General features: G+C 47.2%; 2 protein-coding genes across 5 annotated transcripts in view; both read right to left on the bottom strand.

Annotated features, from left to right (window-relative positions):
• Positions 1 to 4,108, bottom strand: part of AP1M2 (adaptor related protein complex 1 subunit mu 2) — an 18,599-nt gene extending 14,491 nt beyond the window's left edge. The window contains exons 1-2 of the mRNA XM_088479137.1: positions 3,924 to 4,108; positions 20 to 176 (exon numbers count right to left, since the gene is read on the bottom strand). Coding sequence (XP_088335263.1) covers positions 20 to 176; positions 3,924 to 3,965 — 199 coding nt within the window. The 5' untranslated portion in view covers positions 3,966 to 4,108. The remainder of the gene's footprint in view (positions 1 to 19; positions 177 to 3,923) is intronic.
• A 21,045-nt stretch (positions 4,109 to 25,153) lies between these two features.
• On the bottom strand, positions 25,154 to 114,852 carry SLC44A2 (solute carrier family 44 member 2 (CTL2 blood group)). Of its 4 annotated transcripts, none has more exons than XM_088479056.1 (22): positions 114,570 to 114,851; positions 74,940 to 74,988; positions 66,190 to 66,263; positions 65,813 to 65,897; positions 65,136 to 65,220; positions 63,489 to 63,605; positions 57,033 to 57,093; positions 56,559 to 56,685; positions 56,367 to 56,450; positions 56,168 to 56,280; positions 55,928 to 56,059; positions 55,515 to 55,614; positions 51,627 to 51,719; positions 50,611 to 50,695; positions 42,824 to 43,086; positions 42,266 to 42,360; positions 40,621 to 40,724; positions 39,141 to 39,214; positions 38,722 to 38,792; positions 37,961 to 38,049; positions 27,061 to 27,145; positions 25,154 to 25,829 (listed from the first exon to the last, which is right to left on the bottom strand). In XM_088479056.1, exons 1-22 carry the CDS (start codon positions 114,610 to 114,612, stop codon positions 25,723 to 25,725), a joined length of 2,136 nt encoding a protein of 711 aa, XP_088335182.1. In that variant the 5' UTR covers positions 114,613 to 114,851; the 3' UTR covers positions 25,154 to 25,722. The 4 variants fall into 4 exon arrangements, with proteins under 4 accessions (XP_088335182.1, XP_088335180.1, XP_088335183.1 ...); XM_088479054.1 differs by lacking the exon at positions 25,154 to 25,829 and adding an exon at positions 25,935 to 26,360 and having other exon boundaries at positions 114,570 to 114,852; XM_088479057.1 differs by lacking the exons at positions 25,154 to 25,829; positions 114,570 to 114,851 and adding exons at positions 25,935 to 26,360; positions 94,259 to 94,343.
• Between the last annotated feature and the right edge of the window lie 29,327 nt (positions 114,853 to 144,179).

Raw genomic sequence — 144,179 nt, 5'->3', positions numbered from 1 at the left:
TGTTGTATAGGTAGGATACAGTAGAGATTGCTGTGTTTGATCCATAAGAAATGGACCTTGCCATGAGTGAGAAGTGGCGTCAGGTTCCCCTCTTCTTCTCTCTGGACCAACAGTGGCATAAAGTGGTCGATCTCCATCATATTAATGTCTCCCTTGTAATTCCGGCAAATGAGGGGCTGCGGAATAGAGAAGAGCGTTTTAGTTCTACAATTGCAATACTGGCCTGGGGGTATGCAAAGCCAGCTAATGGAAAGGCCAAGCTGAACGGGTTTTACATCCCAAGTACATGATTTATGATCGATATATTTGAATAATGGTTTTAAGCTGTCAGAGAGCAATGGTCACATTTCCCGTATTTCAATGATATAAAAAAATCTCCCAAGTACATTAAGAATTGTGGCCCAATAATAATTTCTATGGAGGATTTAGGTGTTAATTCACGATGGTACACAGCTCCAGGGGCAATTCCTAAAACAAAGGGGGAGAGGTACTAAACTTTGGAGAGTGATAAAGTGGAGAGAGATAAAGTACCAACCAATCGGCTCCTTACTGACATTTTTTCAAACACAGCCTGTAAAATGACAGTTAAGAGCTGAATGGTTGGTACTTTATCTCTCTCCACAGCTTAGCAAATCTTGGAGAGAGACAAAGTACCAACCAATCAGCTCCTAACTGTCACTTTACAGGCTGTGTTTGAAAAATGACAGAAGCTAATTGGTTGGTTCTTTATCGCTCTCCACGGCTTAGTACACCTACCCTTGTGTTTGAAAAATGACAGTTAGAAGCGGTTTGGTTGGTACTTTGGGGGAGATTTATCAAAGCTTGGAGAGAGATAAAGTACCTACCAATCAGATCCTGTCATTTTTCAAAAACAGCCTGTAAAATGACGGGTAGGAGCCGATTGGATAGTACTTTAATTTCTCTCCAAGCTTTGATAAATTTCCCCCTAGCGCCGTAACTAGGGAGTACGAGCGATGCCGTCATACAGAGTGTAGGGCTTTGTGGGCGGCACCGACGATGCCCCACGGTCCCTGCATCTGGCTAGCAGGGTGTCGCAGCCTGTGTCACTGCTGCAGCGCCGCCAGAGCACCCGTTAGACGCTCCAGACATGCAGCCTGTACAGCTGCATGTCTGGAGCGTGCTGAGGATTCTCCGGTGGTGCTGCTGTCCCTACCAGCACCACCCCCACGGTATGACGTGCCAGGCTCCGTTTCCCCCATGCTCTTTCCTCTTTATCTCTCTCCAAGATTTGATAAATCTCTCCCAAAGTTCCTTACAGAAGACAAAGCCTCTCGTGCTCCAGTCTGACAGTGTCTGTATTGGGTTTTTTTTCTACTTAGTTTTTCTCCTTGGGGTGGTAAGGGGCATAGAATGAGCTGCTTCAGGCGCTGCAGTTCCCTTGGGGGGTAAGGGGCATAGAATGAGCTGCTCCAGGCACTGCAGTTCCCTTGGGGGGGGTAAGGGGCATAGAATGAGCTGCTCCAGGCACTGCAGTTCCCTTGGGGGGGGTAAGGGGCATAGAATGAGCTGTTCCAGGCGCTGCAGTTCCCTTGGGGGGGTAAGGGGCATAGAATGAACTGCTCCAGGCGCTGCAGTTCCCTTGGGGGGTAAGGGGCATAGAATGAGCTGCTCCAGGTGCTGCTGTTCCCTTGGGGGGGTAAGGGGCATTGAATGAGCTGCTTCAGGCGCTGCTGTTCCACTTATACCTCACACAGGACACACTCCGCAAATAGACTTTTAACTCTGCATAGACTCCCAAACGTCTGGGGACTAACCAGAGGATACAATGCTCAACTCATTTCATTTTTTAAGTGGATTTAAGTCAATGCAATGGCCAGAATTAAATCATGAACCTGTAATATAAGGAGTATTAAATAATTTTCGGACCTAACTCAACATAATTTTGGTAGAACTAGTCCCCTTCTATGTTTAATGGAAATTATACATTAATAATTAGAAAAAGAATAATAATAATAATTAGCTTTGTTTGAAATTTCCCCCATTTGTGGAAGATGCTTTCTGTCCCATGGGTTATACTCTGGCAGTGCCTCCGGTAAGAGGCTGTTATTCTTGGTAATTACTGGATGGCAGGGTGTACAGTAGATGTATCAGCGAGCAGCCTCCAATCACTAACAGATTAATGTGTATACACTGAGAAAGGACTTCTCCACATTCATCAAGTGGGAATAGACACATTGCCAACTGCAGTACACAGTTGGTCACATTCTCATATAACAAAGTGTAATGATACTTGCTTGGCTACCACACAAAATACAGACGTGGGAGTGCTACTGTTTTACTAAGGAAGCAAGGAATGAAAGAAGGAAAGAACTAAAACTGGGACACATTACACGATGTGTGTGCCCGGTGGTGTGACCAGCGCCTCCCTGCCGACATATCGGACGGCAGGTACACACTAGACGATCCGGTCCCGACATGTCGGCCCCTGCTGCATCCCACTGCATGTGGTCGTCAGCAGCATTGTCAGGCTGGCCTGCATGTAGGGACGACGAGACAATGCACCTGACGACCAAACGGAAGCGCACAAGAGCCGGCATAGTGGGTACCCACATCAGACAATTTAAACAATTTGTCGTTCCAATACGTCGGAATCGGACAAATTTTTCCAAAAACCATCTAATGTGTACACAACTTAAGACACAATGGCCCGATTTCAATTAGTTTCGCACCCGCGATACTTTTGTGCCTGCCACACTTTTCGTCTACTTCGCGTGTTTTGGCCGAGGAAACTTATTGGGTGCGCCCCGGCTATTCGCATTATTCAATTCCAAAAGACGTGAAAACGTGACCTGGCGAAACCCAAACAGATGAAGAGTGGTGTAAAAAAATGGGGAAATCAGCCTGACACCCCCCCAAAGATGCACTAACATTGGGGATCAATGTAGATGTCCCCGAATAGCCCTACTGAAGCTAATGGGGTACTTAAGTGCTGTCAATTGCTTCTAAATAGCGTCTTTGAACAAGTGGTGAAGAATAGCATTAAGCAGGTTTTTTTTTATGAAAATAAGTACAGCTGTCCAATTGGGGGTACTTGGTTGCAAGCATGGTTCTAAAGTAAAGTTTATAAACACCTAAAAAAACGCACCATCACCAAGCACCTGCAATCAAAAAAACACCTCACCCACACTTGCAGACCCCCCAAAAGTCTATTTCGCTACTTTTTATGTAGGTACCCCCACTTTGAACTTATTCGCCCCCTTATTCGCCCCCATTTTCAAAGTAATTTTTTTGGGTGTTCTTCATATTTTTGGGGGGATTTTTTGACGCAGTTTTCCTTTGGGGGGCTGTCCCAAGGGTGCAGAGTGGTTTCCGCACCTTTGCACCCCAAAACCGCAATTCTGCACTTTTTTCTGCCTGCTATTCATAGGCAAAACTTTTTCGCCTATTACATTGCATTGACTTTCCGCGTACGCGAAAAGTCTTTGCAATTGAATAGGGCGAAAAGTTTCCACTTGGCAAAATGACATCATCCGCCATACTTTTTCGCGGATTCCGACTTTTCCCCGCTAATTGAATACAGGCCAATGTTGCTTTGACTGAGTCCATAGAGAATTACTGCAAACATTTGGGTAACATTTTACATGTTAGATACTCCCAGCATGATTTATTATTATCTTGAGATATCTACAGTGTGACATATATTTTATTTCCTGCAAATATACCTAAGGAGCTCACTGCACAATGAGGACACTGTAACTGCTATATATGCATTTTATCACACAACAATCACATGCGGCTTATTCCATTCGTGCCTGAACTACATCTCCCAGCTGACGCTTACAGTGTATGATGGGAAGTGTAGTTCTCCAGCAGCCAGAGTGGCAGAACCGGCTTGCCCCACCCGCCCATGCAGCGCAACAGTATTATTCGTGCACACTGTGTGAGTATAAGTGCTCACTCACCTTCCCCTTCAGGTCCAGGAAGAAGACAGCAGAGGCGGACATGGTGCTGGTTGCAGAGTTACAAAGAGGGAGTCGGGGAAATTATAGGGAGGTGTAGTAGTTATTATGGTCACCCTGCCAGGTCATGTATGGCTGCTGCTGGGCTCTTCCTCTTCCTCCTTCCTGTCTGTCTGTACCTGTATGACGTCAGCAGTACAGGTACAGCCAGGTGTTGTCCTTTCTTAAAGAGACAGTCCCCTGGGGTGCAACATTCCCTGCTGAGACAGGAATCCTTCACGTTGACCCTTTAAATGTGGGAGTCAGCTGTAGAGTCACAGGCAAGTGACACTTCTCGTTCCTCAGCTCAACAGTGCCCCCTGTAGTGTAATCCAGGTACTAGAGAGAAGGTGTATAACATGACAGGTACTGTAGCTGATTACAAATTGAATGAAGATATATGTGTGTATGATATCTATCTATACACAGATGTCCCTTAGTGAAATATGAGGCAGCTGATACCCTCATGGATAGGGGCCAACTCTGTGGTTGCTGTTGTTGCACCCTCAATATTTATGCTGCCGCAAATTATGTATATAGGTGGCATCTTACAGGTACCTTCGGTGTTAATGTGGCAACATTTCTGTTTCTGGAGTGGAAATGATGCAATGGTTTTACTCTCCCCTTGTTATAACACAATTTCAACATTTGTTGTTGATAGGGGTGGATAGGAAAAGGGAACGTCACAGGACAGTTGGTGAGTATGGTGCAAAAGAACAAACAAACCACTTTTATAACAAAGACGCATTTATTCACTTGCTATGTGGATTGGGTTAAAGCTATTGTGCTCTGTTATCAGCAGTTTCCGGATCAGAAAAGCTTTCTTCAGTTATTGGAAGTTTTAAGGACACTCACACCTGGATGAAGGTACTGTATTACCTGGAAGAAGGTACTGTATTAAAAGGCGATGTGGGCGGAGCTTTGTGACGTGATTTACATCATGAAGTGGGTGGGGTAAGGGGTATGATGCTGCAGCTTACTGCGTAGATGGACGCATTTTATGTAAACAGTACAGGTGTATAATATATCTGAAAAACAAAGATGCAATTACATATGTATGCTTAGGCAGAGGCATATGTACCATGGTTACTTGCCAATGTTAGTAGTAAAAAGTAACAATAACAAAATTATACAAATTATAATCCTGTAATGAGGTGCCTGGATAATGTTATTACTATACCTGAAAGTTGCATTTACCATGTATATTGCAAATGAGATTTTTTTCCCCTGCCTCTATTCCAGTGCAAAGATCTATTTGAATTGATGGCCGCGACTTCATATAATATAGCAGCCACTCAATACTTTATATACTATCAGTGGGCAGATTCAATCAGCCAATCAGAATCAACTACCGATCGTCATTATCAACCTGCAGGAGATACAGTTCCTGCAGGCAAATCTGTATTATTATTATTATTATTATTGTAATTTATTTATATGGCGCCACAAGTGTTCCGCAGTGCCTTACAAAGTACATGAACAAATAAGTAACCAGTGACTTACAATACAAAGCAGGACATGGACATGTATAATAAACATTGCTATATAAGCGACCTTTACGCCCACATAAGCAGCTGAGTGTTGGTTGCTCTTGTGCTTCTCCCTACTGAAATTACAGTAGGGAGAAGCACAAGAGGGTAGAGGGCCCTGCTCGAAAGCGCTTACATTCTTTAAGGGAGGGGCAGACAAACAGGAGTGACACAGAAGGCGGGGAGGAAGGAAGATGTAGCAGCAAGTTAGGAGTCTGATGGGGAGAGGGAGAGAGTTCCAAAGGCCTGGAGCAGCACGGGCAAAATCTTGGAGGCGGAGGAAGTAATTGGCATAAAAGGCTTTGTGCATTAAGTGAACGAAGAGGGTGGACAGAAGAGTGAGGGGAGAGGAGATCAGAGATGTAAATGGGAGAGGAATGGGTGAGGGCTTTGTAAGTGAGTGAGAGAACCTTGAATTGGGTTCTGAAAGGGAATGGGAGCCAGTGGAGAGCTTGTAAGAGAGGGGAGGCAAATGTAGAGCGTTTGGAGAGGAAGATGAGCCGAGAAGCAGCATTGAGCACAGATTGGAGAGGAGAGAGATGGGATTTGGGGAGGCCAGATAGGAGGAGGTTACAGTAGTCCAATCTGAAGATGACCAGTGAATGTACGAGGGTTTTGGTAGCATCCTGGGTGAGAAAGGGTCTGATCTTGGAAATATTCTTGAGATGGAAACGACAGGACTGCGAGAGGTTCTGAATATGTGGTTTGAAGGAGAGGGAAGAGTCCAGGATGACTCCAAGACAATGCACTTTGGGACTAGATGTGCCATCTATTGATAAAGAAATAGTGGGACATGATGTTATTTGGGAGGGTGGGAAGACTTTCAGCTCAGTCTTAGACATATTAAGTTTGAGAAATCGCTGGGACATCCAGGAAGAGATAGCAGAGAGACAGAGATACGAGTCAGTAGAGAGGGGGAAAGATCAGGCGAGGAAAGGTAGATCCAGTATGTGTCCAGGTCTACCTTAGTCCTACTTACCTACCCTCCCGGAATGGCCGGGAGTCTCCTGGCTACCCGGAAAGGTGGACAAGTCTCCCGAGGGCTGGGGCCACCTGGCTGAGGCCGCCCACTTCCTCAGTGAAGTGGATGTGCCCCCGCCCCCCCAATGCTGTTAATCTCGGCATTGCATAGCAGGGATTGGGGCTACAATGACACCCCCGGACCCGCCCACCTCTGTCGAGCCTTGTCCATCCCCACCCCCCAGACACGCCCACCTGCAGTGCTGAAGGAGGAGGCAGCCAAAAAGTCGGCAACTATCACCTTGGTCCATATTTGCCTACTCTCCCAGAACGGTCATGAGGCTTCTGAAAATAAGGCAGCGCTCCCGGCCACCCGGAAGAGTGGGTAAGTCTCCTGAAGTCGGCAGCTACCAGAATTTACACACAAGTAGGTTAAGGAACAGATGTTGATATATGTGATGTTTTTAAGCTTTTCACCTCATTGCAACATACTGTGCTCTGTAATTCGTTAATGTGGGCACAGTAATGTACTATTCAAGTAACTTAAGCTGGCCACACACTTAAGCGATTTTACTACCAGTGAAAGCTCCCGATATCCAAAGACCAGCAGTGATGCTAATAGCTTCCATCTCTGAATCAGACCCCCAATGAGACCTGGCGAGATACTGGTTTGGGTCCCCTCCTCCCCTTCCATTTGTCAAAAAACACACATGGAAATGTGATATAGCAGTGTTTATGAAACTCAAGGGTAGATTTACTACAGCCTCTAAAAAGACTAGTGGTGGTGTTGCCCATAGCAACGAATTCTATCATTTTATAGAACGCAACAGATAGCTAGAATCTGGTTGCTATGGGCAACAACACCACTTGTATGTTTTAGCTTTAGTGAACCTACCCCTCGATCCTCAGGGAACCCTAACAGTGAATGCTTCAAGGAGTCCTCAGGAATAATTAGTACCACCTGTAGATCTATTGTGTTAGTCAATTAAAACACCCGTGCTCCAGCTAAATGATCTGAAAAATGTACTGTTAAGGCCCCCATAGAACTGCGATGGATTGCCACGATCATGGCCGGCTCGAGGCATGTTCGACCAGTGCGGTCAAACAGGGGCGCCACCCCATAGAGGGAGCACCCCTCCCAACATCCCGATTTCAGCGGGACAGTCCCACTTTTCGGGCACTGTCCCGTTGTTCCACCCTTGGGCCGAAGTGACACGCGGGAGGTAGGGCACCCCCACTGCCGTGCCGGACCCTGCGCGCAGCATCCATTCAGTGCAGAGAGAGGGCTGGGGGAAGCCCAGCTAGTGATGGAGTGCTGGGCTCGGCCCCAGCCTGACGTTACACGGGAGGCATGCCATGTGGGCACGCCCCAAATAACATAGCATAATCTGGAGGTGTGGCTTATGGTAATTAGACTACACCACCAGAACCGGCCGCATGACTAGGGGGCGAATAATAACCATCCTGCACAGGGCGCGGCTACCCTTGAGCCGGCCCTGGCCACGATGTTGCAATCCTGCAACCCGGCATCGCATGATCAGTGAAATTCAACATGTTGGATTTCACAGATTTGCCGATCATGATCAAAATATGATCGTGATTGTCAAATCTTTTAGATTTAACATGGTGGATTTCACCGATCCTGCAACGGATCGCGGAACATCGATGGCCGTCGGCTGATCTGCGTTTCCAATCCGATCGCAGGATCGCTCAATCCGCCGGCAGATGGGTAGACACTAATGCTGGGTGCACACTAGACAATTTTATGAACGATTTGGCTGATTCCGATGCATTGGAACGACAATTCGAATGACGTCGTTCACAGACATAACGCATCTGCACTGCAGCACAGCCTATGGTGATATATTTTGCAGATATATCGGCACGTCTGGCTGTGCGACCCGCTGACCGCCTGTACAGTTGCTGCAGGGACCTGCCGGTAACTGACGTCTCAGCTGGGCGGGCATATATAAATGCACGCCCAGTTGTGATGTCAGTGCAAATAGCGCAGACACATCGGCTGAAAGATTATGCACTTACCAATCGTTAGGGAGGTCAGCGGGTCAGCCATGTGTGCACCCACCTTAACCAATCAGCTCCTGTCACTTTACTGACTGTGTTCGAAAAAACGACTGTTAGGAGCTGATTGGCTGGTACTTTATCTATCTCCAAGGCTTAGTATATCTACACCAAATCTCTCTGCCCATTGTAAATCTGCCCCACCTGCAGTGCAACATGATTTTACCAAGGTGCAAACTGCTCCTTATTTTTCTTTGCTCCTAATTCCAAATCATGCCCTTAGTGTAGACAGCTGAATAACGCTCCATTATTTTACTGCACCTCAAGAGACAGATGATTGCACCAGTTTTTGTGCCTAAGGGGAAGGGTTGAATAACTATGTAATTAATTATTTCCATTTATTTATTGTCATTAAGAAAATGTTTTGCAGATTTTTACCTGACATTGACAGATTATTTTGTTTTGACCATTCGTAGCAATTCCCAAATATATCCATTTTAATTCCCTGGTATCAGAAAACAAAAAGTGAAAACTGGAGATGAAATAGCTGTAATTTGTCCAATAATAACAAAAATATGATAGTGGCCATTCCAGTGTTATAAGTAGAGAACAAGTTCCCTTAATTTAGCTATGAAATGCTGACTGGCTGAGATATAGAACAGCTTAACCTGGCTGATCATGTGACTGCATGACATCATAAACAGCTATTGTGATGTCACTTACCTTGGGCTGGCCCAGACCAGAGCAGACAGTAACCAGTTATCGGTGAGTGAGTGTGTAAGGTAAGCTTACTGCATTCTAACCAACATTTTATAGGTTATGATATAATAGGAGCAGCATATTAACAATCAGATATGATTGCGCTTGTATTTGCTAAATACATCCTCCGCATCAAAGTATTGTGAACTTTCCTAGTCACTAGTTTATGTGAGGAGTATAATTAAAGCTGTAATATACTTATTATCAAGGATAGTGCATAAACCAAGGCTGGGCAAAGTAATGTGCTATAATAGCACAATATAACAGCTTATTTTAAGGAACCAAATAAACTATGTATCCATTCAATTTCAATGAAACTGACTCCAACAAAGGCCCTCATTCAGAGCCGTTCGCTATTTGCGGTCGTTCGTTCAAAAACAAGGGGTGGCTATTCAAATGATCCGTTCGCAAATTGCAGTCTGTTCACACCTCTAAGTCTGAACGAGCGAGCAAAACATACGCTCGTTTATTTGTTAAAAACGCCCCCTGGCCGCTCGCACCATACGTCATGTCCGCTATTTATTAGATTAATCGAGTACATCGACCAGCGTATGAACTGCTCGCTATTCTTGTGGTTGGTGTTTGCTACCACAAATTTGCGAGCAGTTCTGGCTATAAAATAACCCAGTGACGTGGTCAATGACGCTGCTGTATTAATTATGCACACCCATAATACGCCCGTTTTGACCTTTAAGCACGCCTGCGTTCGGATCTCCACTCCCCATTTTCAAGCACCTTCCCCTGTTACCACCCACATACGCCTCATTCTGTCACTCAAAATAGCAGGCACTCGCTATATAGCGTACAAACGATTTTTGGCCGCACTGACTGGTTCGCGCATGCGTACTAAAAACCGTACGCATGCGCAGATGTGCAAACATCGCTCGGAACGAGCGTACTGCCGCTAACGAGCGGCTCTGAATGAGGGCCAAAGTTAGGTACAAGCAGAATTGTTTTGGGGCATTCGTCAATCTGGCTGCTGAGATTTGCTCATGGCATGTGAAGCTGCATACACACACAACGATTTTGTTACAAACGATCTTATGAACGATTTTGTGTCAGATTATCTGTCAGATTTTTTAAAGTGTAATGAACGATTTTTTTGAACGCCAAACGATTTTTGCATATTCCCTTAATGAAAATCGTTCAGTTGGTCAGTCAGAAAGAAATACAAACGTCAACACGCATGAATGATAATCATTCATCGTTTTAACTCAGAAAGTGAACGATTTTTTCAATGATTGAACGATATCGTTAACGATAATCATTCAAAAAATCGTTGTGTGTGTATACACCTTATGTGTTTAGTGGTGCTCCAAGCAGTGACTATAAGAAAAATGCCTATTGATGATACTTGTGTGTCTGACATTAGTAATACAATCTAGCAATCATTTTCTTTCTAAATAATGTGCTTCTCTTTGTACTAGGTCTCATACCTTTACTGTTTATATTTTAATTTTATCTCACTATGGGAGGGCTTCTTAAGTTATTATTATTATTATTAATAACAGGTATTTACATAGCACCAGCATATTCTGTATACTTGACAACCTTTTAGCTACCCCCTCCGGGAGAACTGCGAGGGGCGGGGCACAAAGAAGGTGGCCGGGACTGGGGGTGTGATGGCGCGATCCTAGCCCTGCCCCCCTTATACAAAATGCCGATTGTGACTATGAAGGGGGGTGGGGACGTGATTTAATGTGAATTGGGAACAAACAGGAATAAAAAAAAGACTGGGTCATAACAGTCAGTAAAGAGAAAAGACACCGTTGGGCGCTCCAGATGGTTAAATGTAATAAAATCTAAAAGCAGCTCACCTAAAGGATTGGCTAAAGGTACGCATTCACTACGAGATATTAATGGACGACATCATTATCGTTCAGTCGTCCATTAATCGTGCACTCCCGCTGGTCATTTCCGACATCAATCATCGGCTGAACATGCCGGTCAATCTGCCGATAACGACAGATTGACCATGTTCAGGGATGACGGAGGGTGCCTACACTGCTCGACTAATCGTTCAGTGGTAGGCACTGCAAGGGATGGGGAAAGACGTTACGATTACGAGGTCGTAATCGTACGGTCTTCCCTGGGTCGCGTAGTGGATACGCACCTTAATCCTGGGTGAGCTAAACAAACAAAACGAAAACAGGGAGCGCTAATAGATAGCTTGTGTCATACTGGTGTATATTAATAATCTTAAATCCAAAACAAAATGTAATGATCAGGATCCGCATGAAGGATTTAATAAGCTGTATAAATAGCCGATATTGGGTTAGTCTCATTGACAGTGAGAGTTCTTACCTTGGTGAATAGCTGTGACTCTATTCTTGTGATAGTCGCAGTGAAGCACCCGCTGTCTGCTCCACAGCTGATCCCGGCTGGGTGAGATAAATGATGCACGCTGTGTCAGGAGCTGTAGATACCAGCGGCTGCCAATGATACCCGCTCTAGCTGGCTATGAATCCGCTGGTATCTGGAGATGTGTGTGATAGCAGCTGCCAGTTTGGATGCTGGACAAGTGCTGGATTCACCGTGTTGTGCAAAAAGCCCGGATATAAGAAGGGTAATCCGGGGCAGGTGCAATTGTCCCAACATAAAAAATAAGGTCATGGTGAGAGTCCTAACGCATTTCTCGGCCTTGTATCAACTTAACGTTTCCTCAGAGGCAATAAATCTCACTCCAAAGGACCTTCCAGATATACCTTTGGTAATTGTAGTTAATTGATACAGGTGAAATCTCATCTGTTGTGGGTTGATTACATAACACTATGAACCTCCATTATATGGTACACAACAAAACACAAAGGGACATTGGTAATTCTATATTCACTATTACATGTGTATTCCTGCAGTTACAGTGGTATGCTGTGCAACATATTCCTTTATCAACTATGGAAATGCACTTTAGTTCTCTTCCGGCTATTGTCTCCCCATACAGTATAGTGCCAGGGAATGATGTGGGATTTTCCATCAGGGGAGAGGCAAAAGCCAGCGGAATACATTATAATCTAACTTGGTAGCAATGTGCTAATAGGACTGGTCCGAGGAGGGCGCCTAAAAATTCTATTGGGATGAGTCTGGGAGTCGCTCCCCATAGGCCGGACTGCATGCTCGCTGGTTGGAACAGTGTGCCTGATTCAGCACGGATCGCTGTTGCGATCAGGGCTGCGTAATCACACACAGTTGCGCTGTGAAAATATGCTGTTTGCAACCGCTCAGCCAGCATAGAGACGCCTGCTACCGCTATCTCACATCCGTAATACCTCGCAGTCATGCGTATACATCGGTAACATCGGCCCCTCAAGCACAATTATAGCAGCCACGATCTGTCTCAGCAATAGCAAGTTTCGTCACATGCAGTGAGTACACAAGCTGCACATGCCATCGCTGTGGCTAATGTATGCACGCCCATGTAAACGCATTTAAATTGACTGGCACACCTGCATTTCCCCGACCACTTCCTCATCACCCCCTAATGCTGACGTCCCGTCACTCACTCTGCAATGGATTCCTGTGTGCGTGCGTAGTTGCAGTGTTACCACTATACTGTCCTGTGCACGCTCACCGTGGTGTATGCACAGTACATCGGCCGATCGGCGTACACGGTTGCAATTGCGATACATGCTGAATCAGGCCATGACCACTAGCTAGGGTGAACCTGCCGAAACCAGAGAGACACTTAGGCATGAAGCTGGGTGTCCTAACTCCTAAGCAATAGTGGAGGGGACGTAAACCCAGAGGGTGCCGTCCTTCTCTCACATTGCTGAGAGTACTGCATGTGGACTTTGGTTTCTGGGAATAGACATGACCTGTTACCCCATTGGGTCAGGAACACCACACAGTACGAGCCCCCTGGAGGGGGGGATAAACCCAGCGTACATTTCCCGGTGTTTGTGTATTGCATCGGCTGTGCTAGTAGATTGTGTGGTTGATCCAGTAGGCTAAATAAAACCCATTGGTAGTCCCCCGGCAACTGTGCTAGGCCGTGCTTTCCACCCTCAGCGACGCGTAGTTCCCTAGCTCCACACTCAGGTCCGGCCAGGCAGGTAAGCACTCAGACTCAGTGAAGGCATGCATGAAGGTGTATATGGTTCTCCTGGATATTGTGACCACGTCAAACAGCTTTTTATTTGCCAACCTACCCGTTTCCTCTGTGTGCGTGTACAGTAAGCAATGAAAATACGTTTCACACACATAATGGAGCCCATTCAGAGTGGGCCATATTTGATCCCAGTAACTAATGCGGATATTCGCCCGTATGCCGAGTTGTACGCATCTATTTATTATTATCCTTTATTTATATGGCGCCACAAGGGTTCTGCAGCGCCTTACACAGTACATAAACAAATGAGCACACAAGAAAACAGTTATTAACAGTAGAAACAATGCAGGACAGATACATGATTAATACATTGCTGCATAACACTTAGATAAGCAGCATGGTGTCGGCAACCAAGGGTTGGGTTCTGTTGTATATTAAAGTATAATTAAGTGAAGGAGAAGCACATGAGGGAAGAGGGCCCTGCTCGTGAGAGCTTACATTGTATGTTCCCGCACTGCCCCCACCATATGCATTATCTCCTAATTATCAGTGCGCAGTGTCACCAGCCCAACCCTTGGTGCAAGAGAGCCATCCGAAAACAGACAGATCTCTGGGTACGCACAATGCTGCTTAGGCCGAACTCTCAGTGGCAAGTGCATATATGCCTGAGATGCTTACCAGTCAGAGTCGCCCCTAGATGCGCGCGCTCAGCTACGGAGCATGCGAAGTGCTAAAACAAGCAAGAGCCGCCTGCAGAAATGGCCTGTACACAACTCTGCATTGGCCCCAGGAATTTTGGTGACTGTCTCTATGGAGCTCTGTGTCACCAGTTGGATATAGCAATTGGGGGATTTAAAAGGAGTCTTCACGTAAATCGCATCATCAGTAGAGGCCAAAAGGTGTTGAGGAGCCAGACGTGAAGGATACTATCACCAAGACATAGGGGTAGATTTACTACAGCTTCTAAAACAGATAAGCGGTGGTGTTGCCCATATGGTGTTGTGGTGTTGCTCATTCAACTAGTCAAATTTAGGGGTCTATTTACTAAGCAGTGTTAGGAGACAGAGTGAAAAGTGATAAGGTACCAGCCAATCAGCTCCCAACTGTCATTTTTCAAACACAGCCTGTGAGATGACAGTTGGGAGCTGATTGGCTGGCACCTTATCACTTTTCACTCTGTCTCCTAACACTGCTTAGTAAATAGACCCCTTAGCCTATTATTTTCGAGAATACAACAGAGAAATGAAAGCTAGTACCTGATTGGTTGTTATGAGCAGCATCTCTACTTTTTATTTTTAGAAACTGTAGTAAATACACCCCATAGTGTCATGTAACCTATCAATTTGCTAATAGTTAATACCTCTTGCATGTAAGACACCTTCCTCTGATCACAGGGATATTCTGGTTATGAACAAGCGACATGTAGCACGTGTTGGGTGTTCCTTCTACACCCCCCAGACGGGGAATGCACACAGGCCCCGTCTTCTCTTAATACGCCCCTGGTCTCCACAGACCAGTCATCTCAGGATGTTCCGGTTTATTCCACTTTAGTAATATGATCCTGCTACAAGGAGGTCAACTGACACATTTTCAGCCACTCATAGAAACTTACTTCTCATGTGACTCCTGTGTCCAATCCCCATGCAGTGAGTCCTATGTAAACCTTTCTCAGGCACCAGCGCAACTAGCAGCAGCTAGTGGTGACTGGGGTCAGAATCTGTGCGCCTAGGGTGGCACCATCAGGACAATGGTTGTGTTGAGGACCCAGGGTAGCCTAGGGGTATATTTACTAAAGTGCGGGTTTTTAGAAGTGGGGATGTTGTCCATAGCAACCAATCTGAGGAGGTTCCTGGCTCCAGTATCTGTACAACCTGAGCAATTTCCGACACTGCTAAATGACTTGCAGCTCCACTTTGCAAATCTGAGCAATTCATATATTGCCAATTATCCTGTTAACCTATGGTTTAAGAGCACAGGTTCTCAAACTCGGTCCTCAGGACTCCCAGCAGTGCATGTTTTCCATGTCTCCTCACATAATCACGAGTGAATTAATTAACTCCATCTGTGGATCTTTTCAAATGTGTCAATGAGTACACCTGTGCACCTGCTGGGCAACCTGGAAAACGTGACTTGTTGGGGGTCCTGAGGACAGAGGGCCTGATTCATACCCGGTCGCAAGCGCTGAGCGCTCACAACCGGGTCGATGGTGCCCCACAGCGCATGACGTAGCCGGCTCCATCATGCGCATGCGCGAGTCCCGGCTAGCGACGGGCAATCCGTTGCTCTGGGTCTCGCACCAAAGGGGGCGAGCTGTCGATGTTGAGTGACAGCTCGCCCCCTTTGGTGGGCGGGCCGGGGGGGTGGCTGCCCAAACGGAGGCATTCCCATGAGAACGCCTGCCGTTTGGGGTGGCCCCACTGACATCATAAGCGATGTCAGTGGAGAGCTCTCTGGGGCTTGCGAAGAACGGTCTCATCGCAAGCCCGATGGTCTTGACCATCATCATTGCGACCATCATCATGGCCGCTCGCTATAGCTGTGGGTAGTCACCCACAGGTATGCGAGCGGCCAAGAGGCCACTCTAAAATAAGAGGACGGCCCTGATTCAGAGCGAGCGGCTCTGAATCAGGCCCAGAGTTTGAGAACCTCTGCCATATGGAATACTCTCAGTAAGGATCCGGTCTTGGCCCGTTAGCTGCCACCATGGACACAGAGATGCTGGGCTATTGAAATTACAGATACAGACTAGGAAAGGAGGGGAGTGTAATCTGTGAAACAGACCACATACTGCGATACTCCTAAAGTGGAATTAAATATACGTATGGACTTTGTCATATACTAAGTACTGGTACCGCTGTCTTCCAGCACTGCTGTGCCCACCCTACTTCCACCTCTCCAGGCTGCAGGTATAGACATATTATGGTGCACGCAGTATGGAATGGTGCAATAAATAGTGTATATTTACACCTCAGACACTCAGACAGTGATTTTGCGTGAAGTGATTTAAACAAGATTAAAAGAATGAATGAAGTAGGGCATTTACAGGGGTGTTCCGAATACTGTGAAGTGTGCCAGGTAGGGGGAATTGGGGCTCCTAGCACACAAAGAAACATTACTGGCCTGCAGAATTTGCAGTTTGTAATTGAGGCTCAAATACTAAGGATGGACAATCGCAGAAATATGGCATGGTGTACTTTGTAACTTCAGTGTGATTTAGTGATTAAGCAGAACTGTTCTGAGATGCAATCAGAGGCTAGACCATACAACCAGAAATATCTCAGACTATTGGTTATATGGTAAAGTCTCGTAGTAAATAGGGCACTGTGTAGAGTGCGTTTCATCGCTCCCTCCTCAGCCCGTACCCATCACAAATAGACTAACCACAAGGTTAGGGAGCCTGTAGACTTCCAGTCATGCTTGGGGAGACCACGTAACAGCTTTTCACATGAAATCAGTCAGACTTTATTTACAGGCAGTTGTGATGTCAGACAGGAAGGTGAGGTTTAACAACAGGCTGATGAGACAGCAGATAACTTTACTGGCACAGGACGCGCTACTGTCACACATAGAACGATGTAGCCGCTATATGGGTAGGAATGGGGAGGAAGGTTGTCCCTTGGTTTTATATAGATGGAATACAATGGGTACATGGTCTTTCTCCAGGGGCCCTGCACAGCAGTCAGTCTCAATGAGTGATTAGCCCCTGAAAAGAGAAGAGCTACAGCTATAAATGCATATTCCTTAGTAATATTGAGCATCTGTTAGAGCCGAGCAATCTGATCGCCATTTAATAGAGCAACACCCAGGGGTGGAGGAGATATTGACACATCACTGCCGACATCACTGGGGCCGGCCAAGAGTGCTCTGCCGCTCACCAGTCTGCCAGCCACAGAAGGCGTGATACTGGGACTACAAGCCTATGTGGCAGGGTGTGTGCCCTTTATTAGACTGGAAGCTCCTATTGGAATAGCTTTAGTCTCTATTTACATGTAGGTCACGATGTCACATACAGTAGCGGGTGGCGCGGTCAGGTCGGTTAAACTGTGTCGGCCTGGGATGCAGTCAGGAAGCCGACGGTCGAAATGAATACCGCCGGCTTCCCGACTGTCAAATCCCGGCAGGGTACTAAATTACAGGCGTCGAAATCCCGACGCCTGTCATTAGACCTACGCCGGGTGCCAGATGTGCCGAACGAAGGCAAGCCGGGCGCGACAACCATGGAAGGCTTTCAGGGCACTTAGGGTTAGACACCCCCCGGGAGGGTTAGACTAGGGAAAGAAGGGGGGGAGGGGGGGGTAGCATTATTTACCTAATGGGGGGCATCCACTACAAGATCTGAAAACGACTGCACGATTACGACATTGTAATCGTGCAGTCGTTTGTCAGTCGTGTGATGTGCCTGCACTGAACGAGCAGACGTTCAGTGCAGGGTCATCCATCATCTGGAAACATGCTGAGCCTGACGATATCGTCAGGTTGACCAGCATGTTTGCACGATGATAGATGTCTAAAAGACCAAATTTTCAAACGATTATCGAACGATTTATTCGTTATCATTCAATCGTTCAACTTTATCGTCTAGTGGATACCCCCCTTAAATCCGCTGTCAGGATTTTCACCCCTGCCGAGCTTCCGGCGTCGTGATTTGAACGGTGGTAATACATACGGATTCCGTTGTCCTTTCTTTCTGCTTTCAAACTGTTTGTGACATCCAGGACGCGACACAGCTGTGTAAACAGCGCATTGGCCGGTTGTAATGGAGCTTGATTCAAATCAATGAATAGAAGTGAATTGAACTCCAGCCTAACGCATGTAACCCCAATGGAGGCGCATATTCACTTTCATGCATTACTGAAGTAGGGCTCCATTTATTGGTTAGCTTGTTAATTGTGTAGTGAGGCACAAAGTTAAGAATTGCTGCCTCCTCTGGGCCTCCCGTAGGATGGACAGCGTAACACATCTTTGCTTTGCACATGAAAACACAGAATCATCTCTGCGCACATTATTCTCTGACACCTTAGCAGGAGGCGGATAAAACTGGAGAAGGGGCTTTGATAGAGTTGGCCATCAACGGTTGGTCTGATGGTGAATGGTTTCACCATCGATGGGAGGCTGCCAACGGTAAACATTGGTGACTAATCCTCGATTGAGTGCCAGCCCGGTGATGCTCATGTACAAACCAATGATGACTCAACCATCAATGGAGGAAAACATTCAGCCATTGATGGCAGAGCAGTTGATGGTCATACCTAGGCTCTGAGCATAAATGTCACATAAAAACCTAACATCCTACACAAGTTCTGTGCAGACCACTGAAGGCAAAGGTCAGAGTAGGTCCAAAGATGAAGTGTTATTATGGAGTGGAAGTAGCCGCGGTCCCCTTAGCTCCGTAAAGATGGGGACACACCTCAGCGATGTGGCGACCCAGCAATGCGACAATGTGATGCATTGTTATAGTGCATCACCGTACACACTGCATGATCTGCCGCCATATTGTATTTGTTACATGCTTATTGTAACTACACCGCATCGTCCTTGGCATCATCGCATCTGATGTGCAGCACATCAGATGGGAAGATGCGACCACACAAACTATGAATTGGGAGTACACACTATACGATCCATCGCGGATCGAAAGATGGACCAACATTGTATAGTGTATACCCAGTGTAAAGATTACCCCTGGACCATTTAAGAAGGATAATCTTTATCCCTCCCTAGTCTTCAATTTTTAAATTTCTGTGAAACATGTTTGTTGTACACTACTCCAAAAAAACAAGAGATATGGTAAGAACTTCCCTTTGTTATTTCTGTTTCTACAAAGTCCATAGGGTCCACAGGGTTGACTTTGGGGTATAGCTGGATCTGGATCCACGGGCACCATGCAATTAGAGCTTTTGCTTCTCCCAGGATGCACTGGGTCCATCCTCCTCTATACCCCTCCCCAGCCACAGGCACCTCAGTTGGTAAGTAGCCAAGGCCGGAGGATGGAAAAAAAAAAAAAAATACAGAGAAGGAAGACTGGAACACACAAAAACCATACTCACAGAAAAGGGAGACTGAAAACCGGTGACCAGCCACAAAGACCATATGAAGCCAGGTGTGTCAGAGATAAAAGGTAAGTTCTTAGCATATCGCTTGTTTTCTACTTCAGGCTCCATAGGGGAGCCACAGGGTTGACCTTGGGGATGTCCCAAAGCAGTACAACTAAGGGCGGGGACGCTCCTATGCTGAAAGGAGAATCAGGCGCCCAAAAGGATGGATCCTCAGAGCTGAAGGTGTCAAAACCATAGAACCTTAGAAAGGTCTGGATGGAAGACCACGTGGCCGCCTTACACAGCTGAACAGCCGAGGCGCCACGGCTAGCAGCACATGAGGGACCCACAGACCGAGTAAAATGAGCCTTAACAGAGGCCGGAACAGGCAAACCCTCCTGAGCATAAGCCTCACACATAACCAAACTAAGCCAACGGGCCACAGTTTGTTTGCCGGCAGGCCAACCCCTCTTGTGAAAACCAAAGAGGATGATCAAGGAATCTTGACTTCCGAATGGAACTAGTCCAGTCTACATAAACTTTAAGAGCACGGACCACATCTAAGGAAGCCTCACCAGCCAAGAGATTAGGTGACTGAAATGCCGGCACAACAATTGAACTTAGAAACCACTTTAGGTAGAAAACCCGGGCGAGTGCGAAGCACTGCCCTGTCCTGGTGAAAAATCAGAAAAGGAGGACGACAGGAGAGCGCCCCCAATTCTGATACCCTTCTGGCTGAAGCAAGCGCCAGTAGAAAAGCAGTCTTAAAGAGTCAACCATTTGAGTTCCACCGACTCAAGAGGTTCAAATGGAGGACCCTGTAAGGCACGAAGCACCACCGCCAAATCCCAAGGAGCCACTGGGGGAACAAAAGGGAGGCTGAATCCTGAGAACAACCTGGAAAAAGGTGCAGACATCTGGCAGAGTAGCTATCCTATGCTGGAACCGCACAGATAGTGCAGACACATGAACTTTCAAAGCAGCTAGGCGTAAGCCTAGGTCCAAACCAGACTGAAGGAACGCCAAAACTCTAGAAATACGAAACGCCTGAGGATCGTACTTTCTGGACCCACATCATTAAAAATAAGTATGCCACACTCTGTGGTAAATCCTGGCGGAAACAGGCTTGCGCGCCTGTAGCATTGTGCTGATGACTGAGCTGGAAAAACCCCGGGACCTTAAGACGGAAAGGATGTCTCAAGAGCCACGCCGTCAAAGACAGACGACCCAGATCCGGGTAAAGGCAGGGCCCCCGAAACAACAGGTCCCGACGTTGAGGCAAAGGAAACAGAACGTCGGTGGATAGGCTCCGAAGATTGGAGTACCAGGGACGTCCGGGCCAAACCGGAGCCACCAGCAGAAGCGTCCCGCCATCCTGTTTGAATTTCCGGAGGACCCGAGGCAGCAGTGATATCGGAGGGAATAGATACGCAGGTTGAAACGTCCATTTCACTGACAGCACGTCGACCAGGCTTGCAACGGCGTCTCTTGTCCTGGACCTGTACATAGGCAGCTTGTGATTAAGACGGGAGGCCATGAGACCCACCTCCGGCAGTCCCCACCTATCCACGAGTAGATTAAATACCTCTGGGTGAAGGGACCATTCCCTGGAATGCACTTCGTGACGGCTGAGGAAGTCCGCTTCCCAATTGAGAACTCCTGGAATGAAGACTGCAGAGATGGCCGGAAGGTGGCACTCCGTCCAAGACAGGATGCATGACACCTCCGACATTGCTGCTCAACTGCGAGTCCCCCCCTTGACTGTTGATGTACGCCACCGTGGTGGCGTAGTCGTACTGAACTTGCACTGCCCTTCCTTGAAGAGCGTGACCGGACAACTGGAAGGCACTGTACACAGCCCGAAGTTCCAGAATGTTGATGGGAAGAACCGCTTTTTCCGCCGTTCAACGGCCCTGAAGTGAAAGTAGACCTTTCACTTCCCCCCCAACCCCAGAGACTGGCATCTGTCGTGAGTAGAACCCAGTCCGGGATCCAAAAGGGGCGACCCTTGGCGAGATGAGATGTCTGAAGCCACCAAGCCAGCGACAGGCGCACCTCCGGAGACACCACCAGCATCTGAGTCCTAATCCGGTGTGGTAACCCGTTCCATGTGGATAAAAACAGCCCCTGCAGGGGCCGGGAATGAAACTGGGCATACTCCACCATGTTGAATGTCGACACCATGGACACCAGAACTTTCATTGCAGAGTGAACCGACACCTGGGAACTCTTCAGACAACTGCTCACTCGTAGTTGTAGGGAGGAAATATTTTCAGGAGTCAGAAAGATCCTTTGCTGATGAGAGTCCAGAAGGGCTCCCAAATGAAGCATCCTCTGTGACTGAATGATGGAGGACTTCTTCCAGTTTATCAGCCACAAGTGCACTTGCAGACAAGCGATCGTCAGGTGCAGATGTTGCAAAAGTACTTCCGGAGAGCCTGCCAGTAATAGGTCGTCCGGATACGGCAGAAGCCATATACCTTGGCCACGTAGATGGGCAGCCATGACAGCCATCATTTTGGTGAACACCCTTGGAGCTGTGGAAAGGACAAAGGGCAGAACCTAAAATTGGAAGTGAAGCTGACGTATAGCAAACCTCAGATGCCGCTGGTGTGAAGGTGCTATAGGAACATGGAGTAGGCGTCCTGGATGTCCAGGGAGACCATATAATCCCCCAGTTCCATAGTCAGAATGATGGAACGCACCCTTAGACTTTGCCAGGGTATCAACAATTTTGTCCAGGTCAGGACCGAACACAATCTCTCCATTAAAAAGGTAAGGCATCCAGGCCCTTCTTGGAATCCGCATCCGCTCTCCAAGAATGAAGCCACAAAGACCGGCGAGCAGAGACCGCTGCCGCCGAAACTCTGGAAGTCAAAAGACGATTCTCCAATATAGGAAGCGGCATCCCTCATCTGTCCAACTAAAGCTCTCTGAACCTCCGGAGCTTCCTCAGGAAAAGTATCTTCCAGTACATTGGCCCAGCTCTCAATGGCTTTAGCCACCCAAGAGATGGCCATGGATGGACGAGCCACCGCCCCAGAGAAAGTCTCCACTTTCCTGTCTGTGGGAACCTTTAGGGATGAAATGTACGGCATAGGCAAGGTAGCACTCTTGATTAAGCGAGTAACATGAGAATCCACTGCAGGCGGGGTTTCCCACTTTTTGTAATGACTTGCAGGAAACGGATAACTAGATGCTAAATGTTTCTGCGGCTGGAACCTCTTACTAGGCGACTGCCAGGCCTCCGCCATATGATCAGTCAGCTGGTCAGATAGAGGAAAAACAGCCAGTCACCTTTCCCTGCTTAAAATTTGAATACTTAGACTTAGGGGCCGGGGCGTCATCCTCCATATCAAGAATGGACTGCAACACCCGCACCAATGTAGGCACATTAATTGAAGATTTCATCTCCACTTCCCGGGCAGGGGAATCCAAATCAGAGTCCTCAGGCAATTCCCCCTCATCCGAGGACGCATCTGAGTCCGATAGCTGCGCAGAGTGGGATGACATAACAGGGCGTGTAGACGCCTTCTGAGGTTTGTCACTACGCAACAGTTTGAAAGGCTGAAGATGAGGCCGCCAAACTCTGGACTGAACTGGAGAACATATCCACCCATGGTGGTTGACCCGCCTGCGGGAGACCCTGGAAGGGAATGACGGACTGCTGCGTCACCGTCACCGACTGATTGTACATAGGTAACCCCGGAAATGGATTAACAGTCTGAGGCCCAGGGGGAGACCGCAATTATTGCGGTATACCCGGAGAAGGGGGGGGTGGCTGTTTGGGGTAACCCCCTATGGGGGAGAGCAGTCGGGACCGCCAGACGATCCAAGCCAGTACCTGAGAAAACACCGCCCAAGGAGGATCCTGTCCCGAAGTTGGGGGGTTAGAGGGACCAGATAACTGACGGCACCTCACACACAGCCCATCCTGTAATAAATCCTCCATATTCACCCCTGCAGTGCAGCGTCTGCAGGAGAGTAGAGTGGGAGCCGCAGAGCACTCAACTTCCTCATCAGACATGAGTATAATATATAAATTATATATATATATATACATATATATATGTACACACACACATATATATATATATATATATATATATACACACACACACACACACACACACAGCAACGCAACAGGGATGCTCAGTGTTTACTCTTGGTGCACCCACAAGCATGCAGCACACAAGCCCACAAATGGCACCGTGTAGCACACAACTGTATGTGACCGACCTCACAAATACATGAACTTATATGTGAGATCCAAGAAAAGCCCTTCTCACACACACCTGTCGGGGATGTAGGAGAAGGAAAGGTATAGTTATAGACTGACAGTAAGGAGAAATAAAGCACAGACAGTCAACACTAGCAAAACTCACATACAATGCAGAAAGTTAATACTCACTGCACCTTGTCACTACAATCAACCGCCCAGACTCAGGGCCTGATTCTGACCCGCTCGCAAGCGGGTCGATGGTGCCCAAGTGCGCATGCGCACGACGGAGGCGCCTCCGTCGTGCACATGCGCGAGACCCGAATAACGGCGGCCAAGCCGTCGTTAAGGGTCTCGCACCAAAGGGGGCGTGCTGTCGATGGTGATTGACAGCACGCCCCCTTTGGTGGGCGTGCCGGGGGCGTGGCTGCCCAGACGGAGGCGTTCCCATGGGAGCACCTACCGTCTGGGTCCGGCCCCACTGACATCACTAGTGATGTCAGTGGGAGTGCTTTTGACTCTTGACCATCATTTTGGCCGCTCGCTATAGCTGTGGGTGGTCACCCACAGCTATTCGAGCGGCCAGGAGGCCGCTCCAAAAAGGAGGAGGGACGGCCCTGATTCAGAGCGAGCGCTCTGTCAGAGCGTCCGGCTCTGAATCAGGGCCTCAGTGTCTGGGAGGGCTATAGTGCTGTGTATGCTGTCCTCTAGCAGGGGAGAGGTACACAGGGGGACGCGCTGCCTGGGAGATCTGCGATGCTGCCAGGGAAGATGGCCGCCGGAGACCTCACAGGAGGAGTGGCCGCAGGAGGAAGCAGCTCAGCGTTGCCAGACCTAAGCGGAAAGGCGCGCTGAGCTGAGGAGCCGCTAGACAGGGAAGGCGACCTCCCCTGGCTAGCAATTAACCCCAGGGACGCTGGCTCCCGCTGCTTCATAATTCCTTGGTGGTCTAGTGGTCCCGCGGGGTATTCCTCCGGAGAAGGGGGAGCCCGCCGCCACTGCTAGCGCCTCCGGTCTGTCCCCAGAGACCGGAGGCATGCGACTGTATAGACACGCGGGTCACCGCAATCAGTGACCCGCGTCTTACATTATCCCCGGCGCTCCGGCAGCAGTCGTGGGAGTGCCCAGAGCTCGTGCTAGTACAGACTCTGGGGTCCCGCCGCGATCCCCAAATCTGTACTGGCATCGCGGCGCCAGCGGGGTGTGGGAGCAGCAGCTTGGACGTCCAATGCTAAGCAGCCCCCCTGCGCTAAGGGCGACCCGACTCCGGCCGGGCACCAACTAAAACAGAGGTGCCTGTGACGGGGTATAGAGGAGGATGGACCCAGTGCATCCTGGGAGCAGCAAAAGCTTTAACTGCGTGGTGCCCGTGGATCCAGATCCAGCTATACCCCAAGGTCAACCCTGTGGACCCCCTATGGACCCTGAAGTAGAAAAACAGGTGCATCATTGTCTGCTTTGTATAGAACGCCCTGACTCCACCGAAATCGTAGCTAGTGCCAGCACTGCTACTCTACAAGTCAAGTATCAATTCAACTAAAGCCAAGTATAGATGCTGTATCTGCACCTCAGCATAAAACATACTTCAGCTAACAGCAGTTTCAATGACGACACAACACAGACAACTATACAAAAAAAGAACTTTCTTTATTGTTTTAAGTTGATTTTCACGTACGGTTTCAAAGCGCAAGTTTATACAAACTGGGGACACAATTAAATTTGGTATCTCCGTAAACATTGCAGCCTGTATTATGCTGATATATACACATAAAAACACTCACTTTCCATGCAATTATATATAAAAACCATTAACAAAAAAAAAAGACAATCCAGTTAAACTTATATATAAATAGATCTTTGCGCTGAGCATTGGCTGAGGGGAAATTAGTATAAAAAGATGGCTGTAGTCTCGCTACTTTGTGGTTGGAAAAAATTTAGCTTTTTAACGTATGTATGAATGTATACGTGGCTGCGTCTTATCAAACATGGAGACCACGCACCACAGAGTATGTATACATGTGACATACTGCACACACTATATATTGTACATACATATAAAACGTTATGCGTCTTGGAAGGTACACACATACACATATATTAATAAAATTGGGAATAGGCACAAGCCCAGTACACGAAGCGTCCACCTTTAATTCAGGGACTGTCCTGAGGGTGTCAGAAGTGGTGGTACGAAGAGAGGTCATTTCTCAGCCTGGTCTTTGTTCTTTTTGTTCAGTACTTTCTGTAGGTTGGTGGACATGTAAAAAGGTCTCTCTGGGGATCCGTCGTTCCGTTCTAAATCTTCCACTGTGCAGAAGGGAATGAGGGGACACGTGAGAGGGGCTCAAGGGTGGCGGGTAGAAGGGGGGGGAAGAGCTTCTTAGAGAAATACAAAGAGGGGCTTATTAAATATGAGAGCAGGTCATGCAATAGATAAAACAAGGCACTGGGTGTTGGCAGGTTACATACATGAGGTGTCCTGTATGTACAAGAAGAGAGAGCGAGAGAATAACCCTTAGTTGCCGGGAGGCTTTAGCAGACCCCTAGCTACAAATAACAAGCTCGGTTAAGGCCACAATCTGTCACACACGGATGGACCTATGGGCATCTTGCCCTGGTCTCCATACACACTGGTCTCATGCCGGGGTACGGAGGTACAGAAGAGGTGTTAGTGGTTTCAGGAGAGGAAGGAAAGGTTACTGCAACCGGTGTAGTTTCAGCTTTGGCTCTCGCCGGATTTTGAGAGGTCTTGGTCTTTTTTGAGCAGAATGTGGCTGAGTTCCGGGGACATGTAATATGGCCGCTCCAAGGAGCCATCATTCCTCTCCAAATCTTCGCCTTGTTTAGTATCAGGCAGTCAGCAAGATAGAGAGAGTAAGGGACAGAGTGGGTCACAGGGTGGGGGTAGAACAGAGAGACAGAGCGGGTCAGAGAGAAGGTCAGCGAGACAGCAGGTCAGAGGGCAAGGCAGAGAGAGCGGGTTGAAGGGTAGGACAGAGAGACAGAGCGATTCGGAGGTCAGGGGGAAGAGAGACAGATTACAGACAAAAGGAGAGGGATTAGACAGGAGTTTGGGGATTAGATAGAAGCGAGGAAAAAATGGAAAAATAAAACAAGATTAATATAGGACAGGCCACAAAGACATTAAAAGGGGTCACCACTTTGGGAAAACCCTCCCTCTAATTAGTGTCCACCTATGTAGCACTTTGATGGCAAACGAATCCACCCTGTACATTTTGGAGAGGAGAGAGGCGTCATCGTTGCTAAGTGACCAGACAGGAGTTTCACAACTCATCCATTAGGATGTGAAGGCAGCACCTGATTAGAATTATCCAATCAGGAGCCTCATCCTAGCAGGCAATCTTTATTCCTCCATCTGTGGCCCACAAAGTGCTCCATGGGAAAGCCCTAACTAAGGATATGGAGGCCTGTCCCAAAGTGAAAGCCCTCTTTATAACAGGCAGAAAGAGAAAAAGTTAGATTGCAAGCTTTTGGAACTAGGTCTCTCAATGCACCCAGGCAGACAGGTAATACGTACAGAAACACAGGAAAAGTGTGTCCACGCACATCCCGTACACGCTGAAGAAGCCGTGTGCGATCAGGTATGAGCCAATGATCACCGTCTGTAGGGAAACAAATGGAGAGTCACATTGCATTACTCCCCCTGAAGGCTACAAATCTGTTATGCGTGCCCTAGACACCTCCCGCATAAACTACTGCAATCTCCTACTCTCTGGTCTTCCGCTCTCCTTTTATATCTCTCCTCAATGCTGCTGCCCATCTGCCAGTTCTGATTTTACTTCTCTCCTTCACTGGCTCCACTTCCCACAGAATACAGTTTAAGCTCCTCCCCCTCCTACATCACCAATCTCCTCTCAATCCTCACTCCCTCTCGCCTGCCAGACGGTTACCTTGCCTATGTACCCATTACCTTCACCCACTCCGCCTTGCCTATGTACCCATTACCTTCACCTACTCCGCCTTGCCTATGTACCCATTACATTCACCCACTCCGCCTTGCCTATGTACCCATTACCTTCACCTACTCCGCCTTGCCTATGTACCCATTACCTTCACCCACTCCGCCTAGCCTATGTACCCATTACCTTCACCTACTCCGCCTTGCCTATGTACCCATTACCTTCACCCACTCTGCCTTGAGTATGTGCCTATGTACAGATGTACTTCACCCACTCCTCCTTGCCTCACATTCTCATTTTTTTTGATACCTCAGAATGTAAACAAAAAGAAATGCCCATATGAGATCCCAACAACTATATATAGGAATGCGGTTACAGGAGTACAGTAAAATGAGAGACCACAGGAAATATGCATCAATACAAGAAGTCAGTATTTACAGCATGCAGAGATTTGTGGTCAGTCAGAGGCGGCCGAGCCCCCAAGATCCATTAACACATTATCATCAGCAATGTCATCTGCAGAATAGGACCCCCAAGTCCATCTGCTCAGTACGTGATCACACTTTGGGTTGCCGTTTCTACTAGGGTGGTGTAAATATAATAAATATATATATTACACACCCTGGTAGAAATGGCATAAAATATATGTATATAAAATACACACACACAGCCATTATCACAAAGTTTGACTTTACCTCTTTATTGTCCATTTGAACCTTTTTACATTGTATGGTTTGTTTATACTACTGTAAATCTCTCTGTACGGCCAGGGCCGGCGCTAGGCTGTGCTCAGCCCAGCACCGTCCTGTGTTGCCGCCCCTTCCCTCCTCCGCTCCCTCCTCCTGAGCTTACATATGTGCAATAGCGCTGGAAGGGGTGTGGGCGTTTCCTGTGCCCTCCGGAAACAGTAGAGCTCCGGGTGACGGACCGGCTTGCCCGTGCCTGGAGCCGCTACGGTGTACGGCGCTAATAATAGTTAAATATATTACAACAACAACAGGCTCATACTGGGCAGCCGGGGATTCGGTGAAATCTCCAGTGGGCCATGCTGGTCCATAGCCATGCCCTCTATTGCAGGAGGGCGTGGCTTAGTGCAGGTCACCTGTAGCTGATTTTAGAGTGTGTGTGTGTGTGTGTGTGAGACAGCTGTTTGCCTAGCATTCACTGACTCGGCAGTTGCTGTGGGCAGCAGGGTCCATCTGCACCACTGATTACATTTTCTGGAATCAGTGGTACTGGTGACATCATGTTGGGGCCGGGAGTCTGAAGCCTGGAGCTCAGGCTACTGCTAGGGAGAGGTGACTGGAGACCAGGCTCAGGCTCCTGCAGTGCAGGGGGAAGGAGACGCACACAGACTCCACTTGGCATAGAGGACATAGAAGAGCCAGGTCTGTCACGACTTTCTCCATTAATACAGCCTTATCTAGAATAATTTACATTTTGTAAAGGTACTGAAACATTTTCATATTTATTGGTGAATGTTAATTATAATGCCTTGACTCTTAGGTATAGTGGCCATTTAATGTCAGCGACATTCAATAAAAAGCAAATTTGTTCCTTTTTCTGTGGGGACCATTGTGTGTCTCTTTCCTGTGGACCAATGTATGTATCTTTGTGCCCATGGGTCTAATGTGTCTTTTTTTACCGTGGGGGCCAATGTGTGTGTTTTTCCCCTTGTGGGGGTCCAATGTATTAGTGTATTTTTTACCGTGGGGCCAATGTGTGTATGTTTTTGCCCACGGGGTCAATGTGTGTCTTTTTCCCATGGGAGCTAATGTGAGTGTTTTTTTCCCCGTGGGGTCCAATGTGTGTTTTTTGTTACATTGGGGTCCAATGTGTGTTTTTTCCCCATGTGGGACTGATGGTGAGCTTTGACAATTTTAAAATCTTGTTCGGTGTACCAGGAGTTGAAAATCACTGGTGTATATAAATACAGTTCTCTGTTCATTTGACCACAGATTCGAACAACAAGTGTGACCCTAACACTCAGTGTCCCTGATGGAGAGCCGCGTCCTGGCATAGGATCGGCTCCCTTCACACACACAGTTAAGACACAGTAAAAGTGCCTACACACATAGCGATGTGCTCACGATCTGACCTGAGGCACGATTTCCCCTGAACTCTCCCCAGGCAGCTCGTGGTCACGATTTGGAGTAAAAAATGTCCAAACTGACTTAAGATCTATCGTGCATCCAGTGCATTGTGTCCCAGATTGGCAAATCTCCCCTACAGCACGGCAGATCTGATGATGCGATGTGCGACAAGTGGGGACGCGCATTGGCATAGTGAGTAGAAACTCACGATTTTCCGTCACGATTCGTCGAAATCGGGCAAATAGTGTTAAAAAAATAAAAATCGCCATGCGTGTAGGCACCTTCAGTGTCCTATGAACTTGTGCCACTTACCTGTTATTCCGCACCCTCCTCATACACATCTGTGGGAGACTCCGGTGAAAAAGCTATTGATACTTCAAGAGGAATCTGCTATGATATACCTGCCTCTACTTGGATTACAATAATACACCCTGTTAGACACGATTGTCATCAGCGGACCCACTGGGATTAATAGGGACTATGGCCCTCATTCAGAGCCGTACGCTCTGAGCAGAGCGCACGCTCTGAATGAGGGCCGTCCTCCATGAAAATGGAGCGTCCTCCTGGACGCTCGTATAGCTGTGGGTGACCACCCACAGCATATACGAGCGTGCAGTTTGATGGCCGCGATGGTCTTGACCATCGCGACAATCAAAACTGCGAGCCGGAGCCTGCGGTTGAGGCTTTCAACCGCAAGCTCCGGAGTGATTTTGGCTCTATCAGAGCCAAAATCACTCCCACTGACATCACTAGTGATGTCAGTGGGCCGGCTTCTGACGGGAGGCGTTCCCGTGGGAACGCCCCCGTCAGGGAGGCACGCCCCCGGCACGCCTACCAAAGGGGGCGTGCTGTCAATCAACATCGACAGCACGCCCCCTTTGATCAGACACAACGAGCAAAGGACTTTCCTTCGCTCGTCGCGTCTGGCGCATGCGCACGACGGAGCTCCCTCCGTCGTGCGCATGCTCAGTCCAGAACATCGACCCACTTGCGAGCGGACAGCCGCTTGCGAGTGGGTCTGAATCAGGCCCTATATGTGTTTTCTGACCATCGGATGGGTATTGTATAGCAATAACACCCCGATTGTTATTCATACACTACTTCATATTAGCTGTTAGAGGCTCGGATTATATTGCAATCTGATTTAGGTTTTATTGTAACCTTTTGGTATCTGATACACTGTGTGTGTTATTAGATTGATAGGTCATCATAATAAATTTATATGTTGGATATAGGAGCTGGAAGAATTTTTTTAGCCATCTATATAATATATACATATTTCTACTTCAGGGTCCATAGGGGGTCCACAGGGTTGACCTTGGGGTATAGGTTGGGAACCAAATCCGGGCACCACGCAGTTAAAGCTTTTAGCTCCCAGGATGCACTGGGTCCACTCTCCCTATAACCCCACCCCCAAGCCAGAGGCACCTCAGTTTAAGTTGGTGCCCGGCCGGAGTCGGGTCACCGTTAGCGCAGGGGGAGCTGATTAGCAGCCCCTAAGCTTATTTTATTTTTTTAGGGACAAAGTTTTTTCCATGGACTTTGGACTCTTCAGAGCGGCAGCGTCGGACTGTCCATAGGACGTCTAAGCTGCCGCTCCGTCACCCCGCTGGCGCTGAGACGCCAGTACAGATCTGGGGATCTCAGCGGGACCCCAGAGTCTGTACTAGCCGGACTCTGTGGGCGCCCAGGACTGCTGCCGGATCCACGGGGAGCAGGTAAGGTCGCGGATCACCGCTTGCGGTGATCCGCGCATTTCAAATGCAGTCCTGTGCCTCCGGTCTCAGGGGACAGACCGGAGGCGCCCGCAGTGGCGGCGGGCCCCCCATATCCCGTGTGTCCACTAGACCACCAGGGACTTAACGATCGGTGCAGGGAGCCGGCGTCCCGGGGGTTAATAGCCGGCCAGGGGAGGCAGCCTTCCCTGTTACAGCGGCTCCTCCCCTCAGCTCAGCGCGCCTTTCAGTATCCATAGTCTGGCGTCGCTGAGCTGCTTCCTCCGCGGGCCACGCTTCTTCTGAGGTCTCCAGCGGCCATTTTATCTCTGTGGTGCAGCAGAAATCTCTCAGGATGGCATTGAGTCCAGTCCCCCTGCGTACCTCACCATCAGGTCAGTGTACACAGCGCTGTAGCCTTCCCAGACACTGAATCTGGGCAGTTGAATGCAGTGTAATAGTGCAGTATATTATATGACATGTTTATGTATATATGTATATATCTGCATTGTATGTGACTTATGCTAGTGCTGACTGTACTTTATTCTCTCACCTGTCAGTGTATATCTATCCCTTTTCTTTATCTGCCCTAATACAGCTGTACTTAGGGTGGTTCTGAGACCTCACATTTATATACTTGTTAATATTTGTGTGGTTTGTCACATACTTTTGCGTGCTGCACGTTGCCATATATTAGATGGAACTGTGTGTTGCATACGCTGAAAATGGGTCCCTGCAGCTAATTTTTGGCATCAGTCAGGACCAGTATAGTGCTGCTTAATATTTCCGCCAAGATTGGTCAGATATGTCTGACCAGGAGATAGAGCGTTATACTGCACCCATTTTTACTATCCTGCAAGTCATGTGCTGCAGGTGTTAGTGCGGAGGATTTGACTCATAAAGGGTTCTGTACGTGGCGTCATCTGGTGCTGGCCTCTTTCACGACCCCCTTGGGCGGTTTGTTTTCTCGGGATCCTCTCAATTGCGGATCGCCGGGCGGGCCCCATTGTTGTACCTCACTTGGGGTTACTTCACCATACTGCCCTTTTCATCTCAGGGTATCTCGCAGCTTCTTGCACTCTTCCCCTGTGACACAGACTACCGCTCCCTGCAGGGGTTTTTCGCAGTATATCAATTCCCCCTGGTGCCACAATAGTCTGTCATTCCCCTTGCAGGGATTACCACAACAGCCACCCTGGGTGGATGTCGTTTTCTACGAAACGCTAATTGGCGTGGTTGACGCCCTGTGGTTACTTCCCAGTTGGCTCTGCCGTGAACTGGGTACTGTTCGGGGCTCTTTCCCTCTTACACGGGGGGGAAGCCTATTTCAGGTATTATTATTACTTGCTTTCAGGAGTTGTTACCCATCCTACCATGGCTATAGCATGGTTGGTTAATACTATTGCATATTGGGTTGATGCATTTGTAACGTTTTTTCCCCTCCAACACGTCGGGGGTTCAAATGTATTTGGTCGCTCACGTAATATATGCTGTTGTCATAGGTGGAAATGCCAATATTGGATACCAGTCTCCTAACTTTCAGAGTTCCGGCTGCGACTGTATCCTCCGTAATACCCTATGGCTGCGCTCTGGGAATGCAGAGGTGCAGATACCATCTTTAGGGTTGATATTGTTTGGTCCTGACCGTGACAAGATTGTAGTAACATTGGCAGTATTACTAACGACAAGTTTACCGCTTTCAGCTATGCCCACTACAAGGCCTCAGACTAAGTCTGTTAAGTCTTTTTTGTCCTCTGGGTCAGCCTAAAGGTCTGTTTCTTCGTAGACTGTCGGCATCTACAAGGGCCGACATATCCAGTACCGAGCAGGCCTGGACTGCCAGCCGATCCTGCTTCTGAACCTACGGATATCTCTTCAGCCTGACGGGACAGGCCTACAACTGGGAGATACCGATTTTCTCAGTTCGCCCGGTATTAGTGTCAAGTTGCCGCGGCTACGTGGGTAGGAGGGTACGCCCTCTTTACAAGGGCCTTACAGATCCAGAAAGCTATGCAGTTGTTGCGGTAAGCGGAGCTAATTAGGCCATCCCCACTATCTCAGTGAGGGACTGGTTGTTCTGTTTTCTTTCTGGTGCGGTGGCTGAATGGTCCTCTTTGGCCTATTCTCTGTCTCAATTCCCTGAACCAGTTCCTAAAGCTACCTGGGCTCAGGAGGAAATCCCTATGCTCCATCATACGATGTTTGGAACCTGGGGACTTTATGGTATCACTGGATATACAGGAAGCGTGCCTACGGGTACTTACAGAGACCTTTCCTCAGCATGGGCTGAGGTTTGCTGTATCACAGCAACACTTACAATTTTTCGGGCTCTGCCTGTTGGGACTGTCCTCAGCCCCACAGGGGTTTACCAGCGTTTTGGATTTTCTGACAGTTCTTCTGTTCAGTATATCCCAATGCTCCTGTACCTGGACGGCCTCCTGCTCTTAGCGGGATCACCGGGGTACTTTACGGCCAGGTCAGGATGACTGTGGCTTCTTCAGGGTGCAGACGTTTAATCAACGGGGAAAAAGTCCTCCCTGCATCCCTCTCTGGGTATTCTTCATCTAGGATCCCTGCTGGATTCTCAGAATCTGAGAATTCTTCTGGCGTAAGACGGAATCTCCTCTCTTCCATTAGGAGTACATGGTTGTCTGCGCAGTCGACAGATGTCTTTACACTCTGGGATGCATGGTGGAATGGGCTCAGTTCCATTCCAGGCCTTTCCATAATTGGCTCATCTCCAGATGGAATGAGTTTTTTCTGTCGGATAACTGTTCAAACGATGATGCTCTCTCCGGAGGCAAGTCGGTCCCTGTCCGGGTGGCTATGGCCATCTCGTCCAGGGTTTTCTTTGCTATGGACAGTGTCTGGATCGAATCCTTTTCAGTGCAGTTGGACGTCTGTCGATTCCACCCTGTCAATTAACTTACTCTGGCATAACTCTTGTTTCCCGGTGAACCTGAAAAGGTTCAGTCCGACAGGGTCAGGACAGTGGCTTCCTTTTTAGCAACACTGTTCGTTGGGTGGCAATGACAGGTATGTCACATATTCGGACATAGTCCGAGGGTCTCCTCCCGACCATCTCGGCAGCGTTCATTTCAGGAGCTCTCCATTGGGAAGCGGGAGTCCTCAGCCGTCATGACGTGCATCCCGGGGACTAGTCTCTTCCCCAAGAGAGGTTTCATCTCCTGGTGAGCAGGGGGGGCCCCCCTGAGGTGACCCTCATGGCCTTCTGACTTTATCACACTATGGTGTTACAGTTCAGCTCTGGGGATTCTGAAGCAACCTTCAGCGACTCTTTGTCGGTGAAGTGGTCCTTCCACTTTGTGTACCTGTGTTCTCCGGTCTCCCTTCTTCCTCGAGGTCTTTGGAAGTGTTTTCAATCGAGACGGAGATGCTTTCCTGCTGGTGGCTCCTGATTGCCCCAGATGTCAGGGGTACTTGGATCTTCGGAGTCTCTACATCGATACTCCATCCCTGATGCTTCACTGCCCGGACCTGTTGTCTCAGGGTCCTTGGTTTTGCCTTGGACCTGGGTCGTTTGTCTTTGACTGTGTCCTTACAGTGGTCTTACGGCTTCCCTGGCTTTGTCATCGTTGGAATGATTAGAGCACATGGATCAGCTTTTGCTGGGACCTACCACAAACTGTGGCAGCCATAAATCTTATGGTATTGTACCTGTCGATACAATCCTCCGGTGTCCAGGATTTCCAGATATTCTGGCATTCCTTCCGGCTGGCTTGGGTTTCACACTTGGCCTGGTCTTCCTGACAGTGCGGATCTCTACACTGTCAGTATGGTTAAGATATGGAATTGCTCCACTCTGGTATCCAGTTCATCCTTTGGAGTGTTTTCTTGATTATGCCTCCATTTGTCCTCCCTAGGGACTCCTGGGGAGTAAGTAGTGGTTCTTCGTTACCTCCGGGGACAGTCAATGGAACCGCTGGTTGTGATAGCCATTACATGGTCTATTGCTTAGGCTCTCTCTTTCTCTCAGGGTGTTTATATCAACCAGGAGAGTGTCTGAATTGGGAGCGTTCTCATGTGGCTCCCTCTTCTGGAGGGCATCATGTCAGGGTGGGAGTTGCTCTCGCCCTGTGTTGCTTCTTAGTGGTTTTCAGGTTCCATATTATTCTGGAACTTATGGTACGGCCATTCTGTCCCCAGTCCTCTCGGCTGGTGTGGCCTCATTGACTGTGGTCTGGCCTCTTTGGATTTTTGTGATCCGTTCAGGTTCCTTACGGAAATCGGACTCCTTATTGGTGGTCTGAGATTTCTGGTTTTCACAGGAAAGGATGGCCGGCCTATAACCAAATGTTGGCTGGATGGCCTCGTAGGTCTTCCTCAGGGGCCTACCCATGGGTAGGCCTTCCTGTTGTTGATGCTTGTTTTTTCTCGGGCCATGTGACCCTCGTGTGCGGCTCGCTGTGGCGCCTCGGCTGTTTTACCTTACTAGGTGGCCACGTGGTCTTCTGTCCACACCTTTTTAAGGTTCTAGGCATTGGTTTCCTTTGCCTCTCAGGATGCTTCCTTTTTGGCGACGGATTCTCCTCTCAGCACAGGAGCGTCCCCACCCTTGGTTGAACTGCTTTGGGACATCCCCAAGGTCAACCCTGTGGACCCCCTATGGACCCTGAAGTAGAAAACAAGAGATATGGTAAGAACTTACCTTTGTTATCTCTGTTTCTACGAAGTCCATAGGGTCCACAGGGCGCCCGCCCTGACGCACCTGGCTTCATATGGGCTGTGTGGCTGGTCACCGGTTTTCCGTCTCCCATTTCGGTGAGTATGGTTATTGAGTGTTCCAGTTTTCTCTCTCTTTTTCTCTCCTCCTCCGGCCTTTGGCTACTTACAAACTGAGGTGCCTCTGGCTTGGGGGTGGGGTTATAGGGAGAGTGGACCCAGTGCATCCTGGGAGCTAAAAGCTTTAACTGCGTGGTGCCCGGATTTGGTTCCCAACCTATACCCCAAGGTCAACCCTGTGGACCCTATGGACTTCGTAGAAACAGAGATAACAAAGGTAAGTTCTTACCATATCTCTTGTTTTCTAAGATTCTGGTTTGCTAATCCCTGACCTGATATTTGCACTAGTAGAGTTATAGGCACGGATTGCTTTTTTTATGGTCTCTGGAGGTTAGGATGTGGGGGAGAGGGTTAGGTTTAGGCTGCAGGGAGGGAGGTTTAGGGTACATACAGACACGTGTCAGTATCCTAACCCTGTTGGAATGTGGCATCCCGTAACTAACCCAAAGAATATGGCGCTCCTTTAATGGCTGGCCACTCCTCTCTGGTCAGATGGCCACACCCTCTCCAGCAACTGGCCACACCCCTCAGTGGCCTCTATGATTGCATTCCCCAGTCTCACACTGAAGAACAATAATGATAATTGTAATAGTTATTTTAATAATTAATAATAAAAAACTCTGGCCCCTACAAGCCAATGTCTAAATTGGCCCAATATCCGGATAAAAAAGACATTACAGATGCTAAAAGGGAACATTACCAGGAAAAGTTTCCTGAACCTCCAAAGACTAAGAGCCGTATTCAATATGAGCGGAGCCGCGATACTTTATTGCGGGCCAGACTTTCCGCCTACTTCGCCTGTTTGGCAGGCGGAAAAGTATCGCGCGTGTGCACGCTTTACCCCGTATTCAATATGAAAGTACGCGAAAACGGGACCCAGCGAAACTGAAACAGGCAGAAAGTGCTGTCAGATTTGGGGAAATCAGTCTGACACCCCCCAAAAGATGCTCTGACATGGGGGCTCCCTATGGTACCCCCCGATTTGGCTTGCTGAAGGTATTTGCGTTTTTTTAAACGGGCTCAATAGCGTTTTTCAATATGTGGTGCAGAATAGTATTTAGGAGTATTTTTTTCTGAATATAACTTTTCCCAGCAAATTTGGGGTACTTGGAAATGGGGGTCTGCATATTTAAAAGTTGCAAAAGTGTAGTTGTAAAAATCGCAAAAAATCCACCTTCCGCAAGCACCTGCAATCAAAAAAACACTTGGGGACCCCCCCAGAGTCAAGCTCGCTAGTTTTTAACTTTGTCCCCCAACATTTTTTTTTTCGCCCCCTTTTTCAAAGTCATTTTTTGGGGGGTCCTTAAGTGTTTTTTTAAGAATGTTTGACACAGATTACCTTTGGGGGACTGTCTGAAGGCTGCAAGGGGTACACGCAACATTGCACCCCAAACCCCAATTCTGCACTTTTTTCCGCCTGCTATTCATAGGCGAAACTTTTTCACCTGGTACATTGAAGGACTTTCCGCCTGGGTGGAAAGTAAATGCAAATTGAATATGGGGTAAAACCAAAACATGCAAAAATGACGTCACCCGCGAAAAAGTTTCGCCAAAAACACGTGAAAACGGCTTTTCGCTCCAAATTGAATACGGGCCTAAACCTTTCCATATACAAGACTCCCTATACCTAACCCCAGAGGTTCCTTCATATAAACAGGTCATCTTCATGCTCCTACCCTGACTAAAGGCAACATTTCACACTGTATAAAATACAATGGCCAATTGTCTGTATTCAGCTGAACGGCCGTATTCTTCAGAAGACTTCAATAGGCTTACAAAGAAGTCACATGACTCATCATGTACAAGGACCGCAATGGAATTCACAGCTTTGAATTACATTACTTGCAGCTCACACTTCCCTATTTCTCAGCTATTTCTGTGTGTCCCACCTGTTATGGGAAACTCACCAGGATGGGTACCCAGTAATAATTCAGGGTCGGGGCTGTGTCCTGCACAATCCGGATGCGGTGAGTAAAGAAGAAGAAAGCCAGGATTCCTGCGGGAGACAAATAGTTTCAGATTTAGTCATGAAATTCTGCAGTAGCCAGAGAATAAGGGGGTGTGAGATTACAGCCATCACCCCCTATCCCACTGTGTTATCCCATAGTGCCAACAATATACTTTACAAATCAGGACACTGGCACAGTCGGCAACATTACAGACTGGCAGCATTGGGGTCTTGGCTTCGATTTGGACACTGGTTAGACATAAGTGTGGAGTTTGTATGTCCCCCCCATTGTCTATGTGGGCTGACTCTGGGTAATATGGCTTCCAAAGATATACTGGTGGCATTACGTGTTGTGCCGGATAGTTGTGATTGTACCACGATACAGAATATGTGGACAGTATAGGTGGGAGGGAGCATGGCTTTCAAATCATATATTTGACTAGACAGCCGATGCGATGGTACCAAGGAATGAAAACACCAAGGATTTGATTAGTTAGGGGTATCGCTATAAACAGAAAGGAACCCTCAGAGTAAAGTACATGTTTCCCTTCCCAAGGGGACATCTTTCTGTTTACACGACTAGAAATCCTGCAGACCATGTCTTTCCTGTGCAAGGTCACAGCTTTAGGGAGATCATAGCGCGTGAGGGGCAGAAGGAAAGATGAATTTAAATATTTAGCGTGATACAGACATTAACATGCACAGTAATTCTACACTTACCTACGCAGCCCACCACCAGCAATTTCCCTAGGAAGAGCAAGAAGTCGGTGACTTTATCGAGAACGGCAACTCTGCAGAGAGAACAGATCGGTGTTACACATGGAGGACGTGGTGTGATAATGACAAATACCACCAGGGGGCAGTGTTGGGGAAGAATTCTGTAGCAATTATCTCTGTAACAGGAGCCACTTGAAGAACAACCATTAGAGCTAAATATTTCATTGAAACAGAATTTGACGGCAGATAAGAACCACTTGGCCCACCTAGTCACATGACATCAGCCTACATGTGCCTAAACCAAATGAGACTGAACGATTTGTATGCTAGATAGTAAATGACTTATTGCTATATCTGTGTTGTGGTTTATTGTATGCAATAGGGAGACCGTAAGTCATTACACAATAGTGATTTGTACTCACCGAATGATGTTTCTCATGAGCAGGAAAAAGGCATTACGAGCCGACGTGCAGAAGTTGGTGCCGTATATGGCAATCTGTAAGAGGGAGGAGCAGTTAGTCTCTGCAGATGGCAAGTCTGCTCCATCACAAGTATAACAGACTCCTTAAGTTCCCATGGCAAACCGCAGTACTCAAACTTACGGAAATAGCCTTCCGCCCTTGAAGGCACCGGTCACCTATATACATATTAGTCAGAATTGCAGCCCACCAGTTAGGGATGGTCAACGTGTGGTTACCATCGATGGTGATATAGTTACCATCGATGTTACCAAGTATGCAATAATGGGTGACAATCGATGGTTTCACAAACCGATGCTCATCCCTGTTGTTATTTGACTGACTGGCCCGTGGGCCAATCAGAGCCGAAGGGAGCTTTGCGTGTGTCGGAGGCGGAGCTATGCTCCATGCCCCGACGCATTGTTAAAAAAAAAGCAAAAACCATTCGGTTATACTGTGCCATCGATGGAGAGAAACCATCTCGTGGTCTAAGGGCCTGATTCAGACCCGGTCGCAAGTGCTGAGTGCTCGCAACCGGGTTGATGGTGGCCCAGAGCGCATGCGCACGACGGAGCCGGCTCCGTCGTGCGCATGCGCGAGACCCGGATAGCGACGGGCAGTCGCTCCTGGTCTCGCACCAAAGGGGGCGTGCTGTCAATGTTGAGTGACAGCACGCCCCCTTTGGTGGGCGGGCAGGGGGGGGTGGCTGCCCAGACGGAGGAGTTCCCATGAGAACGCCTACCGTCTGGAGATGGCCCCACTGACATCACAAGTGATGTCAGTGGAGAGATTCAGGCTCTGTTTGAGCCGAAAGCTCTCTGGGGCTTGCGGCCACGAGACCCTACCGCAAGCCCGATGGTCGCGATGGTCTTGACCATCTCGACCATCATCCTGGCCGCTCGAATTAGCTGTGGGTGGCATCTCACAACAATGCGAGCGGCCAGGAGGCCGCTCCATAAAAAAAAAAAATAAAAAAAAAAAGACGCCTTGATTCAGAGCGAGCGTTCTGTCAGAGCTTCCGGCTCTGAATCAGGGCCTAAGTGAGCAACAACAGCCAGACATAAAAGGTAAGATGAAAGGCCAGCCAAGAACAGAGCCCGGTCTTCAGTAACAAGATGCTCAGAGACATCAGTATGCCAGACACGTTAGTACCTATGTTTTACCAATCTCTAAAGACATATGCAGGTCAGTTCAATTATGCATGTCGTCAGCGATGTAGCGTTCATACATACTTTACATACAGCGGCCTCTAAATAGCACTTTGTAATACAGGCGCGGAGAACTAAGACGTGCGATTTGGGGCGATAAAGAGCGTCACTGTTGTCATTCCAAAGGCACATCGTGGGCACTGCCCACACATCTTGCCCAATTGAATCAACCCATAGTTTTAAGAATGACCCCACCTCCTCCATTTTACACAGTCCCCACACGGCTCTCCCCTTACCATGATGTAAGCATTGCGATTGAGGAACTTGATGAACTTCTCCAGACACCAGAAGCAGCACTTCAGGCAGCACAGGAGGAAGCGAGCACACTTATTATCCACCCCTGGTAGGAAGAAGACAGAATTATGGGTCAGGTGCCCACTTGAAAATGCCGTTTCACCAGCCGCCCCAATACAGCACCCAGTCTGGTTCGGAGACAGTTATAGAATCTGGTAGCGGTGCAGAAAGTGTGGCGTAGCCCGTAACAGTCAGGTGCCATCATGCTTTACAAAATGAGAATGAAGACGACTGGTTGGGTGCTATTGGTTACAGCACATCTTCTTTGGGTACCACTAGAACCTGTTTTCATATACACTAATTAGCCATAAACATTAAAATCATTTACAGGTAATTAATGTGAATAACATTTATTACTTCATTACAATGGCACCGCCAAGGGGGGTGGGATATATGAGGCAGCAAGGGAAACACTCAGTTCTGGAGGTTCATGTGTTGGAAGCAGGAAAAATGGGCATGCGTTAAGAGTGGCTTTGACAAGGGCCAAATTGTGATGGCTAGATGGCTGGGTCAGAGCATGCAGCAGGTCGTGTGGGGTGTTCCTGGTATGCAAAAAGTGGCCCAAGGAAGGACAACTGGTCAACAGACGACAGGGTCGTGGGCACCTAATGCTCATTGATTTGCATGGGGAGAGTAGGCTAGCCCGTCTGGTCCGATCTCACAGAAGAGCTACTGTAGCAACATATTACTGGAAAAGGTAATACTGGCTATAACAGAAAGGAGCAGAACACACAGTGCATCGTAGCTTGCTGCATGCTGATCCCTGTCCACCGCCAAAAGAGTCTACAATGGGCAGTGAGTGTCAGAACTGGACCATGGAGCAATGGAAGAAGGTGGCCTGGTCTAAAGAATCAGGTTCTTTTACATTTTGTGTACAGCCAGGTGCTTGTGCGTCATTTACCTGGGGAAGAGATGGCACCTGGATGCACTATGGGAAGAAGCCAAGCTGGTCTGATTCTCTGGGCAATGTTCTGCTAGGAAACATTGCCTCCTGCCATTCATATGGATGTTACTTTGACACGTACCATCTACTGTAAACATTGCTGCAGACCACATAGACCCCTTCATGGCAAAGGCATTACCTGATGCCAGTGGCCTCTCAGCAGGATAAGGTGTCCTTCCCACTACAACATATTTTCAGGAATGGTTTGAGGAACATGACAGAGTTCAAAGTGTTGACTTGGCCTCCATATTCCCCAGACCCCAATCTGATCGAGCCATGGAGGCCCCAACCTTCCAACTTACAGGGCTTAAAGGATCTGCGTGCCAGAAATCTCAAGACACCTTGAAGAGTCCATGCCTCCATGGGTCAGAGCTGTTTTGGTGGCACAAAGGGGCCCTAATGTTATGGCTTATCGGTGTATGTTCTCTATTATGTGTGGTATAGAAGAGGTATCCTAAAACATAACCAATGGAGCAACAGCGTTACCTTCTGCAGAATGTTAGCACAGTTATGGACAATGCCATTCATGGCAGAGAGGGCCAGATAATGGACAGAAATGTTCCTGGTCCTATAGACGAATGATGAGAACCCAGCAGCATGCTGACAGACGTTGGTCAGCAGCCACAACAAGGTCCTGGCCTTACCTTTCAGTTTGTGGTCCAAGTATTCCAACATGATCCTGATCAGCTGTACAATGGCTAGGATGAGAGACCCGAACGCCAGAGACCCCGTGTGATATCTAAATGGAGCAACAAAGGGTAATTAATGTTAAGTGAGGTTTAATTGCAGTCTGTGCAGCTGCTGATTGGAGCCTCTTATTCCCTCCTGTTACGTGTAATATAGTGAAGATGATTATTCTCTATGTTTTTAATGGAGGAGACAAACGTCAGGGCCAAGGTTTGGAAACATTACAAGCTGTGGCCCATCCGAGGTGGGAAATGAAGGGACAATGTAAATATGTTTTACCTGTATTGTGTTGCTGTCAGAGTCCAACACAATGACACAGAAGACTTATATATCGGTATCATATAGAAATGTATAAACAGGGACAGACTACCAAGAAACAGAACATGGAATGGATTTGCCCACCCAATACTGAGCAATGGGTGCAGCCAGCCATCCATCCAATCATCCACCGCCAACTCCTTGGACTGTTACCTCCCATGTTTGGATATTACATAGGTCTCTTGTCAATATCTCACCTGAGAGCACGGCCCAAGGAAGAGAAGATGGGAAAGGCCGGCATGTCATCTGGTTTCTTGAAGGCCCAATAATAGGAGGCAAAAGCCCCGGCCAGGGTCACCTGACCCAGCGCAATGACAAAGTTTGCTAACCAGAGAAACATGAATGCATTGTAGATCTGGAAGATAATCAGGTACTTATGGTAATAGGTCTCTCCGCCATAGAACGCAAACTGACAGGTGGCATCCGGGCACAAGCGGGTAATGTTGGTGGTGTTGAATGTCTGAGAGGAAACAAAGGACAGGTTATGCTTATTTTTTGAAAAAAGTTCTGTAAAAGAAATACAACAAATAGAATAATTAATACAATTACTTATTCAGATTACTATTACCCCCATTTAAAATACTCTAAAGCATGGATGATTACACAGATTCAGTGGTTACCAACTCAATCCTCAAGGCACCCTAACAGTCCAGGTTTTAAAGATATCCATGGTTGAGCACAGGTGACTTAATTAGTACCCCACCGATATTGATTTAACCATCTGGGCTCAGTCATGGATAGCCTAAAAACCTGGACTGCTAGGGTGCCTTGAGGACTGCTAGGGTGCACAATCCGTGCAATGGCGACCACTGCACGGATTGTGGTAGCTCAGGGAACTCTTAACAGTGCATGTTTTCCAGGTTTCCTCACAGAATCACAAGGGAAATAATTAGCACCACACAGAGTATGGAAAGCATTCACTGTGTGGGTACCCTGAGGATTGGAATTGGGAAACACTGCTCTGGCTATGCAGCCTGGCAAGCCTCATCAATGAATGGACCCATCTCTGACACAGTGAGGGGAGCCATTGTGTGGGTTAAACCAATGCAAAGAGGAGTTGAACAGGAACATTTTTGGAATCCAGTGAATATTGGTTCGGCCAAAAAAATGCCTTCACTCTACGTAGGTCACCAGTCCTCTGTATGGTCAGCAATAATACCCAGCAGGGAACAGAGCTGGTTCCTTTATACTGGTTTCCACATTTCAAGGAAACTCCTCCATGGCATTGTCCATATCTACTAAATGGCATGATCAGTACAATTCCCTGTACTAGTCCTGCATGCATAGTACCATTTCTGTTGTCCGGTGCACTGGGTGTAATTCTCGTTAGCTGTACAAATTAATATTTATTGGACTGTTTTAAGTATCTGCTCTGAAAATTAAATTATTAAAACACAGACTCCAGGCTGATCTGTCCTTTCAGCATGGACAGATGTACAGGTGATTGGAGATCAACATATAATTGGAGAGCAGCCTCAACAGCCATCCATGGACATGTGCAGAGCCAAAATACAATTACCAGCTAAGACAAAAGGATTTGTTTTCCAATGAATACTCAGCACTGTCTACGTGTCCCTGGCATAAAGACATGTTCTGCTGCCCATTGGAGTACGCCATACTGTGGTGGCCTTCAGTATACAGAATACCAATACAATGTTCTTTTCTATGGACATATAAGTCTGACTATTGGTATTGCAGCTAAGTAAAGCTTTTTTTTTTTTCTTCTTGGATCCTTATTAGCTGCACAGCCCGGCCACTAACTTCAGTAGTTTTCTATGATATTCTGCGATTTTAGCATATGCTATGTTCAATGACAAACGCAGTCATTACGGTCCATGTTTTAAGGATAGCCATGCTTGAGCACATGTGACTAAATAAGTACCCCAGACAATTTGCATTAAACCATTGGACTCAAGCATGGATATCCTTAAAACCTGGACTGTAATGGCTGTGTGAGAAGCAATGGCTCCAGATTCAATACAGTCTCAGACAATGGGAGTCGCAGCTCGAGTTTTGCAGATGAAACCGACTGAATAAATCACAAATTGCGATTGACTGACTGACAAAGGCCCTTGGAGAGCATCTATGGGAGAGGCTGATCATAGAGGTGGGAGCAGGAGTTACAGGGGCCTTGCAGCCAGGCTCAGCACATTTATAGCACCAACTACAAGGGTGTAGATCAGGAACTTGGTGGCTTCTTGCAGGAGGGAAGGATGTATTTTGGAAAAGGTTGTGCATGAGGAAGCGTCAGAACATGGAGTTTACCTGTATGGGAGGAATAAAGTTGAAAGCGATACCAAGACAGAGAACTTGGCAATGTGGTTCCTTTGGAGATATCAATAAGCAGATCATTTCAAAAAGTCTTTCAATTAATACAGTGGGGGCAGGTTCAAGAATCCTCAGGTAAGACTAGGGGCTGATTCAGACCCACTCGCGAGCGAAATGCGCGAGCCCCGGAGTGAGAGAGAACTTCACTCGCTCTAGGGCTCGCTACAAAACGGGGAGGCTGTCAATGTTGATCGACAGCTCGCCCCGTTTAGTAGGCGGGGAGGGGGTGGCGGCTGGACAAACGGAGGTGTTCCCGAAGGACTGCCTGCCGTTTGTGGGCGGCCCTACTGACATCATTCGTGATGTCAGGAGTGAAGTTCCTGCTCTATTAGAGAAGGAAGTTCACTCAGGCTTGCAGGGAACAGAAACCATACCACAAGGGTCTCGCTGCAAGCCCGATGGTCGCGATAATTGCGACCATCGCCAGGCCGCTCGCAAAAGCTGTGGGTGATCTGATCAGATGACGACGAAGGTAGGCCGCCAAAACTGCCATGATTTTGGTAAAGACCCGAGGGGCCGTTGAGAGGCCAAACGGTAGAAATTGGTAATGCTGCTGCAGGATAGCAAACCGGTGATATTGTTGATGAGAAGGCGCTATACGTACATGTAGGTAAGCGTCCTGAATGTCCAGAGACACCATAAAATCTCCAGGCTCCATAGCAAGGATATTAGAGCGGAGGGTTTCAATACGAAAACTGGGCACCCTGATAAACTTGTTCAGAGATTTGAGGTTGAGGATTGGCCGATGAGACCCGTTGGGCATTCTGAACCGGTAAAAGGGCAGAATAATAGCCCTTGTCTCGATGTGAGGAGGGGACTGGAATTATTACTGCTGAATTCAGTAAGGACTGAATGGTTTTTTTGGAGCAGCAGGGCCGTGCTTGGGCCCGATGGGGGTCTTGTGCAAAAAAAATAGCTGGGGGGGGGGGTTTCGCCATAGGAAGGATCGGGCATATCCGTGAGAGACCGCTTCTCTTACCCAGACGTCTGATGTGGTCCGACGCCAAAACTGGGCGAATTGAAGAAGTCGGCCTCCTCCAGGGAGAGGCCTTCCCTTGGCAGGTGTACATCTAGTAGCCCAGGCTTGTTTGGCCCTAGGCATAGAGGCCTTGGCTGATGCGTGCTGCCGTGGAAAGGACTGACCCTTCGGTTTTCCTTGAGGGAGAAAGGACCGAAAAGGATGACGTCCGAGGGTTTGTATTATATGTAGAGGGCAGGAACGCCTTCTTGGAAGCTGCCAAAGTAGTCCCAATTTTATCTAATTCTGGACCAAATAGGATATCTCCAGAATAAGGAAGAGACTCCAGCACCCATTTTGAGTCAGAGTCTGCTTTCCGGGAACGGAGCCAAACTATACGGCGCGCCACTACCGAAGTGGCAGATATCCTGGAGGCCAGAAGAGCCGTATCCATAGTTGCTTCTCCCAAGTAGAAGGCTGCATCTCTAATGTGAGATATGTAGGAAAGATGTTCTTTTGGAAGCATCAGGTGGAAAGGTCTCTTCTAAGGTCTCTGCCCAACTCTCAATGGCTTTTACCACCCATGTGTAGCCATGGCAGGACGAGTAATAGCTCCTGTAAGAGAGTATATGGATTTGTGACAAGCTTCTGTAGTACACCTATCTGTAGTCTCAGTCAAGGAGTTAGCAGTATGGATGGGTAAGGTGGCATTCTTAACCAGATGTGTTACATCCACTGCTGGGGGAACTTCCCATTTAGTGCAATCAGTAGTTGGAAGAGGGTAAAAAGAACTTAAACATTTTGGAATTTGAATCCTTTTACCGGGCATATTCCATGCTTCGCTCATGTGATCAGATAGCTGGTCAGAGTGAGGGAACTGTAATAAAACTAGCTTTGTCGTTTAAAAAGTGGTTGTTTAATCTTAGGAGCGAGTTCTTCTACTTCTATTTGTAAAATAGATTTTACAGCTCTCTCAACAGCAGGTATATTTAATTTAGATGGTCACTCCTTGTCTCCTGAGTCAGAGTGAAAGAGGTCTGCAACTTCCGCCTCCCCAGATGATATATCAGAATCAGAATACTGGGTGGACTGGGAAGATAACAGCATGTTTAGTAGGTAAAGGCTTTCCCTTTTGTAGCATTTGCTGAAAAACCGTAGGAGGTATTAGCCAAACTCTGGGCCTGATTCAGAGCCGGATGCTATTTGCGCTCGCTCGTCCAGAAAAAGGGGCTGGCTATTTAAATTGACCGTACGCTCTTTGCGGTCTGTTGACGCCTCTATGTCTGAACGAGCGAACAAAACATGCGCTCGCTATTTTGTAAAAAAACACCCCCTGGCCGCTCGCATCATACGTCATCTCCGCTATTTATTACATTAATCGAGTACATCGAACGGCGTATGAACTGCTCGCTATTCTTGTGGTTGCATTTTCCTACCGCAATCATGTGAGCAGTTCTGGCTAAAAGACACCCAAGTGACGTGGTCGATGACGCTGCTTTGTTAATTATGCACACCCTTAAAACGCCCATTTTGACCGTTTGGCACGCCTGCGTTCGGATCTCCACTCCCCGTTTTCAAGCACCTTCCCCTGTTACCACCCACATACGCCTCATCCTGTCACTCAAATTAGCAGGCACTCGCTATTTTGCGAGCACACGAAATCCGACCGCACTGACTGGTTCGCGCATGCGTATTACAACCCATACGCATGCGCAGATGTGCGAACATCGCTCGGAACGAACGAGCGGCCGCTTATGAGCGGCTCTGAATGAGGTCCTCTGTACGGAGGCAGACAGTACGTCTAACCATGGGGGAGGCAAAGGATTTGCAGAGAGTACCTGCTGTGGCCATCCCACAGGGGAAATACCACAGGGACTGCCAAGTGGTCTGCAATCTTTGCTAGCACCCGAGAAAAGGCAGCCCAGGGTGGGTCATGAGGAGGAGACACCGGGGCTGAGGCTGTGTAACAATTAGTACAAAGACCATCCTGAATGCGGTCCTCTGGGGCTAAGCCCGCTGAGCAGGACTTACAAGACACCAGAGTAGGAGCAGCAGCATCAGGCTGCTTGTTATCCTTTCCTCTGCCAGACATAGCCACAAGAATAATAAAATACACAGTATGATACAGTGCAGTGAACACCCTGCAGTTTGTGTAATATGGCACAGTGTAGTGTGCAACCGCGCTATATAGTATGTGATAGCCCTCACAAATATATAGGAGATGTGAGGCACAATGAACATACTTTAGTATGTCAGGGTATATTAGAATAAAGGGAAAGGTATAAAGCTGGACAGTATAGAAAGTAGAGATCAGTGCTAGCACAAGTCACATACAAAACGCAGAAAAACAATGTATGTATATCTACAATTGGCACTACGATCAACTACACAGACCGCAGTGGCTGGTAGGATATAGTGCTGTATAACCTGGCCCGTGGGAGAGGTATACAGCGTTTCCGGAGACCTGTGAAGCAGAAAATGGCTGCCGCGCGTCTCTGAGGGGGCGGAGGTTGAGGCAGGAGCAGCTCGGGGAACGGCTAGATCGCAGTGGAATGGCGCCCTGAGCTGGGGGAGGGGCTGCAGGGAGAGCGCCTTCTCTCCGTGCTGACATTAACCACCGGGTCCCCAGGCCTCTAAATATGCCTTGCACCAGTATATTAATGCCCTGGTAGTCTAGAGAAGTCATGGGCGCACCAGTGTCCACATCAGTGCCTCCGGTCCGTCTCCTGAGACCGGAGGCTAGACTGTGTAAAGATGCACAGCCTTACCTGTCCTCTGGATTCCGGGCTGCAGTCTGGGAAGCCTGCTAGCTAGTCCCCCTCAGAGCCCTGCCGGGATTACCTAGCCGGGGCTTGGTGTCACATCGCCGCGGAGGGGTGATGGAGCAGCAGCGCAGATGTCCAAGGGACAGTCTCTTTCTGCTGCTCTGTAGTTAAAACACTAGAAATAAAATTAAATCATAAAAATAAGCCTGGGCTGCTTGAAGCATGGCAGCACCTCCTATTATGTTTAAAATTAGGGGGTGCACTCCAAGTACACTTGAAGGCTGAGACTCCTATTTAGTATTTGCACCCCACCCATCTGCCCTTAGGTGTTTTTAATCACCAGCCCAGGTTCCTGCATTTCTGTCTACATACAGTATTAGAATGGGCACTATTACAGGTAAGTCCTGGATACATTTTACGTAATGTGTTAGTATTAGGGATGTTAGGGACCCATCTTATGGGGTTCACCTTGACGCGGTGGATGGGCAAACATTTTTGGCCATACATGTACTAAGAACCTCACTTATACTCCATGTTAATTGTAGAGTTTATTAGGATTATTTGGTCTATCATTGTTCTTACTACCTAGAGTGTGTGTCTGCATTCTATGTCCCCTGCATTGCACTACAAGTCTCAGCATGGCAGCACCTCCTATTATGTTTAAAATTAGGGTGTGCAGTCCAAGCCCCCCTCCCCCCCTTGCTGCTTGAAGCAGCCCCACTGTTAAAAATGGTGATCCAGCTCCTGCCAGACACCAACAAAACTGAGTTGCCTTCAGGCTGTGGGAGGGGTATGGAGGGAAGGACCGAAGTCTCCCTGTGGAGCCCTATGGACCCTGAAGAAGAAATAAATGTTATAGTAATTTAGAAAAAGATTGAATGTGGGGGGTACAGGATATTTCAAAGATTACACCTGGGCAGCAAGCTCAAGGAGTAGGGTTGGTTGTATAGTCAGAGAGAGGTCAGTTCATTAACTTCTATTGACTGGGACAAAAATTAAAACATAGTTTGCTTATAAATGAGGCATGGCTTGCCTTTTAAAGGCACCAGGGGACTGAGGGCTTGATTCAGAGCCGCTCGTAAGCGGCCGCTCGTTCGCTCAGAGCGATGTTCGCACATCTGCGCATGCGTATGGGTTGTAATGCGCATGCGCCAACCAGTCAGTGCGGTCGGAAATTGTGTGCTCGCAAAATAGCGAATACCTGCTAATTTGAGTGACAGAATGAGGCGTTTGTGGGTGGTAACAGGGGAAGGTGCTTGAAAACGGGGAGTGGAGATCCGAACGCAGGCGTGCCAAACGGTCAAAACGGGCGTTTTAAGGGTGTGCATAATTAACAAAGCAGCGTCATCGACCACGTCAGTTGGTTGTCTTTTAGCCTGAACTGCTCGCATGATTGCGGTAGGAAAATGCTACCACAAGAATAGCGAGCAGTTCATACGCCTTTCGATGTACTCGATTGATCTAATAAATAGCGGAGATGACGTATGATGCGAGCGGCCAGGACTCGTCTTTACAAAATAGCGAGCGCATGTTTCGTTCGCCCGCTCAGACATAGAGGCGTCAACAGACCGCAAAGGGCGAGCACTTAATTTAAATATCCAGCCCATTTTTTAGAACGCCCGTCCGCATATAGCGTCCGGCTCTGAATCAGGCCCTGTGACAGAAGGTCCTATACATGGCCCTCCGACCCTCCATGGATTGTTGGGACACATGTCCTGTCAGACTAAGTGCACAGGCTCCATTTGTGTCTTTATCCATAATTCTCTGGTCCCACACGAACCTCTACAGGCAGAACTTGTGTCTGTAATCAGATAATGGACTCTAATATCACACAGTAACAGTACCACAATGGTATTAATACACAATAAGTAAACACACACACACACACATACACACACAAAAGCACCTGGAGCTGTGACACTTGGGCACTTACCTCAGGGTTACAGGTTTTGCCAGAAAAATCACATTGTGTTTCATTAAAAACCTTGTAGACTGCCTCATTAGAGGTGGAGAGGAAGCTGTGAGGAGGAGTTAAAGGATAATTTCATATATACTTAGTACCTAAAGCTTTTAAGTGTGAAAGAAATGTATCTTCTGCCTTTCATCTCGTTATTGCTTGGTGGTATTCTAGGTTCGTGTCTTTTAAATATGCAGTTCTAGTAGGAGAGGGGCAGCTACAGTGACATCATAGCCCTAAGGGTAAAGAATTTGCCAATAAATGCCAACTCCCGCAATAAAGTAACCAACAGAGTTACTAGTCTCTTCCCAGTGACATCGCCAAGCTACCTGGTGATGTTGGGATGTTCTATACCCAGCACAGAATACAGCGCTGCAGACAAGGCTACACGTAAATGGGAATCAGACATAGCAGCGCATTACCTAGAGCAACTGAGCGAAACAATATTACGCCACAAGAGGCCAATCGTTGTTGGATCCCCCACAATAAGTACCTATGTTTGGGTATAATATGTAATTCGTGCTTCCAAGTTTGGTTTCGGTTCCAGCTGGGACAATGTGTGCGTTCATGCTGTGCATACATAACACAGGTTCTCTGGTCAACGTTTCCAAAGCGCTGGGGCGCTCACAACCTCTTCCCTTAAAAGGCCCTTTGACCTGTTACATGACTGGCACATGTTAACCTTGGTGAGCAGTAGGGACAAAGTGCCAACTAGTGGGACTGCGCAAACTAAATGAGGATAACTGGGAGTTCTGGTAATGGAAGAAAGTTTGGAATTGGAATAGTCCTTCAGTACTGCACCTCTACACATTTTACCATTAAGTTGTGATGAGTATACTCCGCTCAGAGTGTGCGCTGCAGGGTATTTTTAATGGATTTAGGTCTGTCTGACGGAGCGTGTCAGGATAGAAAGAAGCTGGGAGATCACCAAATCTCTTCCTATGGTGAAAATGAAAGAGAATGGGGCCGGGATGCAGGACAACAAAGGATACACTGCGGTGATGGCCCAGTAAGCGATACAGAGACACACCAGCACGAACGTAAAGAGAGGGAAAACCAAGGAACACATCACATGTCCGACCGCCCTGAGAGAGAAAAGACACATTAACTACCAGTTCCTGACTAATGGGGTGTAACAGTCTCATACACCCCAACCATTCCTCACCAGCTGGGCCTAACAGTCTCACACACCCTGACTGCCTGTACCTCACCAGCTGGGCATGACATTTTCTCACACACACACACACCCCCCTCCCCCCCGACTGCCTGTACCTCACCAGATGGGCATGACATTCTCACATACCCCCGACTGCCTGTAGCTCACCAGCTGGGCATGACATTCTCACACACCCCGACTGCCAGCTCCACACCAGCTGGGCATAACATTCTCACATACCCAGACTGCCTGTACCTCACCAGCTGGGCATGACATTCTCACATACCTCGACTGCCTGCACCTCACCAGCTGGGCATAACATTCTCACATACCTCCGACTGCCTGTACCTCATCAGCTGGGCATGACATTCTCACATACCCCCGACTGCCTGTACCTCACCAGCTGGGCATGACATTCTCACACACCACGACTGCCTGTACCTCACCAGCTGGGCACGACATTCTCACATACCCCCCGACTGCCTGTACCTCACCAGCTGGGCATGACATTCTCACACACCACGACTGCCTGTACCTCACCAGCTGGGCATGACATTCTCACATACCCCCGACTGTTTGTACCTTACCAGCTGGGCATAACATTCTCACATACCCCCCGACTGCCTGTACCTCACCAGCTGGGCATAACATTCTCACATACCTAAACTAGCTGCACCTCACCAGTTAGGCCGGACATTCTCACACACCCTAACTGCCTGCACCTCACCAGCTGGGCATGACATTCTCACATACCCCCGACTGCCTATACGTCACCAGCTGGGCATGACATTCTCACACTCCCCGACCTACTCGTACCGCACAAGCTGGGAATAAAACTTCCTCACATAACCTGACTGCCCAGTGATAGATACAACTACCCATTCCTCACCACTGCTTCACACAATGAGTCTGTCTGCTGGATGCAAAACACAAAAGGAACATCTGTATCTGCCACCTGCAAGATGCTCAAGACCCCCTTCTATTTCCCAATAAGCTTTTCTTAATCCACCCGACACACACACTACACCTGACACACACACACACACTGCAACCGTCACACACACTGCAACCGTCACACACACACTGCACCCGTCACACAAACACTACACACACACACTGCACCCGTCACACACACACACTGCACCCGTCACACTCACTCACACACTGCACCCGTCACACCCCTGACACACACTGCACCCGTCACACACACTGCACCCGTCACACACACACTGCACCCGTCACACACACACTGCACCCGTCACACACACACTGCACCCGTCACACACACACACACACACTGCACCCGTCACACAAACACTACACACACACACTGCACCCGTCACACACACACACTGCACCCGTCACACTCACTCACACACTGCACCCGTCACACCCCTGACACACACTGCACCCGTCACACACACACTGCACCCGTCACACACACACACTGCACCCGTCACACACACACACACTGCAGCCGTCACACACACACACACTGCAGCCGTCACACACACACACACTGCACCCGTCGCACGCACGCACACACTGCACCCGTCGCACGCACGCACACACTGCACCCGTCGCACGCACGCACACACTGCACCCGTCGCACGCACGCACACACTGCACCCGTCGCACGCACGCACACACTGCACCCGTCGCACGCACGCACACACTGCACCCGTCGCACGCACGCACACACTGCACCCGTCGCACGCACGCACACACTGCACCCGTCGCACGCACGCACGCACACACTGCACCCGTCGCACGCACGCACACACTGCACCCGTCGCACGCACGCACACACTGCACCCGTCGCACGCACACACACACTGCACCCGTCGCGCACACACACACTGCACCCGTCGCACGCACACACACACTGCACCCGTCGCACGCACACACACACTGCACCCGTCGCACGCACACACACACTGCACCCGTCACACTCACACACTGCACCCGTCACACTCACACACTGCACCCGTCACACTCACACACACTGCACCCGTCACACTCACACACACTGCACCCGTCACACTCACACTGCACCCGTCACACTCACACACACTGCACCCGTCACACTCACACACACTGCACCCGTCACACTCACACACACTGCACCCGTCACACTCACACAGACTGCACCCGTCACACACACAGACTGACCCGTCACACACACACGCACACACTGCACCCGTCACACACACAGACTGCACCCGTCACACACACACTGCACCCGTCACACACAAACACACACACTGCACCCGTCACACAAACACACACACTGCACCCGTCACACACACACTGCACCCGTCACACACACACTGCACCCGTCACACACACACTGCACCCGTCACACACACACTGCACCCGTCACACACACTGCACCCGTCACACACACTGCACCCGTCACACACGCACACACACACTGCACCCGTCACACACGCACACACACACTGCACCCGTCACACTCACACACACTGCACCCGTCACACTCACACACACTGCACCCGTCACACACAAACACACACACTGCACCCGTCACACACACACACACTGCACCCGTCACACACAAACACACACACTGCACCCGTCACACTCACACACACTGCACCCGTCACACTCACACACACTGCACCCGTCACACACACTGCACCCGTCACACACAAACACACACACTGCACCCGTCACACACACACACACTGCACCCGTCACACACAAACACACACACTGCACCCGTCACACTCACACACACTGCACCCGTCACACACACACACACTGCACCCGTCACACACACACACTGCACCCGTCACACACACACACTGCACCCGTCACACACACAGACTGCACCCGTCACACACACTGCACCCGTCACACACACTGCACCCGTCACACACGCACACACACACTGCACCCGTCACACACACACACACACTGCACCCGTCACACACACAGACTGCACCCGTCACACACACACACACACACACACACACACACTGCACCCGTCACACACACACTGCACCCGTCACACACACACCCCCGACACACACACACTGCACCCGTCACACACACACTGCACCCGTCACACACACTGCACCCGTCACACACACTGCACCCGTCACACACACTGCACCCGTCACACACACTGCACCCGTCACACACACTGCACCCGTCACACACACACACACACTACACCCGTCACACACACACTGCACCCGTCACACACACCCCCCCGACACACACACACCCCCCCGACACACACACACCCCCCCGACACACACACACCCCCCCGACACACACACACCCCCCCGACACACACACACACCCCCGACACACACACACACGACACACACCACACACTGCACCCGTCACACACCACACACACACTGCACCCGTCACACACACACACACACTGCACCCGTCACACACACACTACACCCCCGACACACACACACACCCCCGACACACACACACACCCCCGACACACACACACACCCCCGACACCCCCCCGACACACACACACCCCCCCGACACACACACACACGACACACACCACACACACCACACACTGCACCCGTCACACACACACACTGCACCCGTCACACACACACACTGCACCCGTCACACACACACACACTGCACCCGTCACACACACACTGCACCCGTCACACACACACTGCACCCGTCACACACACACACACAGTTATCTCTTCCTCACCTGCTGGATTCTTTGATGAGTGCAATGGCAATTAGGATCCTCTTCCGAAGGAATATCAGCAGCAAAATGACAATGACTTCCATAATGCACAGAATAATCACTGTCAAGAGAAATAGAACAGTGAGACACTGCAGCACTAGCCCAGAGCAAACGCCTATAACACCAGTATCCCCACCCCAGCTGACCTGCCTGCATACGGAGCCAGTATTCCAAACCTCCCACCCCAAGCTTTACAGATGCAGCACCAGTATCCCCCACCCCAATCTACCTGTATGCAAGCGGTACTACTATTGCCACTCACAAACTATCCCCCACCCACTGCAGCCTGTATACAGTCTCATATTTTCTCCCATTTCACCCCCACACACTGTATTAGAACAAAGAAAAAACAAAAGTGAGGAGATGGGACTTACTGAATGCCAGCCACGTCTGCCGTAAGTGTAAATAGACCCGGATATCAGTCTGAAACCCAATGTCAGTCAAGCTGACATCAGACCCGGCTGTCCCCTTCAGCTGAGCATATTCCATATAGCAGTGGAAGATTCCTGCAGTGGGCAGAAGTGAGTGGACAGCGTTCAACTTGCAGGATATGATAAGCAAGGCTAACGGGATCGGGAGATGCCAGCCGGTGGTATCTCATACAGGTTACTCACCATAACCCATAACGACAATCAACAAGACAATCATCACCCAGACCATAATTCCAGCCAGAAACCTCAGCAAGACCACAAATATCAGGCTGATCACCATGGCGATGACAAGACCTCTGTGAAGGATAGCAATCAACATAAGATTATGTACATAGGCGATAGGAGCCGGTCTCCTAAGGCGGAGGAAGCTGAATGGCCTTACAGGATTATCCAGTACCAGGAAACGGTGTAGTCCTCAAATATCTTCATAGCCACCTGCCGGGCCTCTAGCACCACATTGGCCTTTCTGTGTGGAGAAATTATCCATTCATTGAAGAGATGCTGTTGGGAGTATATTGGCAATAATCACAGGTAAACGGTCTCTGAGATAGGAGAGCGGTAACACCGTACTCACTTGGCTCCTTCAACCAGGTCAGACACATTGCGTTGTTTTTGGTTTCTTCCATCATCGAACGTTGTTGAATTACCAACCATGACCACCCCTTTGTTTACATTTATGGCCGGGAAACACCTTCTGGTGACTGAAAGCCAATTAATGAAAAAGACATTTGTCCGATACACTTCACAAGGGCAACACAGACAGGAGGAAGCTATGTGACACGGGGTCTGTCCCTCCCACCATAGGGTGACACAGACAGGAGGGAGCTATGTGACATGGGGTCTGTCCCTCCCACCACAGGGTGACACAGACAGGAGGAGCAATGTGACAGAGTATGTCCCTCTCAGCACAGAGTGACACAGACAGGAGGTAGCGATGTAACATATAGTCTGTCCCTCCCACCACAGGGTGACACAGACAGGAGGAGCAATGTGACAGAGTATGTCCCTCCCAGCACAGAGTGAATGACAGTTTATAGTGAATACGCACATGGTTTGCTTGGAGTAAGCATGGCTGGGCAGTCTCTATCTCTCAGCACCTCAGCAGGACTCTAGATGATATAAATGAGGATAGGAATGGTCAGGTCACTCATTGCTTTCTATGCCTCATAAATCCCATTACATATCTCACTGCCTCAATGATTCAGCCCAGACCTTGGGCCCGATTCAGAGCTGCATGCTATTGCCACCGCTGCTGCGATCCAGTACATGTGAAATATGCAATGTTGCAGCCACAGGGAGATTTATTGAGCCACCCACTGGCGTCTTGGCAAACCCAAGCAGCCGAGTACAAAGCCGCATCATCATTCAATGTTAGCCGTCCTCAATGACCCTATAGTCACACAGAATGGCAGAGGGAATTAAGACAATGAAGCCATATTTCTTGCATACGGGACCTGCATTTTTAGCAGACTTTTCCCATTCCCACATCCAAATGCTCCCTGACTGTCAGTCACACTGCGAATAAATACTAGCTGCGAACGGCTACGGTAATGTACCCCGACGCATGCGCAGTGCGACTCAGATGGGCGACAATCGCTCGACTGAGAGAACAAACTCTGAATCAGGCCCCTTACGTGAGATCTGACGCTCTTCACAAACCTCGTAAGGTAATTTTTTTATTTGTAAAAGGTAGGTGACCGATATAAAGGATATACAAACATCCTAAAACCATGAATCAGCAGCAAACAGTACATAGCCTTAGAACAGCAAAAATACAAGACATCATTTTCTGGGAGGGACGAGGCCAAGGTCTGTGCTGATGGACACAGATTCCTGGCCTCTTATGTGACCAGCACCTGGTCAGGTTGCAGGAAGCTTCAGGTCCCGCTGCCTGACCAAAGGGGCAACCATTGGTCGAGATTGTGATCCCAGCCTGTGAGGTCAGTCTGGGTGCTGGGATCACAAATGCAGCAAGGAGGTGTCTGACACTACATTCTGCATCTGCATCAGAGATGGATGGAGCTGCACAGCCGCTTATGTGCGGCTCTACTAATCCATCATCTATCTGACCCAGGCTTTTTATTCTATAGGAGAGCAGTAACACTCCATAGAAGTGGTATACCAGACTATTAATGAGAGCAGTAATAGAAGGCACGGCAAACTGCTTCCAGTTAGTGGCAATCAAGAGTTTAGCAGCATTAAATATATGGCCGCATAGTTTATTATATGGCTTAGAAGTTTCGGGATACGGTTTGCATCACAATACAGGCCACAGATCCTTTTGGAGCTACATTGATAAACAATCTGCCTATTACTGATCAAACTTCATTCCAATATATAGAGATCACTGGATAGTTCCACCAATTATAAAAGCACAAACTGTTTTGTCCACACAGACACCAACATAGGTCTGAAGTTGATGGGACTCAGTTAATACTTTGTGGCTTTTGCTAAATTAATTGATGCAAAACCTTCCGCATGGAATCAGTACAGTCCATTCTACATGCTACATACATGCTTATTTCTATACATCTTTAAGAGGCAAATCTACATAATCCTATTTTAGCTTCTCATCAGCAGTTTCCCTGAGATTTTTCTGTTGGGACATTTCCAGTTCACGTGTCTATTCCAGCAGTTTTTATGGCTGCTCGCAAGAAACCTAGAGTAGCCTCATCTGGATGACAGTCTTGCAGGAAAGTTGGAACAAATTGGCAGGTATGAATCTGTCCAAGCCATGACCTCTCCATAGGAATCGATACAGCTAAAGCCATCCGGTGCCTTCTTAAGAACTACAACTCTTGAGGGTACATAGGAACATCTCAAAAGCTACAGTACCTTTGTCAGATGGAAGACTTGCACAGATTACAGAATTTAACTTATCAGCTTCAGGGCTCTATTTAAGAACTAGCCAAAACCCCTCGCTAGCACTCGCTAAAGGGATTGCGGCATCAGTTCTGTATCTAGCTTATGGCTGTTTGCGACTTGAGCCATCTAAAAGATGGTGTTAGCCGTACTGTCACCATTACCGGAAAGCCCAGAAGGAGGAATGTGCAGACTTCAGTGAAGCCGGAATGCACATACACATGTACATTAGTTAATAACCTGTTGTGGACAGCAGTAGGCAACTGGGAGCTAGTCATAAGCTGAGGAGGAGGACACCGCTGGACCTCACCAGACAGGTAGTGTTCAATATCGGTCGCATATTTGAAAGTATCACTGATACTAAATTAAATATTTAATATCGATGTTAAATGGAGCCCGTAGCTTCAGAAAGGGGCGCTGATGAGAAAGTGCCTGTGTCCTAGGAAGGCCTTCATTCACCATAGACATTCTTCCTTAAAAGATCTTGAACTGGACCTACTGGAATCCATCAGCTCTAAATCAAAAATCAACTTCCACTGGCAAAGATCATAGAAATATTTCCTAGGATGGTAAAATCGAAGACTGAATGGTCCTGTAGTATTCTGGTCATAACCAAATGGTCACCGCAGTTTCCAGCTCCAAAGGTTGAGGTTCTCATCTACCTGCACAAGTTGGGTGGCTGCAGAATGAAATAGCTCTGCACACACACTGTAAATGATGGGGGTGCGGCATGCGATTCAGCATTTCCAGACACGCTATAAAAATCAGACCGTGGGCGTTTTCATAAACCGCCAACATGGCATAAGAAACACAAGCACAATGGCGGAAGTACCACTTATGTAATGGGCCATAAAGAATTTGAGATCTGCCTGTAGCAATGTCAGCAAGATAACAGATTCCAGGGTCTTTTTCTGGTCGCACGTCTACAACTTTATGCAAACGCTGTTACAAATTCCTTCCTTGGTGCACATCAGGGCGTCTGTGTGCAAGGACTGAGAGGCCCACTGTCAGAGTCTATACAGATTGGTGCGTGCTTAGATGTCACCATCGATATTGGCACAAGCCCTATGGCAGGTGCATATTATCCATCCGAGTATAGGAGCAATTCAGCGACACGCATAAGATGAACCTTCTCCGTGCATCTGAAATCACAACGGCAACGCTGTACCCATTCAACATCCAGAGCCGGATTTACAGGGCAACCTACTCGTATATTTTCTGGAGCACCCGGACGAAACCCACACAAGCTTGGGGAGAATATGCAGACTCTACACAGTATACGCTGTGGTGGGAATCAAATCGATGACATCAGTGCTGTGAGGCAGTAATGCTAACCACTACACCATCCGTGCTGCTCACATATAGCTAGATCACCAATGTGGGGGCACTGTAGCATAATGTGTACTGGGGTTTGTGTGGCTTATGGGGACACTACAGTGTGTATAATATTTGTGGTACAGGGAGTAATTTACACAGTATACTTATTAATAACAATCGCCAGCATAGCTCTGATTTTATCTAGTTGCCCTGGGGCCCTCACAAATATTGATCCGGCCCACTCTGTATCCATATGCGCAGTATTTGAGAGCGTGAAGATTGAGCAATCATTACTAGAAGTAAACGAGTCTGACAACAGTTGAGATGATTGGTAAAGCTAGAAAGCAGACTTCTTCCTCTATTTACCATAGGGTTTGGGAGACCCTCATTATCTGGTGCATAACTAAAGGATTTGATTGTGATTCTAGCCCCATGGCACAGACTCTGGCTTTCCTTCCGGATGGAGTGGATATGGGTCTTGCCCTCACCACCTTGATAGTTGAAGTATCGTATTAGGATTCATGGCTTTTGCGACAATTTGGGATCTAGTATTAGGTAGTTCCTGGTGGCAATCGCATCTTCCCCGCCAATGGCAGAGCTACATTCTCTGCGGTGTCAGGATACTTTTCTAAACCTATATAAGAACATGGTGGTGTTGCCAGCTTATCAGAAGTTATTTTTTTCAAAGGCTATTTTTCATATCAATTGGGAAATTATACTTCCTGTACTGTATCCGCAGCCAACAATAGGGAAATGGGATTAGATACCCAGGATCTCTGCATCTTTCCAACCATGAAATCTGGAAAACACATGACTGGTTCGGTTCTTCCTGTAGGAGTGTCGAGGTGAGGCTCAAGCCAAGCAGACTCTTGCAGGATGAAGGAGGTCACTGAGCAGGCTTACAAAGAGGAATAGACATAAGGGCCGTCATTCAGAGCCGCTCGCTAGCGGCCGTACGCTCGTTCCGAGCGATGTTCGCACATCTGCGCATGCGTACGGTTTTTAGTACGCATGCGCGAACCAGTCAGTGCGGCCGAAATTCGTTTGTACGCTATATAGCGAGTGCCTGCTATTTTGAGTGACAGAATGAGGCGTATGTGGGTGGTAACAGGGGAAGGTGCTTGTAAACGGGGGAGTGGAATTCGAACGCAGGCGTGCTTAAAAGTCAAAGCGGGCGTTTTAAGGGAGTGCATAATTAATACAGCAGCGTCATTGACCACGTCACTTGGTTTTTTTAAACTCAGAACTGCTCGCAAAATAGCGGTTGAAAAAACCAACCACAAGAATAGCGAGCAGTTCATGCGCTGGTCGATGTATTTGATTAATCTAATAAATAGCGGACATGACGTATGGTGCGAGCGGCCAGGGGGCGTTTTTAACAAATAAACGAGCGCATGTTTTGCACGCTCGTTCAGACTTAGAGGTGTGAACAGACTGCAATTTGCGAACGGATCATTTGAATAGCCACCCCTTGTTTTTGAACGAACGACCGCAAATAGCGAATGGCTCTGAATCAGGCCCAAGGTCCCATAAGGAATAAAGGCGCATTGTACAGGAGCAGTGGTGACCTCCTGCCCGTGCAGGCCTCAGCAGGCAGTTTATGCAAAGCAGCCAGTGGTCATCACTTCCTACCTTTACCAGACGTTGGGGGAGATGTACTAAGCCGTAGAGAGAGAGATTAAGAACCAGCCAATCCGCTCCTAACTGTCATGTTACAGGCTGGGTTTGAAAAATGATCGTTAGAAGCTGATGATCATTTTTCAAACCCAGCCTGTAACATGACAGTTAGAAGCTGATTGATTGGTATTTCACCTCTGTCCACTTTATAGCTGGCTACACACTGGGCGATATATATGCCATTCAATTGGACGGCCGATATATAGAGAGCGTGTCGGCAGGTGTGTACCCTGATATGCCTGTGATCGGTGCTATTCACAGACCTATCGCGATGGCAGTGCAGCACAGTTGATGGCCGATTATATCTGCATGTAGATCGGTGCATCTGGCTGTGTATATGGGCGGTCCGCCGACTGCCAGTACACGTGCTGCAGAGACCTGGCGGTGATTGACATCTCCACTGGGCAGCCAAATTCAAATGCCCGCCCAGTTGTGATGCCAGTGCATACATGTTGGCAGAACGAAGTGTGTACCCAGCTTATCTCTCCAAGGGCCAAATGTAATAGGGTGAGAGTTTAGCAGTAAAATTCTCACATTAATACATTGATCAAGTTGTATTTTCAATACAGGAAACACCTGGATCAGAGAGTTTTTTTGAGTCTGAGAAACAGGCAAGTTTCCATGTTCTGGGACTTTATTACATTGGCTGAGTTTAAGAATGTGAGAGAAAACTCTCACCCTATTACATTTGGCCCCGCGGTTTAGTACATCTACCCCGTTATCCCCTGATGCCAGATCTTCTGTGGATGCTCAGTTTGTAGGGAATCTAAATGTTACACAGTAAGTCTTTTTGTTGCAATAATTTGCACTTATACTGGTGATTATAAGTAACCCAATCCTTGCTTCATGTATTGCTTGGCTCAGTCCCATTCTTGGATGGTTGCCATGAAGTATTTCACAGAAGAGAGAGAGTGTAACAGGATTAATTTAACAGCACTACGGTGCAAAAGTGGTTAGCATTGCTGCCTCACAGGGCTAGGGTCATGGGTTCAATTCCCGAGCATGGTCCTATCTGTATGTAGTTTGTATGTTCTACCCATAGGTTTCTGTAAGCTCCAATGGGCAGTGACTGGTGTGAATGACAAATATACTCTGCACAGCCCTGCATAAACTATTTGCTACTATAAAAATAAATAATAAAATGACATAGAAAAAAATTTAAGAAAAAAAAACAAAAAAACGTTAAGTGACCATTTTTGAGAAGACATTTGTGACCAAATGTTATAGCTTCCGGTTTCCCAAAAGTAATGGATTTTTCTGCGACTTTGCCACAGAATATATAAATTAATTTGATAGGCAAATCCAACCTGATTTTGCCTTAAAAAATAAGTAAATAAAAAATAGCCAAACACATTGTAACTTTTGGCATGTCAGTCACTAATGCATTTGGCTCCGGATGCAAATATACTCGTAAAGAGTATATATGCACCCGGAGCCAAATGCAAATAATTAAGTTGATAAATAATTATATTTATCAATTTATAATTTCAAATGGCTAGTTTGCTCCACTAAATATCACTTTCTTTTTCCTGTGCGATTATCTATATAATGGCATCATCTGGTTTCTGGACTGGATATCAGACTATTGTGGCAAAGTCCCAGGCACCACAATGACCTGACTCACAGAGAGAGATACATAGATCCTTACCTTGGAGAAGTCGTTGAAGCCTTCTCTGCAGAACTGCTTATAATAATTAAAGTTTTCTTGGGCTGTAGCCACCGCCAGATAAGTGAGGAACCTGTCCGGACATTTCTCCACACAAATCTGTCAAAGACACAGCAACGGTTTAAACTAATCAGTTATGTTTAAAGAAGTAGAAATTAAAATGTCAAAACTCATAACCCCAGGTCTGTTACTGTCGGCCAGCAGGGACAGGTAAAGTGCAAGTTGTGGGGCCTGTTTCAGCTACTCTGCTCAGCTGAGCCCAGTAGTGGGCGGAGCCATTAATGTATCACCTAACAAAAAAAAAAAAGAGAGATAAACCTGATGTAAAGGTGCAAATAAATGCACATTTGCCCAAATGCAAATTTGCATAAATCTAGCGGTGCATCCAGTCCTTCTCTGTACGCATAGTTTTCTACCTGTCATCATTATCAACAGTTTCACTTGGAAAGGGGTGCACGTTCAGTGCTGGATCATGCCCAAAGTGTCCAGTTCATGATCAGAGACAGGCGCAATATTGATGTGTAACCCTAATTAGAAAAGTTATTTTAAAAAGAAATTAAAATAAAAGCAACTAAGGCCCGTTTTCAATTTGGAGCGAAAAGCCGAGATCGGCAAAGTTTCGGCGATGACGTTATTTTGCCAGGCGGAAAAGTATCGCCGTATTCAATTTCAAAAGACTTTCCGCCTAGGCGGAAAGTCAAGCGAAACTTTTTAGCTTATTACATTGCATTATGAATAGCAGGTCGGAAAAAAGTGCAGAATTGGGAATTTGGGGTGAAAACGTTGTGGGAACCCCCGTGTAGCCTTAAGACAGTCCCCCAAAGGTAAACTGCGTCAAAAAATTCTTAAAAAACACTTAACACCCCAAAAATTTACTTTCATTTTAGGGGCGTAAAAAAAAAAAAAAAAAAAAAAGTTGGGGGACAAAGCTAAAAACTAGCGAAATAGACTCCAGGGGGGTCCCCAAGTATGCACCAGGTGTTATTTTGATTGCAGGTGCTTGCGGCAGGTGGATTTTTCAAATTTTTTTTAAAATGATACTTTACCAACTTTAAAATATGCTACCTCCCATTTTCAGGTACCCCAAATTTGCAGGTAGTAGTTATTTTCTCCAGAAAATAAAACACAATGCTATTCTCCACCACTTATGCAAATAAGCAAAAGAGCGGCTATTGAGGCCATTTAAATACACCAAATACCTTCAGCAGGCCAATTCTGGGTTATCTATAGTGATCCCCCATGTCAGTGCATCTTTTGGGGGTTGCCAGGCTGATTACCCCATTTTGGAGAGGACTTTCCGCCTGTTCAAGAAATGCCGGGTGCAGTTTTCACATACTTACATACTGAATACGGGGAATCGCGCAAAGTTTTCGCACCCAAAACACGCGATATAGGCGAAAAGTCCACCAGGCGAAAAAGTATCGCGGGTGCAAAACATTTAATACCGGCCTATGTATTGTAGTCAGAAATTCATGGTAGAGGCAACTTGCAATCTAATGACCTACATGATTATATTACTGCTCTAGTGATTCGGGACCTGTAGACACACATAGCACAAGCAGCATTACTTCCTGTGCGGGGCCAGAGATCAACATTTCTGTAAGACTCACACGGACTGGTCTCACTCACTTGTGTGGTTGGACACTGGAACTCCAGGAGTACGAGTGGACTTGCACACTTCATGATGTTGAAATAGAACAAGAAAGGTTTCTTTCTGCAAAGAGATTAAAGGGACTTCCATTTAAATATATTATTTGCAGTACATTGTGCCTGGCTCAGGGCAATGCAAGTGTATGATGACTGATTGTAGGGCTTGCTGGGTTTAATTTTGGGGGGGGGGGATTCCATAAGTTAAACATAAAAATGATTATGATTGTAAGCTCTCACGAGCAGGGCCCTCTCTCCTCATGTGCTCCCCCCTCCTCTATCAGCGACACTGGATCAGCTGGCGTTGCCTTGTGTCTGATAACGGTATATGCAGTAAGGTTTACATGGCTTCATGTATTTTCTGCACTATTCTGAGCATTAAGTTATTGCACTGTGTGTTTTGTCTGTAATGGTATATGCATTGTAACACGCTAGCACGTTAGACTACCAGGCGTAGCTAAAGAGCTTGCAATCTACAACCGATCCCAAGATACACCCAGCCTTCATATATTCATTAACTATAAATAAAACAAATCAGCCTTTGTAAAGTATAAATAAGAGGTCATAAAAGCATTGTGGAATACACAGGAAAGGCGTCTGCCCTCCTAGTCTCTCAAACCACGTTATCGCCACTCGTCTATGACATCATGGCCACTCACTCGTTAGGGGTGCCGACTTGTCCGCAGAACTGTCCCTTGCTGTCAGTAGGGTATATAACCTTCCGAGGATCGCCATAGGTCCAGGCTGCAGAAATGACAGAAGACAGAAATTAAGTTAGAGGCGTCGGCGTGCGACTATGAGGCCACCCAAAATATACTCACTTTGTTCTGTTGGCCATTTTGTGTATTGTAGGAACATGCCCCATATAGGATACATGTCAGATACACATACATGTTCATTATACTAGAATATATATCATTTGAAAAGAAGGGTGAATACATTTCCTGGCTTGTGGGTTTGGATTCTAATTACCTATGACGATGGGCGTGACTTGGAGCTTTCATGTTATACTGGAACAAGCGGAGTAAATACTCACCCACAATTCCCACTGCTACATATGCAATAATGGCCAGAACGATCAGGATACAGCAGAAGATGTCCGTGCAGCCTCTGTAATACAGATTATACATTATTAATATGTAAGAAACAGATGTGTTGTGAAAATATTACGCCACATCTATTATGCATGAATAACAGGGATAATAAAATGGGCATTAATGACATGTCTGTAGCTAGGCATCACCTTTCTCTATCACCATGTCACACTTCTATATAAATAATAGGTTTTTCTTTAGAATTAATTCTACCTTCGTTTTAAGTACTGAACACATAAGGGAGGGGGTCCGTACTAGAGCAAGAAAATATTTGAAGTAGTATTTTACACTCTAAATTATATATTTTAAACACACACACTTATTTGGGTGTAATGGTCATCAATGTATATTATACCGGTCCCTGTCCTCCATTGTATTTGTATTGTACCTTTAGTCACTTTTTTGGTCATGTAGTTTGTAAAGGCACTGTGGAACACTTATGGCGCTATATATATATATTATATATACATATATATATATATATATATATATATATATATATATATATATATACACACACACACACACACACACACACACATATATATATATATATACACACACATACTATGTTATATTATATATACATGCAGTACATACATATACACCAACACCGTTTTGGACTGGTTAGAAGTAAACAAATCTTCTGTAGTGTAAAATTGATTTGCTGACAGGGTGGTGACCATCACAGGCTATTATGTTATGTGATGCAGTAACGGGGGAGCTTTTAAACACACAATGTGATGCAGCGACCAGTAGTTGCCTCCCACACCATGCCAAAACATTCCACTAAACCTACGCTCTCCCGATGACCAGCCTTCCAGCATGTAATAAGATTCAGGCACGGCGACCTGCACAGCTTTTTTTTTTATTTGATTGAATATGAACAGAATGCGGGTCTGGTCCCTTCCAGTATGTTTGGGTCCTGTTGCTGATAGATATATTCCATAGACAAAAAAAAAACACAACACTTACGTTTCACATGTCCCATTAAGGCTTCTTAGACAATCTGAAGTTTTACAAAACCTACTGAATTTCTGCCACTCAAACTAAAAAAAAAAAAAGCAATGCTATACCGATCATTAAGGCTGACGCCTTAATGGACATGTTCCTTGCGCAATACAGATATAGTATGCCATCACACCCTGTGGTTAAATGCAGATTCAGCACTCTAAGATTGCTGTCACTCACAAAATGGTGGAGCTGCTAATTCACAGAATTGCAATACACACATACAGTCTAGGTCTGAGCAGTTATGTGCACATCCCACAATCTTCTCATTCGGTCAATCCCACTGGGTTCCAACATCCTTCTCACTCCATACATCCATCTCATTCAGAATACACATTCAGCTCCTTAATTGCTAAAACGATCATACTCTGTCTATACATGTACACTTTCTTACCCTATACGCCACCATGCTGCTATAACTTCCCCAAGCTGTGTGGTCTCCCAACTGTGCTAGTCACTGTTCCCTTGTCAATATGTCTTTCCCCATCCGTGCCACCTAGTCTTCCTGCATTTGTGCCACTCTGTCTCCCCCCCCCCCCCCCATCAATCTGTTTTCCCCAATCCCAACTGTTGTGTGTTCTCCTGTTGTACTAGTCTGTATTCCCTCTTCGGTACCAATCTGTCTTCACCCATCTGCGCTGCTTGGTCTTCCCGCATCCATACCACTCTGTACTCCCCATCCACGTTGCTCTGACTCCCCCACTCGCACCGCTGTTTTCCACCCATCTGCATCACTTTGGCTCCCCCCATCTGTGCTGCTTAATCTTCCCCCCTCCACACACCTCTCTCTCCATTTTGTGAGTGACAGCAATCTCACTCTGTGAGAGTGCTGAATCTGAAGTTCACCACAGGGTGTGATGGCATACCATATCTGTAATGCGCAAGGAACACATCCACCTATAGATTTAAAGCTTGCAAGCAGGGCCCTCTTCCCTTTAGGTCTGTCTGTTACTACCCAGTTTGGTTCTATTAATGTTATTTCCATTTTTAACGCGCAACGGAATATGCTGCACTATATAAGAAACATAATAATAATAATAATTAAGGCGTCAGCCTTAATGATCGGAATTTCACTGGTTTTTTTTTTAGTTTGAGTGACAGAAATTCAGTAGGTTTTGCGAAACCTCAGATCATGTCTAAGAGGCCTTAATGGGACATTTGAAACCGTAAGGTTTTTTGTCTATGGAATTTCATTGCTTTTTTTATCATTTATTAACCATCATGGTGTGGAGGAACAAACTGGGCTACCTGTAGGGGAGAAGGGCAACAAAATGGTACACTAGCGCGGGTGGTGGAGGGTCAGCACATGAGGTGTTTTGGGGGTACAGAGGGAGAGGCGGGCTGCAGGTGTGCGGGGCACTGGCAGCAGCGGGGCAGTGCACAGGGGCTTCAGCGGGCAACAGAGGGGCTCACTGGCACTGGGCATGCATCTGAAAAAATTAAATCCATAAGACACAAATGCATGGACGTATCAGTGAGATCCATCCATGCATCTGTTAAAAATTGAGTATTTGTTATAAAAAAAACAAAAAAACACCACGTGCCCCTACCCCCCAGAGCACAACCAACCCCGGGCTTTTCACTGCCGATCCTGGTTGTGAAAATACAGGGGACAAACAATGTAGGGGTCCCCTGTATTTAGCACAACCAGCACCAGGCATTTCTGGGCCAGCCCTGGTTGTCAAAATACAGGGGACAAAGAATAGGGGTCCCCTGTATTTTCCATAACCAGCACCGAGCTCTTTCTAGCACGGGGATGCCATAGCCAGGGGAACCCTTTCACCGGGTCCCCCGGCCAAAGCATTAACCCTGACCGCTAGTCAGCCCAGGCCGGGGATCCCTGGGGAGCTGGGAACACCCCCACAATAAAGGGGTCCCCATCTCCAGGGCACCCCAGGCCTGGGCTGATAGCCCAAAGCTATCCCCGGCACCCCTGGGCGGTGGGTTGATTGCAGAGTGCAAATAAAAGGGTTAAAATATTGTCTTTTGCAGGATAACTACAGGTCCCAGCAAGCCTCCCCTGCATGCTGGTACATGGAGAACCACAAGTACCAGCAAGCGGGGCATTAAGGGCCTGCTGGTACATATAGTACACCTGTAAAAGAAATATTAAAATAAAAACATTACACCAAATGTTTTAATAATTTATTTTGCTGCAGCTTCACCTGGGGTGCGGCAGCCTTTAAGCTCTTTTACATGGCTGCCGCCTCCCCCAGGACTTCCACGGCGTCTTCACCTGGAGGGTGGCGGCCTTTAAGCTCCTTTACATGGCCGCGACCCATCCAAGACTTCCATCGTCAGGAGTACTTAATTTCTCCTCCTCCGCCATCGGACTGACACCCGCTTACATAAGCCAGCATAAAGGGGCAGGGCAATGATGCGCCCATCTTGTTGCCATTTTTGAAATGGGAAGCCAGCTGCACCGCCGCCCACTGCCGAACTCCACAAGGTAATAGCCATGTCCCACCGCTGCCTCCAGCGAGAAGCCCGCCGTGTCCAGTCTCCATGCCCGCCGCATCCCGCGGCAGTGGTGAACAGTGCAGAATCCCACCGCCGCCATGCTGATAGTATGTGTGTGGGGGGCGGGTCCTTGTCGCTAACACCTGCTACCTCTGCCGGGTCCCGTCGCCGCTAACGCCCACAAAGGACAGCCATCTTAGTGCACCCAAGTGAAGCCACTGTACACCCCCTGCAGGAGGCAACCAACAGAGTATGCGCCCCGTCTCTATAATGGGGCACTGCGGGCTAATAGTTAGAAAACTAACTTTCTCAATTACCTGAACCCCAAAAGCGCCTACACTGGAACAAGAGCTACCTAAAAAAACAAGCCCAAAGTCCTAAACGTCCTCTGCCCTGAGAGATGCCTTCCCAAAAATCCCCCATAGACTAAGGCAGAAAAGTGGTCCTAACAAAGTGGCAGAAAAAAAAATATAAACAGGTTAAACTTTAGATTGTTCCCCATCCATGCCAATTTTCAGCTCAGTACGTTCAATAGCTTTTGAGGTGTAGCCCCTTAAACACCATAATCCCCTCTCAGGAATTCTCAATGGGAATGTTTATTCGATTCAGCCTTAATATAAGAGCATGACCGTGCCCATATATTAGATAGATAGATAGATAGATAGACAGTATATATCTCTCTCCATTGCTGAGCATAGTTAGAATGCATGAGATCACTGGAGTCTATCACACTGTCAGACACTCCTCTGCAGTGAGCTGCAATGCTGGGAGAGGAGTCTCTTAGCAGAAATACGCAGTGTGGGCTGGTGGATTAAACATGCCGGAGAATCCAGTGTTCCAGGTTTTTGACTCACAGAAGACTTTCAGGACAATGCCCTAAAGATGTGGCAGGAGGTAGTGGAGTGTGGAGGCAATCAGTGCTAGATTTCTCACTAGGCACGTGCCTAGGGGGAGCCAATGGTTGGGAGCGGTGCAGAAGTCCTCCTGCCTCAGAGCTTTCAGTGCCCCAATTGAGCCGCGGCTATTTGGATACAGACCACAGACTATAAACACCATGGTGCATCAGGGGGAATTTCAGGAACAGAAGCAAGTGTAGTCCAGGAGCCCAGAAAATTTGTATCAGGGGGCGTCTGAAGAGCATTCACATGTGCAATCTGAAGAAAAAAAAAGGTAGAAGGTAACTGGAGGGGTATGAATTTCGCCAGAAAGCGAGGTGGGGTAAGTGGGGGGGGATTGGGCGCCCAATAATATTGTCCCTAGGGCCGGCCCGACCCCTAAAGGCAATAATTTTGTTTTTAAACAGGACTGCAGCAGAGGAACAGCGTATTTTACCTCCATTGTTCATATCTGAACATCCCTGACCCCAGGTAGTGATCTGACACTGTTAGCGTAGACGTCTGTGCCTCCCCAGATCCAGGGTTAAACTTCACGATGAGTCTTTTCCATTTGTCGGCCATCTTTCCCTTACTTCAATGAAATAACTACCAGTTAGGCTCCTCGCCTCATTTCATTTCCCAAAGCCCCATAAGGCAGTGGATATTAAGATTTATAGGGTTTTGCCAAATTTCTAAGATAAATAGATATTAAGTCTATCCAACTGGAATGGCGTGAACTCCAGTCACAAACTCTCAGGCTAACCCTCCTCCCTCAGGGCAGGGAGCTGTTATGCTGCAGACGTGGTCCAATGCTGGCATCACCTGTTTCCGCCACATAGTAGGCCTTGATTCAGTGTTGGTCACCCTCTCCCTCCAACCCCCAAATATCTACCCCCCTCCTCCCACAAAGTTGAGGTATTCAGTGTATCCTGAATCTAGTAGCACAGAGGTAGGCAACCTTTGGCACTCCAGCTGCTGTAGAACTACACATCCCAGCATGCCTTGCCACAACAAACAGCAAAGCTATGGCAGGGCATGCTGGGATGTGCAGTTCTACAACAGCTGGAGTGCCAGGTGGACTGGTTAACGACTCTGCCACAAGACACCACCCCAGGTCAATGAAATAGGGTTTGCCAGTGTCCCAATTCATTAGGGTTCTCCGCAATTATACGGAGCCTGGAAACGCAGAAGTACCATGAGAGCACAACACTTGTTTATTAACAGGAACACTTGGGACAGTCCACACAGAGCAGATTGGTAGTAACCACTCAGCTTGACACCAAGGCCACAGATATTTAAAAGGGGTTGGTTATGAAATCCCAGCGGCTCAATAGCCGGCGGGATGAAATACAGACGCCAGAAGCCCGATAGAGAATCCCGACGGAGCATGCAAACCATACCCTTCTCCCCCTAACCCTTCCTTAGGGGTGCCTAACCCTAAAACTCCCGGGGTGGTGCCTAACCTTAAGTCTCCCCCACGGGGATATCTAAACCTAACCCTCCCTCCGGGGTTGCCTAAACCTAACCCCATCCCCCCCCCCACGGTTAAGTACGAAGGACGCCTGGACTTGCCTCATTCGGTCCGCCGTCCTTCGGCATTCCAGTGTCGGGATTAAGAAAGCGTCAATATTTCAAACGCCCATCTTAAGTCCCTTGCTGTCGGGATATAGATCGGTGACATTTAGACCGCCGGTCTATAAACTACATCCCATTTATAAGGCAGTTTCAATGTATCAGGGAATCTGAACTGATATATTTCCGCAAGGGGACAAATTTAAAACAGACAATTAGACATACGATGAATCTCCCAAAGGACAAACATGTATTTGGTTGTGCCAAAAGGACAACTGGTTACTTCAGGTGCATTGGGTGCACAACCTGCAATGTAATGTTGTCTGGAATGGATTTTGTGCATCCCCACACTGAGGAAGTGTCACATACACTACTGGTTGTCATTTATATTTAGTTATGCCCCTGAGGGTTATATTATGTTGGAAAGACTTCCTGTTTCCCTGAGAGAATGGCAAACCATAGATTTTCCATCAGACAAGGTTTTGCACAAGGAACAAGTGACAAGCCGGTAACAAGGCATTTTTATTTTCCTTGAGTAAGGACATCAAACTTCCATGCTCAAATCCATGATTATAGATCACAACCCAGCCTTGCAGAGGGGTGGTGACAGAGCAGAAGCTTTTACAAAAAGAAGCCAAATATTTTTTTGTTTTTTTTATTCGATACTATTTCGCCAAGAAGATTAAATAAAAACAATAATTTGAAGTATTTTCTCTGAATGTGGATGATTTTTTTGAGCTAGGTTACAGAGCCTGACAACATATTTTGAATGTTTGACTGCATTACTTTTTTTGATATTTGTGTGTGGAGTTTGTACTTGTTTTGATTATAGTTGCACTTTAAATTGTATATTTATAGGTGGGTTACCCAGTGCTAGGCTGAACCTGTGCATGTAAGTTCATAGTGCTGATTCAGTGGGTGCACATGAAGTGTTTTTGACTTTGATTGGTCAATATAATATAGTGGAGTTTTGTATCTTTAAGGCGCATGAGTTGACATTGTGTGTGACTGCCGGGATAATATGTCCTGGTATGTGAGGCACAGATGTTGATTTGGCTGCTCAGTAAGTGAATAATGTGGAGTAATAGGTGTTAGGAAGTGATGAGTCATATCTGGCAGATGCTCAGTGCAGTGGAATGTATGCTGGTGCACAGTGATTTATGGTAGTGCTGGGTGATCTCTCACAGTGGTGATGCTGCATGTGATAGGCGGCTACTGTGATGCTGGTGGCCTTGAAAATGGACTGAGGGCCTGATTCAGCAGTGCAGCCAAGTGCACTGCTGAACGCAGGTTACAGATTGCCGGGAATCTGCACGTACGCAGGTCCCATTCTGTGAGTGTGCAGAATGGGTCCTGGTAAAATGCACTCAGGGCCTGATTCTGTAAGGACCGTAATTGCAAAGCTGCACTCAGGCTATAGATATAGGATGTATGCACTCAGGCAGCTTTGCAATTCTTTGCAGATATGGTAATACACAGGAGACATCACGCCCCCTGTGCATTACTTAACCGAGCTGCATTGTTCAAGGCAGCATCGGTTAATCTGCGTACCATCGGCCGGCTGCGGTGACCCATTAGGATCCCGCAGCCGGCCGCCGCAGTTTAGAGGAAGAGGCCAGGAAATCTCTGTCAACCAACAGAGATCCTGGCCTCTTCCCTCATACGGCGGTGACGCACCTCTGTTCGGGTAACGGAGGCTGTCGCCGCCCTCTCCCTGCCCCCAAACAGCAGCAGACTAGGTGAAAATTTTAAAAAAGATTATATTTCATGTGGGATTGGAGTGTGCCCTATTTTTGAAACAGACTATAATTATATATATCCAACACGTGAAAAACTAGCATTTTCCCACTCATGTGCTGAGGCGGCTTTGCATTAGCAGCATACAGTATGCACCTGGTTTATGCTGGGCATGTCACATGCACTTACTCCATATTTTTAAGCATCAGTTTTGCTTGTGAAATATGGAATACACATTCACTACTAGGCATCAATTAAAAAAAAAAAAAAAAAACACACGACACCAGTGGTGGCAGCCATGTTGAGGGATGAAGAAAATATGTTCAGAATTAAACAATTCACTAGTAACATCACTGAGGAATAAGGTGCAGTGAAGGGCCAGACTTCCTTCTCAAATACTGGCTCAGTGCACAAAATGGAGACGGCCAGGCAGAGCCACATGGGCCTGGGGCTGACAATATTTAAGGGCCTATACTGAGAAGGAGCTGTGACCAGGGCTGTGTGGGTGTGGCAGAGCCACATGGGCATGTACACCCCCAATGTCTCCCTACAAAACGTAAAATTAAGAAAAATTGCAGAATTCTGTGAGAAAACTAGTAACACAATTTTAATACTTATGATTTATTGCCAATTGTGTGGGGTTCCAGTCAACAGATCTACATTAAAAAGGTCAACAATGTCTAGATAGACAACAGATATTAGTCAGGCAATAGGTCGACAGGGACAAAAAGGTGACGCACAAAAGGTCGACAGCTACAAAGGTCAACAAAAAAATGGTGGACGTATGTTTTTTTTTTTTTTTATTAGGGTTAGGCACTTACCGGATGGTTAGGCTCTAGAAGGGGCAGTTAGGGTTAGGCACGTATCCCGACAGTTAAGCACTAGAAGGGTCAGTTAGGCACCAGGAGGGAGGGTTAGAAAAAAAAAAAAAAAAGTGTCCACCATGTTTTTTTTTGTGTCGACCTTTTGACCCAGTCAATCTGCGGCCACGAGTTAATACATTAGGCAGACCATCCATCCCCACCCTGGCAAATTACCTGTTATGTATAGGGCCCTTGAAAGTCGGATCATACTTCTTTGGTTCTCCTGAAAAATAAAATAAACATTCAGCCTTTTTTGTGTACAGAAGAGAAGCGCGAGATGCTTGTGCGATTCTTACTTGCCGCCAGTAACACTTGCTGACTGTTAGTAATGCTGATCCTACAACCCAGAATGGGATTTTGTCAAAATTGGAAAACCAGATATTTTTAAAGCTCCAGCAATCCCTAAGGATACTAATGCTTGCCATACACAACACACATCATAGCGGGAAAGCGAGAACATTTTCCATTCATTCCTCTACCATATAGTGCATATGATCTGTGGCTTGCAGATTCTGAACTAAACCATTGGGCCCGATTCATCACAGACCACAACAGCGTAGGCAGGTCGGGCGATGGTGCGTACTGCACAGTGCGAGTGCGTGAGCGAGCACTGCGATCACCTACGCAGACACAAAGCCATCGCAGACCAAGGGACGGGACGTCAGTGCTTGGGGGTGGCGGTGGGAGAGTGGTTTGAGAAATGCAGGCGTGTGTATGTTTGAACGCAGTTACATGGGCGTGCATAAATTATCCACTGCGACGGCATACGCAGCTTGTGTACTCACTGCATGCAACGAGGTTAGCAATATCTGAGTAAGGTCAGACCTGTTGCAATTGTGACATGAGGCTCAGATGTTACTCGATGTTCCCGGTGTATACTCAGGACTGCAAGGTATTACGGATGTGAGATAGCGGTAGTGGGAGTCTCTATGCTGGCTGTGCGGTGGCTTTGCGATTGCAGTCATTAGCATATTTTTGCAGCAAATCTGCGTGCGTAATCGCAGCGGCGATCCGTAATGAATCAGGCCCATTGTCTCCTTGTGTGCAAAAGAAAAATAAAATCTGGAAGGGAGCTCAACAGAAATATCCAGTTATCTGGCAGCAACTAATGTTGGATAAAATGATACATTGTAGAGCCAGTGGGAGACACATGCAGAGCTGGCTGATATACACAGACATATGCATGGAGTCTTCTCCCCAGACAGTAGGTAGGTGGGGGCAGTGTAATCTGACTGGGACAAAGATTCTGAAGACTTGCTGTTATTGCCCACTAGCTGGCTAGGTACGATTGTGTACAGCAATGCAGAGAGACAGTTCACACCTGTACCCTCCATCTACCCTCTCTGCAATGTTCCCGACGCCCAAACCACCCCTGCCTCGTCAGCTGGGTACACACTGACCGATGTGTACCCAGCCAATATGTCGGCCCGAAAGGCTGACATATCGGATCCTGGGTACACATCAGAACGAGGTAACAATACCTCCTTCCATTCTTCATTACCTGCAGCTTGAGATATCGTGCAGCACGGCCGACCGGACAATGTCGCAGGCGGCCGCGTGCATATTGGCTGTACACACTGAGCGATGCGGACGATAGGTAATTTCCCGCCGAATCGGAACAACCTATCGTGCAGACATCGTCTCAGTGTGTACCCAGCTTTAAAGACAGGGGAAGGGATCTCGGTTACTGTGTCTGTCACAGTAACTTAAGCAGTATAGTGTTGGGTGGCATGTAAAACAAAAGCTGGGTGGAGCGCCCGTGAAATTGATCTGGGGAGAACACCATTATGTGTAATAGCTGCAGCGGCTATTCCATAGATAAGGGTTGGAACTCTTAACTAATTAAATGCCGTTCATATTACCAAACTGCATATTGTACTGTGCTGTATAATTTTCCATTTTTGTATTTGCCTAATATTAATGGGATATATGCAGACATTTTCCTGATACAGGACTAGTTTCTACAAAGAGAAAGTAAATCTGGATATAGGGATCACCATTTAGTACAGCTGTCATTGTTTTTCTTCTCTTACCCATTACTCCTAGAGTTCACCTGACAATTTGATAGAAAAGCAATGAATGTGTGTGATGTCAGACGAGTATGTGTGTGTTCAAGAAAAGAAGAAAAAAGAAACTATTTTGTGAGCACTCTTTGTAAATATGAAGTTGTTAAAACATATCATTTATATCTTAGCTTGGATTAGATTAAAAGTTATCTATGACAAAAGGACAAAAGACAAAACATTTAACATATAACATAAGTCCACCCAAAATACATCCAGTTAAGAAGGTCTTTAGTCTATTAATATATGCTAATCAAATGGAGTATTCTATCTGAGAGAAAAGTCCCTTCAGGTCGGCAATATTGGAATGGGTGGTTAAGAAGGATTAATTCCTCAAGGATTAATTACAATTACATTTGATCACAGATATTTGCCCATATAGGCAAAATTCAATACTTGTAGTGATCTGGATTAGAAAATTGTATAGTATATAGCAGGCACCGTGTTTATGAATAGCCTCCTGGCTGCTATATGTGTACATAGAGACATAATTTGATGTAGCGAGTTGGATTGGAACATTGTATAGTATATATCATGCACTTGTTTACAGATAGCGGATTGGCTATTTAATATATACATAGAGAGAGATATATATTTCATACTTGGGACATCATCTTGAGGTACATTGCAACAATCATTGCAGGACATCTTTGGATGCCGCAGTTATAATCTATAATGTCACAATGTGTCAGCAATGAATTCCTTTACTAGATAGGTCCCTGAGTTTGTCATGTTATATCAGTGTATCCAGTTACCAAGAGTCTCCTAACTTCAGGCATTATCTCCTTATATCTATTGAACCCTAAGTTCTGTTTGTTTTGCCAGAATTGCATTTAGGGTGACCTTTTCAAGGTTGAATGCTGCTAATTACAACAGCTATATAGTTATTCCATAACATGTGGGTAGCAGATGATATGCCTCTAGAATGGTTTGTGTGCATATAATAAATGATAAACCTCTATAAATGGTCTTTTCATACGTTTTATCAGTCCAGGTTTATCATGAGCAACAAGATATGTTCATCAATGTGTAATTATGCCTCCAGTATCGTTAATATGCATATACGTATCATCAGTCCAGGTTCACTATGAGCAATAAGACATTTATCAATATATAACTATGCCTCCAGTATTGTTTGCATGTATATGGTCTAAATAATGAATAGACTTAATTAACTAGCATATTATTTGTTCTACCAGTTCAGGACCACTGCATGCACTATTATGGGACAAGATTTATATTTTATATCCTTGTCGCAGAATTTATGATCATGGATTAACAGAATTAAAATCAATGACAGTTCACTTACCTTCTATCTACTCTATTAACTGATGACAATCTCATCCAGAGTAACTCTCTCATTAGGGGTCCAATGCATTACATAAGACCCTTAACAGCAGAAGTGAAATAGTGAGTAACGTTGCGGTTACACTGTTGTTTCTAAGGGTTTTAGCTGCTACTGGATGATCTCTCACTCCTCATTGATGGCTTTCTGCTAAGTGAGGGGAAGTAGAATTATAGGAGGTAAAATCTTCACCCTGACCGTCCTGATACTTCACACTTATTAGGAGGTATATTATACAGACTGGTATGATTCTAATAGTGCTATTGAGGCATTATATGACAATTATGCTGCTTCAAATTTTCGCAGCTTGTGCTATGAATTTTTGAATTTTGCCTATATGGGCAAATATCTGTGATCAAATGTAATTGTAATTAATCCTTGAGGTATTAATCCTTCTTAACCACCCATTCCAATATTGCCGCCCTGAAGGGACTTTTCTCTCAGAATATTCCATTTGATTAGCATATATTAACTAATAGACTAAAGACCTTCTTAACTGGATGTCTTTTGGGTGGACTTATGTTATATGTTAAATGTTTTGTCTTTTGTCCTTTGTCATAGATATCATTTATATCTTAGCTTGGATTAGATTAAAAGTTATGTTTTAACGACCTCATATTTACAAAGAGTGCTCACAAAATAGAGTTTCTTTTTTCTTCTTTTCTTGAATATGGTTTCTACTCTAGTGAGCACCTCCACTGCCTAACATGTTATGTTATAATATGAACAGGGAATAGCGGTCATATGTTTCATATCAATATCTCATTTCTATTGGTCAGTGCGTCGATTTTCCAGTTCTCCCCCTTTTCCCCTTTTTACAGTGTGTGTGTGTGTGTGTGTGTGTGTGTGTGTGTGTGTGTAAAAGGACAGAATATGCAGTGACTAGTGTGTGCGCGTTTAATTATATAATAAGAAAGTCAATAGGAGGTTTACAAAAGCATAGATGGATGCATTGCTGGACAGATTTGTTCCTCAGAGTCACATACTGCAGGTCATGGGATAATACTCTGCAAACACACTATCTCAGAACACTGCAGTTATATACAGCCACATGTTCACGTGCTGTAAGAAATGTCGCTGCGGCATATGTACACTATAATTATGTATAAACACAGGTCACCGTCCAGTTGGCAGAAAGCTTCTTTTCTTTCTGTTACAGACACTGTGGTGTATTACCAGGTTTACAGAGGAAACACCCTGTGTTGATTCTCTGCTTGTCGCCAGTGCCTGGGGCATATTCACAATACAACAACAAGCAGAGACAGTGCATTTATACCCGATGTACAGTCATCTCCTCACCAGAGGGCAGGGACAGGTGAGGGGCTGGCACCTCGAACGCAGACAAGACTCCAGCTTTTGCAATGAACACTTTCTTTTGTGGAAAATTCTTAATTGCAGGATGTGACACGTGTACATATATCAAATTATAGCTTTGTGGTATATTTACTAAAGGGCAGGTTTTTAGAAGTGGAGTTGTTGCCCATAGCTACCAGATTCTACCTATCATTTATTTAGCACCGTCTAGAACAGGGGTGGCCAACCCGCAGTTCTTGAGTTGCATGAGGCTCTTCTGAGCTTCTAATGCGGCTCCCGGCTTGGCAGACCCCACATTGTTACTGAGAACGCTGGTCTCTAAAGCTATCAGAGGCTAAAGAAGCCTCTCATCACTTCAGAGGCCAGCGTTCTCAGTAATGCAGTGCGCGGATGACGTCATGACGTCACCCGCGATAGGAGGAGCCTGCGCGTCTGCTCTATCCAGTTAGACCCAGCAGGCGGCGGAAGCAGCAGCAGCGACGGTGCGGCGGGACTCGGGAGCCCTGACGTCGTGGAGCGGTGCCAGCTCGAAGGTAAGTTTCTTCATGGGGGGGGGGGGGGGGAGCTAGTGCTGGAGGCACGACTACAGGGAGCATTGTAGGAGGGGGAACAGCTAAAAGGGGCATTGCTTAATGGGCACAGCTACAGGGGGCATTGCTGAAGGGTCACAACTACAGAGGGCATTGCATAATGGGCACAGCTACAGGGGGCATTGCATAATGGGCACAACATAATGGGCACTGGCATTCTCAATGAATTTTAGGTGGTTCTGGATTTCAATATGTATTTTATGTGAACGTGGCTATATTAATGTTTTCTATATTGCTCTGGCTTTTTCTTTCACTTCAACAGTGAAAAATGTATATTGGGAAGATTATGTAAAATGTTTTTTTTTAATGTCCTGGGCTCGCCCCCAGCGTGACTAAAAACGGGGGTGTGACACAAGGTCATGCTCCTGCAAATGTCATACCAAAGGAGTGCGCACAAAAAGGAGGCGTGGCCTTGTGACAAATAATCCACGCCCCTTTTTTTGCGCGTGCTCTGCTCTTTCGATTGACTACATATCTTTTTTGGCTCTTTGCCTCCAACTGGTTGGCCACCCCTGGTCTAGAAGATAATAGCTAGAATCTGATTGGTTGCTATGGGCAACAACTCCACTTCTAAAACCCCTCACTTTAGAAAATATACCCCTTTAAGTTTTATCTGCTGCTACAACAGAAGTGCATAAAAAATAACTACATTTAAAACACAGGAGATATGTTTGGCTCTATAAGGTTATGTGACCAATTACTTCTGCAAAAGATCGCCCCAGACATGGAAAACACCAGAGACCAAATGTTTATTCTCTACATTAGTGGCACTTGGTCTTTTTTCTCCTGGATACCCCACCCGCAGCAAATTTGTGTTGTGCGTGCCCCCCAACATACGCCAAAGCAATACATCTGTAATGCATAGAATTGCTATTCAATAAAAGGTTTTGGCACCGCCATATGTAAAACCAATAAATGTGCTATAAGCAAGATTTAAATAATGACAAGAATAGAATAAAATTGTACATTTATATTTCGGACATTACATTTTATGAAAAAAATTAAATGGACAATAAAACAATATATTCCATGCATGCTTTATATCACAGGGACAGGACATATTACAAATCCATTTGGGTCATTGAACCTTTTTTTACTACAACTGACATCACTTTGAAGTTGGATACATACTTTGTGTTTATTTCCCCTGTATCAACATAACAATTGCGGATTGCCACATATTCAAGTGTGGCTCACCTATAGTCATAGGACCTTCATTGTGCTATTCTTATGTACTAACAGTTTATTATCTATATACAAGTGTTTTAATGTTCATTTGATTGGTGATTTCTTTGATGAGAAGAACACCTTGTATTTATAGTCATTTATTTATTTTATGTATTATTGTGCAATAAATACTCATTTACTGAATTCCACACGGCGCTATACTCTTTTCCTTTTTCTTGTTGCAGATTACAAATACCCTTGGACAGCACAGTGAGACCATTGATGTACAAGATAAAAAATTATATTATAACTAGAAAATAACTATTATGATCCTTTTATTTATGATGTTCTGATATATTAGGCAGCGCTGTACATGGAGAGTATGATGCATACAAATTCCGTAGAATGATATGACTCAGGAAGTAACAATGGCCCTGCCCCAATGAGCTAACAATCTAATGCAGGGCTCGACAAATCCCGGGGGCCAGGTCGCCATGGCGACCAGATTTTGGTGCCTGGCGACCAGATTTTACAGGGAGGGAAGAAGCAGAACGATCAGCCCCAGCGGAGATTATTGCGTTGGGCATTTCATGCAGTGATCGCAGTTTTAAAAATTGATTGGGTCCTGTAGGACCCGCTGGTGTTGCAGCAGCAGCGTCTCCCCGACCAATCACCATGTGGCGTCTAGTAAACCAATCACCGCGCGGCGTCACCCCTAATTGTGTTCTCCGCGGCACCTGTTTGCACTGCATCCATCGGGCAAGTGCATTGTTGGTGGTGCCGGGCCCATCTAGTAGCTATTTAAAAAAGAAGAAACAGTTTCCTTGGCGCTTGGTCCACCTATAGCAGTCAACAATATTTGAGCTGCTGCCTCTATTTATGGATGTTTGCAAATATTACATCCAAAAAATCCGTACAAAGAAAATAATAATGATAAGAGGCGCTGCTTGAATATAAATAAAAATAATTTATTAAACTTTTTAAAAACTGTATATTTTTATTATTACTAAATTAATAATCCTTTATATTGTTTATATCCAAAAAAAGCCATATATTAAGCATGCACACATATACATTTACCACATATGTATTGATCTTATTAAAACCAATCCAATAAGCATATTAGCTATCCATCACTTAGCCACATTAATCGCAGTGTTTTAATGGTTGTTAATAGTTAGTATCCTCCATCTAGTAGCTGGCGCTCCTTCAGCAGCGCTGAGCTCTGTGCACAAAGGAGGCAGGGAAGGTGGACACTGCAGAGAGGAGAGAGCTGCAACAGCGACCTGGCCGGGGGCTCCCAGCAAAGGCAAGGAGGTAACCACTACCCCATGTGCAGTGTAACAGCCGCATAACACAATTTTACAATTTTAATCCTGTAACTTTTTTTTTTGTTTTTGGTGGTCTGGCTCCTACACTTTCGCCCTGGCTCCTAGATTTTAGAAAAATTTATCGAGCCCTGATCTAATGGGTGCGGGGACAAGTTGATACATATGGTAGCAGAATAACAATTGTTGCTGGGCACGGGTAACCTGTGTGTGTGTGGTTAGTGTAAGGCATGGGCATCAACCACTAGTATTAAAGCTGCCATTGGCGACTGGCAGATACCAGTGGAGCTGTATGCTTACAATCAGGAGAAATGGTGGCGATATGGAGAACTAGCTTATCAATGTAGAATGCTTAAGATAGTCAGCAACCGTGACTGTCCACCATGTATATTACCTGTACCTCGTGCCTGTCCTGGAGAAGGCATTGGGGCTGCCCGGTCGCCCTTGTGTTCCTCCGCCAGCTCGGAGTAGATGCGTGCCCGGTTATATTTAGCATTATGCTCGGTGCGGGACACAGAGCCAGGATACAGGTTCCCCATAGTCAGTGGCAGATGCTGTCACCAACGTGGGGGGCGAAGGGATCACCGGCCATAGGACCTAAGATGGCACCGGCAGTAGTGACAGTTGGGATCACTGGGTCCAGCAACTGAACCAGGAACCGCGATGTGATGGCTCCTGTGTAATATCCCACTGCAGTCAGGATAGATAGATAGATAGATAGATAGATAGATAGATAGATAGATAGATAGATAGATAGATAGATAGACCCGCTTATCCAATGCCTTGGAGCAGCATCACGTGTGGTAACAGCATAATTTAAGTTGGAAAATGCCGTTTAGAGCGACTAAGAACAGGGGTTAGATTTATTTAAGTGAGGGGTTTTAGAAGTGAGGAAATTGCCCATAGCAATCAGGTTCTAGCCATTATCTTCTAGAAGGTGCTAGATAAATGTCAAGTACAAACTGATTGGTTGCTATGGGCAACATCTCCACTTCTAGAAATCTGCACTTTAGTAAATATACCCCCGGGGCTTTAGTCGCAGTAAACAGCATCTCTTGACTTAAGTGCAGGGTGCAATGCGGGCAATTGAATAGCTCCAGACACTTATCCCACTAGCTACATGCAATTGATTTGCCCCCATTGTTTGCAAATGTATTTTATTTGTAGCAACTGACCTGATCATTTCAAGAGGACATTTAGGTCGTATTCGCATAAGAACATTTCTTAACTTGGTGATCTACTGGCACGTTATCACTTTAATCTGCACCTTACTACGCCCTGATAAATTAGTCAGGGATTAGCAGGCTTAACATACCAAGGATATTTCTATAGGACATTGCTGATGCTTAAGCAATAGACAGGGTTTCAAGAAATGACCTACACTACTGCCCCCCCAACCAAATCAGGCAAATTAGCAAATCCAATTTTTTTAGGTTATCATTCATCTTGGGCTCCCGCAGGACACACTTAGGCCTTACGCCACCTGAGGCAGCAAATATTGTCCTGCAATGACTGCCATGTAAATTACATATTTCACACCGCTCATCTCCAGATGTAAATATGGTTCCTATTCATTGCCATGGATACAGAAAATATCCAACCTACCCTAATGACGGGCACACACTAGACAGTGTGTACCCGGCCGACGCATGATGCGATGAACGACATATTGTGACACCATACGGTCTGATGAACGCCCGATCGTGTGCCATATCGTCTAGTGTGTCTTTAGTCTCAACATGTGTAAAACAGTGTGTTAGTTTGAATTATGTTTCAGCAATGACCGGTGACCTGTTTTAGGTACCCATAGGGATACTTTAAAACAAAACAGAAAAATAAATATGACCGTGCTCAATTTTACCCATATTGTACGTGGTACCAGGGCACAGGGCAGTGCAGGGCAGGGGGCGCTGTTTGGACCTGTCAATTGTCCTGTTTATTATCATTCTCACTTCCTCTTCTTTTATCCCCAGCATCTCCTGGCCTCCCCTATCTCTTCCCTGGCCCTTCCCCATAAGGCCATGGCCCTTTTTTTCTTATGTCCCTATTTAAAAAATGTGGGGGGGGGAGGCACACATGCCAATGCTCTCTCTGGCATAGGGCACCAAATAGTCTAGTTACGCTCTGCCAACTACATGGCAGTATTAATGCCATATACGTTCACAAAACAGAAATTCTTTTGCCTTCTGCGCCAACAATAATATACTGCCTAGTGCCATCATGGCTGCTCCGATCAAGGCAATTAAAGGCCTAGTTGGGTGTGGCTCACAAGCCAGCATCTGTATAGATGTGAGGGGGGGATATGGTCAATGTCCCGACAGTCAGGATGCCGGCGCTGGAATCCCGACACCTGTCAGAATCCTGGCACCGCAATTCCGACCGCCAGCATCCTAGTGGTAAGTACTGCAGTAAGGGGAGGGTTGGGTTTAGGCACTAGGGGAGGGGGAAAGGATAGGTTCAGGCACCGGGGAGGGTAGGTTAGGGGAGGGTTAGGATACTGACTGACAAGTGTTGGTATCCTAACCCTGTCGGGGTGTCAGCATCGGGATTCTGACTATCGGGATCTCCAGCGCCAGCATCCTGTACCCAACCCAGATGTGACCCTCTGTACCTGAGAGGGGAGTGCATTTAACAGCAATTTAATGGTGTGTTGGGCATACATGCTGGTGTAGGGACTTGCAGATAATTGGGGTCCCTTGTCAACAGGCTGCAAGTTTAAATGTTTTGATCAAAATATGAACAAAATCCCCAATGCTTTTATTTGTTAGATACACACAGATTTGCCGTATATTATGATTAGCGCAGATGGCAAAAGGTTTTCTGTTTTGTATAGGAATATTTAAATGATAAAAGGGAGTAGAATTCAGCTCCCTATAATTAGAACCCCTTAGCTAGACCATTTACAAGATGTTTTCAAAACCACATTTATCAGTCCTGACCAGTAACTAGCTGAGGGTGATAAAGTATGTACTGGACTAATTCCAGCACTTGGCATCTCCCCCCAGTCTATTACACTCAACATTTCTTACATATCTTTACAGATCTACAGCTGCACGCCCATCTACGCTCTGTCCAGAGAGTTCATGGGATGGATTCAAATAAGTATTTTAGGTTTTAGATAAAGGAACATGCAAGCAAGTTCTTAAAACAATATGAATTACATGTTAATTTGCACCTGTTGTCTACATAAAAGGAGCAGCCATTTTGTGAGCTGAACGAATATTAATGAGAAATCATTGAGGTACATTGGAGGCAGCCATTTTGTTTGCAAAAACTGATATTCCCAGGACTGCAGCTTTTCTGTTTACCAGGACACTGGTATGCTTCGCGATTTGATAGGCTTTATTCTCAACTATATTCTAAGCCCACAAAATGACTGCCTTCAAGGTGTCTCAAGTGATTCTCATTCATCTTTGACCAGCTTACAACATGGCTGCCTTCAATGAGTCTCAATGATGCTCATTGATCTTGATACAGATCACAATATGGCTGTGTATTTTGTGGCTCAGAGGTGCTCAGTAATACGGATTCAGCTCACAAAACGTCTGCCTTCAATTTGGTCATCCAAGTAAATACCACAAAACAAACCCCCTAGAATTATGTAAAAATAATTACATAGGCTGCTGGAATAAAAAAAAACAAAAACTGAATTCATGTGTAATAATATATATATATATATATATATATCAGGATATTAACATTTTATACCAGGGTGCCTTGAGGTCAGAGTTTGGGAACCTGTTTTAAACTATTGTATCAAGATTTTTCACATGGAAACAACTACTTGCCATACTGTGCTGTTGTGACCTCCCCACCACACATCTGGGGGTATATTTACTAAAGGTCTATTTTAATCGATAAAAATAAATAAATCAACATCGATGTTGTGTTTCTGGAGCTAAATCACACATTTACTAACAGACTATTTTTATTTCATTTTTTAAGTATTAATAAAAATGTGATTTAGCCCCAGAAACACGGCATCGATATAAATTGATAAATATACCCCCCTGATCTTTTTACCTTCTACATGATCTCTTGGTGCCAGAGACTAAATTATTACTTGGCCTATGTAACCTCCTAATGTTAGTCAGGATATGCACATCTTTTGCTGGGTACACACCTGAACAACAGTGCAACCCAGCGCATCGCTGTACACACTACACGATTTGTCGTACGATGGCGCAATATATAGTTGAATGCTTCCTGTAACACCACGTCTCCATGAAACCATCACATTGGATGCTCAGAACATCCAATGGGACAGTGCAATGAATGACGGGTGAAAACGACAGATTGGGTTATACACTGTACAATGGTTGTGCAGATTGGTCAAAAGAACCAAGATTGCATGATATATTGTATAGTATGTGTCCAGCTTTATCCTCTGAGCAGTGTTTCCATTTTCAAATGTTCAGATTTCCTGGTCTCTACCAGTTTTTGTCCTGGTTTACAATTCCCTAGCACATATTCAAAGCAATCCTAGCAAATTCAAAACTAAAAAAGGTAATGCTATCCGACCAGGTACATACCGCGCAGTATGTACCTAGAATATCGCAAAGGACCGCTCTCCCGATAACAGCCATCCTTTGCGATGGCCCCGGAGAGAGGGTCTTCTAGGTTTAACACCACGGGTGGTGATGGGAGGGAACTGATTGGACCCCTCTCGGGGAGTGTCCTGAAAAGATGCCCATAGGCTTCTATTGGGTAACACCACCTGAAGATGGTGTTACCCACCGGAACGCAGTACCAGAATGCATCGAATTCAAAAACATATCGGGGGTGTGCAGTAAAACCCCCGAAAATTCAGTTTTCCACATTTTTGCATTTAGTACATCCTGGTCTATACCTTAATATTGCCAGATCTCCCTGTAAACAGGCTGCTGCAAACCAGGAAAACAGGACAAAAAAATCAAAAGTGAAAACACTACCTCAGAGTAAAGGTGTGATATAGCAGCCGATCTGACGGATTGGTATGATATCGCTACTATATTGTACCGTGTGTGGGCATGATATCGGCCAGTGAGCGCTCCCGTTGGGTCGTACATCGCACCTCCAGATCTTACTGCATGTTCACTTGATCTGGGGATGCGATGTACGATCCAATGCAGCGCTATGCGAGTGGGGGAGGGGGGTGTCAGCATATTGGGTGGCCAGGCAGCGGATCGCTTAGTGTGTGGGGACCACCCAATATGTTGGTCATCGGATCGTCTGTCGCGTCCCAAGGTGCATATCGCACCGTGTAAGGGTAGCTTAAGATAGTGAAAGTTGAGTAAAGGCCTTAACCAAGGGCAAAAAGCAGCTGTGCACCGGTTAGGGAGACCGGAGGCAGGTGATTCGGGGCTACCTTTGAATGTGATCCATTAGTAGCAGTATTAATAAAAAAGAACTTCTAGAACAAAAGGAGAAAGACTGAAAGGGAACATTTCTATGGAAAGAGTGATACATGGGGTAGTCCCACAGGAGTTGTGGTGAAGTAATAAGGAGAATTAAAAAAATAAAAATAAAAACAAAATCAGAATCTTGACTTAATCCAAAAGCAGCTATTCAGTCAACCATTATTAATTATTATTGTTATATATAAACTGGAAGGTTTACAAATAAAAATACTACACCCACAAACACTCAATTCAACTAAAATGATAAAATGTAAAATGGCCTAATCCAGAGGTTTCCAAACATGGTCCTCAAGGCACCCAACAGTTCATACACCTGCGCGACCAGCATCAGATTCACCATCCCACTCCCCAGAGCTCCCTGGCAGTCTCGGCGGCATATTTGTTGTTTTTCTTAGCACAGGATCTGTCGCACGATCGATCGTGTGCCTCACGCGCTCATCAGGGAAAAAGTAATTGAAATTACTTGAATGGACACACTATGCATTGCATGTATAAACTAAATGGTACGATCTGCACACGATAGGATGGAACATATGGGCTGCACATCTGATCATACGATCCGTTTTAGGAGCTGCAGGAGCGCGCATTGGATTTACTCTAAAAATACACGATTTTCACTGGATCTATCCTAAGGACTCGTCGAAACGGGCAATCGGCCCAAAATCGTGCAGGTGTATGGCCAGCATTAGAGATTTCCATGGTTGAGCACACGTGGTTAAATCAAATTGACTGAGGTCCTAATTAAGTCACCTGTAGTCAAGCATGGATAGCCTTAAAACCTGGACTGTTAGGGTGCCTTGAGGACAGAGTTTGGTAACCTCTGGCCTAAATCCATGCAATAGTAAACAGACAAACTGAATGAGGAGCGTGTATTGCAATCATGCTATTAAATCCAATAATTGTGAATGGACCGAAAACGCCTTCCTGATCCATTACGTTAAACCTGCAACGTGAATTACTTTTTTTTTTTTTTTTTTAAAAGAAGGATCAGATGATAGGAACATTTATAGATCCCGATGATGTGCCAGGAACACAAGTGTCTGTAAACACAGAATTAAACATTCAGTCACTCTAAGCTGCCAGGTACTGCTGGCCTAAAAATAATCGGGTTGTTACTAAGACGGCCACAGCATGTGTGCCCTGACTGTACATGTGTGCCCTGACTGTACATGTGTGCCCTGACTGTACATGTGTTCACCTCTTTCACTCCCACCATATCAGTAACAAATTATCCCTGCTGAATCAGAGAGTGCTGGTCAGTTTAGGGACAGATGGGGCAGCACGGTGGCACGATGATTAGCTTGCTACCTCATCGCACTGAAGTTAATGGTTTGATTCCCACAAATACCCTATCGGTGTGGAGTTTGTATGTTCTCTCCGGCATGGGTTTCCTCCCACAATCCCAAAACAACCAGGTCGGTTATTTGGCTTCTGACAAAAATGTGCGTGCGTGTGTCTACAGTATATGGTAGAGAATATAGATTGAAAGAGGAATATGTGGGCATTATATATATAAGGGTTAATAAATAGTAATATATTTGTTATTTATTTAACCTGACTGCAGGGTATCAGAAGAGATTATCAGAGAATGTACTGGTTGTACATTATATACATTAATGTAGAATAAGATCACTGTGGGGAATCAGGACAGGTTATCATAGACTAGTTATACATTAGTAGGGGAATCAGGACAGGTTATCATAGACTAGTTATACATTAGTAGGGGAATCAGGACAGGTTATCGGACTAGTTATACATTAGTAGGGGAATCAGGACAGGTTATCAGACTAGTTATACATTAGTAGGGGACTCTCACTGGACAGGTTATTACACTACAATTTATACATTAGTGGAGGGGAGTATTACTGCAGGGAGCGGGACAGGTTATCAGAGACAGTACTAGTTATTCATTAGTATAGTATAAGATCTCTGCAGGGTATCAGGACAGGTTATCATAAGCTGGGTACACAATGACAGCTATATTGGCCAATCAACTGATCGGCCAATATATCTGGTGCCAGGTTGGCCAGTGTGTACCAGCGATATGTTTGTGAACGACGCTGTTCACAGACATATCGAGTCGGCTGTGCTGCAGACATATCTGTCCATCGGCAAGTGTGTACGGACATTCAGCCGATCGCCCGTACACATGCAGGGGCAACCGCTGGGAGGGGGACAGACTCACCCCCCCGCCAGCCAGCATTCTTTTTGCACGAAAAAGCATCTCAGTTGTACACGAAGCACAACAGAATTTGTCATGGATAAAAAGCTGCAGCCGATGCATTGCACTTAATATACAGATATAGGGCAGGATGTATTAATGGGGAAAATGCGGTAAAACCATCGAAAAATTCAGTTTTCGGGGGGTTTTCCCGCTTTCCCCATAAGTACAAAGCACCGGAATGCAGCTTAGTCCTGGTGGCGTTACCCAATAGAAGCCTGTGGGCTTCTTATCAGGATGATTCCCCATGCGCAGGACACCAGAGGGACTTCTAGGTGTTAAACCATTAGGTCCCTCTGTCCGAAGCCATCGCAAAGGACAGCTCCTATCGGGAGAGTAGACCGTTGCGATATTCTAGGCACATACCACGGTAATGAACCACGGTATGTACCCGAAGGCAGACGGTTTGTGCCACAAAGCGGACGCAATGCTTAATACATCCCACCCATACAGCGAGATGTACTTGAAGCAAAGTGCGTCCAAAACTCCAAAAACTGACGTTCTCGGAGTTCTAGCCACATTCCCCATATGTACTAAGCTCCAGAATGCGATACTTTCTGGAGCTTAGACAGCGTTGCCTAATAGAAGCCTATTGGCTTCTCTCCGCAATGTTCACTGAGAGGGGTCCAATCGGATCCTTCCCAGTGTCCCCGGCAGTGCATGCGTCACCCAGCACATGCGCAGAAGGAATCATAAATACGGAATTCCTATCATCGCAAAGGACAGATCTTTTCAGAATAGCAATTCTAAGTGTGTACCGGCATTAATAATATTAATGCTGTTTTGCACCCAATAGTGGCGGGATATACCGTATCCAAAATGCGATGCATAGTACATCCCGCCCTCAGCCTCAGTCACACAGATATACAATATCTGCATATCAGTGCAGTCTCATGAAGAGGTTTGTCGCATCCGTTGGCAACTAAAGCTGGGTACACACTAGACAATATCGCGAACGATTTGCCAATTTCTGACGGATTGGAACGACAAATCATTGAAGTTGTCAAATGTGTACACACTTTTGTGCGCTCCGGCGAGTCGTCCGTCGCATCTTCAGATCTGCCGTACGTGCAGGCCAATCTGAAGATCTCACTGACGTTCCCCCTCCATATCCAAATGCACAGGGTCGACATATCATGCGGTCATTCACCAGATCGCGTTGTGTGTACGGACCTCACGATCTGTCGTTCCGTCGCATCTGCGGTCGGCCGGGTACACAGATCGGACAGTGTGTACCCAGCTTTAGAAGCATTTTCAGGTAAAAAAAAAAAAAAAAAAGACGCTTGGCGCAAGCCCAGTCACACAGGACCCAGCGTGCCATGACTGCAGATAGTGTATTAGGACACATCTGTATGTGTGTCCATGTGATAGGAAATATAGATTGTAAGCTCCACTGTAGCAGGGACCGAGGTGAATGACTGGAATATTCTCTGTAAAGCTCTGTGTAATATATGTGTGCACTATATAAATAACATCAGATGAGATCACTGCAGTGAATCAGGACAGGTACTAGTTATACATTAGTGTAGGATAATGTCAATATACGGTATCAGGACAGGTTATCAGACAGTACTAGTTATGCTGGCAGCCTGCAGACAATGCAGGTACACACTATGAGATATCTCACTGTGTATTGGCCACGATATCTGCGCTCCGCCCCCCCACGGAGAAGACATTTCCCCATTCCTTCCCTGTGAAGGAACAGGGGAAATGTCCGTCGGTAGGCCGCGGCTGGGCATGGCATACACTGCCCGATGCGGCCGATATTTAATTTACAGAATATCGCATCGGACAGGGATGCTGGATGATCCGGCATTCCCGACAAAATGAATATTTTAACATTGGTCGGCCGCACACACAGCGCAATTATTGGGGGGATCCGCTGATATCAATCGGATCGGCCCAATAATTGTATAGTGAATGTCCAGCATGACGCCGTAGTATAGGATAAGATCAATGCAGGGCATCTGGACAGGTTATCAGACATTACTAGTTACACATTAGTATAGATAATATCACTTCAGGGAGCAGGACAGGTTATCAGACATTACTAGTTACACATTAGATATTAGTGTAGATAAGATCACTGCATGGCATCGGGACAGATTATCAGACATTACTAGTCAAACATTAGTGTAGGAGAAGATCACTGCAGGGCATCAGAACAGGTTATCAGACAACACTAGTTACACATTAGATATTAGTGTAGATAACCTGTGGTGATGCCATGCAGTGATCTTATCTACACTAATGTGTAACTAGTACTGTCTGATAAGATCACTGCATGGCATCAGGACAGGTTATCAGACAGTACTAGTTACACATTAGATATTAGTGTAGGATAAGATCACTGCATGGCATCAGGACAGGGTTGCTGCTATTTCCTAGTTGGAGAAAGGACCTCTGTGACGTATCCACCACGTGACCGCTGCAGGAGGCCGGACTGCTCCTGCTTTACCATCCACTAGGGCATAGAGGGGGAATATATATTTGTGGCGAGTGCAGCGGGCCACCGTGCCCGAAGCGTGGCGAGCATAGCGAGCCCGCGAGGGGACACTTTTGGTCCCCCGTTAGCATCCCCGCCCCTCCCCCTTTCAGGCCGAGTCACGTGGGTGTGACGTCACAGGTCCATCTGCGCTGTATAGTCTAGTCCTAACCATCAGGACAGGTTATCAGACATTACTAGTTACACATTAGATATTAGTGTAGGATAAGATCACTGCATGGCATCAGGACAGGTTATCAGACAGTACTAGAGATACACAAGTGTAGATAAGATCACTTCAGGGAGCAGGACAGGTTATCAGACATTACTAGTTACACATTAGATATTAGTGTAGGATAAGATCACTGCATGGCATCAGGACAGGTTTTCAGACAGTACTAGTTACACATTAGTGTAGATAAGATCACTACAGGGAGAAGGACAGGTTATCAGACAGTACTAGTTACACATTAGTGTAGATAAGATCACTGCATGGCATCAGGACAGGTTATCAGACATTACTAGTTACACATTAGTGTAGATAAGATCACTGCATGGCATCAGGACAGGTTATCAGACAGTACTAGTTACACATTAGTGTAGATAAGATCACTGCATGGCATCAGGACAGGTTATCAGACATTACTAGTTACACATTAGTGTAGATAAGATCACTGCATGGCATCAGGACAGGTTATCAGACATTACTAGTTACACATTAGTGTAGATAAGATCACTGCATGGCATCAGGACAGGTTATCAGACATTACTAGTGATACACAAGTGTAGATAAGATCACTGCAGGGAGCAGGACAGGTTATCAGCAGTGCTTTGTTATTACTTGCCTGATGGGAGGTTGTCATGCATTAGTTATTAGTATCGGACGATCAGACTGCAGGCTAGGAGGACACATTATTACACAGGACTAGGTATTAGTTAGTACAGGGTGACCTAAGTACAACATTAGTCTCTAGATGATCCCATGACGGCTGGCTCTCGGGCAGCGCTGGTATTAATACACCACATATGTGCATATTTAACACAATGAGTCCCACAAGCATAGCATTTAGACCAGTTCATTATGTGACAACAACTCACAGAACATATATAAGAACAGCAGCAGCACCTTACCATGCTTCCCATAGTAATTCTCCTGATCCCCCATGCTGCTGGTTCTCTCCACTCCCTGCTCTCCCCCGCCTGCTCTTTCTAAGCTCTATTTTCACTCCCTCTCCCCCCACCCTTGTCAGCTGGTCCCAGCCACCCAATTACACCTCCCAAAACAGGTCTAACCACTAGTGTCAGGTTTATAAGGGCGGGGGATGGATGAAGGAGGCACACAGATGTGTGGTGCTGCTGGAGATGGAAGGGGTGTGTGGGGGGCAGACCAGGACCACCTCCTCTCCAATACAATATAAGGCGTAATGGCAATGTTATTAATAGGAAAGAGACACAACAGGGACAGGCTGGTATGCTGGGGTGAGTACAGATGAGATATCAGGGGAGAGCACAGGCTGTGGTGTGTCAGTAAGTTACTGATGGCCATTCCTTCTTCCCCATAATATGCTGTAATGCACCTACCACTCCATGCCCTTCTCATCATGGTCTATACAGACTGACTCACACCCTTCCCCAGGCCGTGCAGAGTCTCCCTGGTTCACTGCCCACAGGTCTTTTCTCACGTGGCCACAAGCGATCTTTTATAGACACAGATGCAGAACTGGCAGCTGCCACCAATTTAATAGCGTTATCCCGATTTAATAGCATTATCACAGTGCCACTTCTTACGTTGTATGATACACAATAAGGACATATACCGAGAATATCATGTATCATACAGCGTAAGAGAAGTGGCACTGTGCCATACGTACAGACTATAAATAAGATATCAGGCACTGCGTAGTCAGTCATATACAAAATAAGAATATATACCGAAAATGTTAGGTAGCACACTGTGTAAGCGAAGTGGCACTGTGTAGTTGGTCATACATACAGAATATGAACATATATACCGAGAATATTAGCACACAGCGTAAGAGAAGTGGCACTGTGTCGTTGGTCATACATACAGAATATGAACATATACTGAGAATGTTAGGTAGCACACAGCGTAAGAGAAGTGGCACTGTGTAGTTGGTCATACATACAGAATATGAACATATACTGAGAATGTTAGGTAGCACACAGCGTAAGAGAAGTGGCACTGTGTAGTTGGTCATACATACAGAATATGAACATATACTGAGAATGTTAGGTAGCACACAGCGTAAGAGAAGTGGCACTGTGTAGTTGGTCATACATACAGAATATGAACATATACTGAGAATGTTAGGTAGCACACAGCGTAAGAGAAGTGGCACTGTGTAGTTGGTCATACATACAGAATATGAACATATACCGAGAATGTTAGGTAGCACACAGCGTAAGAGAAGTGGCACTGTGTAGTTGGTCATACATACAGAATATGAACATATACTGAGAATGTTAGGTAGCACACAGCGTAAGAGAAGTGGCACTGTGTAGTTGGTCATACATACAGAATATGAACATATACCGAGAATATTAGCACACAGCGTAAGAGAAGTGGCACTGTGTAGTTGGTCATACATACAGAATATGAACATATACCGAGAATATTAGCACACAGCGTAAGAGAAGTGGCACTGTGTAGTTGGTCATACATACAGAATATGAACATATACTGAGAATATTAGCACACAGCGTAAGAGAAGTGGCACTGTGTAGTTGGTCATACATACAGAATATGAACATATACCGAGAATATTAGCACACAGCGTAAGAGAAGTGGCACTGTGTAGTTGGTCATACATACAGAATATGAACATATACTGAGAATATTAGCACACAGCGTAAGAGAAGTGGCACTGTGTAGTTGGTCATACATACAGAATATGAACATATACTGAGAATGTTAGGTAGCACACAGCGTAAGAGAAGTGGCACTGTGTAGTTGGTCATACATACAGAATATGAACATATACCAAGAATGTTAGGTAGCACACAGCGTAAGAGAAGTGGCACTGTGTAGTTGGTCATACATACAGAATATGAACATATACTGAGAATGTTAGGTAGCACACAGCGTAAGAGAAGTGGCACTGTGTAGTTGACCATACATACAGAATATGAACATATACCGAGAATGTTAGGTAGCACACAGCGTAAGCGAAGTGGCACTGTGTAGTTGGTCATACATACAGAATATGAACATATACCGAGAATGTTAGGTAGCACACAGCGTAAGAGAAGTGGCACTGTGTAGTTGACCATACATACAGAATATGAACATATACCGAGAATGTTAGGTAGCACACAGCGTAAGAGAAGTGGCACGGTGTAGTTGACCATACATTTACAATCTATGAACATATACTGAGAATGTTAGGTAGCACACAGCGTAAGAGAAGTGGCACGGTGTAGTTGACCATACATACAGAATATGAACATATACCGAGAATGTTAGGTAGCACACAGCGTAAGAGAAGTGGCACTGTGTAGTTGAACATATACCGAGAATGTTAGGTAGCACACAGCGTAAGAGAAGTGGCACTGTGTAGTTGACCATACATACAGAATATGAACATATACCGAGAATGTTAGGTAGCACACAGCGTAAGCGAAGTGGCACTGTGTAGTTGGTCATACATACAGAATATGAACATATACCGAGAATGTTAGGTAGCACACAGCGTAAGAGAAGTGGCACTGTGTAGTTGACCATACATACAGAATATGAACATATACCGAGAATGTTAGGTAGCACACAGCGTAAGAGAAGTGGCACGGTGTAGTTGACCATACATTTACAATCTATGAACATATACTGAGAATGTTAGGTAGCACACAGCGTAAGAGAAGTGGCACGGTGTAGTTGACCATACATACAGAATATGAACATATACCGAGAATGTTAGGTAGCACACAGCGTAAGAGAAGTGGCACTGTGTAGTTGAACATATACCGAGAATGTTAGGTAGCACACAGCGTAAGAGAAGTGGCACTGTGTAGTTGACCATACATACAGAATATGAACATATACTGAGAATGTTAGGTAGCACACAGCGTAAGCGAAGTGGCACTGTGTAGTTGGTCATACATACAGAATATGAACATATACCGAGAATGTTAGGTAGCACACAGCGTAAGAGAAGTGGCACTGTGTAGTTGACCATACATACAGAATATGAACATATACCGAGAATGTTAGGTAGCACACAGCGTAAGAGAAGTGGCACTGTGTAGTTGACCATACATTTACAATCTATGAACATATACTGAGAATGTTAGGTAGCACACAGCGTAAGAGAAGTGGCACGGTGTAGTTGACCATACATTCACAATCTATGAACATATACTGAGAATGTTAGGTAGCACACAGCGTAAGAGAAGTGGCACTGTGTAGTTGACCATACATACAGAATATGAACATATACCGAGAATGTTAGGTAGCACACAGCGTAAGAGAAGTGGCACTGTGTAGTTGGTTATACATACGCAATAAGGACATATACAGAGAATATCATGTTACATGATATTCTCGGTATATGTCCTTATTGCGTATGTATGACCAACTACACAGTGCCACTTCTACTTTGCATGATATATGACATTCTTGGTATATATTCATATTATGTATGTACAGTGCCTTGCAAAAGTATTCACCCCCTTGGCTTTTTACCTTTTTTTGTTACATTATAGCCTGTCATTTATTTTTTATCTGAATTTTATGCGATGGATCTGCACAAAATAGTCTAATTTGGTGAAGTGAAATGAGAAAAATATATATAAAAAAATAATCTTTTTAAGTATAAATTTCTGAAAATTGGCATGTGCATATGTAATCACCCCCTTTTGCTATGAAGCCCCTGGTGCACCCAATTACTTTCAGAAGTCATATAATTAGTGAAATGAAGTCCACCTGTGTGTAATCTAAGTGTCACATGATCTGTCAGTACACCTTTTTTGAAAGGCCCCAGAGGCTGTAACACCACTAATACCCCTTTTACACCGGAGCTAAAACCCAGGTTATTACAGGGTTAACCCGGGTAGCTCCTTGGTGTAAAAGGGGTGAGGGTTGGATCCAACCCAGGTAAATAGCAGGGTTTAACACGGGCGTAGCCCGTGAAACCCTGTGTGTACGGCGCACTCCGGGTCTTGATGACCTGCAGTGCGCCGCCAGCTGGCCGATTGGTCCGGCTTCAGTGGCGCTTGGAGATGACGTCATCTCCAAGCGTCCACTTTCACTCCGGAAAAGCCGGATCTATGCAGACCCGACTGCGGTGTGAGTGGCGCCAACTCGGGAATATCCCGAGTCGGCGCCGGCTAAATTCCGGGTCTGATCCGGATAGGAACCCTGTTCCAACTCCGGGTCAGACCCGAAATTTTGGTGGAAAAGGGGTATAATCAAGAGGCATCGCACCATGAAGACGAAGGAGCTCTCCAAACAAGTCAGGGACAAAATTGTTGAGAAGTACAATTCTGGGTTGGGTTCTAAAAAAAAATATCCAAATCTTTGATAATCCCCTGGAGCACCATCAAATGGAAAGAACATGGTACCACAACAAACCTGCCTAGAGAGGGCCGTCCACCAAAACTCACAGACCGGGCAAGGAGGGCATTAATCAGAGGGGCAGCACAGAGACCAAAGGTAACCCTGAAGGAGCTGCAGAGTTCCACAGCAGAGACTGGTGTATCTGTGCATGTGACCACAATAAAGCTGGCCACACATCTAAAGATGATCTGTCCAACCAGCCAACTAGTTGATTGGTTGGAATGAAAATCTGGTAAGGAATACAGTCAGCAATTTTCTCCCAAACGCTGGAAAATGGACCAAAACTGTTGTTTGAACAAATAGTTTAGATCAAACATTTAACAAACTTGTCTGAACGACCATTTTCATATGTTTTCTGGCATTTAGGAGCAAATTGCTGATCATCATTTACTCCCATTCCTTACCAGATTTTCATTCCAACCAATCAACAAGTTGGCTGGTTGGATGTAAGTTGGTCTAGTGTGTGGCCAGCTTAAGTCGTACACTCCATAGAGAAAAAAGCCATTACTTAGTGATAAAAATAATAAGAAACGATTTGAGTTTGCCAAAAGGCATGTGGGCGACTCCGCAAATGTATGGAGGAAGGTGCACTGGTCAGATGAGACTAAAAGTGAACTTTTCAGCCACCAAGGAAAACGCTATGTCTGGCGCAAGTCCAACACATTCCATCACCCCAAGAACATCATCCCCACAGTGAAACATGGTGGTGGCAGCATCATGCTGTGGGGATGTTTTTCAGCAGCAGGGACTGGGAGACTGATTAGAGTCGAGGGAAAGATGGATGGTGCTAAATACAGGGATATTCTTGAGCAAAACCTGTTTCAGTCTGCCTGTGATTTGAGACTGTGACGGAGGATCACCTTCCAGCAGGACAATGAGCCGAAGCATACTGCTAAAGCAACACTCGAGTGGTTTAAATGGAAACATTTAAATGTGTTGGAATGGCCTAGTCAAAGCCCAGATCTCAATCCAATTGAGAATCTGTGGTCAGACTTGAAGATTGCTGTTCACAAGCTGAAGCCATCCAACATGAAGGAGCTGGAGCAGTTTTGCCTTGATGAATGGTCACAAATCCCAGGGGTAAGATGTGGCAAGCTCATAGAGACTTATCCAAAGAGACTTGCATGTGTAATTGCCGCAAAACGTGGCTTGATAAAGTACTGACTTTAGGGGGGTGAATAGTTATGCACACTGAAGTTTTCTGTTATGTTGTCCTAAATGTTGTCAGATTCACAATATAAAAAAAAAAAAAAAAAAAAAACTTCACAGTTGTAGGCATGTTCTGTGAATGAAATGATGTACAAATTCAAACAATCCATTTTAATTCCACGTTGTGAGGCAACAAGACATGCAAAGGGAATGAATATTTTTGCAAGGCAATGTATGTATGACCAACTGCACAGTACCACTTCTCTTGCTCTGTATGATATATTACAGTCTCAGGGGTATATTTACTATAGGTCAATTTTAATCTATTTAAAATTGATCAACATCGATTTAGCCCCATAAACAGGTTTATGGGGCTAAATCACACATTTGCTAACAGACAATTTTTTATTTATTTCTTTTTATGTATTAGTGAATGTGTGATTTAGCCTCAGAAACACAACATCGAAGCTGATGGTTTTCATTGATTTGAAATCGATCAAAATCGACCTTTAGTAAATATACCCTCACGGGAGCAATTTTGAATTTACGGCAATAGTCGTTTTGTTTTTTGTTTGTTTTTTTAACCGAGGTCTTATAAGAATGACTTGTAGACGACATTAGTTGTTTTTCCTCCTGACGTCCGCACGAAAAGATTTAGGACCTGATTCAGACTTGCTCGCTAGCAATCAACTGCTCGTTGCAGATGATGTTCGCTAATGTGCACATGCGTGTAGTTCGCAGTGTATGTGTGCAAACTGGTACGAGCGATCGGAATGTGCTCGCTCACCCTGCACTGACAGCCCAGTGGAATGAGTGACAGGAGAGGCCGTTTGTGAGTGGTAACAGGGGCAGGGCAGTTGTAACGGGGAGTGGAGTTGCGGACGCAGGCGTGCTGAGTGTTTCCACGCAGTTTCTGAGGCGTACATAATTAACACGCAGCGTCATAGTACACGTCACCTGGTTGAATAATACACTGAAGTGCTCGCAGTGCTTACGGTAGGGTACAGTCAACTGCAAGCGCTGCGGTCAGATCCGATGGACCCCGATGTACCGATGGTTGTATATACTTCCTGGAGATGACGTTCGTTAGTGGGCGGCTAAAGACAGGCTGGTGGGCGTCTGTAAACACACAGTGATCGCTCGCCAAGACATAGTAGGCGTGCTTATGCCTTGCCGTACGAGCGGCTGCCTTGACGACATTTAGCTGAATTTCCATACGCTGGGAGCGAGCGGCTGCATCTAGCGAGCGGGTCTGAATCAGACCCTTAGTTTTGACGTGCCAAGAAATAAGGCCATGTAAAGAAGTCCATGAGTAAAACAGTATTTATGTATTGTCATGCCAAAGCAGCCTCTTGGAATTGGACTCGTTTGAAATTAAAGAATCCTGTTTTTTCACATTCATGAAATTGTGTATCGGTAAGCAGGGCTTACATACATTTTTCTGGAGAAACCGGATAATATAGATCAGTCTCTACACTACATAGTATAAAATAAAGGCCCTGATTCAGAGCCGGACGCTCTGACAGAGCGCTCGCTCTGAATCAGGGCCGTCCTTCCAAATTTTTAGAGCGGCCTCCTGGCCGCTCGTATAGCTGTGGGTAACCAGCCACAGCTATAGCGAACGGCCAGGAAGATGGTTGCGATGGTCAAGAATATCGCGACCATCGGGCTTGCGACGAGACCCTTGTGGTAGGGTCTCATTGCCGCAAGCCCTGGAGTGCTTTCGGCTCTATCAGAGCCGAAAGCACTCCCACTGACATCACTTGTGATGTCAGAGGGGCCGGCCCCAGACGGTAGGCGTTTCCATGGGAACGCCTCCATCTGGCCAGCCACGCCCCCAGGCCGCCCACCAAAGGGGGCGTGCTGTCACTCAACATCGACAGTACCGCCCCCTTTGGTACAAGACCCGGAGCGATGGCTTGCCCGTCGCTATCCGGGTCTCGTGCATGCGCACGGCGGAGCTGGCTCCGTCATGCGCACTGGGCCAACATCGACCCGCTTGCGAGCGCTCAGCACTCGCGAGCGTGTCTGAATCAGGCCCAAAGTCCATTGTTATATCGATATATATTTAATGGTTTAGGCAGCGTAAGCCGAGAAAGTGCTCGGACGTCCATTTTTTTTCATTAGCTTGCTTCACTAAAATCAGCGCTGCTCGACTCCCTTTTGTCATACATTAATATTTCATACACCTTAACCTTCCTCCCCAAATGCTATATAGAGTAGTGAAAACTGCATCAAAATCCATCCAGTGGTCCTCGAGATGAGCCCGAACACAGACCGATGCCTACCAGGGACTTTATTTTATAGATGTAAGGACTAACTACATAGCGACATGTCTCTTGCTCTGTATTATACACGACTTTCTCCGTAATTGTCCTTTATAGTATGAACAATTGCACAGTCCAAAAATCAGGAGAAATTGACCACACAGGACACTGATAGTGTGTATCAGTTGTCTTTAGTGCAGAGAAACTATCTAGAATCCTCCCCCTCTTACCTACATTTTTAGGGTTCCATGCCATTGACAAAAGTAGGTGGACGGTCCAAATACGGAGTAAGGTCAGATTGCCTGTCATCCTCCCACTATTGTCTTTGATAGTTATTGGCCAAATGATGTGTTATAACCTGGGAAGAGGCGGGGATGACACCAGTGTTTGGTAATTGGGCACTTCACCCAAATTCACTAGCGATCCCAATTGGGCAGTGGAAGGGAGTTCTAGGGAGCAGTTTGGGAAGTAACTTACTTAAACAACTTGTTTGGTAACTTGATGTACTGTATGCATTTTCATATACCTCATTTGTGAAGAAATGAACGGCAGCACTCGCCATTACTATCATTTTGTATGCAGAAATTTAGGGAACCATGGGCATATTTTGCACGATAGAGAACTTAAGCCCTCTACATACTGGACGATGTGTTTACAGAGCAAAGTCTGATCCGGCGGCGGTGCCGGCATTGGCGAGTGCATACACACTTGCCGATGACTGTGGGCTTTGGCCATGCTGCATTCGGCAGCATGGAATCGCTAACGATATCTCCAGATTGGACTGCATGTACAGACAACTGGGGTTATCGGGAGAGTGCATCGTTCTTCGGTAAGTGCATACACACTGGATGATTTGAACGATATATCGTCCAAATAAATCGTCCAGTGTGTACGGGGCTTTAAACAGAACATTTTGCTATTTCTTAGCTGAAATGAACGGATTAGTAACAACTGTGAATGTGGCATGAGCTAAATATAGTTTTGGCAGAATTCGCAGCTTCCAAGCGTTTCCTGTAGCCGGCTACGTCTTCCCATTCTCCCCTTAGGAACAGTTTCCCACTCTTCCTGCAAAACGCTTCTAGCTCCAGAATATTTCTTAGTCTACTCTATACACTGCATGTCTGAGATCTCCCCACAGACGTTCAATGGGACTGTTGGGGTGATGTATCAATGTGTGGAGAGAGAGAAGGTACCAAGCAATCAGCTCCTGTCAATTGTCAAACCCAGCTTGTAAAATTACAGTAGCTGATTGGCTGGTACTTTCTCTCTCCAAGGTTTGATACATCTCCTCCTGTGACCAGGGGCGTAGAGAGCCACGCGGGCCCCTGGTAAAGAAGGGGCGTGGCCTAATTTCAGAAGGCGTGGCCACGCCCCCTTGGAAAAGAAACGGTGTTTTGCAGCGCTGCGAAGCGGCGCTGTGCGCCGGGGAGGGGGCGCTGTGAGCCCCTCAGCCCGGCATAAAAGCCAGTGGAAGCCCGATCAGTGTGATCGCTCCCCCCTTCAGGCATAGGAGATTGCTGTGGCTGCTACTTAGCAGCCGCAAGCAATCTCCCGCTGCAGCCCAGCACACGCTGTGGGAGGGAGGGAGGGAGGAAGTGAGGGGGGGGGTGGCGCCAGACCCGGGCCCCCGCCGGGCCCCTCAGGAAGCCCGGGCCCGGGAAACTGTACCCGCTCCCCCTCCCTCTCGGCGCCCCTGCCTGTGACAGCCACTTCAGGATCTTGCACTTCATGTTTGATTTTGAGATGTGTTTTGGATCATTGAGTTCATTAAATACCATGATGGTTAACACTTATGATACATGACATACTATTATTATTATCCTTTATTTATATGGCGCCTCAAAGGTTCCACAGCGCCTTACACAGTACATAAATGAGCACACAAGAAAAACAGTTATTATCAGTACAAAACAATGCAGGACAAGGACATGGCTAATAAACATTGCTGCATAACACAAGGAGCAGGGAGTCAGCAACCAAGTGTTAGGTGCCAATTGGGGAGTTAGGAGTACATGATAGTATACAGTAAGTAAGGGAAGGAGAAGCATGTGATGGACGAGGGCCCTGCTCGCGAGAGTTTATGCTTTTAAGCTAGGTGCACAACATACAATTATTGGGCTGATTTGCCAATAATCGGGTGATCGCCCTTTATTTATTGTATAGTGTGAATGCATGAGGGTTTTATCACTAAAACAGTTAAACGTCCACAAGCTCGTTAGTTCAATCTATCTGATTGGTCGGCCAAGACAGAAATTCTCAGCCTCAATCTCCCAATACCGAGCAGTGTGCGTGTATTCTGCCAATATTTAATATGTTTTCCCGCGACTACATCATCCTCCTTGTGGGCGGACGTGTGCAAGATCAGTGTGGTGAAAAATTGGTAGCTACTAAAAAAAATTGCAGAATGTGTAGCATAGATATTGGGGCTTTTGATTTGCCGAAAAATCGCCTGTTTATTGGCCGATCAAAAAATTCAGACAGTGACTACCTAGCTTTACTCTGTATGTATGACCAACTGCACAGTACAGAAATCGTGTATCCAGACTAGACACTACTGTGCACTAAAGAGGACCATACAGGTCTATGTTTGCAGGCTTGGCGAGCCGATCGTTTAGTCAGATGAGTCGGCTTTTTTTTCTTAAAATGTACCTTTTTGTGGTTGTCGTGTTTCGTCAGTACACGGCACTCTGTTACAGAAAGTTTCCGTCTTATCTGAGTAATGTTTTTCATACTTTAGATCTTGACATTTGTGGAAAAAAAGGTTTCAGCTGACACGCAGAGACGCGCCCACATAGCAATTGGTATGCGATCACTTTCATACACAGGCCCTGATTCAGAGCCGGACGCTCTGACAGAGCGCTCGCTCTGAATCAGGGCCGTCCTTCTTATTTTTAGAGCGGCCTCCTGGCCGCTCGTATAGCTGTGGGTGACCACCCACAGCTATAGCGAGGGGCCAGGAAGGTGGACGCGATGGTCAAGACCATCTGGCTTGCGACGAGAGCCTTGCGGTAGGGTCTCGTTGCCGCAAGCCCTGGAGTGCTTTCGGCTCTATCAGTTCCGAAGGCACTCCCACTGACATCACTTGTGATGTCAGTGGTGCCGGCCCCAGACGGTAGGCGTTCCCATGGAAACGCCTCCGTCTGGGCAGGCACGCCCACGGCACGCCCACCAAAGGGGGTGTGCTGTCACTCAACATCGACAGCACGTCCCCTTTGGTGCGAGACCCGGAGCGACGGTTTGCCCGTCGCCATCCGAGTCTCGCGCATGCGCACTGGGCCAACATCGACCCGCTTGCGAGCGCTCAGCGCTCGAGTGGGTCTGAATTAGGCCCAGAGGACCCACTCGCAAAGTGACAGGTATTCAGCGTTTGGGGGAGGTAACTGGGGAGTGGTTAGAAGAACGCAAGCGTGTCTGACCCTTTTAAACACCATTTCATGGGCGTGCATAAATGAGCCATTGCGTTCTCCAGCGCAGCACGAGAGCTGCAGTGTTTGCAGCTGGGCAGACTTATTGTGTGACTGCCTGCTGATCGTCGATGGTACCGATGTTTACGCTGTTGCACGTCGTCTGGACGGATATGAGAAGGCAGCAGTGGGCGTCCCTATGCTCGGTTGTGCGATAGAAGGTATTAGCATATTATAGCAACTGCGATCCAAGGGAATGCAGTTGCGTTTGCATTACTGTCCGTCTCTGGATCAGGCCCTGTGTCTGCGGATCGTGAAGCTCCCGAACAACCTCCATTTCCTAATGATATTTTCAACAGTGACGACTTGGGACTTTAAATTTGGGAGCTATGCTCTCTGCTTGCTCCTCGTGTCTCACTTAGGGGCAGATGTACTAAGCTCTGGAAAGTGATAAATTGGAGAGTGATAAGGTACCAGCCACTCAGTTCATGTCATTTTACAGGCTGTGTTTGAAAAATTGCAGTTAGGAGCTGATTGGTTGCTCGTTTATCACTCTCCAAATGTATCACTTTCCAATGCTTGGTACATGTGCCCCTTAATCCTTTGTGACTGTAAGGTCTTGTGAGTCAGGCCTCCGTCACCCTTTTTTGTAGTGTTTTATATAATAACATTGATGCCTTATGAATGCTGGATAATTACTGTATAAAGGGCCTGATTCAGCAAGGATCGCAAGTGCGATTACGCATGCAATCAACCGATTGTTGCATACACATGCGCAGAATGTATCAGTGTGCGTGCGCAAATCAACCACTGCGATTGGGACTGTGATTGCAGTGACTACGCAGACCTATCGCAGAGTGATTGACAGGAAGTGCCGTTTGTGGGAGGTGGTAGGCGAAACACAGGCGTGCCAGTGCATTTCAACGCCGTTGCATGGGCGTGCATAAATTAGGCACTGCGATGTCATACGCAGCCTGAATACTCACTGCGTGCGCTGAAGTTAGCGATTCCTAAGTAAGGTCAGACCTTGTGCAAGTGTGCGTGAGGCTGCGATTGTACTGTTACCGACGGTATCGCAGTCTTGCTAAACTTTACGGATGTGTGTAAGGTAAGGTGGGCGTCCTTATGCTGTGCTGCGACGGCATAGCGTTCGCAATGAATTAGCATATCATTGCAGTGAGACTGCGTGCTTGATCGCAGTTGCGATCCGTAATGAATCAGGCCTACAATTTGTTACAAATAGCTGCATGACCTTAGACAGCAGGAATACAAACGTGTTGCTTAGATGAGCTATGTGTGAATGATTGTGTATGCACAGGATGTTACCACGGACTGAACAGATGAGATATTACAGTCATCTCCTAATTGAATAAAGGCGCAGACAAGTGCTTTGCCAAGACGGACACACCCAGTAATCTATACAGCTTCTGTAGCAGAAATATTAATCTTTTATGTGACCACTGCACTAGCCCAATTTAAAGGAACAAACCCTGGGGAAATATATGGTTCTCTGCTCCTGTTACCAATAATATGGTTTTGTTCAGGTGCAAGAGGTGAATAAATCAGGGCAGGTGGAGGACTCAGAAGATTCCGTTATGTGAAGCAGGAAATCGGTTACTTTCTCTTTCAAAACGTAATCTTTGAACATCTGTTTCCTACAGAAGGGCATGATGTGGCCCTGCCTACACTGTAATTACAGGCTGTCTCTGAGGAACGTATTTTTATCTTTAAAGGAAACTGGAAACAGGACCCCCACCCCTCCTGATCCCTATTTTATAATGCGAAACACAAGTTCATCAGACGCACATATAACTCCTTGGAGATAGGAGTCAGTTACCACCACCACGACCCTTGCCTTGGTTTGCTGGACATTGCTTTTGAATTCCTTAGTTTACAAATGAGGAGTTTATATAATTCTTTTAATTTAATTTTGTGCTTCGCTATATATTTATTTTGATAGCTTATTTAAATATATATAATATTCTACACATACATGCATATGTACAGTAGTGTTCATTCTAGCACAACCCGTGCAGTTCCTTTTTCCTGTCTGGGGGGGTCGCTCTCTGCTCTGGTGCTTCTAGCACACTCTGGTCTGTATCCCAGCAGTTTGTTGCATTAGCTGAGTGTGTTAGAAGCACCAGAGCAGAGAGCAACACCCCAGACAGAAAAGAAGAACTGCACGGGATGTGACAGGTGACACTGAGGGCTCTCATGTGCCTCTCTATGTGACGCGTACACTGAGGGCTCTTCTGTGTGACACGTACACTGAGGGCTCTCCTGTGCCTCTGTGTGACACGTACACTGAGGGCTCTCGTGTGCCTCTCTGTGTGACACGTACACTGAGGGCTCTCGTGTGCCTCTCTGTGTGACACGTACACTGAGGGCTCTCGTGTGCCTCTCTGTGTGACACGTACACTGAGGGCTCTCGTGTGCCTCTCTGTGTGACACGTACACTGAGGACTCTCGTGTGCCTCTCTGTGTGACACGTACACTGAGGGCTCTCGTGTGCCTCTCTGTGTGACACGTACACTGAGGGCTCTCGTGTGCCTCTCTGTGTGACACGTACACTGAGGGCTCTCGTGTGCCTCTCTGTGTGACACGTACACTGAGGGCTCTCCTGTGCCTCTCTGTGTGACACGTACACTGAGGGCTCTCCTGTGCCTCTCTGTGTGACACGTGCACTCAGGGCTCTCCTGTGCCTCTCTGTGTGACATGTACTGCATGTAATTTGTAGAAAAGCGATTTATTTAATTAAAAAAAAAAAAATTGCATTTCCTGTATAGTTGTAGAAGTCCTATGCTTATTCTATCACTGTTTAAACCACATAAAGACTTTGATTCTGTGTGGCAAATGTATCAATGAAGGAACACAAGTTACCAGGACTAGTAAATGTGAGCTGTATTTAATTTCGGAAGAGCGTTTCCTGATTTGTGTACTAGTCTTAGAGGTACATATGCAGTACTACAGCCCAGGTGCTGTATTGTGTTCTCTTACTAAATAAAAGGGCTAATGTGTCTCTGTAATAGGCCTATTTATTATGAAATATTTGCAGCATATTCCACGTAAACACCCATTTTCGGGGGATCCCACAAATAAGTGTATGAAGATGGACCCTCCATTTCCGATAGCAGCTGGAACCCCCATAGTTTTCTATGGGGGTTGCAAAACTGTCAGATTTAAAGAGTACTGGAGTTTGATCCCCGCAGCTAACGCCACCTAAAGATGGCGTTAGCCGCTGTAACCTATGGAAATTAACTGGGAAAAGGATCCTCCGGAGCCCTCTCCGGCAATGTGCGCTGCACGTGGTCCGTAGACCGCGCATACGCATGAGTCCCGTAGGAGTAACGAAAAGACCGATGATGCGGTCACTTCACTCCAAACACATTGCAGGGACTGGCTCCTTTCAGAGCCGATGTCCCTACATGTGGTATTTCATACATTCCGGCAGTATTATCACTTACTACAATGTGATTTGGGGAGCATTGAGAATGTGATTGATAAATTGGCCCCTTTTTGCACACGTCTTCAGCAAATGCAAGAGTATCCTCTCTACAGTCCGGCGCCCTGCATTCAATGCTTTAAGATGTCTGCATCTTGTGACTACCAGACTAGCACCAAACGCTAAAGGGACCTATCCATTAGGCGACCTGAAAGACTGAACGTCTAGCATTCAAACCTTCAGGTCGCCGGGTGCGGTGCCCGTACTGAACGGCGTTCACTGAACATCATTCAGTGCAGGATCCCGAACTCCTATCTCGGAACATGGGGAACCTGACGAGCGTCGTCGGGTTGACCAGCATGTTCCGTAGATAGTCGGGGACGGCAAAGACCCAGTGTGCACGCGCATCGCTGGTCCTTGCCGGCTATCCATTACACGGCTTTGTGACCTCCTGGTTTTGGTCAGATTGTTCAAAAAGTCATGTAATGGATAGGCCCCTTAATACGTTCTCCAGCAGTACTGGCCTGAGCCCACTGTATCTCCAAGCTCAAGCCCTGTGCCAACTACCCAGTGCCTACTAGTCCAGAGTGAGGGTCCAGTGGAAATTAGCTGACACCAACCAGAGGTGTTACAGTGCGGGACCATGATTACTCAAAAAGTGGTTCCAGGTGCCGATGTAGCAGCCTGGGTGGAACAAGAAGTTCCAGGTGCCATGTAGGAACCTGGTGATGGCAGTGAGTAATCCTCCCACAGCGCAGTGAGGAGTCAGCTGACTTCCCTAGTACTGGAGAAGTAAGCCCACACAGGTTACTCTAGTATGAGTAACCTCTTCTATCTAAAATAAAAATCTGTGATTGCCTGGTGGAGTGAGGTCATCCTGTCACAGAGGAGATTCTATTTATTCAGGGACAGAATGAAAGTCTGTCTTCAGTTGGTAACAGCTTTGGGACTGCAACTTCTCTCTCCGGCCTCCAGCTCCACAATGAGGACCTCACTCAGAGGCGGTCGCAAGAAGCGATCGCTCTCTCTGAATGAGGGCGGGCGCTTCTTTTTTTTACCACCCCCAGCTTAGCTAGCAACCAGGGTGATGGTCGCGATGGTGATCACCATCGCGACCTTCGGGGCTTGCGACCAGATCCTAAGGTTGGGTCTGGGCACTCGCAAGCCCCAGGGAGCTTTCTGCTCTGATGGAGCCGGAAGCTCCCCACTGACATCACTGATGATGTCAGTGAGGCCGCCCACAAAACGGTAGGTGTTCCTTAAGGAACGCCTCTGTTTTGGAAACCACCCCCCCCCCCGCCCCGCCTACAAAAAGGGGCGAGCTGTCGATCAACATCGACAGCTGCCCCTTTTGTAGCGAGCTCCAGAGCGAGAGAGAATCTCTCTCGCTCCGGGGCTTGCGCATGCGCAGTGCGGCCGCTACGCGTGCGCAGGGCTACCCATCGACCCGGTTGCGAGCACATTGGTGCTTGCGACCAGGTCTGAATGACCCCACTGAGTTCCATATGGAGCTCCAGATTTTCAGTGTTATTGAGGATCCCAAACTAAAAAGCATGAACAGGTTGCAAACTAGCGCCACCTAGCTTCCAATAGTCATACAGAACAAGAAGTGGTCCTGGTCAACTGTGCAAGGATAAAGAATAAAATATATATACTGAACATTACATACCCATCATGCAGAATCAATTATTTTGTCTCCAGCGGCACCCCCGCTTCCTGTATGAATCGCATCACCATACTTTTGTATGGTGAGTGCGATTCATATGAGAACAGAAAGCTCAGCTTTCCGCTCCTCAACTTCGCACAGATTGGCGTTCTCAGGATGGTGTAATCTGCACTGCAAGTCGCACAGAGCAGGGAGGCTGCGTACTTCCCTGCTGTCTACTCGGCACCTGGTGGTGGCTCCGCCCCATTTCACCCAGCGTCCTTTGCAGCAGGTCTGCTAGTTGTGGGATTACACTGCGGGCTATTGAACACCTCCGGGCACTCATCCGGGGGGCTACATCCCCTCGCTTCTAATTGAATTCCTTCCCCATTGAATCTGGAATATTGTAAACATGTATATCGTTAAATACAGTTCCTGGCACACACAGGCCTTCATACTGTGAAACCTTTCATCTTACGCTTTGTAACTATACTGTGATAAACTGATCATGGAACCTATCCTGAGCGCACAAATCGTAGACCATTTGTACTGTGATATATGGAGCCTGGAACCTCTAGACCTTTTATACTCTAATATCATGAGCACAAAAATCGTAGACCATTTGTACTGTGGGATTCTGTATGAAATACCGATGAACGGGATGCCGGCTGTCAGTACACTGACAGCGGCAACCCGATAGTTCAAATCCCGACGGACATGGTGAGTAATGTTCCCCGGTCCTATTTACCCCCTAGCCCTTACCCTGCTTTCCTGCACCCTCATACTAACCTTCCCTAGCCCGCACCCTAACTCTCCCCACTTAGGGGGTCATTCAGAGTCTGTCGCAAGCGTTGTGCGCTCGCAACCGTCTCGATGTCGCCCCACTGGGCATGCGCACGACGGAGCCGGCTCCGTCGTGCACATGCGCGAGACCCGGCTAGCGACGGACGTTCCGTCGCTAGGGGTCTTGCAGCAGACGGGGCGAGCTGTCGATGGTGAGTGACAGCTCGCCCCGTTTGGGAGGCGGGCAGGGGGCCTACCTGCCCAAACGGAGGCGTTCCCGCCGGAACGCTTGCCGTTTGGGGGCGGCCCCACTGACATCATTGCTGATGTCTGTGGGGAGCTTCCTGCTCGATCAGAGCAGGAAGCTCCCTGGGGCTTTCGAGTGCCCAGACCCAACCTTAGGGTCTGGTCGTAAGCCCCGATGGTCGCGATGGTCTTGACCATCACCCATGTCGGTCGCTAGAGCTGTGGGTGTTAACCCACAGCTTAGCGATCGACAAGGAGGCGGTCGTTCAAGATGCAAGCAGCCAACCCTGATTCAGTGCGACCGCTTGCAACTAACGACCGCCTCTGAATGAGGTCCTTAGTGCCTAACCCTAACATCCTCTTTCATGTAGCCTAACCCTAAGTCCCCCTGGGGTGCCTAAACCTAACCGGCAGCTGATACTTACTTTTCCCCGGTCTCATTACGATTGGGATCCTGGCATCGGCATCCCCAGTCATGTTGGGATCCCGTCGCCGGTGTTCCGGCAGACGGCATCCCTGTTGTCGGGATCTTAACCGCCTCCATAACTGTGATATATAGAACCTGGAACCCTAGTCCTTGTGTACTGTGATATATAGAACCTGGAACCCTAGTCCTTGTGTACTGTGATATATATGGAGCCAGCAACCTATAGACCTTTTATACTATGGTACACGAAGCCTGCAGACCTTTGCTATTATGGTACATGGAACCTTGTGCCCCAGACTGCAGAGTGTATGATACAGAGCAGGAAGCCTGTCTTATGCAGTAATATATCTATGACCACAGTGTACAAGCAGAGCAGCATGCATCCACCATGCACTAAAACACGTATGCCAACATCCTGCCATGTGACAACTTTCAATTCCCTATTCTCACATCTTGTCTGCATGTTGTTATCATCAGACAACTGTCTCTGACGTCACACATCTGCTCTGTCTGTTACTGACCATCTGTTTATAATTATTTGATGGACAGAGAGAAAAAACTAATCTCAAAGGCCTTATGTACAGGTAACATGGGCTGTCTTAATGGTGGTGCAAGTGTCTAAGGCAGGCCTGGCCAACCTGTGGATCTCCAGCTGTTAAACTACAAATCCCAGCATACCTCCCACTGATCAGCTGGTAAAGCTTGCTAGGACTTGTAGTTTCACAACAACTGGAGAGCCACAAGTTGGCCAGGCCTGGTCTAAGGGCTCTATTTAATAAAATATGCTGAAGCTAATTCAGAATTATCTGGCTTTTCTCGCATATTTTACTTTGCGGTTTTTATATGAAAACTCCTGCCGGGGCAGACCATGCAATGATGGCGTGACCCGACGGGGAGAAAACGGGGCCGCTTTGACTTACTTTTTGCCGTCTTTCACAATAGCGAAAAATGGCAACACAAATCTGAAACCGACAGCTGCGCAGAGCGGTTCCGGATGGAGATAGCAGGAGAAGCAATGTCTCTTCCCTGCTTTTCTCTAGTGACAGGAGACATAACACCAGCATGAGACGGTGTGGTTTCTGAGAGAAGCATTATGAATAGCGTTTCTGTACAGACCCCATAGGATTCAAAATCTTCTATATTAAATATAGAGAAACAATAGTTCTCAGTGTGAAAGGGTCCAGTTGAAATAACCTGGGTCAAGCGACGAGATGAGATGTTCTCATCTCCAAACGCTGGCTCGGCACGTGATGGGCCGCCAGTCTGAAAAGGGGTCTCAGCTGGGTCACACCTGGGATGGACCAGTGGCCCTGATTCAGAGCCGGACGCTCTGAATCTGGGCGTTTTGGTTTTTTTTGTGCGGCCTCCTGGCCGCTCACATGGTTGTGGGTGACCACCCACGGCTATTGCGAATGGCCAGGATGATGGTCGCGATGCTCTAGACCATCGGGCTTGCGACGAGACCCTTGTGGTAGGGTCTCGTGGCCGCAAGCCCCAGAGAGCTTCTGGCTCTGATAGAGCCGGAAGCTCTCCCACTGACATCACTGGTGATGTCAGTGGGGCCGCCCACAAATGGCAGGCGTTCGCTTGGGAACGCCTCCGTTTGTGAAGCCACCCCCCCGACCACGCCTACCAAACGGGGCGAGCTGTCAATCACCATCAACAGCTCGCCCCCTTTGGTGCAAGACCCGGAGCGACGGAGCACACGTCGCTACCCAGGTCTCGCGCATGCGCACGACGGAGCCGGCTCAGTCGTGCGCATGCCCAGTGGGCAAACATCGACCCGGTTCCGAGCGCTCAGCGCTTGCGACCGGGTCTGAATCAGGCCAAGTGTACAAAAGCCCAGGTGCGACCCGGCTTTGCGGTGTGAAAGGGGTATAAGCAGATTCCTAAAACTAATACTGTATGTGACCCAGCTTTCCAGAGAGTCTCTATAGCCATTCCTCTATGACATCATCATGTTTACAAGATTGTGTGTCTGTGTAATTATATCTAATATAACCCAGCCTGTTTTAGATGGGATGTAGTCGGCATCCCGGTGTGTGGGATACCGACGGTCCAAATACCGGCGTCGGGATTCTGACACACGTAACCCGACCGCTGGCATCCCAAAGGTAAGTGTTAGGGGGAGGTTAGCTAGCAGGGTTAGGCACCAGGGAGGGAGAGTTAATATTAGGGTGCGGGGAGTGGGAGGTTAGGTTTAGGCACTATGAAGGGGGGGGAGTTAGGGTAGGGAAAGTACGTAGTTCCTATGGATGTCGCTGCCGGTATTCTGAACAGCGGCATCCGACAGCCGGGATTTCATACCAAACACGTTTTAGTCAACCCTTTTCTCAATAATACAGCAAATTATGGAACAATAGGGGGAGATATAGGGAGAGGTTATATGGAGTAATAGGGGGAGATATAGGGAGAGGTTATATGGAGTAATAGGAGGAGATATAGGGAGAGGTTATATGGAGTAATAGGAGGAGATATAGGGAGAGGTTATATGGAGTAATAGGAGGAGATATAGGGAGAGGTTATATGGAGTAATAGGAGATATAGGGAGAGGTTATATGGAGTAATAGGAAGAGTTATAGGGAGAGGTTATATGGAGTAACAGGAGGAGATATAGGGAGAGGTTATATGGAGTAGTAGGAGGAGATATAGGGAGAGGTTATATGGAGTAATAGGAGGAGATATAGGGAGAGGATATATGGAGTAATAGTAGATATAGGGAGAGGTTATATGGAGTAATAGGAGGAGTTATAGGGAGAGGTTATATGGAGTAATAGGAGGAGATATAGGGAAAGGTTATATGGGGTAATAGGAGGAGATATAGGAAGAAGATATATGGAGTAATAGGAGTTATAGGGAGAGGTTACATATAATACATACTGTATATCACTGTACTCTTTGTACATGTAGAATGTAACCAGCAGCTGTCTATATGTGAATGACAATTAGTATCTTACCATAAGCTCCATCTGGGGGGGTCTTCTCTGACTCATCCTCCATATCAGTGCACTATGTGTCTGCTATTCCAGATGTCTCTTCCACAATGCAGATTGCAGAGCAGTCCCGGCTCTTGCTCCAGAGTGTGTCTCCCTCTATAAATCCAGCTCAGTACAGTGTGTTAATACATCCAGTCTATGTAATGGGTAGCCCCCTGCCCTCCAGGCTATGCTGCCCTCCTTCCCCCAGTGGCTGGGATGGTGTATTCCTCAGCCCCCTCTCCAGGACAGTCACTCACTGACTGCTGCACATCAAGACGTCACATTCACTTCTGCAGCATCCTGACCACGCCCAGACTCTTCAGAGCTACTGTACAAACGGCAGAGACTTGACCAATAGGAAATGAAAGGGGCGCGGTTAAAGTGGGTGTTGCACTACTGGAATGCAATCCGCTACATTCACACAGCTCCAGGGGCAGAAAGGGGTCTGTCTTAAAGGGGCAAACCTACTGATAGTGCAGGGAATTAAAGGGGCAATGTTCACTTAATTTTAGTTTCCAGTCCATCTTATTTACTACCATATACTCAGCTATAAACCTGTGTATATATATTGTGTATTAAAACCATCTGTTAGTAACTGGTGATTATATTAGTTGATTTTAGTGAGCCTATACCTTCAGACAGAGTTCAGTTTTATACAAGAGTGGCAGTATTAAGTTACGGTCACCTTTACACCTCAAGATGTTACTCATGCCATGTCCTCATGTATAATTCATATTGAATCTGTCAGGGTGTTGTTAACCACATCCCTCCTGTGAGTTCGCACACTAAGGGAATTCCGGATACACCTTAATATTGCACTAGTCCAATTGTTAACCTCAGTCGCTGATGAATGTCCAGATGTATTGGCAAATCGACTGTAACCATGAGGACAACCCTACTCGGATCCAGCAATTGAGTCGCCTGGCTGCACAATTAGATGGCAAAATAAAGTTGCTCTGACCCCAGGGCCGGTGCTTCCATTAGGTGAACTAAAGAGGTGACGTAGATATTGGCAGAGTATAGGTTGTTATCTGGGGATCCAGAACCTATTAACTTGAGATTGCTGGGCCCATATGTAGTAGTGCACCAGACAATTTACCCACCAGGAGGGAATACATTTGACCAAAATATCATACTTGCCGACATTCTGGCTGCCCCCCACCCGGGAGGGTGCGGCCAGGTCAGCACAGTGGTGGGGCGTGGTGCGGCAAAAGGGGGGCATGGCGGTGACATGAAATGGCTTTGGGGGCATAGCGGGGCTCGTGACTGCGTCATCGTAGCCCTGCCCCGTTACACAATGCAGATATAACCAGCATTGTGAAACTGGACGGGGTCACTATGATACGCTTCAGCGTGAATCGCGTTAGCCCTCCCCCACCTGTGGGTGTGTGGGCACATCATCTAGTGTGTACCCGCTATGTCGCTGACTATGCGCGCTCCCACACGTTGTAAGCAACATCATCCGTATGCATGCAGGTCCAGCAGGCAATATTGTTAGGGCGAATGCAGCATGGTCGCTGCCGGCATCAGCAAGTGTGTATATACTTGCCGATGCCGGCACTCCCGCTGGGGCCGATCGCTGACTAGGTCGGGACTAGTGTGTACCGGCCTTTAAGTTTATTGAATCATGTAGAACAACAAGTCGCATAAAGCACAGGGACATGACCAGTATAACTGTAGCATATAGAAGCAGATTGGAGCTTTAGGGTAATGCACCGGGTGTTTGAGTGGTAACTGCACCTGCGGGTGTTAGCAATATTCCCACGCAACATAGCGGTGGTGATATAGTGTACTTAATTATTATAATCCTTCATTTTGTATGGCAACACAAAGGTTCTGCAGCACCTTACAAATGAGCAAAACAAGAAAACAGTGACTTGTTGTAATACAAAACAATGCAGGGCATGGCTAATAAACATTGCTGCATCCGCGATCATAACACTCAATTAAGCGTTCTGTTGTAGGGATTATAAGATGGTGTAAGTAAGTAAGGTGAAGCACCTGAGAGAAGAGAGCCCTGCTCGTGAGAGCTTACATTCTAAGGGGAGGGAAAGTCTGGGATGCTGTGTTTGTATAGGCGCTGTATGGCTAGAATGTTGGAGAGTCTTGGAGTAACGGCTAGTCGCCATACATAACCGGGAGAAAGATGCGCGCATGTGCAATAGCGCATATCCTAGGGGCGTGTCATAACATTTACATACAAATGTAAATGAGACCCAAAGCAGTTAGTAAGATCTACTTGTTGATGGAAACACACTGATACTTTTCAGAAAATACATGTAGCCATAGGGATCATTGTGCCTTATACCCAATGCAGGGAAATTATACTAATGATCTCATTTAAATGTATATATCTGGTTTGTATAAAACTGCTACGTAATGAGAGCAAAGTGCAGTCAAGGAGATTGCTACTATTTCAGGGAGAGTTGGCAAGTATGATCTGCACTGAAGATGGAGGAAGCGCCAAAGTGCTCATCATCCAACATGAGTGACGTTGTAGGAGCACCTATGACAATGAATGAGCAACATTTTGCTTTTATTTTTCCCAGGCTCCTCAGCATCGAGTGCCGTCTGTACTAGTAATTTCTATGAAATGCACACCCCTTCCTCAGTGGCTGAAATGAGGGAAGGTCATTTTATCATTTAAAATTGCTTTTGCTCTCTAAGCACCCTTAGTACGTTTCGTAGTGATGTAACAATGCAGCACCGCTCTTCTAGTCTCTTGCTGACATGGAGGAGTGGCACACAGACTGACTTTGCCAAACTCTGCCAACCACTCACAAGGGGAAAGTCCTTTGGGTGGCATGATGCGAATCACGTCCTAGCACAGCAAAGGTCCTGCCCTAGGAACGTGAAACTCCTGGACTTTGGTGGAAGGGACAGACTCCATGCCACATATCTCCTGCTCATACTGCATACTATTAGTGCCTCTGTAACAATCGGGCAAAGGCACTAAGGGCCTGATTCAGACCCACTCGCAAGCGGCTGTCCGCTCGCAAGTGGGTCGATGGTCTGCACTGCGCATGCACCACGACGGAGGGAGCTCCGTCGTGCGCATGCGCGAGACGCGACGAGCGAAGGACTTTCCTTCGCTCGTAGTGTCTGATCAAAGGGGGCGTGCTGTCGATGTTGATTGACAGCACGCCCCCTTTGGTGGGCGTGCCGTGGGCGTGCCTCCCAGACGGAGGCGTTCCCAAGGGAACGCCTACCGTCAGAAGCCAGCCCCACTGACATCACTAGTGATGTCAGTGGGAGTGATTTTGGCTCTGATAGAGCCAAAATCACTCTGGGCCTTGCGGTTGAGAAACTCAACCGCAGGCTTCTGCTCGCAGTGGCGATGGTCATGACCATCGCGACCATCATCCTGCACGCTCGTATATGCTGTGGGTGGTGACCCACAGCTATACGAGCGTCCAGGAGGACGCTCCATATTTATGGAGGTGGGCCCTGATTCAGAGCGAGCGCTTTGGTCAGAGCGTCTGGCTCTGAATCAGGGCCTAAGTCCGATATATTCGCTTTTGAATATTACCTACCATAATACGCGCAGGCACACATAGCGATGATGTCAGGTGGCACACTGTGCTGAATTTAATTAACCCTTTAGATACATGTGGGAGGTGTGGCACTGCTAATTTAATTGTTGCACACCCACCCCAGCTGTGGATTTCTGCGGGTCATGATGACGCCAGGGGCGGTGTGAGGTTTCTTTGCGCCCCTTATTCCTCAATACACTCTTTCAATATATTTACATAAAACCGCACTTGTGTATGTTTTCCAAAGTCTATGACAACTGGGTATGTCATTTTTCTGCCGGTGACTGTCAGATGCCCGCAAAGGATAAATTAAAAGTAACCATATTGCCGAGTGTGAAGTGGCCTACAGTTTTTTAATAAATACATGCTGTACTGGAAACTATTGTTTTACACAGATCTAAAAACTACACAGATCTAAAAACTACAGAGCAACAATATTAATTTACTGTAGAATTAAAAAAACAAAAATGTAAATTACTTATTGATGAAGGCTATGTAAGAGGCATTTATTCAATTACGTCATATATAAATCATGACTTTGGGACTATCTACATTACATTACAACCCCTATTCTGCAGTGAACACCCCTGATGGCCAAGCTCCTCCCAGCAGATGGAGCATGACTGACACACAGGAATTGCTGAAAAGCACAGAAACAAGCCACAAAGACAAGAGTGTTTATTTATCATCGGGAGAAGAGCATATAGAAAGATAGATAGGTCTTCGGATTCTCCTATTTAACAAATCCCAAAGCCTGCAAAAGCTATTGTTATTACTGGGTAAAACCTTTGCCAGCTGTCTTTATAGCTGCTCCCAATTTCAATAAAAAAAAATTGACATACTAAGGGGCCTGTCCATTTAACGACATGAAAGTCTGAACATCCAGCGTTCAGACTTTCATGTCGCTGAAGTGCGGGCAGCGCACTGAAAGATGTTCAGTGAACGTCTTCAGTGCAGTAGCCCAACCCCCCTATCTATTAACATGCCGAACCTGACGACCGTCGTCAGGTTGACCGGCATGTTCGATAGATAGTCGGGGTCGGCAAGGACCCAGCGTGCACGCGCATCGCTGGTCCTTGCTGGCTGTCCACTAGCAGACTTTCTGCATGTTCCAACCAAAACCTCCTGGTTTTGGTCGCATCGTGCAGACAGTCGGCAAATGGATAGGCCCCTTAAGAAATGGATAGGTCCAATAAGAATTGAGGGGCCCATTTATTAAGGATCGCATTTTGCAATGCGATCAGGGCATGCAGTACCGCCCATGATCACATTGCAAAATGCGATCATACCGGCCGAATGTATGACCCGGCACATGCAGGGAGACTGGCTCCGAAAAGAGCCCTTCCCTGCGATGTGGCCGGAGCGTATTCCGGGCTGCTGCGCATGCGCAGTCCTGCGGACTGCACATGAGCAGCGCCCATTGCCGGCGGAGGGATCTTCCAGATGAAATGCGGGTAAGTGCCCATAGGACACAGCGGCTAACGCTATCTTCAGATGGCGTTAGCTGCTGGGGTCAATATCGGGAATGCTTTGCATTCCCGATATTGATACATTTGGCAGCATCGCATCCCCCATAGAAACTTATGGGGGAGGCGGCTGCCGGCGACAATGGAGGGATCGCAGCAGGATCGGAGGGATCGCAGCAGGATCGGAGATACCTGCTGCGGTCCCTCCTTCATACATCCGGGGGATACTAAGTATTTGAGGTAAACCCCCGAAAACAGGTGTTTTCAGGGAATTTACCTCAAATGCACTTTGATAAATGGGCCCCTGAGAGTGCTTAATGTGGCTATTAAAATAATTGTCTGTGTAAGAAATAAAACTGTCCATTTTGTAACTGACAGGATCTAGAATTATAAGCTGAGGTAACTAAAAATAAATAACACAGAAGAGTAAATGTTTAGGCTGTTTTAGTGAACTGTCCAGTGACTAAACGTTTGTATCTTGGAAAAGTATTCTGCCCCGACCTTTCCCTAAGATGTCCCGTGGTGTGGCTGATGACAGCCTCCGCTGCCTGGCTGCTGTTCACTCCCACTGTTTTGTGTGGAACGTTAATGCTGCATACACACGGTCAGATTTTGTTAAAGATCTGAACGATAACGATTGTAGAAATCGGTCATATCTTTGACATGTTGGGCATGCATTGACCAACGATGCACGTTCCCGCATGTCAGATAACGATATCTGACATCGACTGTGTGTGCAGTAAGATTTGGACGATTTCATTCAGTTTAATACTGTCAGAAATCGTTCAATCTGACCATGTGTATGCACCATTAAAGTTGATAGTATTGTGGCGGACAGAACGTTATGTCAGCGCTGACAGCCACTGATGCTACTGTGTGACATAGGAGGCAGCCTGAACCCGCTGGCCGCCAGACACTGCGGGAGCTGGTGAGTGACGAGACAGTTTGCAGCACTGACGCTGCACAGTCACACTGCCTCAGTCACTGACATAGCGGTGGCCGCGGATGGTTTTACAAGTGCCGCAGCTGCTGCTCGTACATTACACAGGGGCGGCCGTGCCATTATAGTACACACACACTGTCTGTCACTGCCAGGGCCGGCTCTAGGGGTGTTCGACCTCAGCGGTCGAACAGGGGCGCCATGCGCACCCTTCCCCAGCATCCTGAATTCAGCGGGACACTACCAGTGGCGGGCTGGGCCGGGGGGCAGGGTGCCATGTGACAGAGTTCGGTAAGCGCTACACAAGTGACAAACACACAGCAGCCGGCACCGGCAGCTGTGTGTTTGTTTTGATCAGCAGCCAATGAGAGTCTTGTCAGACTCTCATTAGCTGCTGCTGTGCCCACTGCAGGAGCCGCTCCATCCATCTTCCAGCTCCCACAGCGGGTAATGGGAGAGGCGTCCTGACGTCATATGACGCCTCTCCCATAATGCAGAGCGGCCCTGCCCGGGAGGACAGACGGAGGAGCGGATGGCGATGGCGGGAGCGGGGATTCAGGTAAGTATTTTTTTTTTATTACGTGTGTGTACTGGGGGAGGGGCGGGCACTACAAGGGGGAGACCACTACTGGGGGCATTACAAGGGGGGGACTACTACTACTACTAGGGGCACTACAAGGGGGGAACCACTACTGGAGGCACTGCAAGGGGGGGACTACTGCTACTGGGGGCACTACTACTACTGGGGGCACTGCAAGGGGGAACTACTACTACTGGGGGCAATACAAGGGGGGACTACTACTACTGGGGGCACTACAAGGGGGGACTACTACTACTGGGGGCACTACAAGGGGAGGGGAAAACTACTAGGGGAACTGCATAGGGGGGAGGGGACTACTACTATGGGCACTACATAGGGGGGAGGGGACTACCACTGGGGCACTGCATTGAGGGACCACTGCTGGGGGCTCTATAAAAAGGGCAATACTGGGGGTACTGCATAGGGGGGAGACTACAACTGGGGCCACTATTTAAGGGGCACTGCATAAGGGTTACCACTATTGGGGGCACTGCATGGGGGGTGGACTGCTACTGGGAGCACTGCATAGGGGGTACCACTACTGAGGGCACTATATAAGGGGCTTACTACTGGGGGCACAAGGGGCACTGCATAGGGGGGATCACTACTGGGGGCACTACTGGAGACCTGCATAAGGGGGTCCTCTCCTGGGGCACAGGGGGGCACTGCATATGGGCACCACGACGGGGCTGCCCCATATCTTTATTTTTACTTTACATTAATCCCATATGGACCCGCCTCCTCCCTGGAACACTTGAGGGGGGGGGCTTGGGGGGCGCCGTAGCACGCATGTTCTTCGGGCACCCTGGCTACATGCTACTCCTCTGCCAGGGCCGCCTGCATGCATTTGCCCCCCAGGCTAAAAGTTGCCAGCCAGCCCCTGGGCACTACTGTCTCGCTGTTCCACCCGTGGGCCAAAGTGGCCCGTGGGTGGTCAAATCGGGGGGTTGGGGACCCCCGAGTCTGAATGGATGCTGCACGCATGCGTGCGGCATCCATTTAGTGCCTTAAGAGGGCTGGGTGAAGCCCAGCTAGTGAGGCTTCCCCAGCCTGACGTTATTTGGAGACGTACCATGCTGGCATGCCCCTCAGATAACGTCACATAAGGAGGTGTGGCCTGTGAAAATTAGACCACGCCCCCAATTTCGGTCAGAGCACTCGGCCGACACAGGGCATTATTAGCCCTGGAGCCAGTACTTGTCACTGCTTGGACATAGCAGTGGCCGCGGCTGGCTTTACAAGTGCCGCAGACGCTCGGATGACTTTACACAGGGGCCATTATAGTTAAAGTACACAGGGCCTGATTCAGACCCGGTCGCAAGCGCTGAGCGCTCGCAACCAGGTCGATGGTGGCCCACAGCGCATGCGCACGATGGAGCCGGCTCTGTTGTGCGCATGCGTGAGACCCGGCTAGCGACGGGCAATCCGTCGCTCCGGGTCTCGCACCAAAGGGGGCGAGCTGTCGATGTTGAGTGACAGCTCGCCCCCTTTGGTGGACGGGCCGTGGGGGGGGGGGGGTGGCTGCCCAAACGGAGGCGTTCTCATGAGAACGCCTGCCATTTGGGGGCGGCCCCACTGACATCACGAGTGATTTCAATGGAGAGATTCTGGCTCTATAAGAGCCAAAATCTCTCTGGGGCTTTCGGCCACGAGACCCTACCACAAGGGTCTCGTTGCAAGCCCGATAGTCGCGATGGTCTTGACCATCGCGACCATCAACCTGGCCGCTCGCTATAGCTGTGGGTGGTCACCCACAGCTATGCGAGCATCCAGGAGGTCGCACATAAAAAACCAAAACACCCTGATTCAGAGCGATCGCTCTTTCAGAGCGTCCGGCTCTGAATCAGGGCCACTGTCACTAACACAACAGGGCAACGAGTGGCGCCCCTAGGCAGCTGCCTAATGGTGGCGCCGGGCTGGGTATGGATTGCCAGCGGTCGGGATGCCGCTGGTCAGAATACCGACATCGGCATCCCAACAGTCAGAATCCCGACACCCATCAGGAAACAAGGTAAGTCTAACCCTCCCTCCCCAGTGCCTAAGCCTAACCTCCCCCTCCCTGCGCCCTAAACCTAACACTTCCTCCCTGGTGCATAACCCTAACCCTGCCCCTAGTGCCTAACCCTAACCATCCCCTAACTAGCAATGCTTACCTTCGGGATGCCTTCGGTTGGGATACTGGTGCCGGGATCCTGACGCCGGTATTTAGACCACTGGCATCCGGTATGCCGACTACATGTCAGTGGCGCCAGCCCTGGATGACTCCATTGTCAGCTAATTAAGCCCCTGGACCATCTACTTTATTGTAGAATTGGGTGGTATTCGTGAAGCTGGTCTACTGTGTGGGGTGCATGATCGGTACCCCAAATTAGGGCTATCCTGCCTAAACCGAAACAGTTGGGAGGCCTGTATCTCCATAATAACTTTGTGAAACATTAATCTCCTGCATGGCATCGGCATACGGAGGACACAAATAAGGGAATATGCCATATCGCAAAGGCGCAAAGTTTGCGGACACAGGTTCCGTTTGAGTGTCACAATTCTGCGCTGCTGGGCTGATTCTGGGTTGCCCGCAAATGGGGAGTTTCTGTATACAGCGCATGCGCACAAGTGAATTTACGCATATTTTCGCGTTTGTCCGTCCTATTCAAAGAAAGAAGCAACTTGTCCAAATTTTTCTTTCCGTGAAATAAGGAGTTTTAGGGCCTGGGCGGTGGCAAAGTGATTGTACATAACCACCCTGACTTGTGAGGTGTGCATACGGGTAAGGGCAGCCTGTTTCTTGTACCCAGCATGGGGCTGGTGGAAATACAGATACTATTGCGGTGGCTGGCGTAATATCACTGGACGGCGCTGGTTTCCGTATGCAGACACACAAATTAGTTGATGAGATTCTTGCATTAGCATAAAGTAGTAAAACGGGCTCCTGCCGCTGCCCGCAGCTACAGCCCCTGTGCATGCCGCTGGGAATCACATTTAGAATAATTTATTATTTAAAAACAGAGATGGGACGATCATGGTAAATGTATTATGCTGTGCGGCTGGTGGGACTGGCAATAGGCAAGGCCAAATTCTACCGGTAAAATGTGAAATTTCAAGGTCTAATGTGGAATGCAGCGATTATATTGTGGGACAGTTCTGAGACTCTCATTCCTCTCTAATAACTATTCTCCCTACTGATGTCTTCCTAGTTACAGGAACAGACCTTTAGTTACAGGAACAGACCTTTACTAACTTTCCCCTACTTTTGAAACCTCTTTGTATTCTGTAACTCTATACTCCCAAGATAATGCTAAGCAGTAAAAAAATAAAAATTATGACTGCTGAATATTGGAACTTTGTTTACACTACCGATCCAGATCAGCATCTATCAGATGTCAAAGTGACTGCAATCTACTCCTCACCAGCATATCAATCTCCTGCTTCTTCCATTTCAGTCTCTCTTTAAATATGCTACCTGTCTCGTTGCTCTAGAACCCCTCTACCAAAGACTGCCACATCTTTCTCCCTGATCACCTCCTCCTGCCACACATGGTTCCAACATTTCTACTGTGCTGCACTATCCTCTGGAGCAGGGGTGTAGCCAAAACTTTGTTGGCCCCATAGCAATCTAGAGAAATGGCTCTCTCCAAAGTGGTGTTCATTTTTATGCCCCATAGATGTGTCCTAGTGTTATGTTCGGGCTATGGTGGTCGCCTGTAGAGGGATTAGAAGCAGGGGTGTATCTAAAATGGGTGCAGGGAACACGGGCCACTGGGTCCAGGGGATCCCTGTGTGAGCTGTGGATGGGGGAAGTATGGGATGTAGAAAGGGAAAGGGGAGCCCTATGTGAGATTTAAATGTTTTAACTAGAGATGTGCGCTGACCCCCGTGATTTGGATCTGAATCTGGTTTGGGATTTTTTTCCTTGGTGTTTTGTTTTTAGGTTTTGGATCTGTATTTTTTCCAAAAAATTATGAAAACAGCTAATACCACATAATTTGGGCCTGTTTTTGTTCCTACAGTATTATTAACCTTAATAACAATCATTTCAAGCATTTATAGGCATTTTTAACCACCTCAAAGCTCACAATATTGATTTCACTATTTTTCACCAACACAGGCCAAAGGCTGCAGCGAGCTGGCTGGCTAAAGTAAGCAACAGAGCAGCGGCACAAATGCACGGCAGTTTAAAATAATATAGGACATCTATGAAACATTGCCACACAGCAGTGGCAGACAGCATGGCAGTTTAATATAATAATGTCAGTCGGCAATGCCCCAAATGTAAAGGAAAGAGGTGCAAGATGGAATTGTCCCTCCCACCCACTCTTATGAGGGATATTAAAAAGGACATGCACAGTTTAACAAACCAAGCACTTTAGCCACTAGGACTGACACTTTCGTGGCTGAACTCCTTGGTTTGTTTGGGCCCTCACAAAACATTTTTTGGAAGGACTACTTTCAATTATTAAGGAGGAGGTTGATGATGTGGGTATTGGTGGTGGAGATGCATGTGCTGGTCCAAACTGCTGGTAGCTCATACTGGACTGCTTGTTATTAATTTACAAATTATAATTTTGTTATACAAATTGCATGAACTCGCTGCAAATGACGTAACAGGGAGGAGGTGCCTAGATGGTTAACGTCCCTTCCTCTGCTAACTTTGGCTTTACAAATGGAACAGATGCCTTCACAACTGTTGTCAGAATTTAGATTAAAATAATTCCACACCCAAGACGTCGCTTTTCTGGCTTTCTTTTTATCATTAGCAAGAACTGCTGCCACTGGTGGCTGATTTACACAAACCACATCCTTGTCAACATCCACATTAGCGAAAGATAGGATACAAATTTCACCCTCATCCTCCTTTTGCACTTCCTCCACACTATCATCCTAATTTTTTATTATTTCACCATCTAATACTAGCACAGCTGTCATGGCGTCAGTATTCCACTGTGCAACTGCGTGACAGCTGTTATACATACTTCATCTATCAAAGGACTGTTTAATAGTCAATTGTTTTTTTAAATTACTTCCGATCACGAATGAGGATTTTGAAGATGATGCAGCTGTTGGTGTTGGAGATCGAAGGCGCTTGGATCCCACAGAGAGGGAACAGGTAGGTGACACTGGACTTGTTACATTTTGAGTTTTGGACCATGGCGACATACACTTTGATATTTGATGAATGCGCGCCAAGTGACGTAACAAGGAGGAGGTTCCTAGGTGGTTTAGGTCCCTCCCTCTACATATGGCTTGACAACTGTTTTCCGGATTGGGATGGAAATAATTCCACACGTGAGAAGTGGATTTTTTTGTCTTTTGCCCCGGCATGACAACAATGGGCTTTGGCTTTTTCAATCCATGGGCAACAGCTGTTGCCTTACTTACACAAAGGACATCCTCATCACCAACATCTTCATCATCAACATCCTCATCATCCTTAGCACCTTCAACTACCAAAATATCTTCCTCCTGCTCCTCTATGTGCAATTCCACAGAAGCATCCTCACTGACTATGTCTGCAAGATGTTGACTGCCCTTCCCCACATTTACAGAGGGCACACAAATGTTGGAACTTGGAGGATCCTCCAGTACACTAGTATTTAGGTCTGGCTCACACATGGCAACCGCAGACACACTTGCACTCTCCTCGGGTTTTTGTGATTTCGATTTCTCAGGGCACACAGTTGTTTTTTCCGAAGGGCTATCAGAATCAGAAGTCTTCATAAAGAAAGGCCAAAGCCTTATCCTTTCCTTGCCACTTTGTGTAGTGAATGGCATATTGCCAATTTTTTGTTTATCTTTTGCCGGTCCACAGGGATGCATTCGGGAAACCGGCTGACGTGATCCCGACAGCCGGCTTCCCGACTGCTTTATCCCGGCGTGGGTTAAATGACAGGCGTCTATATCTAGACGCCTGTCATTTTCCCGACGCCGGGAGACAGGCGCCCGGCATCCCGATCGAAGGGATGCCAGGCGCCACAAGCGGACAGCCGCGCGCGGGGGGGGGGTTTGAGTTAGGTGTAGCGCACTCGGGGGGGACTTAGAGTTAGGCACCCTCCCGGGAGGGTTAGGGTTAGGCTAGGGGGAGGGAGTGTTAGGCACTTATAGGGGGGGATTAGGGTTAGGCACTTGGGGGGGGAGGTTAGGGTTAGGCACCCCCAAGGAGGGTTAGGGGAGTTAGGTTAGTATATACTTACCTGGGGATGATCGGGATTTCCAGCGTTGTTGGGCTGCCGCTGCCGGGGTATTTCATACCGATTCTGGTCCACAACTTGGGCCCAGAGCACAGATTGATGACTGGAGTCGGGCAGTACTAGGTTGCGTTGCCGACTTGCTAGATCTTGTGCGGCTAAGCCTAACACGCACAGACACACAGACAATTATTTGAAAAAAAAGACAATGGCCCTCATTCAGAGCCACTCGCAATTAGCGCTCGCTCGTTCAGAAAAAGGGTGTGGCTATTCAAATGAACCGTTCGCTCCTTGCGGTCTGTTGCTGCCTCCATGTCTGAACGAGCGAGCAAAACATACGTTCGTTTATTTGATAAAAACGCCCCCTGGCCGCTCGCATCATACGTCATGTCCGCTATTTATTAGATTAATCGAGTACATCGAACAGCGTATGAACTGCTCGCTAGTCTTGTGGTTGGTTTTTCCTACCGCAATCTTGCGAGCAGTTTTGGCTAAAAGACACCCAACTGACATGGTTGATGACGCTGCTGTATTAATTATGCACACCCATAAAACGCCCGTTTTGACCTTTAGGTACGCCTGCGTTCGGATCTCCACTCCCCGTTTTCAAGCACCTTCCCCTGTTACCACCCACATACGCCTCATTCTGTCACTCAAAATAGCAGGCACTCGCTATCTAGCGAACAAACAATTTTCCGCCGCACAGACTGGTTCGCGCATGCGTATTACAATCCGTACGCATGCGCAGTTGTGCAAACATCGCTCGGAGCGAACGAGCAGCCGCTAACGAGCGGCTCTGAATCAGGCCCAATGTTTGTATTTTTTTTTTTCCAGCTTCAGAACTTGGGCCCAGAGCACAGATTGATGACGACTGGAGTCTGGCAGCACTAGGTTGCGTTGCCGACTTGCTACATACTGTGCGGCTAAGCCTAACACACACACACAGACAAATATATATTACACAAAAAAAAAATACTTTTATTTTTTGGGGGGGTCCAGAACTTGGGCCCAGATGGACGCAACAGACAGCACAGCACCAGCCCAGATGGACACAGCAGACAGCACAACAACACCAGCCCAGAATGAATTAGCACCAGCCCAGGACACAGCAGACAGCTGTGAGCACCTCAGCCCGATGCAGAGCCAGGGGGGGGGTGACGCGATCAGTTTGATCACTCTCCCCCGCAAGCAATCTCCCACTGCAGCCCAGCACGCATTAGTGTGTGCTGGGCTGCTGTGAGGTAAGAGGGAGGGCCCCTCCAGCAAGCACGGCTAATTATTACCCATCCCCCCCCTCTCGGCTCCTTTGCTTGTACCCTCTCCCAGTGTCTGCCGTGCTGCAGATTACTGATGATCAGGCAGCCTGGAAGTACCCCTCACCCGGCAGCTGCAGAGAGGAGCAGCCACTGGGGAAATGTAAATGAACCAGCCCGCAGCCCCCCAGTGTATAGCTGGCGGCTGCAGAGAGGAGCAGCTACCAGTGAAATGTAAATGGACCAGCCCTCGTTCCCCACCCCCATATACCTGGCGGCTGCTCACAAGAGCAGCCGCTGGGAAATGTAAAGTCGCAATGGTCCGATGATCGATATTCCAATTTATCGTTGGTCAATTTTTTTTTTGTTCGTTGATATTAATGTTATGTGTTTATAAAAATGAAATGGATATTAATTCCATAATAAAAAAATAAATAGATGTTAATTCAATAATAAAAAATATAAAAATGTTAATTCAATAATAATACAAAATATTAAATAGATGTTAATTCAGTCATAAATTAACAGCAATTTCTGAGCTGTTTTTGGAAAAAATATTAGCCAGTTAAGTGGTTAAAGAAATCCACAAAACTTGACCTGTTGTGGGGATACTTGAGGACTGGACTTGAGAACCACTGCCCTACACCTCCTCATTACCATTGGGTTATGTGTACTGTCATCTGTTTTCATTGAAATATCTTTCTTGATGACGGCAGAAAATGTGTTTTTAGTGACTGATGGTAGATTAACTGATGGTTGGTTGCTGCTACGTTACCTTACTGAACTGTTGGTTGAACCCAGTTTCGGTTGCGGGAGAAACCCTAATTGCAGGCAGTCCCCCGAACCTCCGGAAGAGTAGACGGCCCTCCCGCATCCAGTGCCAACTTCCTAACAAAGTGGGCACTATGGGGGGGGGGTTAATGTCGCAAATTGCGGGTAAACAGGGAGGGTGCGGACCAACATGACTTGTTTCTATGCAAATCATGTCATATTGGTCCCCGCCCCCTCACGATCGACCCATGAATCGTGGCATTCCCCGTGAGGGGCTGGGACATAATGACGTGTAGTGCCGGGACCCGCCCCCACCTCCAGTCAGCTGGCATCTCTCCTCTCTGGGCTTCTACCAAAGGAGAGAGCTGAAAAGTAGGTAAGCATGACCTGTTCTAAAGCAGTGATATCCCTAATGTCTACACTTGTGAGTGGGCCATAAGGACCGAGAAAAGCTGCTTTAACCAGAAGCAAAGGGGACACCAAGGGGTCCACTGTTCCACCTCCCAGTAGCTCTGGGCCTTGACCACTATGGCCAATGGCCCTGATTCAGAGCAGGACGCTCTTTCAGAGTGCTCACTCTGAATCAGGGCGTTTTTTTCTTTTTTTTTTGTTGCGGCCTCCTGGTCGCTCGCTAAGCTTTTGCGAGCAGCCAGGTGATGGTCACGACCATCACTATCATCGGTGCTTGCGACGAGGCCCTTGTGGTTGGGTCTCGTCCGTCGCAAGCCCCAGAGAGCTTCCTGCTCTAACAGAGCAGGAAGCTCTCCACTGACATCACTGGTGATGTCAGTGGTGCCGCCCGCAAACGGCAGGCGTTCCTTCGGGAACGCCTCCGTTTGTGTAGCCACCCCCCCCGCCCTGCCTACAGAACGGGGCGAGCTGTCGATCAACATCGACAGCCGCCCCTTTTGTAGTGAGTCCCGGAGCGAGAGAATTTCTCTCTTGCTCCGGGGCTTGCGTATGCGCGCAGCACCCCACCATCGACCCGCTTGCGAGTGCTGTGCGCTCGCGAGCGGGTCTGAATCATGCCCAATGTCCCACTCCAATCTATAGTGGCTATTAAAGAACATAAGTTTAATTTTGCACTGTGTAGTAAACCATATTAACCAACTAGCTTAGATCAGAAGCCCAGGAGGTTAAACTGATAAGCAATTGCCTGGTTGTTATTGTTACATATACACAGCATGAATGTCAGAAATGCCAACTGTCTCAAATGTACAGGGTCAATCCGAAGGTTTGTCCCTGGAGATTCGTGTCCCTGAAATTGTTCCTATTTTTAAAAGTTAGCCATCTGAACTATTCAATTTCCCTTATTCGGTACATAGGCCCTGTTTCAGACCCGCTCGCTGCCGCAGTCAGCTCCCAGGGTCTGTGGGCGTTTTTTTTTTTCTTCTGCCGCTCGCAAAGCTGTGGGAGACCTCCTGGAGACCGTCGCGATTATCGCGACCATCAGCCTTGCGACAAGACCCTGTGGTAGAGTCTAGGCTGCTGCAAGGCCGAGTGGACTTTCTGCTCTAATAGAGCAGGAAGTCCACTACTGACATCACTGGTGATTTCAGTAGGGCCGCCCACAAACGCCAGGCGTTCCTAAGGGAACGCCTGCATTTCCTAACCACCCTCCCCTCCCAGTCTACAAAATGGGGCGAGCTGTCACTCACCATCGACAGCCGCCCCGTCTTGTAGCAAGCCCCATAGCGACTGAAGTTCAGTCGCTCGGCGGGGTTTGCGCATGCCAGACATGGCGCATGCGCAGTGGCCAAACATCGAGCTCTCGCGACTGGCTCTGAATCAGGCCCATAATCTGCATTTCTCATTATTATTTGTTATTTACTGTAAGATAATATTTCTTAAAGTGGAGCACATAAAATGCCCAACAATAAAATTAATTTTCTTTATACCTAGTAAACCTGTAAGGATTGGGATTGTTGTGCATCACGGTTAAGCTGGGTACACACTATACGATAGATTGGCCAATCCTACAATCTGTAACCAGTCTGCATGACCATCGTATAGTGTGTACACCCAGTTTTTCATTTACACACATCTTACATCGCATCGGCTTATGTGATGTGCTGCTTGTCAGATAACACGACACCATGTGGTGCAGTGACATTAATCCTGTGACAATATATATCATACCAGCGTACGGGGGATCGTGTAGTGTGTGATGCTAAATATTGTTACATCGTATTGGACCATAGCAAGATAACCTGGTCATTCAAGCTTTAAGCTGGGTACACACTGGACGATATATCAATTGCGGATCGGCGGGTGTGTACAGACATATCGCATCGGCCCTGCAGCACAGCTGAAGCCCGATATATCTGCAGATATATCTGTGCATCCTGATGAGTATGTATGGGCGACCCACCAAACGACCGTACACTTGTTACAGGGACCGCTGGCGATGGTGAATGACATTTCAAATGGGCGGGCAAATCCAAATGCCTGCCCAGTTGTGATGTCAGCGCAGACACATCGAGTGGTCGATTGGTAAGCGTGTATAGCTTACCTGATTGGCCTCTCTGTCGGCACGATGGCAGGTCGGCAGATTAATTTGTCAGGTGTGTACCCAGTATTAGCCAAGACTACCCAAGCTCAACGGATCTACTGACTTGCTCATCAGGAAAAAGTGATTGCAAATGTAGGTAATTAGAACATTTATAACATGGTGCAAAGGAAAAAAGATAGTGTTGCCAATTACATAGTTTTACATATATAGCCCTGGAAATTTTCTTATTGTTTTTAATTAACCAAATGTACCTATTCTATTTGTAATTATCGTATATTCTGAGCTTTATAAGTTAAGGCAACGTTCCCACTTAGGTTTTCTTTTCTTTAAATATCAAGTTAAGTAACTTTTAAGCATGCATCATATTTGTCATCTGTACATCTACAGATCATTATCATCTTTTCAAAATCTCTCTAGAGGGAAAATCAAAATGGCTGTCAGACACAAGCTCACAGTTCTAAGCATGATGGCAGAATGGGGAGTTCACAGTGCAGGCGGAGTATCAGTGGTTTAACCATCAATAGTGAAATCAGAGTTAAACATTGAGGGCATAAAACATCGATGGTTTGCACTCATACCCACAGGGGGTGCCGCGGACCAATCGGCTTCGGGGGTGGGGCATAGTGGGCCCCCCATGTGCTTTTCCTTCCCTTACTTATACTATTATCTACTCCATACTCCTTAAAACAGCACCTAACCCTTATTTGAGTGATATGATCGTTGTTGCAGCAATGTTTATATACTATGTTCTTGTCCTGCATTGTCTTGTACTGTAAAAGTCACTGTTGTTCTGTTCTGCTCAACTGTTTATATACTTTGTTAGGTGCCATATAAATAAAGGATGATTAATAACTATCAGATCCCTGCCATCAATGGCAAAACCCTCGACCATCGGTGTCAAACCATTGATGGCTGTTAATTGTCAATGGCCATCTTTAGCACAGAAGGGCGTTGGAAAGGGGATGTAGTTATATGACCGGTGGCCTTGCGGCCGCCGGTCACAATCCCGATGCCGGAAAGCCAGCTAAGGAGTTATGACAGGCATCAAGATACCAACGCCTGTCATAATCCTGACACCGGACAGAACGCTATTATTAACATGATGAGCCTTTCAAGATTTGCATATCTGTCTTTCCTGAAAATTATCTGCAAATCACATAAAAATAGCTGTGATTGGTGGACTGGGGAATCTTTAAATTGGGGGATAAAAAAATGACAGAATCTGTGAATCATTCTTTTTTTTTTGTGATTTGCACCTTGGTAAAACATGTTGCACTGCAGATGGGACAGATGCAAAATATTAGGGGCCTCATTTAACAACAAGTGATATTCTTGTTATCATTCGTTACCAGTCTTAAATGGTGCTCCAAACAATCGCCTCCTAACTCTTATGTGTTTGAAAAATGACAGTTAGGAGCTGATTGGTTGGAGCACCATTTAAGACTGGTAACGAGTAATAACAAGAGTATAATGAGGCCCTAGGTTTAAAAAGGGTGTGTCCAACTCCAAACGCAAATCCAAATTGTAAAGATAAAGCTGTCCAGCATTTGTGGGCTACATGTAACACATGCAACATTGTAGGCTACATGTAAAAGCAGCCTACATGCAAATGTATTTGCTCCCCTTGTATTGCAACATGGTTTGTCCAGGTACACAATTACTTGCTCTTTGTTTGCTTTACTCCCAACTCAGAATCAGGCTCTATTGTGTCAGATGAACTCAGATCTCCTGCTCAGGAACAAAGGGGTCAAATCAATTCCATGCGAGTTTGCAAAAGCTAACTTGCATCACGAAAATCACATACATTGTGGCAATGCACGCAGCTGCGAAATGCAATATTAAATTAGAAATGGCGATATGCAGAACTCACCGTGAGGCCACGCAACTTTTATACTAAAAATTACCTGGCAGAAATGCATGAAAAAGTGGGAAAATCAACCTGGACCTTAAAAAAAGTGGCAATTAAGATAGCGGAACAGTATAGAAAGATATTAGTAACCATAAGGAAAGTACTGGAGGTTCTTAAAAGGTGTAAAATGATTGATTTTTTTTTTTTGCATTTTTTTTTTTATTAATGGTGAAAAAATTATGACAAGTGTTTTACAGCAAATTGAAGTGTTTAAAACACATTTACTGTCCCCCAAAATATTGTAATGTGAGTTTTTTTTTATTTAGTATTTTATACAACTTTTAAAAAGTTGAGAAAACATTTTTTTTAGCTCCCCTCTGCAAGTTCTAATACCCCTCTCCTATCAATACCTCCACGTACTGTACCTGTCCCACATCATGTACACCTCCACACACCTGTCCCACATCACATACACCTCCACACACCTGTCCCACATCACGTACACCTCCACACACCTGTCCCACATCATTTACACCTCCACAAACCTGTCCCACATCACGTACACCTCCACACACCTGTCCCACATCATTTACACCTCCACACACCTGTCCCACATCACGTACACCTCCACACACCTGTCCCACATCATTTACACCTCCACACACCTGTTCTACATCATTTACACCTCCACACACCTGTCCCACATCACGTACACCTCCACACACCTGTCCCACATCATGTATACCTCCACACACCTGTCCCACATCACGTACACCTCCACAAACCTGTCCCACATCACGTACACCTCCACACACCTGTCCCACATCACGTACACCTCCCCACACCTGTACCATATCACGTACACCTTCACACACACATGTCGCACATCATGTACACCTCCACACAACTGCCCCACACCATTTAACACATAATTAAGATTTTTAGATTGAAATTCACCTGAAAACTATTTATTAGAGATGAGCATTTTGGTTTTTTTGAAAACCGACTACACCCAAGCTTGGGGGTTATGAGAAAAACCAAATCTGGTCTTAAATTGAGGCAAAATGCCATAATCCTGAAAATGATGGATCTTGCATGTTTTGGATTGCATATAAATCGCTCCCTGTCTATTTCCTATTCTGAAGCAGCTCTGCCATTTGTGGGGGGCTGAAAGCACTTCACAGATCTGTATAATCTGTGCAGGCTTAGTGATATTTAAAAAAAATTGAAAATGTTAATTAAAAAATAAGGGGAATTAAACAGCGTGGGTTTCCCGCTGTTCTCCAACAATACCCAAACTGGACAGCCCAGGGCTGAAATTCCGCGGAAAGTGGGGACCCAGGAAACAACCAGCAGGGCTCTTCCACGCACCACCAAGGCTTAGGTTACATGGGTAATAGTAAAATTATAGTTAATATTGTTATTTACAGGCGGACTACAGGTCCAACAACAAGAGATCCACTGGCACTTGTAGTCCGTCTGTAAAGAAAGGATTAAAATAACCACAGTACACTGACATCAAAGGTGGTAATATTTGATTACAAAAAAAATCTAATTATATACTGACCAAACCCTTGGGTGGCCTTCTCTTCAGTCCATGTAGGCATCCATAGTTCCTGGTAAAATAAAAAAAAATTGGGTCCCTGTACAATTTGGGGTCGGTTAATGTGAGAGCAAGGGGACCCCATTCTGCATGTCTCCCTGCTATGGCATTATTGTCCTGGCTGGTTCAGCATGGTGCTGGTTACTGGAAAATATGGGGAACCCCATACTGTTTTTTTCCCCCCAATTTTCCAGTTCCAGCCCAGCCTCGGAGGTCCAGGGCTGGTTACTGAGTTCATACTGGCAACTGGTCTGCACAAAAAAAAAAAAGGGAATTTGCCAGAAAAATGCAAGGAGAGTTTGGAATTGAAATGCAAATGCAATTTGTGGTGCAAATTCGCAGTGAGAATGGCTCGCAGGACCCAACTCACTCCTAATTGATTTGAGCCCAAAGTGTCCCTGAAAGTGTCAGATCATGTTCTTATTCTAGTCACCTAGTGCATACTTGCCAACAGTATCCGATCTCCTGGAGGGAATATCCACATGAGAGATGTGAGGGACATGGTATCGCAAACTGTATCTTAGCAGTCCCACGGCCCTGCTGCTCAATGCTGTGATTCATGCCAATTACTGAGTGAAGTAGGCAGGATTTGGGAAACTGGTCTACTCTAAAGCCGTGTATCCACTTGCCGATCAAACAAAGCGATTGAACGATTACGACATCGTAATCGTTCAATTGCTCATTAATCGTTCATAAAATCGGGCAGTTTACTGTTGGAAACGACCAGCGATGCGCACTCCCGCTGGTTGGTGCTGACATCAATCATCGTCTGAAAATGCCAGTCAGTCTGCCAATAACGACAGATTGGGCATGTTCGGGGATGAGGGAGGGTGACATATCGTTCAGTGTGGGCACCTACAGGATGAGGAATGACTGAACGATTACGATGTCGTAATCGCTCAAACGTTCCTCAGTCGGCAAGTGGATACTTTAGAGGTATATTTACTAATGTGAGAGTTTTTAGAAGTGGAGATCTGGCCCACAGCAACCAATCAGATTCTACCTAATCTTCTAGAAGGTTCTAGTTAAATGTTATGTAGAAACTGATTCAGAGCCGGCGCTAGCCAATTTGGTTCCCTAGGCAGGAGTTTGTCTGGTGCCCCGAGCAGAAAATCCCAGGTTCTTCCCTCACAGCACTCCTCTCAGCACACTGCTGTAACTAAAGAGAAAAGGGACAGGTTTTAGGTGAAAGTTCATTATACCCCACCTCAGAAGGCATTCTACAGTGCAAATTCTCCCCTCACAGCACTCCTCTTCCCTCATTGCACAGCACCCCTCACCCATCACAGCACCTGTCACCCAGCGCACAGTAGCCGCGACAGCACAGATTATAGCACAGCATCCCTCGCCCAGCACCTCTCACAGCACAGATTACACTACAGCACCCATCACCCCTCACCCAGTACAGTAACCCTCTCCCAGTACAGCACAGATTATAGTACAGCACCTCTCGCCCAGCACAGATTACAGCACAGCACCCATCACCCCTCACCCAGTACAGTACCTCTCTCCCAGCACCCGTCACCCAGCACAGATTACAGCACCACACCCCTCACAGCACCCCTCACAGCGCAGCACCCATCACCCCTCTCCCAGTACAGCACCCCTCACAGCACAGCACCCATCACCCCTCTCCCAGTACAGCACCCCTCACAGCACAGCACCCCTCTCCCAGTACAGCACCACTCACAGCACAGATTATAGTACAGCACCTCTCGCCCAGCACAAATGATAGCACAGCACCCATCACCCCTCTCCCAGCACAGATTACAGCACAGCACCCCTCATAGCAGATTACAGTACAACACCCCTCACCCAGTACAGTACCCCTCTCCCAGCACCTGTCACCCAAAACAGATCACAGCACAGCACCTATCAGGGACTGGCTGGCAACTTTTAGCCTGGGGGGCAAATGCATGCAGGCGGCCCTGGCAGAGGAGTAGCGTGTAGCCAGGGTGCCCGAAGAACGTGCGTGCTACGGCGCCCCCCCTCAAGTGCTCCAGGGAGGAGGCGGGTCCATATGGGATTAATGTAAAGTAAAAATAAAGATTAGGGACAGCCCCGTCATGGTGCCCATATGCAGTGCCCCCCTGTGCCCCAGGAGAGGACCCCCTTATGCAGGCCTCCAGTAGTGCCCCCAGTAGTGATCCCTCCTATGCAGTGACCCTTTTACAGTGCCCCCAGTAGTGGTTCCCCCTCTGTAGTGCCCCCAGTAGTAGTCCCCCCCTTGCAGTGCCTCCAGTAGTGGTCTCCCCCTTGTAGTGCCAGCCCCTCCCTCCCCAGTAGACACACGTAGTAAAAAAAAAACAAAAAAAAAAACACTTACCTGAATCCCCGCGCCCACAGTCACCATCCGCTCCTCCGTCTGTCCTTCCCGGGCCGCTCTGCATTATGGGAGAGACGTCATATGACGTTATGATGCCTCTCCCATTGCCCACTGCGGGAGCCGGAAGATGGAGCGGCTCCTGCAGTGGGCGCAGCAGCAGCTAATGAGAGTCTGACAGACTCTCATTGGCTGCTGATCAAAACAAACACATAGCTGCCGGAGCCGGCGGCTGTGTGTTTGTCACTTGTGTAGCGCTGACCGAACTCCGTCCGGTCAGCGCTACACACGCGGTGCAGGCAACTGTGTCACAGTGACAGACTGCCCGCGGCCCACATGACCCTGCGGCCCGGGGGGCACATGGCACCCTGCCCCCCGGCCCAGCCCGCCACTGGCACCCATCACCCCTCAGCCAGCACAGCACTCCTCACCCAGCATGGCACAGTCAGCAGCCATCACTCACAGCACAGGCATACCCCCACACAGGGGCGTGTCTATAATGGGTGCAGGGTGTGCGGGGAACACTGCACACCCTGCACCCATAATATTACTTACCTCTCCGGAGTCCCACGTCAGCGTGGGGTCCAGCGCTGTAAAACGACTGGAAAATGGCAGTGGCGGCCACTTTCCCGTCGTTTGTGCATGCGCAGTACAGGGAAAATGGCCGCTGCGGCCATTTTCCCGATGACCTGCGCATACTCTACAGACTCTGGGCGCACTCTAGTGCCCAGAGTCTATAACTCCGGTGCTGGCCGCGCACAGCTCAGTGCACTGCCGGGCGGAGAGGAGGGGGCCCGTGTCGGAGACTGCACACGGACCCCCTCCTCTCTAGAATCGCCCCTGCCCCCACACCTCACCTACTCCACATATATCTTTATTTCCCCCCTCCCATAGCAGTGTCATCAGCCCCCACTCCCCGTATGTATCCGTCTCCCATTCCCCCCATAGCAGTAACTATTATCAGCTCCCTGAGCCCCTACTCCCCATATGTCTTTGTCTCCCCCTCCCATAGCAGTGTCATCAGCAGGACCGGCGCTAGGCTGTGCTGCGCCCAGCGCCATCCTGTGTTGCCGCCCCTTCCCTCCTCCGGTCCCTCCCAGCTGAGCTTAAATATATCCCATAGCGCTGGGAGGGAGGTGGGCGTTTCCTGCGCCCTCCGTCTGCTTCCCCTCATCCAGCTCTTACCTTTATGCTGTGTGGTCGGGCAGGGTCTAGCAGCAGCTCCGCGGGTATTGCCTGGCTTCTCCTCTGCACTCTGCAGCAGCTGCCAGCCAGCCAGCCAGCGAAAGTGATCACTTCCTGTCTGTGTGAGAAGTGTCCTCCTCCTGCTGCTGCCTCCTGACTGGCCGCACCGAGCCAGCTCAAAAATAGAAAAAATCTACATCTGGCCCTGGGATGCCCCTAAGAATTCCAGTTGTCCCTAGGCATTTGCCTATAATGCCTATGCCTAGGGCCGGCTCTGATCTGATTGGTTGCTATGGGCAACATCTCCAGTTCTAAAAACACTCACTTTAGAAAATGTACCCCTAATACTCTAACAGGAGGCTGTAGTTTGTGAGATTTACATGCATAAATATAAATTTTATTTGAAAGAAGCAACATGCCAGGTCCTACATTCATATAAATGCAGGGAAAAAAAGGTTTCAAGCTCAGGGTCAGCAATGGCACTGGGTTTACTAAATGGTTATTAAAATAATATCTATCTATAATTAGATTTATCTCTGCTGAAGGTATAAACTGTGTGTAATTTACTGCAAACATTTACGTTAACCTTGCACCATACTTGCCAACTCTCCCTCATTGAGACTCCCTGACATATACCCCTTTCACAACCCCAAAATAAACCCGGGTTATTGCCAGGTCGACCCGGCCCGACATGATTTTAAAATGCACCAAAATGAATAACCCGGGTCGACCGACCCAGTATTTCAACCATACTTACCGACATTCAGCTCCCTCCTTCCGTGAGGGGGCTGAATGTCAGCTTACAGCGGGGGGCGTGGCCGCACGATAACGCCATTGCGGGGGCATGGCCAGTGCGGGCTGGGGGTGTGGCCGCGAGATTGCGTCATCACGGCTCCCCCCCCTCATCACAATGCCGGAGTAAACGGCATTGTAAAGTGGGGGGCGGGGCCACGATGACGCGATTCAGCGCGAATCGCGTCACCGGGCCTCCCCGTTGCGGGGGTTTCCCTAGTAACTCTGCAGGGGGGTAGGGAGGGATGGGCTTGCGGGAGACTTGCCTGCCTTCCCGGGGGGGCCGGGAGCGGCACCCGAAAATCGTGAGGCTCCCGGCCAAATCGGGAGGGTAGGCAAGCCTGATTTCAACCCGGATTAAACACGGGTCGGACCCGGGTTATTTGGCTCTTAAATGGTACAGACCCCCGGATATTCGACCCGGGTCTGAGAAAATAGTGCGGATTGTTTTTTTCCAGTCAGCTGACCAGCCTGCACACAGAGCACATGTCTCTGTATTTACATTACTGTCCTGCACTGCACACTTTGGGCCTAATTCAGACCCGGTCGCAAGCGCTGAGCGCTCGCAACCGGGTCGATGTTTGCCCACTGGGCATGCGCACGACGGAGCCGGCTCCGTCATGTGCGAGACCCGGCTAGCGACGGGCGCTCCGGGTCTCGCTCCAAAGGGGGCGAGCTGTCGATGATGATTGACAGCTCGCCCCGTTTAGTAGGCGGGCAGGGGGGGTGGCTGGCCAAACGGAGGCGTTCCCGAAGGAACGCCTGCCGTTTGGGGGCGGCCCCACTGACATCACTAGTGATGTCAGTGGTGAGCTTCCGGCTCTATTTAGAGCCAGAAGCTCTCTGGGGCTTGCAGCCAACGAGACCCTACCGCAAGGGTCTCGTCGCAAGCCCGATAGTCACGATGGTCTTGACCATCGCGACCATCAACCTGGCTGCTCACAATAGCTGTGTGTGGTCACCCACAGCTATGCGAGCGGCCAGGAGGCCGCTCCAAAAAAACGCCCTGATTCAGAGCGAGCGCTCGTTCAGAGCGTCCGTCTCTGAATCAGGCCCTTTGCACACTTTGCATCTGTGACATGTGCTCTCCTTTTTCTTTACTGAAAACGTCATCATAATTGTGAGCCAATAAAATCCCTTAAAAATTACATCACACTGTTTTAACATGGGCAACCTGGGTTGAGTTAAAAGGCACCAAATCTGCAATAACCCGGGTTATTATGGCGATGTGAAAGGCCCTGACCCGGGTTCAAAACCCGGGTTTGCGATGTGAAAGGGGTAATAGTAGCAATCTCCCTGACTCCCTGAAGAGTCTAGCAACCTCCCTGATTGCGCCTTACCCCCATTATGAAGCTGTTATATAAAAAAATAATCAGAGCTATATACATTCAAATAGGATCATTAGTATCATTTCCCTGCAGTGGTTATAAGGTACAACGGGGTAGATGTATGATACCGAGGCGAAGCAGGAACCATTACCGGTGAGATGTAAGAACCCGCTAGAGACCACAGCGCATCAGCCTAGTGCTGGTGCCCTGTGTCTCTATCCCTGCTGTGGAGATAGCTACAGCCTGGCGCTGCCCTGTCGATAACGACAGCTACAGCGGGCCGAATGGTCAGGCGATCTGACCATTCATACATGGCCCAGGCTATCGGCGCTGCTATCTTGTAGATAGCAGTGCCGATAATGACAGGGGCGCATAGCGCCTCTGTCATTTACCGCCCAGACCCCTGATCATACATCATGGGAGAAGCGGTATCAGCGCACATAACTTGCGCTTATACCGCTTCTGGGCTTCTTACATCTCCCCCAATGATCCCTATGGCTACTTGTATTGTCTGAAAAGTATCAGTGGGTTTTTATCAACAAATAGATCTTACTGACTGCTTTGGGGCTCATTTACATTTGGATATGTCAGTATTATGACACGCCTCTCAGATGTAGCAGTACACGCCCACTTTACCGCTGCGCTCATAGGTGCTGCTTTCATCATCTCCCTGAAATGCTTTTTCAAAAGTAGGCAAGTATGCCTTGCACAGCTCCATGTATAACAAAGGATTCAGGGCTAACACAATTCCATGTGAATGAGAAGTGCCTGGAGGTATAACATACAATGTACACTAGGTGACACAAGTACATGCCCTGGTCATCAATAGACAATGTATTATTAACATATTATAAATATTTTTAAAACCGCACCCAGGACGTGCTGAGATGGGGGGGGGGGGGGGAGGGGGTATTACTTGCCTGGGTCCAAGTCAGTGACCGTCCCCACCTGAAATATTCTCCTCTCTCCACAGAGGCGCAGTGAGAGAGAGGAGACTGCTGCCGCTGCACAGACGCAGTCTCCTCTCTTCTCTCACTTCTCGATGTAGCTCTGCATCTGCGCTCCTATACAGACACGGCCGCAGGGGTAGTGGGCAGAGAGAGGAGAATTGTTACAGGTGGGCCCCTGTGCCGCTCCTGTGCCAAGTTGTTACTTTTTTTGAGTGGGGGGATCCATACCTCACGGATTTGACCATGCCCCGCCAGTACCAGGGAACATCGGAGCGCTCGATGGCCCTGACAGAGCCAACAAGCTCCCCAGTACTTTTACAGTCTCTAGCAGAGGTTCCCATACTCTGATATACAGCCCAGGTTTAAGGATAACTATGCTTGAGAACAGGTGACTTAATTAGTACCTCAGACATTTTGATTTAACAATCTGGACTCAAGCATGGATATCCTTAAAACCTGAACTGTAATGGTGGCATTTGGGAAACTCTGGTCTATAGGACAAAAGGAGTTTGTACCACAGATTTTATATTAATCCAGCCTGACTGCAATTTAGAGAAAATGTATAAAAAATGCATAGAGATAATGGAACCGATTAGGAAAGTTTCAGCGTTTGTATGAATATGGCTGGTTCGTACTGTGTAATCCCTTTCGTAGCGTGAAGTGCAGTTCGCGACACGCCTGCATTTGAGTCGCCACCTCTCTATTGCCGCCCACAAATAGTCCCTGCCTGTCAATCACTTTGTAAATAAATCCTCACTGCAAGCAACAATAAAAACTAAACTTGCTGCATGCACAGCGCAACTCAGGCATAAATGCAGATTACCGATACTCACTCAAACATCTGCATTGCCTACATCTCTGAGTCACGCCCATAGTCCAGAGGTTCCCAAACTCTGCCATTCTATATCACCTTTTAAGGATATCCATGTTCGAGCACAGGTTCCTTAATTAGTACCTCAGTCAATTTGATTTAACCATCTGGACTCAAGCATGGATATCCCCAAAACCTGGACTGTAATAGCGGGGTTTGGGAACCTCTGCCATAGTCAGAATGAGCTTTCCCAACGTTACATTTCAGTAAGATAAGACGGTTTGTGATCTGTTAAAGGGAAAATAGCGTCATTTGCCACAGTGATGCAATCCAGTGAAACAAATTATGTACACTCTAATGGTCCAGGTTTAAAGGAAGTCCATGCTTGACCACAGGTGACTTCATTATTACCTCAGTCAATTTGATTTAACCACCTGTGCTCAACCATGGCTATCTCTAAAGCTGCATACACACACACAACGATTTTTTGAACGATTATCGTTAAACCATATTGTTCACTTTCTGAGTCAAACGATGAACAATAATCGTTCATGCGCATTCACGTTTGTAGTTCAGTCAGACTTGTCAACTCAACGATTTTCATTAAGGGAATATGCAAAAATCATTTGTAGTTCAAAAAAATCGTTCATTACACTTTAAAAAATCTGACAGATAATCTGACAGAAAATCGTTCATAAATCGTTGGTAACAAAATCGTTGTGTGTGTATGCAGCTTAAAGCCGCGTATCCACTAGGCTATTAAAATGAGCGATTGAACGAAAACGACATCATTATCATTCAATCGCTCATTAACTGTTCACAAATCGGGCATGAAAATGTCAAAAGCGACCAGCGATGCGCGCTCTCGCTGGTCGTATCTGACATCAATCATCGCCTGAACATGCCGGTCAATCTGCCGATAACGACAGATTGGGCATGTTCGGGAATGAGGGCGGGTGCCTGCACTGAACGACATATCGTTCAGTGTAGGCACTACAGGGGAAGAGGAACGACTGTACCATTATAATGTTGTAATCGTACTGTCATTCCTCTATCTATCGCCTAGTGGATCTGAACCTTAACACCTGAAATGTTGAGGTGCCTTGAGGACTGCATTTGTGGACCACTGCTTTACTGTGTGGCAGAGAATATAGGGTCTCATTCAGACCCGGTCGCAAGCGCCGATGCGCTCGCAACCGGGTCGATGGTTAGCCTTGTGCACGCGCAGCGGCCGCACTGCGCGTGCGCAACCCCCGGAGCGAGAGAGAAACTCTCTCGCTCTGGAGCTCTCTACAAAAGGGGCGGCTGTCGATGTTAAACGACAGCTCGCCCCGTTTTGTAGGCGGGCCGGGGGTTTCAAAAACGGAGGTGTTCCTTAAGGAACGCCTACCGTTTTGTGGGCGGCCGCACTGACATCATCAGTGATGTCAGTGGGGAGCTTCCTGCTCGATCAGACCAGGAAGCTCCCTGGGGCTTGCGGTTGGCAAGATCCAACCTTAGGGTCTCGTCGCAAG

This window comes from Taudactylus pleione, unplaced genomic scaffold (assembly GCF_031769625.1).
Source record: "Taudactylus pleione unplaced genomic scaffold, aTauple2 ptg000226l, whole genome shotgun sequence".
Classification (NCBI taxonomy): domain Eukaryota; kingdom Metazoa; phylum Chordata; class Amphibia; order Anura; family Myobatrachidae; genus Taudactylus; species Taudactylus pleione.
Note: the sequence above shows the minus strand (reverse complement) of the source record. Positions and strands in the feature narration are given on the sequence as shown.

What these genes read in the sequence shown, in the direction of transcription:
- SLC44A2 (XM_088479054.1), bottom strand. Translation starts at nt 114,612, where the DNA reads ATGGAGGATGAGTCAGAGAAGACCCCCCCAGATGGAGCTTATG. An exon ending in TACTGGGCCATCACCGCAGT is followed by an intron (nt 50,696 to 51,626) that starts GTATCCTTTGTT and finishes TCCTCCTCACAG; the next exon opens with CTTCCTCTCCACCTCTAATG. An exon ending in CTCATGAGAAACATCATTCG is followed by an intron (nt 38,793 to 39,140) that starts GTGAGTACAAAT and finishes TTCTCTCTGCAG; the next exon opens with AGTTGCCGTTCTCGATAAAG.